Source organism: Amblyomma mixtum, chromosome 7, assembly GCF_055824585.1.
Source record: "Amblyomma mixtum isolate Tamu chromosome 7, ASM5582458v1, whole genome shotgun sequence".
Classification (NCBI taxonomy): domain Eukaryota; kingdom Metazoa; phylum Arthropoda; class Arachnida; order Ixodida; family Ixodidae; genus Amblyomma; species Amblyomma mixtum.
In genome coordinates this window covers 109,503,449-109,647,627 of record NC_143018.1, presented here as the reverse complement: position 1 = coordinate 109,647,627, position 144,179 = coordinate 109,503,449, and the positions used below count along the sequence as shown (strand labels likewise).

The 144,179-nt window shown below is 46.6% G+C and overlaps 1 protein-coding gene across 1 annotated transcript; it reads left to right on the top strand.

Annotated features, from left to right (window-relative positions):
• Nucleotides 1–32,379: 32,379 nt before the first annotated feature.
• On the top strand, nt 32,380–119,788 carry LOC149337180 (uncharacterized). Its single transcript, XM_089553369.1, has 9 exons — nt 32,380–32,557; nt 50,022–50,465; nt 104,505–104,615; nt 107,506–107,712; nt 110,537–110,980; nt 111,960–112,259; nt 117,011–117,355; nt 118,196–118,537; nt 119,364–119,788. The coding sequence occupies exons 1-9, from the start codon at nt 32,455–32,457 to the stop codon at nt 119,576–119,578; spliced, it is 2,511 nt and encodes an 836-aa protein (XP_089409495.1). The 5' UTR covers nt 32,380–32,454; the 3' UTR covers nt 119,579–119,788.
• The last annotated feature ends 24,391 nt before the right edge of the window (nt 119,789–144,179 follow it).

Genomic DNA, 144,179 nt, shown 5'->3' with positions numbered 1-144,179 from the left:
CCACATGACAACTTTGCCACTTCAACGTCCCAAAACGCGCCTTAAAGAATAAAATTCATTTTCTCTGAAGTCCACTCCTCGATGAGACTTTGAGTGCACATTGGGGAAGAGAAGTGAGCCAGCAGCTGGTCACGTGACAACTTTCTTTTAAGGCCAATAAATGAAACTACGTAAATAGCAACTTGACAGAAATAGCACTACTAGCGGTTTTTTGAGGTGATCTAAAACTTTTGCATTGACATTTTCTTCCTGAAGTTAATAATTAAAAAGTTAGCTAATTAAACTTAACTAAGTAATTAACTTTGAAGAGCGAAAAAAATAGTCAAGACTAGGCCACGCGACTAAGAACAACCTTGAGTTGGTTTCTGTGTACTAGGACACTTCGCCTTTTTAAAAAGTTTGGTTACATATAGCTGGGACACCCGGTATATAGAATTGGTCATTTTCGACTATGCATTCATACATCGGCTTATGTCCTTATACCACTTTTGCCGCAGTGGCGCAGCGGTTAAGGGATGCACCACCACTGTCCAGAAATGGCAAGTTCTGCGACCGGTGGAGCTTGGGATGCCCAGGTTGCTCTACACGAGCGACCCTGCAACGCTGGGCAGTTTGCTCACAATCCGGCGGGTAGGTTGTGATGGCCCCACAAGGTCACATGACCATGGAGATTTTCAGGCATGCGACACCGACGACGACTATGCCGGGTTCTCCGTTGAACCCTTAACGATATGGCGTTAATATCTTCGCATTGTTTGAATCAGGTTGGCTCGGTGATATTCTTACTATTAACAAGCATTATTTTCTTTCCGGCTTCGTCAGGATGATGTGCCTTATTGCTTGCATTCAAAACTTCGCTTGCGTATATTCTGAAGCGAAAGTTTCACTACCGGAAAGTTTACGCGTAAATTTGTCCTTCAGCAGAGTTAGAAGTCAAACCACTGAAAAGAGAAAACGAAATGGAATCAGTACCCATGACTGGGAGTCGAACCCACGGTTGCGCGAACAGATCTCCTTTAAGGGCCGCACAGCGAGACCGCTATAGCTATCGCCGCCGCCAACACGCCTCGTGTTAAACTGCATCACACTCTAGCGCTGTGCATTGGAGAGCCTCGTCTTCATCAACTTCTGTCTGCTCCGTCCCGCGGCACTGCCTGCTCACCATCGTCTTCTACGCAGCACAAATCCGTGCTTTCGCTCCGATTTGAAAGTAATAAACAATAATATGCGTTGTGGGGCTAGTTGGTTCATACTCAGATTTCTTTTATGCGCACAGAAAGACGACACAATAAGACAAGGTAGACGGGACGGAGCGCAAACTTTTAACTGTTTTATTCCGGAAAAAGTACATGACATTTATACCAAAAAGAATGGATAGTCATCAGTGCCACGTGCAAGCCAAAACCCGGGAAAATCACATAGGAAGGGCACAGGTGACTTACCTCTTATGCAATATTTCTAAAAAGGCAAAATTTTTATCCTATATTGTCACAGATGGTGCACTGACACATGAACTACCGCTTTTCCTTATATGGTAGGCCTCAGCCAGTTCTCGCGCAAGCGTACCAGTGCTCCTGCACAAGATGCTGGTGCCTTGGAGCGTTGCATCACACAGTTTTCGTGCTTTCTGTTTTTTGTCGTTATCTTTTCCACACTCACTGAGGTGCGCCGGCAGGTGCGAACCGGTACCGTTCTTCAAAGACAAATTGTGTTCCCTTAGCCGCTCATTAACACATCGGCCCGACTACCCAATGTACACCTTCCCACACTTCAACGGAATTTTGTACACACTTCACAAACTTATTAACATGTTTGATTTTGCAATCTGAGTTGCGTGTACCATCTTGCGAAACTAGACGACACAGTGAAGAGAGTTTCCTTGGGGCCGAGAAAACCACGGGTACCTTAAACTTGTTAGCCACGCGCTTGAGGTTATGAGCCACTTTATGCTGATATGGGATGACCACAGGTTTCACTTTCTTTTTTGCAACTGCAACCATTGTCTGGTTCCTATTCCTTTCTTGTTTGATCTTCTTGACAAGAGCTTCAGCAACTGAACTCACTACTATCTGGGAAAAGCCTGCCTGTTTTAGCTTCGCGACCTGATCGTGAAAGCTTTGCTGCGCCATGTGACAACAGGACTTTCTTAGAGATGACTCAAGGCACATCAAAGCGATAGCACGTTTAACAGTTCTCGATTGCTTGGAATCGAAAGGCAACAATTTTGTATGTGCACGCGGTTGGTACTTCCAACAAAAGCCTTCGTCCTTAAGGGTTATTTTCAAGTCTAAAAATTCCAAACAGCTGTCATTGGCGAGTTCCAAAGTAAAATTCAATCATTTCGAGAGTCGTTTAAAATTAGTGAGAATGTCCTCCACGACTTGTGGATAGGTCAAAGGTGATAGTTTCTTCGAAACAATGAAAAAATTGTCTACATATCTAAAAATCTTTAGCGTGCTACCGTTTTCAAGCGCCTCGGCCAATGATCTGTCCACACCTGCGAGAAAAATGTTGCAAACCACCGGGGCCACGCGCGATCCGATACAGCATGGCCGCGGTGCGTGGCCCCGGTGCTTTGCAGCCTTTTTCTCGCAGGTGTGGACAGATCATTGGCCGAGGCACTTGAAAACGGTAGCACGCTAAAGATTTTGAGATATGTAGACAATTTTTTCATTGTTTCGAAGAAACAATCACCTTTGACCTATCCACAAGTCGTGGAGGACATTCTTACTAATTTTAGACGACTCTCCAAAGGATTGAATTTTACTTTTGAACTCGCCAATGACAGCTGTTTGCAATTTTTAGACTTGAAAATAACCCTTTAGGACGAAGGCTTTTGCTGGAAGTACCAACCGCGTGCACAGAAGAAATTGTTGCCTTTCGATTCCAACCAATCGAAAACTGTTAAACGTGCTATCGCTTTGATGTGCCTTGAGTCATCTCTAAGAAAGTCCTGTTGTCACATGGCGCAGCAAAGCTTTCACGATCAGGTCGCGAAGCTAAAACAAGCAGGATTTCCCCAGGTAGTAGTGAGTTCAGTTGCTGAAGCTCTTCTCAAGAAGATCAAACAAGAAAGGAATCGGGACCAGACAATGGTGCAGTTGCAAAAAAGAAAGTGAAACCTGTGGTCATCCCATATCAGCATAAAGTGGCTCATAACCTCAAGCGCGTGGCTAACAAATTTAAGGTACCCGTGGTTTTCTCGGCCCCAAGGAAACTCTCTTCACTGTGTCGTCTAGTTTCGCAAGATGGTAGCCGCAACTCAGATTGCAAAATCAAACATGTTAATAAGTTTGTGAAGTGTAAAAAGGGGTAGTGTACAAAATTACGTTGAAGTGTGGGAAGGTGTACATTGGGCAGTCGGGCCGATGTGTTAATGAGCGGCTAAGGGAACACAATTTCTCTTTGAAGAAGGGTACCGGTTCGCACCTGCCGGCGCACATCAGTGAGTGTGGAAAAGATAACGACAAAAAAATTACCGACGATTACGTTACGTCCTAATGCGAAATTTGAGCGCAGCAAATAAGCTGTTTCACCTTTTCGATAGATTGAGGCAAAGAAATCGAGCAACACATGTATGCGCTATCGCAGAATTTTTTTTTTTATTTTTCACAAGTATTCGCAATTTCGGCTCGGGCGGTGCACATATACAGATACGCCGCCACCGATCTGGCTCTCTGATTGCCACCGCACAGGGGTTGCATTGGAGGAGGAGCGAAGACAGGAATTACGTTCGAGCCGGCGCTTTGACAACCGGAGACTCGCAGGAAGAGGGGGGAGGGGGGCGGCGTGTACACCCAGCGGCAAACGATGGGGGCAGAAGCGCGCGCAGCAAGCGGACAGCACGATAAAGGGAGGAGGGAAGAGATAGCAGCGACTGACTGATGCCGCTGACGCCGATAGCGCTGGGGGGATGAAAGGGGGGCGGAGCTGGTTACGAGGCCGACGACAACGCCGACGCCGACGACGACGCGAAACCCAGGAACGGACGCCAAAGAGCTGCGCTCTAAAACAGAAAGCACGAAAACTGTGTGATGCAACGCTCCAAGGCACCAGCATCTTGTGCAGGAGCACTGATACGCTTGCGCGAGAACTGGCTGAGGCCTACCATATAAGGAAAAGCGGTATTTCTTGTGTCAGTGCACCATCTGTGACAATATAGGATAAAAATCTTGCCTTTTTAGAAAAATTACATAAGAGGTAAGTCACCTGTGCCCTTCCTATGTGATTTTCCCGGGTTTTGGCTTGAACGTGGCACTGATGACTATTCTTTTTGGTATAAATGTCATGTACTTTTTCCGGAATAAAACAGTTAAAAGTTTGCGCTCCGTCCTGTCTACCTAGTCTTATTGTGTCGTCTTTCTGTGCGCATAAAAGAAATCTGAGTGTGAACCAACTAGCCCCACAACGCATATTACTGGATTACCTTTCTTCTACAGTGGGCCCTTTTTTGAGTGTTTCGCCACATCCTTCCCAAGATTCGAGCCTTGTTGCTCACATTTCCTTGACTACGTGCCGTGCGAGGTTTCTCAGACTCTGCATAAGGAAGGGATTGGTGCCTCCTGACATCTCGGTTTTGTTTGGCCTTATTAAACCGTCCCTCGGACATGTGAAGAGAGTGTGCCGGATCTTGAGGTCTGAGCTATGGAGACAGGTTCGTCTGTTCAAGGATTGGCTTCGCTTGCTGTGCTTTTCCCGAGACACCGAGCATATCGCCGCCAGGAAGCTTCAATCTCTGATGAAGCTGGCCGCCCATTCGACAGAGTTTTTGAGGTCGCAAACTCTCGCAGTGATAACCAAGGGAAGCAAAGAAAGCAAAGACGACAGTTCTGCTCTCCAGGTTCTTGACGACATCCACATTCCGGAGGACGTCGCTAGCGTCCTCAGGAAAGGACCAAAGTACAGCTTTGAGCCGGAAGTTAAAGGTCATGAGCTCTTGGCACTGACGAGAAGAATTTCCAACAAGGCCGACCCGGAGGATAAGGAAAGGTCTTCTGGAGGGAGTCGACTCACTCATCAGGACCGTGCCTTCTAGGGGGCCCCGCATCAAGACGCCAACAAGAGAAATTATGCTCTTCTTTAAGGCCAACGACCTGCAACTCGTTCAGGCGGATAAGGAAGGGGGCTTTGTCGCGATGCCATCGGGAACGTACGACAAGAAAGGCTCGGAGGCTATCCGCAAGAATTTTGAGAAGACAGAACAAGAACCAACAAAGGTAAAAAGCCGATTAATTGCGTTATGCGAAAACCTTGTTATACAGAAGTTACCCAGTAGTATTCAGAATACCAAATGTAATAGCTTGCAATTTTTTTCACTGCAAAAAAACCGCAAAGAAAGTGTTCCGTTTAGGTGCATAGTTAGCGAAAGGGGTGCCTGGCAGAACCTACTAAGCCGGTTCCTGCTAAAGGAACTTAACAGACTTGTAGTAGACGACCCGTTTGCCACTAAGATTAGTCTTGAGGTTGTTGAATTTTTGCATCAAACAAACTCTGCAGAACACATGTTTTTTATAGATGTTGTTGACCTGTTTTATTCTATTCCACAGAGCGAGCTGTTCGCTACTGTCAGGATGTACATGGAAATGAACGGAGCGGTGTCTTTTCAAAACAGCGCTGGTATATCGGTTGACAACTTCCTTGTACTCCTGGAGTTTTACCGCAGTTCCACCACTGTTTCTTTTAAAGGGTATAATTATGTACAAAGAAATGGGATCTGTATCGGATCGTGCGTGTCCCCGGTGCTTTGCAACATTTTTCTCGCAGGTGTGGACAGATCATTGGCCGAGGCGCTTGAAAACGGTAGCATGCAAAAGATTTTTAGATATTTAGACGATTTTTTCATTGTTTCGAAGAAACAATCACCTTTGACCTATCCACAAGTCGTGGAGGACATTCTTACTAATTTTAGACGACTCTCCAAAGGATCGAATTTTACTTTTGAACTCCCAAATGACAGCTGTTTGCAATTTTTAGACTTGAAAATAACCCTTAAGGACGAAGGCTTTTGCTGGAAGTACCAACCGCGTGCACAGAAGAAATTGTTGCCTTTCGATTCCAACCAATCGAAAACTGTTAAACGTGCTATCGCTTTGATGTGCCTTGAGTCATCTCTAAGAAAGTCCTGTTGTCACATGGCGCAGCAAAGCTTTCACGATCAGGTCGCGAAGCTAAAACAGGCAGGCTTTTCCCAGATAGTAGTGAGTTCAGTTGCTGAAGCTCTTCTCAAGAAGATCAAACAATAAAGGAATAGGAACCAGACAATGGTTGCAGTTGCAAAAAAGAAAGTGAAACCTGTGGTCATCCCATATCAGCATAAAGTGGCTCATAACCTCAAGCGCGTGGCTAACAAGTTTAAGGTACCCGTGGTTTTCTCGGCCCCAAGGAAACTCTCTTCACTGTGTCGTCTAGTTTCGCAAGATGGTACACGCAACTCAGATTGCAAAATCAAACATGTTAATAAGTTTGTGAAGTGTGTACAAAATTCCGTTGAAGTGTGGGAAGGTGTACATTGGGTAGTCGGGCCGATGTGTTAATGAGCGGCTAAGGGAACACAATTTGTCTTTGAAGAACGGTACCGGTTCGCACCTGCCGGCGCACCTCAGTGAGTGTGGAAAAGATAACGACAAAAAACAGAAAGCACGAAAACTGTGTGATGCAACGCTCCAAGGCACCAGCATCTTGTGCAGGAGCACTGATACGCTTGCGCGAGAACTGGCTGAGGCCTACCATATAAGGAAAAGCGGTAGTTCATGTGTCAGTGCACCATCTGGGACAATATAGGTGTGAGGATCTGTGAGATTGCAGGTCTTATTTTTAAACAAACATAAAAGTACAAACAACAAACGAGGCGGCTTTTATCGGAAAGGAAACCAATTTCAATATGAGCGAGAAAAAAGGAAAGGAACAAGAGAGCAACGCAACAACACACGGCAAAACACACGGGGGAACAGAACAAAATGCTTACGAAAAATACAGGAAAAAGAAAGCCAAAGAGGAAAGTCACACTACTTGTCTCTTGTTCGAGCAACGTGCGGGGAGGACTGGCTGGGTGTCGGGCAGTTAGGGAGTCTCTTGGCGTTCCAATGTCGATGCAACGCTACCGCAGCGTTCGTGGGCTCCCGGCACGGTTTCCAGGTCTGGTATCCCGGAAAAGTCACGTAGGCGCCAGAAGCGGCCTGTGTGGAGCAGCTGACGGATGGACGGAGAAGAGTGGCGCCTGGGCCTGGTGGTTGAGGTCTCGACGATGGATGTCCAGGTCTTGTGGCCCGGACGTCAGCGGCTGAGGCCCAAGCCCGGAACTCGGGGAGCCAGCAGAACTCGTCCACGTCCGTCGCCCACCGCGCTCTTCTCTTCTCTGTCACGTAATCCTCTTCGACCTGTCCCGGCGTACCCCTCCGCACGCGCTCCTCGTGCTTTGTCTTCTCCTCACGAACGCCGCTGGGTGGCGCTATCTCCTTACAATAGGATAAAGATTTTGCCTTTTTAGATAAATTACATAAGAGGTGAGTCACCTGTGCCCTTCCTATGTGATTTTCCCGGGTTTTGGCTTGCACGTGGCACTGATGACTGTCCATTCTTTTTGGTATAAATGTCATGTACTTTTTCCGGAATAAAACAGTGCAAAGTTTGCGCTCCGTCCTGTCTACCTTGTCTTATTGTGTCGTCTTCCTGTGCGCATAAAAGAAATCTGAGCAATAAACAATCTGTGTAGTTTTTTTCCTGCATTACTTTCTTCAACGACCACTTCCCTTTTATTTAAGAATTTCAAAGGAGATGGTCTCAGGAAACGGAAATCTGAAGTAAATTAACCCACTTATCGAACGAAAACTGTCAGCTAGAATACCCGCTTTGCACGTAATTATTACTGGTGGTGATATTTTCGAATGCAAATCGTTTAGCGGCGGGATAAAATTTCCGCTTGTAATAATATTTGGGAACGGAGTACATTCAATAAATATATTCTAAATTCCGCAGCAGCTTTTTACTGAGAACACTTGTATAGACAAAGCACAGAAGCACGCCGCAAGAAAGCAACTATGCGCGATAGCGTCCATTGTAACGGTCTGTGTAGGGTTTTCCTGTAAACGTCTTCTGCCGCCCATATTTCCCAGGTGTTCGTTCTCAGCGTTTATCCCGTACTAGAAATGTGGCTGCTACTTGTCTCTCTCTAACTATTCTCTTTATGTTTTGCTTGATTACCACGAAAATCCATTTTGGGCAGTGTTAGGTCAACATTTTCTTGTGTGCGCTTCGGCTTTGTTGGTTGAGAAAAAACACCAAAAACTCCACTTCTCTGCTTATACCGATGAAAGGGGAAGTGGGGTCAGAATGTTCTCATACTTCCCTGTCAAACGAAACTGCTGCTTTTTCTAGCATAGAGCGTTCCTTCCCTTGTTTTCACTTAGGCGTTTTTATATTTCTCTGTAATTTACGTTCTTCCAGGTCTTCTTTGTTGCAAAACACATTTTGGAACTGAACGTATTTTTTAAGCTCTTTCTTCCCACAACCCATAATTGTTAATGTAAGAAATTTAGGGGCATTGTAGCTTCATCTATATAAATGGAGTTCAACGTGTTTTGCTTACAGCAGATTCATATTTACAGGCCTAACAATCGTTGTAACGACATGACATTGGCTTTCGACGATATTTGCTTTGCATAACCATCAAATATAGCTCTTACTGCCTTCAGCTTGTACCTTGTCAGCCTTAATTCATACGCGATGTGGTATTTATATTTTTTGTTTATATGTACGTTATGCAGTAACGCATTTTCAGCAGTAAAACCATGGAAATTGTGTTAAGTTATAAGCGTTGAATCTAAGATCACCCTAATGTTATCAAGCATAGGTCTGACCATAGGGTTCGGGCTTTTTTTTTTCCTTGCGAGTGTCCGTGCATCAAATTGCACAAGTTACCCCTATCCATTTTGGGCTAACCAAAGCTTGGCTAGAGCCATGGCGAAACGAAAGATGTTTGGGTTTCAATGAGCTTGCTGTCATGCTAACTGCTGTGTTCGAACGAGATCCCACCATTACAATTTTACACGGAACAGATGCCATCTTTCCTGTAAATGATAAACAGTTTTATATGGGTCGTGCACCGCAATTCTTATACCCTTGAAGGGAGCTACAGCTATTGCTGTTTAGGTAACGAGCTTCTGAAAAGACAGCTATTATTTTCCTTCTACGGTGGAAAAGTAGCAGGGGAAGATTATCGACTAGGAAAACCGCTCAGCTGTCCTTGCCGGCGATGCGATAGGTGCCAAATCATCATGAGCATTATTATCATCAACAACCAAGTTACGTTCACTGCACGGCAAAGGCCTGACCCACTTATATTCCATTCACCTTTTCCTACTCCAGTTGCAACCATATCATTCCCGCAAACTTGTTAATTCCATCTGCCCGCTCGACCATCTACCGACCAGTGCTACAGTTACCGCGTCTTAAGTCTGTTCCATTACCGCAAGGACCACCTTTTATCGGTACACCACCTCAATATTCCATGGCCTAAGACTCTCACGTTCACTTCCTGGTCCCCGAAATTGTCATCAGGTGGACCAGGGAGGTCGCAATCTTCTACAATATGCCATTTTGTTCATACGATCTGTGTTAGCCTAGGCCATTCGGACTTAGGAATGGCCGCTCTCGTAGGTGTTGACCTAAGGTACTCGAGGAAAAGTTATCCTCCTCAAATATTAGCAACAATGGAAAGAGAATATCTCATTTTTGTTTCTACGATTCTGGCTGATGTTGCATCAGCGCTGAAGACACTGAACTTTGATTCCAGGCCATCAGTTCAGGTATTCCAAGCATTTATGGAGCCAAATTATGCTTTGCAAGACTCCAATTATGCTGCGCAAGAATTACGCAATCACCATCACTTCCGACGTTCAACTTGATGTCACAATCAGTAGGATGCTGGAAATATGCTACCACGTACACCGAGCGCAGCTTTATGGAACCCTATCACCTGCACTTCTATTTTTCGCCTTGTATTTGGCTTATGGTGCACCACACAAGGAGATACGGGCGAGCATCGCAAGATAACCGAACCCTGCATTACCTCATTAGGCAGACGCCTGCAGCTTGCCTGCCATTCTAGCACGACATAAATCCCTTCCCTGCCCCATCTGGCGTTTCCTTACTAGCCTTAACCCTCAGCTCACCTGCAACTAGGGGCAATTCTGCGTGCCCAAATTGGACGTAATTTGTGGACCGTGATGGCCACTACCTGACCCTTACGCCCCGTACTGCTGGATCGAAATGCCACGTTGGCTCTCTCCAAAAGGCGTCCCTCTCTATCGACGCTTAGATGAACATACATGCAGGACGCGTGATCGCAGATTAACAGGTCGTCCTTGCGGTTGCAGCTTAAGTTAAGCCGGACAGTGTAAATGTTCCGCGTGACTCACGATGCACGCACTACAGAGATGCTCCAGAGATCGCGAAAGTGGGTCAGGTGGTCGAGGGATGATGCCGGTATTCACAAAGAGGGTACAAGTGGTCATTGCTATTTGGGATGTGCGTGGAAACGTGAGAGAAACTGAGACATTCGGTGTTTTTTTTAAAATTTAGATGCGTTTTTTTTTCTTTCGGTGAAACCCCTCTCATCGACACAAAATCTCGTTAGCATCTGTTTCTACCTGTCTGTCATGTACGCACTTCTAATATACTACCTCATTTTAGCGCTACTAATGATATAGCGGTAAAGTGTAATAAAAAATAAAATCCTGATAATAAAACATGTAGTTACTGTTATGGTGCTTTTATGTTACGCTGTCATGCTGTTATTTGTTTTCGAGCAATGTTATGACTGCATAGTGTTTAACAACAACGAACTTTCCGTACTTAGTGCATTACACTTTTAAATTGCAATGGTAAGTGTTTGGTCCCTTTTCATTTTGGCATAATCTGTAATTAACGCTTGCTGCACGAGTATTTGACCCTTCAAGCTTAAATTTAACCTATTTTTAGGTGTGCTGCCCACCACGAGGCCACTTTCTTGAAGAATTGGTGAGCGCTAAAAACCACGGAAAAAGGACGAACACACAGAACGAAGCGCTTTCTAACAACTGTTTTAATCTCAGAAGGAACATGGATGGATGGATGGATGGATGGATGGATGGATGGATGGATGGATGGATGGATGGATGGATGGATGGATGGATGGATGGATGGATGGATGGATGGATGGATGGATGGATGGATGGATGGATGGATGGATGGATGGATGGATGGATGGATGGATGGATGGATGGATGGATGGATGGATGGATGGATGGATGGATGGATGGATGGATGGATGGATGGGTGGGTGGGTGGGTGGGTGGTTGGGTGGGTGGGTGGGTGGGTGAGTGGATGGATGGATGGATGGATGGATGGATGGATGGATGGATGGATGGACACAACTTTATTACACACACACAAAAAAAATCTTCCAGGGTGGTCCCCTACTGGTCCAGGAGTCCACGGGCTAGTGCTTCACGTAAAGCCCGATCCACTAGCCATTTCTGGCCGGCGGGCTGAGCGGTCCGTAAAGCAGCCTCCCAGGAAGAATGAGTGGGATTGGGGATGGGGGATACTGCCTTTGGGGAAGGACATTCCCAAAGGTAATGGAAAAGTGTGGAAAAAGGAACATGACTATATACACACATTTGACGTCATATCATGCACAGAAGAGGGTGGAACGCACGCGCTGACAAGAATTTTTTCATTTTCATTCTTGTCAGCGCGTGCGTTCCACCCTCTTCTGTGCATGATATGACGTCAAATGTGTGTATATAGTCATGTTCCTTTTCAGGCCACTTTACAGCTATCTTTCTAGTACCGGTTTCAGTAGAATAATCGATGCAGCTTTGTTTGAAAAAAATCAGCAAAATATCATACAGGATAAATAGTGGCAGAACATTTTTTTATTGATTTGGAATATGTTTGGTTTGGTTTATGGAGTTTGACGTGCGGGAGCGACTCTGGATATCATAGACGTCCTAGTGAAGGGCTGGGGAAATTTAGATCACCTGAAGTTCTTTAAAGTGCTCTGAGATAGCCCAGTACATGGGCCTCCAGAATTTCACCTCCACCGAAATTCGACCGCCGCGGCTGGCATCGAACACGCCTCTGTCTGTTCAGCAGCTGTGCACCATAACCACTGAGCCACCGCGGCGGATCGAGATTTGCAATAAGTACGTAAACAGTCAAATGTTAAGAATGCGTGAGTTGTTAGAATCATGCCGCGCCTGAGCCACCACTGAGCCACAGCCTTGTCGCGGTGGCTCAATGGTTACGGCTCTCGTCTACCGAGCCGGAGTACCCGGGTTCGAACCCGACCGCGGCGGCCGCGTTTCGATGGAGGCGAAACGCAAAAAGGCGGCCATGTGCTGTGCGATGTCAGTGCGCGTTCCAGATCCCCGTCCAAGATCAAGAATGAGAGAAGCCAACAGCCACAGAAACCAAAGAAGGGACAGAGAGGATTTTTAATTTTTTTTATTTATTTTGTGCGGTTCGACTTAGAATATTACTGAATATGATAATGCTTAAAGCTAGTTGATTAGAAAAGCAGAAGAAAAAACAACTACATGCCGCCGGTGGGATACTAACCCACGACCTCCGAATTACGCATCCGGTGCTCTACCGCTGAGCTACGGCGACAGCTGTCAAATCTTCTGCTTTCGGGGGTATTTATGTTTACAAATAACCTAACCTTGAGAGTGTTCATCAGCGCCACCCACGTTCGTAAGCGGCGGACGTAGAACGTCCTGAGTTACCGCTGGTGTGACGTAGAACATCATCGAACGACGAGGGTGGAAGCTGTGTGAGAACCCTCTTATGCTTCCTATGGCGTCAAGGCTGCCAGAACCGAGGCCCTCGCTAAGCAATTAAGCAAACAAGGGAAAGGGAATGAGGGGCTCGTTATAAATATGAGAGAAGCCAACAGCCACAGAAACCAAAGAAGGGACAGAGGGGATTTTTAATTTTTTTATTTATTTATTTTGTGCTTAAGTAAATTAAGTTAAGCTTTTAAGGGCAGGTGTTGACTCCATATGTGAATTGGGGCCTTAGTGATACAGCTTAGTTCTCTCCTGTACTATAATTATCCTCTTCCTTTTATGCCATTAAATATTTCGGAGAAAGAGAACAGGAAGAAACAATGGGAGGCGGTGGGGGCTTGAGGGACGCCATGGTCGCCAATAATATTCAAATGGTGGAGAGAGTGGAGACGGCCTACAGCCTGTCACATACTGAAAAATTCAGGGGCAATTTGACTGTCTAAAGTGCGTACAGGTTTGGTTTTGCTGCGAAAGCAACACTACGCTAGTCACTGAGCCATTTCGCGGAGCTCTGGAAAGGCCGAACTGCGCATGCGCGAGAAGCGGGTGACGTCACACGGTGCACAGCTGGCGCGCCGGGGCCGCCGCAGGAGCCGCCGCCGCCGCGTGCTCTCCATCGCCTCGTCAACAGTCTCCCTCCCTCTTCCCCTCTCTCCTTCTCCGTATCTCCCTCTCCCTCCCTCTCCTATCCCTCTCTCTTTCTCTCTCTTTCTCACCCTCTTCCTTTCTTCAAATACACTCTTCCTGTTCTTCATTACTGCCCCTCTTTCTTCTTTCACTCCCACTTCCTCCCTTCCTCTAAGGTGGAGTTCGGGTGTCCACCGAGATGACAGAATTACAGCGCCATTTCCTTCCCTCAAAAAGCGCCGCGTTCAAAGGGCAAGGCATCGCGCCGAACGGGTTGTTGCGTTCTGTTCCGTGGATTCCCTGGCAGCGCTACAACACGCTGTCGCGTTCAACTCCTAAAGGCGAAGCTTAGGCGTCACTCATTAGCAGTCAGTTAGCAGTTAGTCATTAACCTGTAATTAACCAAGAATTAGTAATTTGTCATTACTTCGTCATCAATTATGTGTGAAGTCAATGCATGATAGACTTTTTTCCGACCTGCGGTGCCGGCAGCTACAGCTACGACGCCGACGGCTTTTCGAGAGAGAGAGAGAGAGAAAAAAACTTTATTTGAAGAGGAATTCGGGGCACGCCCCAGGGTCCCGGCAAGACCCCACTGCACTCAAGTGTTTATGTTCCTAAGCTCCATAACACTGGCAGCCCGGCCGGTGGCGATGGTCTGCACGGCCGGGTCCTCCGAGCGCAGCAGGGGCTCCCAGGTCTTGAGGTTCTCTAGGTCCCGCGGGGGAGGGTCCGCCGGGCAGAGGGCTTTTCGACCGAACGAGCTGCATACGTTGGTGCGTAAACGACTATCGCCGCATCGCTAGCCTCACTCTTTTTCACAAGTTTTTTTATTCTTCCCCGAATCAAGCACCGTACATCACAGCCGCCGCACGCATATCTCACCGCACCAGTCATCCACTGCAAGTTGCACGCCCACCATCGCACACTACTACTTTTTCGACATCGCTCTTTTCTCGAACAGCTTCAGACTGGAACGGCCTTCCCTATGACATCGTCGTCATCGCATCGCCATCTGTTTTTCAAGCGCGTGTAACAGATCATCTTCAATGTTAATTATTGCTGTTTTTTCACATTTTCAAGAGTATTCCCACCCCTTATGTAACACCCCCTGAAAAGGGGGCCTTTAAGGAATAAAACTGAACTGAACTGAACTTAATTGATACTGAAAAGAGCGCCACAGAGTTACACAGATAAGAGGTTCCGCTCATGTTCTCAACCACAACTTATCGCATTAACAGCTGTCACTGAATATCGCGTTGACACGTGGTTACCGTCATGTCATTTGTTGTTTTTTTTTTAAACCTTAACCCCAGACTAAAAGATATGTGGGTTGTGAGGCATCGCACTCGAGCGTGAAGTGCTAGCCTTCAGTCGCAGGGATGCAGTTGAGCAGTGGAAGTAGAAATTAAAAAATGGCCGGGGCACTCACGCGTGCTTTACATCATGGCGCAGGGGCGCGTGTTGGTAAAAGCAACTGGTTGAACCACTAGTATGTCCAGTTTGAATGGTTTTAAGCAGAGCGGCCGTTGCCCTTTTACAGAGAGAGAGAGAGAAAACATTATTTACAAAGGAATTCGGGGCACGCCCCAGGGTCCCCGCACGACCCCACTGCACTCAAGTGTTTATGTTCCTGAGGTCCATAACACTGGCAGCACGGCCGGTGGCGATGGTCTGCACGGCCGGGTCCTCCGAGTGCAGCAGGGTCTCCCAGTCCTCCCAGGTCTTGAGGTTCTCTAGGTCCCGCGGGGGAGGGTCCGCCGGGCAGAGGGAAAGGATGTGGAGGGAAGAAGCGAAGGGTTCTGGGCATAGGGTGCAAGCAGGAGTGGGGAAGGAGGGATGATAGTGGGTTAGGGTAAGGGGCGAGGGGAGAGTATGTGTTTGTAATCTGCGCCAGTGTGTTGCGTGCCTGTTATCTAGGGAGGGGTGGGGCGGGGGGTACAGCTGGCGAGAGGCTCTGTATGCCTGGGTCAGCTCACTGAGTGAGTGCATGCGATCCTTCGTGAATCCCCGATCCGAGGCCACCTGAGCCCGGTTTAAAGAACCTCGGGCTAAAAGGTTGGCGGCCTCGTTTCCGGGATTCCCGGAGTGCGCAGGCACCCATATCAGCTCCACTTGGCGGGGCGGGGGTGCATCGGGCGAGTCCAGTATGCCAAAAGCAGGGACATGAACTCGGCCTCGAGCAAAATTTAGAATCGCAGTTTTAGAGTCAGTTAAAATATACCGGGCTTCCGTGCGGGTTATAGCAAGTGCAATGGCGGCTTCCTCTGCAGCCTCTGGGGACGTATCTGGAGGGAGAGGTAGTGTGAGGAGGGTGGATGAAGAGGAGTTCACCGCAGCTGCTGTCGCTTCATCACCCGTGCAGGCAGCGTCCACCCATACGGCGTCCGGCTGGGGGCCGTACGCTCGATGGAGTGCCTTCGCACGGGCTCTGCGGCGCTGCTCATGGTGGGACGGGTGTATATTCCTCGGGAGCGGCCTGATGAGAAGCTCTCGGTGAAGGGATCGTGGGATGGCGTGAAGGGTTGGGTCGTTGGCCGGTATTTTGAGTCCCAGGGAGTCCAGGATATACCGACCTGTGGAAGTTTTTGTGAGCCTGATGTATTGGGCCTGTCGGTGGGCCTCCACCAGTTCGCCGATCGTGTTGTGGAGGCCCAGGCCTAGTAATCTGTCTGTGGGTGTGTTGAGGGGAAGATGAAGTGCTACCTTGAATGCCTTGCGAATCAAAGCATCCAAAGCGTTTATGTCCTGTTTGGATAGTTGTAAGTATAGGGTAGTGTACAGTACACGGCTGAGGACAAAGGCATGAATGAGGCGACATAGGTCGCGCTCCTTCATGCCTCTATGATGTCCCGAAACCCTGCGGATGAGGTGCGATATCGCGCCTGCAACCTGCTTGAGTTTCTTGAGGGTAGTGGTGTTTTTGCCATCGTTCTGGATGTGCAAGCCCAATACACGGAGGGTGCCAACCTCAGGTACCGGGTAACCATTCAATTCAATGGCAATGGGGGAGCGGGGACAGCGGTGGTTCTTAGGCCGGATGAGGAGCAGTTCGGACTTCTCTGGGGAGCAAGACAGTCCGATGGTCCGTGCGTAATTTTGGGTGAGGGTGGCTGCTTCCTGTAAGGTGTTCTCTATGTCGCCGTCACTGCCGTGGGTGGTCCACAGGGTGATATCGTCGGCATAAAGAGTGTGCTTGAGGTGGGGAATAGTTGCCAATTTCCGGGCGAGGGGTATGAGGGTTATGTTAAAGAGAAAAGGGGAAAGGACGGACCCTTGAGGGGTGCCGATACTCTGAAGTGTGTAGGAGGTGGAAGACAGAGGGCCGAAGTGTATCTCAGCCGTGCGGTCAGTCAGGAATGCTTGAATGTAGGCATACGTGCGCACACCCACATTCAATGGGGATAGAGCAGTCATGATCGCCTGATGTTCAATGCGATCAAAAGCTTTAAAGAGATCCAAAGCTAAGACTGCCTTGGTGTGACCTGGAAGAAGCGGGTCAAAAAGGTCGTGTGTGAGTTGCAGCATGGCATCCTGTGCGGAGAGATGAGGGCGGAATCCCACCCTGCTATGCGGTTAGAGATTGTTGTCCGCCATGTGACTTGTGAGTCTCGCTAACACAACATGCTCGAGGAGCTTCCCGAGCCATGAGGTTAGCAAAATCGGGCGAAGGTTTTGATCGGTGAGTGGTTTGTTGGGTTTTGGTATAAATATTACCTTCGCGTGGCGCCAGGACTGCGGGAGGTTACCCTCCCTCCAGCACTGGTTGAAGTATTTCGTAATGTGGGTGATCGATTAGTCATCCAGATTAAGGAGCATGGAGTTTGTGATTTGGTCTGCACCAGGTGCGGAGTTGGCGCGGAGAGTCAGGAGGGCCGCTCTGACTTCCGTCTCCGTGATGTCAGTGTCGGTGTCAAGTGTTGGATTTGCTTGTCCTGTGTAGTGCGGTAGAGGTATGGGGCCGCCTGGAGATGTGTACATGGTTTGAAGTGTGTCTAGAAGTGTGTCGGGATCGTCAATGTGTTCATGTGTGAGGCATGTCACGTGGTGCTGTGCTGCTGATTTGGTGCGTGTGGGGTCAATGAGGTGTCGGAGGAGTTGCCATGCACGTTTGCTGGACAGGTTTCCGGCGATGCCGTCACATATCTGTCCCCAGTTGGATCGACAGAGCTCCTCAGAGTGCTGTTGGATTTGTGTCTGCAGCGCGGCCAGCCGCTTTTTAAGCGTTCTGTTGTGTTTGTTGCCTTTCCAGCGTTCCAGGATGCTGTGATACGCCTCCCAGAGGTGGGCTAGGCGTGTGTCAAGGGTCGGTGTTTTGGTTGTAGTTTCAATGTGTCGCGTGTTGCGGTGAACGTCATGCTTGAGTGATTGCACCCAAGCATCGATGTCTGCGATGGGAGTGTCTGGGAGGGCGGTGCGTGCAGCGCGAAAGGCATCCCAGTTAATGAGTTCGTGTGTCATATTTGCGTGACGGGGTGGTTTGTATGGGACAGTGATTTGTATAATGTAATGATCACTGCCCAGTGTATGTTGTGTTCTGTTCCAGGTAACGCCGCGGATACAGCGGCTCAGCGTCAGGTCCGGACTGGTGTCCATCCTGACACTGTTGCCGATCCGCGTAGGCGTCTGAAACGTGTTGTGCACAGTGAGTTGGAGGTTCTGCAGGAGCAGCCAGAGCCTGCGACCTCGATGTGTCGTGGTTGTGTATCCCCAGTCAGTATGCTGACTGTTGAAGTCCCCACCGATGAGTAGGGGATGTTTCCCTGCTAGATGGTGTAGCTTTCGCAGAAGTGATTCTAGCGGGGCCATCGGCAGGGACGCGGGGTGGTATATGTTTGCTATAAATATAAAAGGAAGTGAATGTGTGTGATGTATAATTTCCGTGATCACGCAGGGCGTCTCAGACGTAATGTGATGAGTTTTGTAGGTGAGGCTGCGGTGGATGAGTGTGCCGACCTGCCCGACGTAGACTTGAGAGAGACATCGTCGTCGAGACTCAGTGAGCTCATCGCGTGCGCGCGGCTGGGTCCCGACGACCAACGCTGCACAGCGGTGAGCAAGTGACGAACGTGGGCTACAAGTCGACTGCCCGCGCAGGTCCGCGACTTTGAGTGGCGCAGGCCCTGAGGCGTCTTGCCCAGAAAGGAGTACCCAACACCACACAAATCCCTCAACAAGTTAGAAAAGAACACCTTTAGGAGACTACAAACCAACACATACCCAACACCAGCTAAATTACACCAGTGGTACCCTACACTATATTCTCCGCAGTGTCCACATTGTGGATCGGTAGCTAACCTCTACCATATGGTGCGGGCATGCCAATATAATCCCTTAGTTGACCCCATTCCCAACCCCTCGGAGGAGCAGTGGGAGGCTATTCTGCTCAGCGATGATCCTGACCGTCAGCACTGGCTGGTGGGGAGGGCCAGCGCAGCAGCAGCAGCCAGTGGACTACCGGACTAGGCGGCCCACCCACATGTTCTGAGAATATTGAAAAAATAAAGATGTTTGTAATCAATCAATCAATGCCCACCCGATCGCGACTCGCTTTGGGGGGTCGTGCCGGACGACCGTTGTCCGCACTGTGTAGCGCCAGAGACGGCGCGACATACCTTTTTTCAGTGTCCGGTCGCCAAAGTTATGTGGCGGCTGGTGCAGCGAATGTTTTCTGTGCGGGTTGGGCCAGGTGTCCGACAACCGAGGAGCCACTTTGGCAAGCTTGTTTTTGTATGCTCTTTGTTTGTGCTTTGGCGACGCCGGTGCCTGGCCGAAGCCCGCAGGCAGCCGGCGAGAGCGATGTATCCAGCGCTGCAGAACCTCCACCTCCTCTTGTGGCAATACTTGTCTGACCGACTCGCACTAGACAGAGAGGAGCGGTTTCTGCAGTGCTGGCATACGAGGTTTTATGTTGTACGAGAGGGCAGAGTTGGTCTGCCAGTTCTGCTTTATGAAGTTCTGCTGATGAACACTCTCAAGGTTAGGTTACTTGTAAACATAAATACCCCCGAAAGCAGAAGATTTGACAGCCGTCGCCGTAGCTCAGAGGTAGAGCACCGGACGCGTGATTCGGAGGTCGTGGGTTCGGATCCCACCGGCGGCATGTGGTTGTTTTTTCTTCTGCTTTTCTAATCAATTTTCTTTAAGCGATAACATATTCAGTAATATTCTAAATTGATCAACACCACAAAATAAATAAATAAAAAAAAATCCCCTGTGCCCCTTGGTTTCTGTGGCTGTTGGCTTCTGTCATATTTATAACGAGACCCTCATTCCCCTTCCCTTGTTTGCTTAATTGCTTAGCGAGGGCCTCGGTTCTGGTAGCCTCGATGCCATAGGAGGCATAAGAGGGTTCTCACGCAGCCTCCACCCTCTCCGTCCGATGACGTTCTACGTCACACTCTGCGGTAACTCAGGACGTTCTACGTCCGCCGCTTATGAACGTGGGTGGCGCTGATGAACACTCTCAAGGTTAGGTTACTTGTAAACATAAATACCCCCGAAAGCAGAAGATTTGACAGCCGTCGCCGTAGCTCAGAGGTAGAGCACCGGACGCGTAATTCGGAGGTCGTGGGTTCGGATCCCACCGGCGGCATGTGGTTGTTTTTTCTTCTGCTTTTCTAATCAATTTTCTTTAAGCGATAACATATTCAGTAATATTCTAAATTGATCAACACCACAAAATAAATAAATAAAAAAAAAATCCCCTGTGCCCCTTGGTTTCTGTGGCTGTTGGCTTCTGTCATATTTATAACGAGCCCCTCATTCCCCTTCCCTTGTTTGCTTAATTGCTTAGTGAGGGCCTCGGTTCTGGCAGCCTCGATGCCATAGGAGGCATAAGAGGGTTCTCACGCAGCCTCCACCCTCTCCGTTCGATGACGTTCTACGTCACACTCTGCGGTAACTCAGGACGTTCTACGTCCGCCGCTTATGAACGTGGGTGGCGCTGATGAACACTCTCAAGGTTAGGTTACTTGTAAACATAAATACCCCCGAAAGCAGAAGATTTGACAGCCGTCGCCGTAGCTCAGAGGTAGAGCACCGGACGCGTAATTCGGAGGTCGTGGGTTCGGATCCCACCGGCGGCATGTGGTTGTTTTTTCTTCTGCTTTTCTAATCAATTTTCTTTAAGCGATAACATATTCAGTAATATTCTAAATTGATCAACACCACAAAATAAATAAAAAAAAAAATCCCCTGTGCCCCTTGGTTTCTGTGGCTGTTGGCTTCTGTCATATTTATAACGAGCCCCTCATTCCCCTTCCCTTGTTTGCTTAATTGCTTAGCGAGGGCCTCGGTTCTGGCAGCCTCGATGCCATAGGAGGCATAAGAGGGTTCTCACGCAGCCTCCACCCTCTCCGTTCGATGACGTTCTACGTCACACTCTGCAGTAACTCAGGACGTTCTACGTCCGCCGCTTATGAACGTGGGTGGCGCTGATGAACACTCTCAAGGTTAGGTTACTTGTAAACATAAATACCCCCGAAAGCAGAAGATTTGACAGCCGTCGCCGTAGCTCAGAGGTAGAGCACCGGACGCGTAATTCGGAGGTCGTGGGTTCGGATCCCACCGGCGGCATGTGGTTGTTTTTTCTTCTGCTTTTCTAATCAATTTTCTTTAAGCGATAACATATTCAGTAATATTCTAAATTGATCAACACCACGAAATAAATAAATAAAAAAAAATCCCCTGTGCCCCTTGGTTTCTGTGGCTGTTGGCTTCCGTCTGCTTTATTAGAGTAATGCTTGTTTGTTCTGTGCCACGATGCTTGTACCAGGGGCAAGAGGTCTCATGCCGAGCTCTCTTTCTCCCCCCTGATGTGATGTTTAACCAAGACATAGTTTAGGGGGCTGAACACCCCCCCCCCCCCTCATTTAATTACTATTTGTTAGCTTCATCGTTTACTTGGTGACGGGGATACCCGGTATGTGCATATGTGCTTGTGTGCAGTGTTTTCGATTTTACTCGAATGTACTTGTATCGGGAACTTTTTACGGTCTTCGCTGTTTGTTTCGAATTGCAAAGTTTCATTTGTTTGTGTAATGTTGGGCGTTATAATAAACTTTCCTTTATGTGTGCTTGCATCGCTTCCACCTCCCCCTCCCCTTTATGCGTACGAACTTGCAGAGGCGCCCGGCGAACGTGGTAGTTTTGTATACGACAGGACGTCCTGGTAGTCAATACACTAAATAAGTTAAAACCATGTAGGCTAATCCAAGCTACGACACGAAAGACTTATTTATTTATGCTTCTGGGATTTTTCGCTCACGGCAAACGCCGCCGACGAGCACACCGGCTTTTCTGCGAAACGGGGTCCTCAACGCTATCGTGTTAACGCACATAAACACACGCGGTAGTGCCACGTAGGGCTCCGTCTGCAGCGCTCTGAATGTCTTCTTGTTCGTCAGCGGGGCACGGAGAGCCCAAAAATGCTTTCCATGCTTTACCTTTATCCCTCAGGGTAGCGCTATCTGCCATCATTATTTACGGGCCGCAATTTCCCGCTGCCCATTTTAATGCAGAAATAAACTTAGCGGCTGCATTTGCAACTCCCCTTGTCGGCAAATTGTTATCCGTTGTTGCTCAGTGGTTAGCAGCGCTCAGACAGAGTCGGAGGATCCGGGAATCGCGCTTTAGAATGCTGGACGGTGTGACGACCAGTTGCGAAGGACGGGCCGCTTTTGCAGTGACCGCCACGGGGTCCCGATTGAGGGAACCGCGTGAAACAGGAACAGTACGTTGGCCTTTTAAAGCTGCGCTCTAAAATTCATTAGTTCCGAATTATTCCCGAAGGTCCCGACCTCACGGCCATAAAATGTGAAAAGGCACGCTGGAGCAAAACAGAGCAAAAACTGGCAGTGGTTTAGCTCTGGTTAAACCTGGTTGTGTTGCGACAGCAACAGCTGCCTGGCTACGCTTAGGATAAGCTTGTGGTTAGGCGTGGTTAGGCTGGCGAAACGAGCGCCGGCGTCGGCGGCGCCATCTGGCGAAGCGCGGTGGTGGTGGTGAAAACATTTATTAAAAGGGACAGGAGGATGTTTGGATCAGCCCTTAAGGGACTGATCCTTACCAACACTAGGTGGAGGTCCCTAGTCTGGGACCCCAGTGGCGGTGGCCGCCGCCCGGGCGCGCCCGACGAAGGCTTGTTGGGCCGGTAAGTCGTGGCAGCCGAGCAGGGTCGCCTCCCAATCCTCCCTGGTTGGGTTGGGGATGGGGGGAATAGCCGGGTTCGAGGGGCAGGCCCACACCATGTGATAGGTGTCAGAAGACGCCTCACTACAGTGCGGGCAGCTGCCATTAAAGGAGGGGTCAAAATGTTTTAGTGCTGCCGGGCACAGAAATGTATTGGTAAGAAGGCGGAGAAGGAGCCGCTCATTCGCCTTCTTCAGGCCTTTACATGGGTGAGGGTAAAGGCGATAACTGTCTTGATAATAGGTTGTAATATCTTTGAAGGTATAGATCGGATTAGGATCGGGTTCCTGATCGGGTGGGGAGGAAAAAACAGCACGGTGAGAGAGCGCGCGGGCGGCTGCGTCTGCTGCCTCGTTTCCTGCCAACCCCTGATGAGCAGGGGCCCATATAACGTAACGGTGTGCGGGGTCCGTATCCCGTATGCAACTTTGATAGATTCGAAAGGCTAGGAAGGGAGTGCAGCCTTGTTCGACGTTCCGACAGGTCCCTCGCAAGTCGGTGATTATGTATTTTTAATCGGAATGTGAGGCCGCGAGGAAAATTGCGACCTCTTCTGCTTGTGTTGCACTACGGGCTCTGAAGGTGAGGCCGTTAACTGTGTTGCTTTTGTGAACTACCGCGACCGAGTCCATCCCCCGTGGTGAGGACCGGAGGCGTCCACGTAGTATACACCTATTTTCTTGCCATAATGTCGGGCTAGCGCTTCCGCTAGTGCCAGGCGCCGACCGTTATGGTCTTCGTGTGACATGTTGGCTGGAAGAGGCCGCACATGGAGGGCACGTCTCCACAGTTCTGGGATGTGAAACCTGTCGTCCATTGGAGGGGTGTGTCGGATATGGAGTCGAGCAAGAAGGCGGCGACCCGACTCCGTTAGCGACAAGTGCGTATACTGGTTTGTAAGGTGCGCCTCCCGGAGCTCCCGCAAAGTATTCACCACCCCAAGGGCCATAAGCCGGCTGTTTGAAGTAGTGAGGGGGAGGTCAAGGGCACGCTTAATAATTTTGCGAAGGATGACCTCACGCGCATCCTCCTCTTGTTTCCGTAGGTGTTGATAAGGAGTCGAATAGAGAATTCGACTGGTTACAAAGGCGTTTGCCAGCCGCAAGGCACCCTTACTTCATAACCCCCCTTGACGGCAGCTGCTGCGGTTGCTAGACGACGACTCAAGGTCATTCGTGGAGTCGCCGCCACGGCTAAAGTGCGGCCACGCTGAAGAGGCGAAACGGTGGGCGTAGTGTTGCTTTCGCAACAAAATTAATTGGATATAATATTTGAATACAATGAATTTTACCGCACCCTGTGGAGTAGTAAGCAGCAGGGCACGGGGCGAAACTAGACGGCCTTCCAGAATAAATATATTACTCACGCTAACAATGAGTATACATGAAGTTTAGAAGAACGTCAATTTGGTCTAGATGGCGCATTATTTTAATCAGAAATGGCAATAGCGCTAAAGCAAGACGCACACAAGAAATACTGACACAGGACATGCGATACATGGAGATGTAAATAATCTACATGGAGATGTAGATAATTTTTTCGGGCGTATTCGAATGACCAACACTGTACCCAGATGGAGTTCAGTCTTGTTTTGTCCCATGTTCCGCTAGAAACTAGGGATTTATAGAGCCGGGCTCTACCTACTGCCTGGATGCGCGATATTATACAAATTTCTGCGTTCCTGGCAATTTTCTAGTGTTCTAGTGGCACGGCCGCTGCTCCTTCGTTCAAACCCTTTTGAAGAGACATAAGATTTGGGTTGAGTCGCAGCCCGCGAGCATCGGATAATGAACGTTATTGTAGGCAGACCGAACATCGTTTGCTCCATTGTCAGAATGCGTTGTAAAAGTAGATCTTGCCTTCGGGAAAGAATGCGAAGGTGACATTCCTTGAGTTCCATGAACGGCCTTTCGCGTAGCGGCGGCCACTTGGCATGTTTGACCTTTAGAATGACCCCTGACGTAATACCATGCCTAGTGACATCACAGCGTGACGTCATACCAGAAGCGAGAGACGGGTTACCAACACGGCTCGTCGGGTAACTGCGGCCGCTTGGCACGGCGCGCCGCGCTCCTCCCGCTAGAGGCGCTAGTGACGCTATAGCGTGACGTCATACCAGGAGCGAGAGACGGGCTACCGACTGGGCTCGTCGAGTAACGGCGGCCGCTTAGCACGGCGCGCCGCGCTCCTCCTACTGCTTTCGAAACTTACCAGGCTTAAGCAAAGCTAAGCCCTCGCCAATTTTTTATTACGAAAGCAATACTACTCCCAAGAGCGGCCTTTCGCGTAGCAGCGGCCACTTAGCAAGTTTGACCTTTAGAACGACCCCTGACGTCATATCATGCCTAGTGACGTCACAGCGTGACGTCATACCAGAAGCGAGAGACGGGCTACGAACTGGGCTCGTCGGGTAACGGCGGCCGCCTGGCACGGCGCGCTGCACTCTTCCCACTGCTTTCGCAACCTACCAGGTTTAACCAAAGCTAAGCTCCCGCCAATTTTTTATGCAGTGCCTTCTTGAAGCATATTTTTGCATTTTCTTTAGTGCTTGTTTTTATACACCTTGGCGTTGCTGCTGTGGTATGCCAGCATTGCTTGCGCTACTGGCCGACATTGTTAACCGGCGCAGTAAGGCAGTGCACGAAGAACGGACATATTTTGTATGTTTTTATTTACATATTTCTCGTCGGCGGCATAGATACTTAGCGAAAAATTATATTTTGTCAACATAGTCAAAATTGATTTGTCTCTGTTGCATTCCATAGAATACATATGTTATAAGCATGCCCCGGTGGATCACAGGTGTTAATTTGCCTCAAAGTGCGCAGCTAACGTTACCAGCTAATCAGTGAGTAGCTTATTTGAGAAAATTAATCAGAAATTAGGTTTGCTTTCATGCCGTATTATGGAGACCTTATGGAACCTTTATCAGCAAAATGTCTCGCAAGGTGAGTTCTCCCCACCTTACAAAAGTTTATAGCGTAATGTGCTCTATAATTTCTCTGCTATACGGCTAAGAAACAGCGTTGTAGCAGAGCCAAAACAAGCGCTGAAACAAAGTCCGCGCACCAGTGATAAGATCATCGACTAAGCTTTCTCCGATGTATTAAAATTGTTCCCCTCTTGTCACCTCTATCATGTCTATCTTGGTTCGTGGGCTGAACAGGCAGGCTATTGCTCGTTGTGGGGATGGACTGAAGCTCCATGACAATTCTAACGATCTGTTAGCCGATAAGTTCTCAATGTAGCACATGCTAAACTAAAGGAAAACGTATTTTCTTTTTAAACCATTGTCCGTAGGATATCAACATTTCATTTTTACGCAGCGTAAGCTGCCCTGCGTGGCGCTGCTCATGAGGGAGAAGAGAAGGCCGAAGCCCGAGGACTCGGGCTGTGACTAGCCTGACGCTGGCCGTTCCCTGTTCTGGGAACGGTCCTAATGATTTAAACCGGAGGAACTGAGAACGGCCAGCGTCAAGCTAGTCACAGCCCGAGTCCTCTGGCTCCCTCATGGGCAGCTCTGTGCCGCACTGCTGAAGTGGTGTAAAAATAAATTTGACATGCTTTTTTTATGTTGCCTAAAACTGAGTCTCTATCCATTTGATTCGCAATGACAGATCACATTAAAGAAGTATTTAACTAGAAAACATTAAGCACGCGGTTCTCAGCGTCACAAATCAAAAACATTAATCAAATGAATTTTCAAATCAAATAAATTTATTTAGCATTTCTTTCAATACAGAAATAAATGGAAGGATAAGAACAAAAAGCTGCTTCTCGAGCATCTTGACAACGGTTCTTTTCCCTTGTTTTCTCTTGACAACGGATAACAGCAGGAATAATACAAAGCTGCGATTAAAATTGTACCAAGATAAGAGCATGCAGTATACATACAAATTATAAACACAAAATATATAGTAAACACAAAATACATAGTATACATAGTAATTCCAAACACAAAATGCCGCATATTAGTAAAAAGTAATAAGACCGGTTCAATGTAACTGATAGACATGAATTCAATAACACGAATACTAATACTTAATCACCAATATTTTGCACACTGAAGAACAGCTAACGGCGAAATTGACATATGGCTATACAGGACTAAAAACATTTCCTGCTACATTTGCAGGCATAGAAGCACAGACCACAGTTTTACCACACACAGCTGTAATGCAGCCACCACTGAAAATACGTCCACAAAAGGCTGCAATAATAAAACAAGATTTCAGAACATTGACATTACGGGAATCTTCCTGAGCAGTGCGGCGAATTAAGCGAAAAAATTGCTGGTCCTTGACCTAGATGCCATGGAATGGCATCTCTTCTCTACCACTCGAGAGGCCGCTGGTCGGTGCAACTTCTTCACTGCGTCTGCTATTGGGAACCGGATGCACGTGTGCGGTGGTGTCCTAAGAAACCCCCAGAAACAACAATTTCCTCTCTTCCCTATACTTTCTCAACCACAGATCTGTCTAACAACGCGTGCTGCAGCTGTTATGCGGTGAAAGGTTGGAAGCAAAGCAAAGTTCACCTTAAGAAACATAGAACGATTCAACGTCCCCAGAATTTATACGAAGTATGGGAAACGGTGCAGAGCTTACTATGTGCCTGCATTATTCAATAAACTATCCGATGTCGAGATCAACCATACATCGATAAAAAAGGTAAAACGTGTACTAAAGGATGTTTTCCTTAAAAATCTATAAAAATGTTTGCACCTTAACATTAAATGCTGTGTATGTGTTACGTTGTATATTTCCACATTCACTATTTCATTTTCTTTATTCAAGTGTCTAGAGGTGTAAATATATATAATGGCCTTTTTGCTTTGTTTGTTTATGGAATTTCCCCGTGTCGGAGAGAAGATGCAGTGTCTCTGTGTATGCTTGCCCAATTCTTTAATTATCAAAAAAATTCAATCTGTCCACAGACTAACGATGGTGAAATGTCGCGCCTGTGTACAAAAACTGTGAATGATCTTGTGCTTTACTCATGAAATTTCCGCTGTCCAGATAGCGACGACGGTAACATGTGCGCTTGTTTTTACGTTGTGCTTTGATAAGATTGTCAAGCTAGTCATTTAGTTCCACGAAAGGTACCAAGAAAACATGTGTATTTCGCAGGCTGCCGGCACCGCAGACAAGCACAACAGTGCTTAAGCGGTGTGGGAATGTCCGCCTTGTAAGCAGTTGGATAAAATAAACCATGATTATTATTATTATTATTATTATTATTATTATTATTATTATTATTATTATTATTATTATTATTATTATTATTATTATTATTATTATTATTATTCATAGCATGCAAAAAAAAGTCGAAGTGACCATTGACAGCCGGAAGACCAAGCACTGTCTTGCACGGCTGTTTCGATAAGCTCCAGGCACAAAAATTCGAATTTCTGTTTTTACATCAAAACAAAAGTATTTTTAACTTCATTTTAAATGAGCAACTGCGGAATATTCGTTTCAAGCTTAACCACAGTTGCATTTTTTGTTCATGTATAGAGCTGTATGATTCACTGCTATCAAGCCTACGCACTTCCTCCACGAGACACTTGGAAATCATGATTAGCTTTCGAAGGGCCCGAATACTAATGAGAAAATGACGGCAGGATGTGCAGCACTGTAGCCTTTTTCATGACGAAAGATGTCGCAAAATGAGAAATGGTAAGAAAGAACCTACGTGGTAAGGATCTTTTCTTTCTTTACCGCTTTCGCTTTCTTATCGCATCGATTTCTTTAAGTCATATCACAATAAAAGAAGAGATAGATGCGTGACTACCGCACCGGGAACAAAAGCGGACAAAATACGCAACAGCTAGTATAAATACAGGAGAATATGACGGAAAATCGGCACACAATGAAACAACTATGGTTCGCAACACAGCGACGTCAACGATCGATTTCGAGGGAGCAACCCCAAGAAACACATTGAAGAATAGCAAGCAGCGAGTATATATTAACGAAGCACATCCAAAAATGCACATGGACCATATCAATTCCGCCTGATCGAAGTGCTTTCGTGCAAATAGCAACTTTTTTGACTGTCCATAAAATGATATCTGAAAAAAAAGGCCTCCAGTATCTCATCTCCCTCGTTGGTTGTGATTGTCTGGAGGTACTGGGCAAGTAATTGCTTGTGTGTGCCTGGGGGTTGCAGAAGCCTCTCATTATTTGCTCTGTGTCTCACTCGACAGTCCACATATCGACCCGCTATAACTTTTGTCTGCTGTCTGAACAAGAGCATCGAATAGCACGACAGAGATCAAACAAGAAGAGAAAGAGTTAAAAAAAAAGTATTTGCAAGCTGTGACCCCCGAGCAAAGGTTAAAGAGAAGGCAAGGGGTCGAGTTTTTTCAAAACATATCGTATAATATTGCTCAGAATCTTCAGTGTCAGAAAAAATCGGGTAACGCAGTCAGGTGAAAGGTGAATACCGAAGGAAAATTTTGCATTCGGCGGCGGGAATTAGGGAGTGAAAGTGCCAGCCGGGCTGACAAATGTCCTACCTACTATCGCATTTATCGATCCCAAGTAAAAAAAAAAATGAGCGGGGAATGGAATAAAAGTAGAAGATTTTTGAGTAACTGAAACTTTTGGGTGCATATAAAAGCGACGCGTATTTTTATAATTATCGCTAAGACTGCTAACAAATCAAAAAGCAAAGAGAACATAAACAGATATTTGAGAATCGGTTGATAACTATTCTAACATTTTTTTTAGACTAAATACCGTTTTTTTCAGAATTTTTTGTTCATTCAGCTACCCCGCCGTGTCTAGTCACCAGAAAATGTTAATAAACAACGCAACAATAAAGACCACAAAAATGAAACACCTTCGAATATTCTACAGGGACAGCTGAAGTGTCGTCTATCGTCGTTATCCCTATCGTCGTCTATTATCCCTACCCTATCGTCGTCATAAGCGGCGGGACCTTCATCCGTACGCGCCACACCGCCACATCCCTACATCACATAGCATATAAGAATGCAGGCAAATTTGAACAGGCTTTATTGAAAACAAGTCAGAAACGACGCTAAAGGGAACGTGATATATTGTCTCTCAGCTTATATTAAAGCTTGAATTGCGGGATGAAAATTGATTGCCATCATTCTGTATGCTATCATTCCATTGCCATCATTCTGTACTTAATGGTCCAGGCTATTAACTAGAAGCCATCCTTCTGCTGTCATATAACCGGACAATACAACGAACTAATTCAATATAGGTGTAGACGAGCATTAAGCATGAAAAGGGTTGACGAATACAGCAGTCCAAATATGCAGACTGATTAAAGCCAGTGACTGTAAAGCGTTCAAGCCTGCTCGATGTGGAAGTTTCTGAGAGAACTTCTCTTATTGTTATGACCGGACTAAAAGAACATTTTTTTCTATCGTATCCTTCCTGTAACCTTACTGTACAATAAAAGGCGCTAATGAATTGTGCAAATTGACATTCTTATTTTCCACTCTTTAATTCATCGCTTATTATGCAGATGGTGACAGCTGACGTGTTCCGTGTTTTTACACATACAGGTATTAGCACACGCTGAAAAAGCCTATTGCACCAGAAGGCCAGGCACACCCGACATTTCTCAAACGGTCGCTGAGTATAGCATACTGTCATTCTGACTGTAAGATGAGCGGAAACATAAACGCAGCAGTAAACACAAGCGCTGTGGGTTCTTTTTCTTGTGGTTGGGTTTGTTCCCTTTCGACTGACAGCCTGCATATGCACCAACAAGCCCGACATTGTACACTTTAAGAATTTTCTCCACTAAACAGAACAATACATTAGGCTTCTGCATGAACTTCTGTAACGACGATGCAGTTTACTTCATAGCAAGGCAGAGAAAAAAGAAGGGGAGAGAGAGGAAGAAATACAAAAGTCTTAAAGGGGTACAGGCACATGGTTTTTGGTTGTCTGTCTTTTTTGTCTTGAGACAGGCCTACAAGCCTAGTAATCATGAAAAGGAGCTCAAAACACCAGTGCGCAGTGTTAATAATTGATTAAACCTAATTCTCTATAGGAAGTTTTGGTCTCAGTCGAGCCAGCAGTCAAGTGCAGCTTGACGTCAAGTCGACAGGCAAACCTCGACTACCACATTCCTATTGACGTCGGCGTCGCCAACAAGCACTCGTCGTTCCTACGGAGGACTACTGCCCAAGCAGCACAGATGAATGACACAACATTGGAAATGGATGGTTTTCCTCTGATTCTTTACAGGACCGGGCCGCCGCGGTGCCACAGTGGTTATGGCGCTCGACTGCTGACCCGAAAGACGCGGTTCGATTCCTGCCGCGGCGGTCGAATTTCGATGGAGGGGAAATTCCAGAGGCCCGTGTACTGTGCGAGTGAGTGCATGCTAACGAACCCCAGGTGATCGAAATTTCCGGAGCCTTTCACAGCGGCGTCCCTCATTGCCTGAGTCGCTCTGGGTTGTTAAACCGCCATAAGCCAAACCAAGTCAACCTCATGCACTGAAAATGTTTGATCTTCTGAAAAGAACAAGCTCGTACAGCTCGAGATTCATTGAATAAACCCAAAACACACTTAAGGATGCACACTAAGCTTCTTTCTCAGAAGATCTTGATTGTTTTTATATAACAACAACCCTTCCCGACCACAGCTGCCAGAAAACTCCGCATGTATTTTGGCTCATTCTTTCGTTGGATAGCAGACTTGACTAATTTCAGATTACTATTCTCGCGTGTCAATCTAGTTTAAAGATCGCAGTGTAGAACGTAATGGTCAATTAAGAAAAGTGAGAAGATAATAATATCTGTAAGGAAACCTTTGGTAAGGGACTGATTAATACGCAATCTGGACCCACCGACCAAAAAGAAAACAAAAATTAGATGGGAGCACGAAAATATCCGCATAATTTGACGCAGAGATTACATACCTTTCTTTCCTAAAAGGTGTGCACACTTACACACGTTCTACTGACGACACCCGTGCTCTGAGCGGTGTTAGTGCAAAGTACGGAACCTAGGTGGAATAAATTATTGCTCATGTCCAGCATTCTTCGAAAAAATTTAGAATATTCGAGTGTTGTAAAGCGCTGTTGTGTAAATATTCTGATGCATAGAGAAATCTTTCTTTTAAAGTTTTTCCATCGTTCACACCAAGCAGTTCATACTGCCTAAGAAAACAATGGGGGAACATTCGTGACGATATCAAAAACGTTAAGAAGAAAAAAAATGTAAGCCTGCAGTAGTCACATCCGCCGATATATTTAAATCTTAGAATATATGAAAATATTGCGTTAATAAACTCTTCCCTTTTGAGAAATGCTTTTGTCCAGAATTGCTGGTATGTCAGTTCCCTATTTTCCGCTCACCGTCCTTCCTCTCGTTGTGTGGTTGTAATATACCTAATCCTAACACGACGATGATGACGATAACGTGTTAGTGAAGGAAAAAGAATCTTCCTAGCTTCTCTTTCTATGCGCCTCGCTCTTAGCGTTATTATTTCATTATCCACTGCCGACTAAGGCGGCGGTTAAAGATGTTGAGGGGAGTACGTTCCCCAACTTTCCCTTTTCACCTGCAGCGCTGCCCATCTTCGCGTCCGTGGTGTGGCGCTGCATGCACCGACCGTCGCCGCACGCAGCTTCGGCAACCAAAGTGCGCGGCAGTGAGGCCCGTGCCAGCGATCGAACAGCGAGCGTCTGTCCGCTCTATTCTCGTCTCTCCCTGTGGGAACTTTTCCTCCACCGATGAAAAAGCGACAACAAAGTCTTCTGGCCTAAACCCCGCGCCGCATTCTTCTGTGGATATACTGTAGCAGCAATGTGCTCAAGCTACATGCTCTGTGCTCCCCATTGGAAACTTCTTTTCCTAACAATCATATGGATTTGGGAGCCTGCGGGAAGCGGTGGCGAACCACGGCACGGTGAGTGCGAAAATGTTTTTCCAATATCTTTCAACAACTTTTTAGTTTGTAGGCCATCCGCTTTTCTTTTTGGCACTTTCATTTGATAGCTTTCAAGGTTGCGCAACTACATTGCTTATTGTAACACAAGTAAATTAGCAAAGGAAAGAAGAGTAGGGAGCCAATATTATGTCAAGTTGGCTAGAGTTAATCAATTGCTGCTTTCCAGCAGTCTGCGGCTAGTATATGCGAAAAGGAAAAGAGGTGCAATAAGAAATACAGGTAGACAGGTGGGCCAGTGTGATAATTCTCTACGGCGCTACTCTCTTTTGAGGAAGGGGGAGGGGGAAGAAATAGGACACGATGGTTGGCGATGGGAAGAGAAGACATTATTAATCACACCACCAGTATGTCTGATCACAGCCGTGTTTTGAACGCTAGTGTTGCTTGAGAATTGAAGTAACGCCCGAGCTGCTTGCAGAGGTTTGCGCACCTCCGATGAAGTTCCTGATATTACGTCGGCTGTGGTGTCAAAACAAGCCGCGGGAGCTGCAAAAACCTGGATTTCATGCGCATAAAAAGTAAAGACTGCGGTAATACGCCCCACAGTATTAGGGATCTGACAAAGGTAGTTTTTAAAGGCTTCACAAGTAATCAGATGAAAGTGGTGTGGCGTGGAAGCCGTTATCATTTTAAATCTGTGCGCAACTTTGTCATGACACCCACTTGCCTTATCTTTGTATACCTTGGCAGGATTATAATAAGAAAACATTAGAACTTACATCTCCGCAACAGCTGCAATGAAACATAAGGCACCGAAAAAAAAATAGTTTAAAAAATCACACCAAACAAGAAAAAAAGGAAACAAAAATAGTTCTGTTATTAGTTTGATCTAACCGGGGCTCAGGTAATGGAGGATTTCAAAAGGCGAGCATTCTCCTTCAGTGTAAAATGGTCCATTCAGCGAACAAGCGTCCCTTTTTTCTGGGAATAAAGTTCAGACAGCACATTCTGCATTTTAACATCTCCTCACGCACACACTCCTAACGAAGGAATCACAAGGCCAACACAACTTCACAATTCAGGATCTGGGGCTATGCACTAACGCTTTATTCCCTGCATTCTATGTACGTTTTTCTTAACTGAAGAACAACTGCAGATTGGGGGAGGTGGTAACAATCAATGGTGGTTAAACTGCACAAACAAACAGGACAGAGTAAGAGAAAGACACACAGTATTCTGTCCTGTTTGTTAGCGCTGTTTAACCATCATGAAATGTTTCGTAAGCTTCTTCGGAATGTTTCTCCTGACGAACGGATTGCAGTCTTAATAGCCACCGCAGGCGTAGTCTTTTTATCATGGAGGCCGTTTAATCTTTTTTCGTATAATTAAATGATGCTGGCGAGTTTTATACTACCATTTGCTGTTGAGGTTGACTGTTCATATTCAACATTGCGCTGTGACACCGCAGCTTAATTCAATTTTCATTGCCTAATTTCACCTCTCCCTCGCATAACAAAAGTAGTGCGGGTGAGGTCTTCGTCTTCGACCTCAACCTAAAATCTGTGTGTGTCTCCTTCATGCAGACTAAAAGATCGAAAAGCGATATCATACAACGCATACGGGTTTTCAGTCAAGTAATGTGCTTGGGTGTGATATTCATAATTTTTCCGTGGGTCCGGCTGCCTTTCACACACAACAGGGATCTCCTGATCTTTGGTGCTTACGAACAAAGCCAGGCTCCATAGTACACTCACTAAGTGAGCATTCTCAATAAGATTTATCATTGCGGCGCGTTGAGCTCCCGATATTAAAAAGGGGGCGCCGTAACACTTAGTAGTGCGTCCACCTTCATTACATTAAATTCTCGCATCATTAAAATCACGCTTTGTGCTTAGCTTGTGCAAGAGAAGCATGCCGGAGGAGCAAAGTGTTTTGTCGTAACAATGAAATTTCGTGATCTGTCTCGGATTTATACTATCAAGCCCATGTGCTCCCTTGCATCCCAACTGCACAGGGAAATATAAACCTACTGTGCTCATACGACTCTCACCATTCACCTTAAATTGCTCCGGCCTATCCTACATCCAGAAACTGCAGCTCATCGACGTGGCAAAATCTACGTTATTAAGCAATGGCTGCTAATTTAACGCAGGACGAACATTTTTTAACATTTTAAATCGTAGATGCAAAGGATTCTGGCTTCTCGTCGATCTCTCGACATTAAAAAGTGATGTTGCGTTTACTAGCGCACGGGCGACTGAAGCTGTGATGGGCAAAGGAGGGAAATAAAGTGCGCAAGCTTTTGACAGAAATATGCTGACTGATAAAAAAATTTAATTTGCATGTAAACTTGCTGGGTGACTTAAAAGTTTAAAATTGAGCAAGACGCATGAAAGTACTTTTACTAGAACGAAACGAAGGTGGCGTGATATGTTCTCTTCGTGAAGCTGTCAGAAATGTGGCAAACCACTAGCCACAAACCTACAGAACCCGCCTCCCCTTTAATCCCACCCCAACTGTGTAAAGGTGCTCACACCTAGGCACAGCTTCCGTCTAATGCCCAACAACTATCATAAGCAGGAGCATAACCAAGTCCACATCACGAAAAAACTCCTCAACATGGTATTCACTGGAGTGAAGCAATGTGCTATACACGTGAACTGCGCGCAAACCATAAAGAAAACAATCTCAAATCTGCACAATGCATAACACGACACACCTAAACAACCAAGCAACAACCAAGCAAGAGAATAGACGCAGCACAGGACACATCACTGCTACATCATAATAGGACACACTTAGAAAACTATACACTAGAATAGGCCAACGAAGAGCACAACAATTGGAGCGGTAGCCACTCCGCCTCAAACTGGGTCTGGGCATACAATTGCTTTAGGTGAACAATAACTCTCCTGATTGATTGTAAAAAATTTTATTCGCCGGAAAGAGCTTGGTAAGAGGTCGCGTAAAGTGGTCGTGAATACGCAGCCCTCGACGACTTTCTCAGCCCACTCCACCGCCAAAACTTGCGTTCTAGGGTTAGAGCTAGCCAGCACGGTCTCCCACCGCTCGAGAGAAGGAGCCGTAACTAGATCACCCGGAGGTGGCTCTATTTTGCAGTCCCACAGGATGTGATCGTAGGTGGCCCGTTGGCCACAGTGTTTACAGTTTGGGTTATAAAGATTTGGATAAATGTGCGCGAGGAGTGATGGGGTGCGTATCGATCTCGTCTGTAGACGACGCCACGTAACCTCTTGTTCTTTAGTCAGGCTTTTGTCCGGAGGGGGAAAAAGTCTCCTCTCTAGTTTAAAATCATTGGTGAGATCATGTTATGTGATCATGGAGTCCTTCGTGAAATTCAGGGAGCCAGACTCATTCACTTCCCGGTCGACAAAACCTCGGGCTTTATTGTGGGCTGCCACGTTCCCCGGATTCCCCGAATAGGCTGGGACTCATATCAATTCGAAATAATTTGGTGAGAATTTGGTTGCGTTAAGGATTCTAAGAGACGTGTTTGTAATTCGCCCTTTTGCGAAATTATTGATACTCTGCTGAAATGGTATTTTGAAGAAACAACAGGTTCAAAATGTTGGTCCATCGTGTGTTAAATTGCAGCGCACTCTCGCGATGTGAATTGCACATCGTCGTCTTCAACAACTGTCATCTGCGGTGCGAACAGATCGAATGAGCTCAACCTCGATCACAGCCTAAACTGAGATTAATACCGTCGCCAGACGTGCCGACGACCCAGCAAAGAAAAACCATGAGCCAGTCAGGCTAAACACACGCTTTCACATGCTTACTCGGTTTAACTGCAGACGTTAAGATTCTATCAATTTTTTCCTCGAATATCTTTCACGAAGCAACGGCTCTTCTTAAAATCTATGCTCGTGAGAACTGTCACTTTACTTATGTAAAATACTAAAATCGAGTACAAATACCACTTTGTTGTGTTGAGGACCTCAATGACGAAGTTAAAATAAAGAAAATATTCAAAATATATGCAAAGGGGCGTCAGCCTAGACAGTTCACCCTATTTATCAGGCTACTAACTCCTACTCTAATAGGTAATCGTCGGTGGAAAACCCTCGATTCGCATAAGTGGATTTGGGGAGCAAGGTGCTTTTCTCTAGGGCACATAAATTCTCAGTTTAGTCGTATTGTGCATTCTCATTCATCAGGAATATTAATCAACAAACACAAATTATTCACACGTGGACAAGATTCGCGGTGCATACGAAATGAAGTAAACGTGCACAGACACCCCTGCTCACCGCTGCTCTCAGCAAAAACAGGCCTGCCACCACCTCGACAAGAATATACACCTAAAAATCACCAAACAATGCGGCTGCAATTCGGGGCACGGTGTGTTGTATGGAGTATTCAATGGACAACTGCGCCGAGTCCAAGACAAGGCGCGAAAGCCATCCGTTCATTTGTATTCAGAGCAACAAAGGTATAGCGTGCCTGCTTTAACAGGACGGATGAGACCGAGCGCTGCACTACAGACGATGTGATGTAGCAAATCGCATTTTCCAATCCTTTGCTTATGTGCGTCTATTTGCATCATGTCTCTAGCACTTTCTCTGTCGGCTAGCCTGATTCGTGAAAGGGAAGGGTATATTTATTTAAACAATATTTAACGTAATAACCCAAATTTCGGGTTTTGAGACACGTCTTACTGGAGGGCTTCAGTCTGATTTCGCGCGCTTAGAGTTCTTATGCAATCGCGTGAATCTGGGTGCATGAACGCTTTTATATTAAGCCTACATTGAAAATTGGCAATTCTCGTTGAGAAAGAAGCTGCGCTGGGCTTAGTGCACTACCGCCACAGACGGATAGTTACCACGACTCCTATGCCTGCTATGCCGCCGGGCCCCGGTCGCCATTGCTAGATAATGTCTTGTCCTGCACTGATGGCAGAGTGATGCAGTTGTCGAATTTCCGCGACCAGTTGTTCATGGCCTCCAAGGCACAGCTCCACTTCTTGCGAAGTTCTGGCCTGCATGATAGGATGCGACTTTAACGAACGCTGACTTTTCGTGTGACTTCAATTTTCTGTTACTCTCCATTCTCTTTCATTTTTTATTGCGAAAGCAATACTAGTTGCACTTTCAGCCCGGCGCGTCGCGAGGCCGGTAGCTACCATATTAGCATATTGGATTGGATTGGTTTGGATTGAATTGAATTGGATTGAATAGGATTGCATTGCATTGGATTGGAATGGATTTGATTGTATAACCGATGCATCACCACTAGTCTAACCACAAGCACCACCACCATGGCGTAGCTACGGATATTGCTTTCGCAATTACCGGGCTTAACCAAGCTAAGCCACAGCCATTTTTTCATCCACTCACCCCCTTCCCCTCGTGTAGGGTAGCAGACCGATTATTATTGCGAAAGCAATACTAGTTGCACTTTCAGCCCGTCGCGTAGCGAGACTGGTAGCTACCATATTAGCCTATTGGATTGGATTTGATTGGATTGGTTTGGATTGGTTTCGATTGGCTTGGATTGAATTGGATTGAATTGTATTGGAGTGCATTAGATTGTATAACCGATGCATCACCACAAATCTAACCACAAGCACCACCACTAGCTACACTACCAGCTGAACCATGGCGTAGCTACGGATATTGCTTTCGCAATTACCGGGCTTAACCAAGCTAAGCCACAGCCATTTTTTATCCACTCACCCCCTTCCCCTCGTGTAGGGTAGCAGACCGATTATTCTTCAGTTTACCTCCCTGCCTTTCCTCTTAGTCCTCCTGCTCCTACCACGACGGGCGGTACATACTGCGCGTGAGGGCGAAGAGAGTCGTAGATGTCACTGCGAATAGAGCCATTCCTCGTAATCTCGCCCTTTAGCGCCGCTTTGTTCCCGCGTGTTCCTCGGTCCTGCTGCCAGCTCGCGGCTGCTAGGCCATTAGTAAAGTCCAGAGGATCAATCTCCGTCGCTGTACTTTTGGTGTTACGTAGTATTCCGCAACGCAGTTTTTTCGGGGTTGCGGCTTTTGCTCACAATGTGTGTTCACAGTAGCCCGCAAGTCGAGGTGCTTTACGAGGTGCTTTAGGTGTTTCATAACCTAAAGTTTGTCATTGTTATTCGCAACACGCTTTTGTCCTTTTATATAGTTTTCTGTTCATGAGCAGCTGCGTTTATGCTGGTGTATTTGTTATTGATGTATCAGATGCGTTCCACAGTATGCCTTGTAGGGGGCATGGGCCTCGTCAAGCCCATTTAGGGCTTTTTGTCCGTGCCCCTAAGCACCGTAGGATGGTTAAATAAACTGATTTGATTTGATTTGATTTGATTGCTTTACTGCTTCGGTTTCGTTGTCCTCGCCGCAAAGTGAAGTCTTTCGAAGCGCCGGGATTAGCCTCAACGAAACAGGTTCAGGTACTGGTGAGAGCATTCGCGCATTATAAGTACCCGGCAGTGCCGAGAGTATTAGATGAGTAAAGTAACAACTGCTACAGAATATAAACGGATAGTTTCCAGTTAATGAAGAAACCACGGAGGGATGACAAACGCCAAGCGTTATAAAAGTTCCCTACGGATCACACGCGTACTTACCATTACAATTGTGGAACGTGGCGTCCTGTGTTAAATACCTGTGCACCTGTAAGACGTGAAGTCATTGAGCTTTCAACTATAGGTGTGAAATAATTGGAAGTAATTTCAAATTTATTGTTCTGTAGGTTCAGCCGCGAAATGTTTTATCTATACTACACAACTGTGATGCGTTCGGAATGGTTGTCTTGAGGTGGTGTTTTAGTGAACTACTACTATATTTCGCTCGCAAAGTGCTTCCTTTAACGCGAGAGGGTTAGTACCCCACGTCGGAAAAAATTTCCCGGCGTAGGCATCGGCGACAGTTTAAAGCCTCGCAGCCAAGGCAGACAAAGCAACCTGCCGCTCTGGCTAGCTAGGTCACGTGACCTGGCGGTGTCATCAAAGCCTGCCCACCGGATTGTGAGCAATCTGAACACCGGGGCAGGTGGCAGTAAATTTAATGGCTGCCCGCGAGAGGTCGCTCGGGAAGAGCAACCTGGTTCTCACAAGCCCTACCGGTGGAAGCACCTGCCATAGCAGGGCAGTGGCGCCTCGTTTAACCGCTGCACCACTGCGCCAGGAGGGGCATGAGGACTTCCAGGGATCTGTGAATGTAAAGTCGAGAATGAACAATTCCGCATATATGAGCATTAACAGAGTAACGCTACCACTTCATACCCTTAAGGTGAAGCTTAAGTACCCTTGCAATTTTCTTTTCTTTTCAACTAGGATATGTCGTTTGGTTTCGTTTGCCAGCTTTTCTCTCGAGAATCATGGGCGGAAAGGCCTCAGAGTTATGTTAGCAGAGAGCAAGGTTTAAAATCCTTCGAATTTAACAACCGAACCGCATATGAATTTCAGGCAGGGACGCATTAACTAGTCGCTTTAGGAAGGGATGGTTTCCTTAGGGCGATGGCATTTGAATCAAGTATTTGTGGACATGCTCTGCCGCCAAGGTGGCATTTAGTTTGGTTTTCCACGGCGAATTTCTTCACGGTGCCTCCACAGTGCCTGTGCTTTTACTTTCCTAAAAACTGCATTTCCCTCTGCCACTTCAACAAGGAGGACACAGAGCGTTGGAGTCTTCCAGTTACTCCTCGAATGAAAGTTTTTTCTTAGACATTAGCAAACCAAGAATGAAGTAGACAATCGCATGCAGGAGACTACTGAATGTATTCGACATAGTTAATAAAGGCCGTGCGTTTGGGTACAACGATTAGACGTGCACTCATCTTTGCTGCTATGTTTAATTCGCCCATTGAGCTGAAGGAAGAAAGGGAGCACTGCGCACCCGCCAGTGTTATAAAGGGCCAATAGAAATGTCGTGCAGTGCGAAGTCCACAGAACATTACCAGAGCAGCGTCTTCGGCAAGTAATTTGTTGCTCCCTGAAAATGGAAGTTCTTAGTAAAAAAAAAGGCTTTTCCACTTTCAGTACTGCCCGCAAGTAAACGCAACATGCTGGCTGATTCTATGGGCCTGTGTTTGATGGCTGCTGCGACATCGGTACTTTATCATGAATCAGTGCCTAACGGAGGGGGAAAGTAGAATATGTCGTCCCAGCACCGTGTTGAACCTCGTAGGTGGCCCGCAGCTTTCGGCCATCAAAAAGTTGCGCACGGAATCATTTCCAAGTATAATAGGAGGAAATGGCGTCCCATGGAAGGACTTGATAACAACGGTGCAAGGAAGTGGCAGGAGGGTAAAAGTTTACGGCCCCCTGCTGAGAAAGACCACGAAAAGGAAACAACGAACTCCCAAACTGTGGAACGTTGCGCGAAAATTCCTCGCGTAGAAAACAAAAATAAAAATTAACTTCTCGCAGCTGCGCTGGGGAAATGTTTTCGCCGATGTGGAGGACGCTGAAAGAAACGGCGTCATTACGAAAGCCCAAGAAATGACAGTATTTGACGCCCGTGTGCGAAAAAAATAATCTTCGTTTGTTCTGTCCTTCTGTTTCATTCAATGTGCCGTTTTGTTTCGGACAGAAAAGAAATGCAATGCACCCCAGCTGCCACAATTTGAAGCAGCACCGGATTAGGAGCAAGGCGTGTGGAACGCCCCACCTCGTCGCAAATCACGGGAAGTCTTGAATGAAAAGATCCACATGCTGAAAATCCAACCGGAACTAAAATGTGTGGACTACAGCTCCTTGTTTTCCACAGAAATTCCCTTAGTGCTGATTTGGACCGTTTTCGAGTTTACTAAAAGAATAGACTCAGCGTTAATTTGCATTGGAAACAAATTTTGTCCCCTGAGATCCAAGTCGACGAAGTTGCCTTGAAAATGATTCGCTTCGTTCAGAGCACGCAAGGAGTGCTAACAAATCGGTCGTATGCTAAACCAGCACAGATACGGGCTAGCTTGCCTTTGCAAGCTTTGTTGTTTAACAACGAAGACGAGGAAATGCCAACCCACTGCGCTGGCATGACATCTTTTTGCCTTGTTTTCCATTTCCAATATCATCAGTCCAACTTTTTTTGGTGATATCTTATTTATCACTTCAAACGAGCAGATTCGCGGATTCACCGGGGCATGAAAGGGAGGACCTTCTTATCATCACTTCCTCTTTTCTGGTTTTCTGGGAAAGAAGTTGTCAAGGGTGGTTTTTTTTTCTTTTCTCGCAGAAAACAGCACATAGCTATTTGCCACTATAAATTTCTCAAGCTGCCTTTATTCGAAGAGGGATGGATAGCGGGGCGAGTTTGTAATAATTCATCGTGGGGTGTGCAGCGCGGGCTAGAAATTACTTTCTTCTTCCATTGTTTTTTTTTAACTAACATTCTATCGCGTGAGTACATACGATGTCTCGTCTTTTTTTCTTTCTTAAGAACCTTTTTTTTTTCGTCAAACCTTACGAAAAAAAATTACACCTGCTTCGTCATGATTCAGCCACTTTCTACGGTCGTAAGCATTCTTACCTTCCAATGTTACCTTTACTATCATGAGTCGCCTCAGCAGATTTGGTTTACTGATTTATTGGAGTTTAACGTCCCAAAGCGACTCTGGCTATGAGGGACGCCGTAGTGAAGGGCTCCGGAAATTTCGACCGCCTGCGGTTCTTTGACGTGGACTGACATCGCACAGTACACGGGCCTCCAGAATTTCTCCTCCATCGCAATTCGACCGCAGCAGCCGGGATCGAACCCGCGCCTTTCGAGTCAATAGCCGAGCACCATAACCACTGAGCCACCGCGGCGGCCTCAGCAGGTACTCCGACAAGTAACACCGGTCGTACTCTATACTGCGCTATATGCTCAGTTCTCCATAATGCGCCAGTATTTCAAAGTGTTATGTCCTTCGAGTCCTGCCTGCCGGGCCAGAATTTCTTCATTACATTATATGGGATTCAAAGATTACGTATTGAAATAACAATTGGCAATGCCCTTTGTTTCAGCAAGACAGCTCTCTTCGAAGGAGCGGGCGCCAGCAGTGGGGCATGCTTTGAATGGATCCCTAAGGTGGAGGAAGTTGTCGAATAATTACCCTTTCGTAAAAAAATTTACATTTCCAGGTTGCGCTAAATATTTTTTAGGTCGTTGACAAGGGCAGCCAAACTGAGGTTATTTCGTTTCACCATTTTTCGTCAGAAGTGCTCATAATATGTTCCGCATTACGGTTAGAAATACGATGCCTCTTGGCTTGCAAAGCAAGAACCCGCAGCGTCTCTGTAAAGGCGTACGGGACTCAAACACTCTTGGCGCGCTGCGTAAGGCGGAATGAAGTTTAACAGCCGGCACATCCAGTCATATTTTGATCTGCGTTTAATGTCTGCTTCACTTCATGTTTGCAGGCTAACCACATACTTCTGTTTTTCCTTCTCCTGCTTGTCATGAATCGCCATGCTTCTACGAACAGCGCTGCCTTGTCTCATACAAATGCTCTTTTTTCGAAACTCTGCTCTCTCCGACTGGCAAAGTGATAGAAGCTGAGGAACGCTAACCGGGAGACTTATACACATGGGCACGTTGAGGCTCGCTCGTTAGCGTCCTCGCTTTCGCTTTTTAAAAACCGTTCTTTTAGAGCTATTTACACAAGCCACGAGGTATTTTTTTTTTGTGCCTGAGCTCCATTTTGTGTAAACCTGAAACTTTTCCAAGATTGTACTCCTGGAAAACTTCATAGGAAAACACGCATAGCGTTATTCTTCATAAATAAGCATGTGGCGTTGTTGCTGTTGTGTTCTTTAATGCAGCCATGCGCGGAGCTTCCTTGTTTGCCCTCGGTACTTACGGAAGCGAATCGCGGCTTTCTTTTTTTTTCCATTCCCTAGAAAGCTTGCGGAGAAAAGCTGGAGAATGCGATGACCCAAGCAGGGGTATTAATGGCCTCACTCCGCTCTGTGCGCCATAACTTCAGGGGAATGTAAGTAATATAGAGAAAGCGCTGGCCAAAGAAAACATACGTGGTTTCTAACCGAATGCACAATAGAAAGCGTGAGGGATGCATTAGAGTGTGCGTTATATTCATGAAACCGGCGGGTAGCTTTGCGTCATGCTCTCTATACTAGGCATTTTCGCTTGGCGTTTCACTTTTTTCTTTGCGTGTACATGATTGTTACTGCAACCACAGCGACGGTATTTTGTTTTACAGAACAGCTCTCATTCCATACCACCACCTTCTAACATGCTTTACTTAAGATGTAAAGATTCAAACCGGTCTGTGCAATTCAGCCAGACATATGAAGAGTTGGAAACTTAAGTTAGTAGTCGACGTCTAGGCGTAAACCAGCGCTGATCTTCGCTATTCAGGTTTACTGAATGCTTCATTGCAGTTTGAAATAAACTAATTTCTCTTTTCAGAGTGCTGACTTTGGCTGTGCGCTCGTATAAATATCATGCTCATGGGTGCTGTACACTCTGCATCGTGGACCAATCATGAAAAAGAAAATAAGAACACTTGCAGTTGCTATGGATCCTGATTCGGCTCAGGAAGGTTTTTCTTGAGAGTCTAGACAAGACAGGCCAAAGGTTTTGTAGGCTGTTCCTTTATTTCAGACAATAAGGCCTAGTTCTAAAATTATTCGCTGTTCGAGAAAAATACCGAAATGAAAAACCATCCTAGACGCGCCAGTTAAGTCCAAGCCGAACAGATTGTGTGGGCAATAAATTCTGTTAGATCGCACCTAAATAGGTACTACAATATGTACTTAAGCATTTATATACTTCAGTGGCTCTCCTGTTTACCTCGATGCACGCTTTAAAACATTAGCCTCTCTCTGTCTTACTTGGCTTCATTCTTTTCCACACCGGTGTTGTTACGAACCTCGATGAAAATAAACTCATTCACTTCCCCGCCTTTCCAAGTGCTGGTCTTATTTGAAAGCTTTATAACTGGCGCTAGTATTTCAGGGCAAAAATCCAAACCATATTCGCACACAGGAAAAGCTCTTAATTGGCCGCCACTTCTTGCATCTGCATAGTGTGATCACAGTGGCCCTAGTGACCAGAGCGAGGCAATTACGATCGTTCATTCACGTGTAAGATTCCCTCGAAATTTTGACTATACTCGATACTTCCGCAGGTGATGATTGCAGCTGCAATTTTAACTTATCTAGGAATAATCTGTGAGGAGCACTATATGTTCATCAAGAGGGTTAGCTGTGGTCCTCACATACCATTTTTCCGCCGGTGCAATTTAATGATGGGGAGGAGCTTTTCGACGGATAGAACGAGATCCTCCTCTGCATCTACAACCTAAGCCTTTGCGGGAGGGGAAAAATGGGTCTGTGTGGTTGGTCCGCAGCGCTAGCGGTGATGTGCGCACAAAACACGCCTGGTTAACAAAAATAGGCAGTTGCTTAGCTCGGCAGTGCCAGGATATCCGTAGCGAAATCGAAAGCAACGATGAGGCAAGCAGTGTGACGTCCTACCAAACGGCGGCGGTGGCGAGGCGCGCGGTGTGACGTCATGCCAGATGGCGCGGCGAGCGCGCGGCGTCCGCCAGCTGCGGCGGTTGCTAGGCAACGGCTCAAGGGCGGTCTCTGTGCCTCCTCGGAGCACCGCCACAGCGAAATCGCAAGTTAGTTGCCAATGTAGCTTTCGCTACAACAGCTCCGTTGCTATTCCTGTAGGCGTCTAGTGTCCCCCCGGACGCGGCCAACGCGTACTTTGGCTTAACGAATAAGCAATAAAACGTGCGGACTTCGAATTAGCTTGAATGAGAGGTCGCGCGTTTGAAGGAATCTCGTCGTGGGTGAAAAGCAGCATGCTTGATAATCACCGGTCCCCTGTCCGGCGCCGGTGGACGCTTTGCTCCGTACACTGCACCTCGTTAGGTACTTCAGCTGCGCGAAAGTGTACGATGCGTTACTCCCTGCTAGCGGCACTTTCAAAAGATTAAAATATTACTTCAATATTCCGGCGGTCTTCTTCAGAAGTTAGTGAAAACACGTCAACACCCTGGAATGTTGACGTGGACAGGTGCCAAACGGCGTAAACAACTTCAAGGTCAGCGACATTAAGCTGGAACGTTTTAAGTATGGGCGTGCCTGGCGTGAACCAAAATTGAAGATAGAAAACTCGGTTCAGTTGATGTCGATTGACCCAGTTACCTTGTCACGGGATCTCCGAATGAGTGTCATAACACTGTCGGTCGAAACGTTAGCGGCGTGAAGATTGCCTGCGGTATCGGGCCATATAGGTCTTTCTTTTGAAAAGGGATGAGCAGTTTCGATCTGGCAGACCTTAAAAAGTTAGAGCAGAGAGATGCCGCGATGATTTCGAAGTTCCCGTTATGGCAAGAAACTAGCTGAGCAGAGAAGTGGCCCAAAGCAGCCGTTAAGGTCGATGGAGTTTTCAGACAGCCGTCAAGGAACCACACCTGCCTAAACAGAGGGCCTTTGGCCGCCTCCAGGCAGCGACATGCGGCCTTTGTTTTCCATTCAGCGATTAACATGACATCATAGCTCCAGCCTGAAACCTGAACATCAAGAATCTGATTCAGTGCCCGTAGCGACGAGACAGAGCTAACACACCTAAGATAGTGAGCGGAGTATCCAGCCCTTCAGTCAGCTACCGTTAAGGAATAATTCATCACAATCGTCATCAGCCTGCATACTCCTGCCGCAGGAAAGGCCTCTTCCGTATCCCTGCAATTAAGCCTTTCCCAACAGTAAAAATAATAAATAGTTGTCGTTAAACTCTCATTCGTGGTAGAGACTCGTTTCTTCCTGACCTAAGCACTAATTTGAATTTGGCAACAAGACTGGCTGCAATAACCGCTCAAAGCTTACGTCCCATGGCTTCACGTCTTTCTACGTACGATTATTTAGACCATGGTGCAGGCACAAGTGACGGCGTCACAGGCTGCTGCAGTTGGCTAGCTCCTTTTCACGAGATTATTGTACTGCCTTAAGTATATTTCTACCTTCTCTTGTCGGCCCAAGGGCAGTAGAATTACACAGGCAATATAGAGCAAGCAGAGACGCTAATAATATCCTTAGCTTTCAGGTTTTCTGGCAATTCTCACGACATCTCGTGAAGCCATCTGCGACTTTTTATCTCCTTGAAAAGGGAAGACGTTGCGGAACCACTTCCACTGCACTGCTGTCGATAAAGCAAATGCCAGGAGCACACGCACACGCAGCTGAATGAATATGCTCCGACGTAGTTGAGAGGAGGAACGCCCATGCGTGATGTGCCGGTAGCGTGACCACGGTTGTGTGATCACTGAGAAAAAGACGTTCGATACCAGCTGGCGTCGCGACCTGCGTTGAGTGTGAACAATGGCCCTATCTCTACCATGCGCATGTCCGTGTTACCCCTTTATAAAAAAAAAGCAGCGCTCTCCAGGCACAAGAAATAATGAAAATGGATAGAAAGAACAGGAGAACGATTGCGCCGACGAGCTCTTTAACTAAGTAGTCGTTATGCTTCTCGTTTATGCTGCTCTGGATGCAAGAATCATGAGGTTAGACCTCAGCGTCGCCGTAATAGTCATATGGTGAATCGATACGAGACAGAAAAAGCCGGAAATAAAAACTCCGGTTATAGAAAGCTTCATAATTGCGTGTAAAATAAATATGCAAGTTGGTTGCATTATTTAAGTTTCTTTAGACAGTCTACAGACTCACCATAGACTTTTGTCTATAAAGTCTACAGACTGGCTATAGAGCACAGTCTATAGACAATACAAATCCTATGGGCAGTCTGTAGACAATCTATAGATTTATGGTCATATACTTTTACTAGACCTTTGTCTATAGACAGTCTATAGACCGTGATTAGACAAAAGTAAATATCTATACGAAGGGAATAGAGCCTATAAGAAGTCTATAGACTGTCTATAGACCACTTTTCTAAGGGCTTGGTTTTAGCGGAATCTTCATGTGACTCACATCATGTAAACAATCTCTACAGACAACCCAAATCGGAAGCACTCGGACCAGGCCGCTCACCACATCTTAGGCTTCCTAGATCTGTATTAGCTAGGCCCACTTGTAAGAGCTGGGGATTGTAACTTTAGCGACTAAATATAGTGAGAGATCAGGGTCATCGAGTTCTCTGCGAACGCATATAGGCCCTGGTAAGATGCCAGGTGACACTGCACTGACATGGACATAGCGTTAGCTAGAGAAATGTATTTAGACTTCAGTACAAATCTCTACCGTCAAACTTTTAAGATGACAAATCTGAGATTGTTACTGTGCTGTGAGCAATCGCGTGCGCCAGCAATGCTTTTCTTAAACCGGTAATCTAATAATCGGAACATCAGTCATTGACATCGTCCATTCCTTCAAATGTCTTGGGGTCATATTCGAGGAGCATTTATCTTGAAATTCACATGTCGACATGGTGGCTAAGAAAATTGCCAAAGTAGTTGGAGTACTAACAAAATTACGTTCTCTTTTTACCGACCAGAAAAAAATTAGTCATCTATAACTCACTCATCCTTTCGCACATTAGCTATTGTCATCTGATTTGGGGGACTACCACTGCCTCTAACATGAACAAGCTGTTTTTACTGCAGAAAAAGTCAGTGCGCGTCATTTCAGACTCCTCATATGATGCTCATACAGAACCCCTCTTTGACAATCTGAAAATCCATCCAGTTCACTTTCTGTATAATGACACATTACTCAATCGATACTATGAAACAATAAACCAAGGAAATAATTTCATTTCAACATTATCGAACCTGATGAGAAATGATAATTTTATGAAACACGTCACCATGAAATCTGGCACATTCTATCAATGCGCACCAACTATGGCACTCAGTCATTACGCGTGAGATTGCCGTCCCTGTTAAATATTCGTAATCAGTAAAAAAAAATTCAGTTAGCTAAAAGCAAGCGTAGAAGAAAGTCTACGTCTTTTCCTACACATTTTAGAACTTTCACCAATGTGTCACTTTCTCTTGTTTTTCCTAACATTCTTATTGCCGGCTTTGTTATCCTGTATTCACCAGTACTTTCGTGCTGTCGTCCTCTGTTTGTTTTGCTTAGCTATTATCCATGTATCTGCCATGTATCATTACCGTGAATGTTTTTACTAGTATATTGTGAATTGTTTGTCTTATTAATAACAGAATTGTTCATTTAGTTTTCAGTCATGACTCTTTATGTTCTTAATTACGAATTTGCAACTGACGATGCAAACTATCATTTGTACATGTCAGTACGCACATGAATTGTTAAGGGGCACAGACCCCGTCAGGCTGTCTTCTTCAGCTTTTTGACTGTGCTCCAGACCTCTGTAAAGATGTCGAATAAAGATGAATGAATGAATGGAAAAATGAACGATTATTAAAAGTGACTGCTATTCCCGTATCTCATGTGCAGTGTCGTTATGTCAAGTTGCACATTTCTCGGCGGAAAAGCTGGCGCTAATTTCTCAGTGCTTAGTTTGAAAACAACAACAACGCTGAAGCCATGAGCTTCTCTCCTGCTGGAACGAAAATTAGATTTCACTGTCTTACCCTTTATCGTATTGCAAGGACTGCTGATCACTCCTGGTTAGGCACCGTCGCTACAACAAACTTAATTTTCATCATTTCTATTGCTTAGATGGTATCCAAACTTCATATCTAAGTTATTTGTTGTTTGATGGTCTTTGTGTTACCAAAATCCAGAAATGCGTATTTTTGATGTACGAAGCATTTTTTTTGCATCGCATCTCGTCTTAAGGAAAAGAACCAAGCGGTGAAGCGCTGCTGTGTTAAATCGTTGCAAACCAACTGTAAATTAAACAACGCAAGAGCGTACTTTTTTTTCTGTGATTAATTCCGGTGTCCCAGTGAGTTCTGTCTAGAATTTCGTTCGCCTTAATTTTGCATTCTTAATAATCCTCAAGCGTAGGTCAAGTAATGTTCAACACTCGAGTCTTTTTGTCGCGAAAGTAACGCTACGCGAGTCGCCGAGCCATTTCGCGGAGCTGACGAAAGGCCATACTGCGCATGCGCGAGGACCAGGGACGTCACACGGCGCACAGCTGGCACGCCGCCGCCGTCGCTGCGCGGGTGACTCACAGGTGCCGCCGCCGCGCTCACCAGTTGCGCATGCGCTGTAGCGGCGCACAGCTAGTGTGCCGGGGCCGCCGCCGCTGCCGCGCGCTCTCCATCGCCTCTCTCTCTCCTCGTTGCTTTCGCAATCCTCCAGCTTTAACCAGAGCTAAACCACTGCCAATTGCCAATTGTATGAAGGCGCTTGAAGATAACTTTTAGTAACAAACAAGGTTCTTCCTTGTCATTGCATGTCAACGTGCATTTTATGTGGCACCCCATTCTGCCAAGGGCCTTTGTTCAAAGGCTGGCAATATTGCTGAAATAAATAAATAAAATAAGCGTTGCCTGTTGAGGGACGACGGGATGCATTAGTTGTCTGCACTGACGCCTTCTAGTATATTCATTCTCATATTCCTCAAGTTCTTGAGAGGCTCCCAGAAAGTCCCTAAACGTCTGGCTGGCTTTCATTGTGTTACAGGCGACGGCAAGGTCACCACCCCAATCCGCCTGAACGCGTTGGAAGGCGAGCAGACGTCGCTCCCCTGCCCCATCGACATGGAGTCACGACAGGCCGCGTCGGCAGTCTGGTTCCAGGTCGCCGCTGGTGGTTCCAACGTGCATGGCAGTTCACCCCTCCACCTACAGATGAAAAAGGTCTATGCATTGGAGGCACCAAATGTGTCCCCTGTCAGCGGCGCATTGGAAGGCCCTGCCGGTCTGGTGGACGGCAGCCACTGGAAGCAGCCCTCGTGGTCGGCCAGGGCATTCTTCTCTCTCCTCAGTGACCCTCCGGCGCTCCTGCTCAACAGGCTCAAGCGTGAAGACAGCGGAAGTTACGTCTGCAACGTCACGTACCGAAACAGCGTCACTTCCTACGCCCCTGCGACTGTCAGTGAGGCTCACATAGAGCTGTTCGTAGCCGGTAAGCTTGCTTTAGCCTCGTTTTACCCTCTTTTTCTAGGAGAAGTTGTGGATGAACACTGTGTCGCAGTGCAGTATCTTAGTACTGCATCTGCTCGTTCTGATTGTACGTTCAGGTTTTCTCGTTGTTTTATCGCTGGGTGCCGGATTTTTTTATATATATTGAAAGCCCTCAGCTCTCACCCTAATATCCTCGCTTTTGCGTACGCATATTTGCTTAGCGTATTTCCTTTCTAATACCCCGTGCCTAAATGTTCGACCACTTGATGCTTTTTGTTTTGGGTGCGTCAGTGCTGGTTCTTGCTTTCCGCCATTATTCAGCAGTCTTTTCCTGCGCGCCTGTAATGGAGCCAGTTAATAATTCATAAATATCGAGCAGGCTTTCTCAGTGAACGTTAATAACTGCCGGGTTATATCCTTCAGAGTTCCCCGGGAGCTACCTATTCCGGTTCTGGGGAAAAGTGCAGTCGTTTGCACTTGTGCTGTTTCAGGCCTCAATCCCAGTATTTGCTTTCCCTTTTCTGCAGACTTCACTCGAAAACACTTGCGAAATTTTTGGCTCTCTGTTAAAGAAAGATTTTGCCGGGAATCGAAAGCCATCGATCCGTAGTATGTCGAAACACATAAACCGTGTTCATCTGTTGGCTAGATACATTTTTGAACGAGGGGCCAGTGCTCTGAGCGCTGTTTATCCAGGAAGGGCTAAATGGGCAAAAGCAGCCTGTCTTTTTGTAGCCTGATTGAAAGCATGTGACAGGCACAATTAGACTCTTCACGAAAAAAACAAATTGTTGCTAGGACTGTCTTTGCAGCCACTGCGCATACGTAACTACGCAATAGGGAACGGTGCCACCTAGCTCTAAGCGTACACAAAAGGCATCCGCTAATCTGATATGCGTGTCTACACATTACGTCTCCGCTGCGCCGAAGCTCTCTAATAATATGGGCCGCGAGTAAGCGCTTGTGCTATCGATGCAGGCACACTACGCAAACGCCGACGGTACACACACCGAATAATGTCCGACATGCAACAAGCGCCGCAAATACAAAAAGCGAACTAAAGCATACACCTTTCCCTGAGTTTACTTCGAAACATTTACTTGTTCATTTGATAGAACTCCGAACATTAAAAAAAATATTCCAAGGATACGACGGCTGGTATTGCAAGCACATTTCGTCGCATTTCCAGACTAGCCAGAATGTCTAAAATGCAACCCTTTCCTCTGTGTCATTTCGTTAGAACCGTGGCTCTGGCTCAAGTGTATTGAATACTTGTGCGCCAAGCTAAAACTGAGATCATTCTTTAACTTTAGCTTGGTTCTCAGCATGAAACCTGAAGAGACAGAGGGAATTCTTCGGTGTCTAAACACGTCGACACTGAGAAACGAACACCAGGAGCCAAGTGCGTTGAGAGATATGAGTAGTTTCAGGGTCAAAGATACGTGAAAAGGCTCAAGCTAAGAATAGCGACTGAACGGGGGCCGCAGGAAGACATAGAAGAAAAATTGGTCTCAGGCAATTAAAAGTTGATCCCAAGAAAAGATGGTTATAGAAATATAAAGACGGTAAGGAAACACAGAACAAAAAAAAGGAACATAATTTCACATGTGTGTGACAGAAACAGGCCCGCACGTTCTCCTTGCTCTTAGTTTCGCTTAGCCTCGACTTGTTCTCCCCAAAAACGGGATCCGAAAAAGTAAGGCCGGAGGGCCTTCGAACGAGCCTTTTCAGTCGCTGGGAAGGTAGATCGAAGAGCTTAGGGGTCAAACCTACGGACGTGAAGCTGGGAAACTTGTATTGTGCCGGAGGGTCGGGAAGTGCACTATCAGTCTTTGCGTTCCCTGCCCCCCCCCCCCCCCCCCACTCTTCCTCGAAGACCCTGATCTACGGTCGAACGAATCCCGCACGCGTACTGTTCTACGTGTAACTGCTCGGTGCTGGCAACAAATTAACCGTAAGGTTCACGGTAGTGCTAGATTTTTTTTTTAAGTTCTTACTCTAGTGATAAAATGAACGGCGGCGCAACAAGGACACTAACAAGAGAGGGGACACCATATGCGCACACTACCAACTGTTTTAGTAGAACGTTAAGTTGGGCGAGTTGGTATTGGTTCATGGTTGAAAAACAGCGCACAAAAGACTAGAGACAAGAGTAAAGGCAACGACAGGACAAGCGCTGAACTCACAACTAAGGCTTTATTGCGAAAACCTAGGTATATAACGAAGACATAATACATGAAAACAAAATTCTGTCGTTCTCCTGTCGTTGCCTTTACTCTTGTCTCTAGTCTTTTGTGCGCTGTTTTTCAACCATGTACCAACTCTTTATTGCATGGAAAGGTGGCATATTTAAACATACAGCTCAGGCATGACACTCCTCGCATTATAGGTCCGAACCCAACACGTGCAAAAAAGCAGCAATATCAGGATAACAGACAAGAAACCTTTAACCTCTGCAGAAAAAACTAAAAGATTCTGATAACCGAAATTAGAGGAGGCCATCTCGTAGCAAAAGCAGTGTCAAAAAAATGACCTCCTCTAAGTTCTGTTATCAGAATATTTTAGTTTTTTCTGCTAAAGTTAAAGGTTTCTTGTCTGTTATCCTGATGTTGCTGCTTTTTTCCACGTGTTGGGTTCGGAGCGATAATGCGATGAGTGTCAACCTGAGCTGTATGTTTGAATATGCCACCTTTCCATGCAATAAACAGTTGGCAGTGTGCGCATGTGGTGTCCCCTCTCTTGTTAGTGTCCTTGTTGCGCCGCCGTATATTTTATCATGCACCAACTCGCCCCTCAGGCCATTCTTCTTACTCTAGTGAGAATACAAGTTTGGAAAAGAAGTGACACAACCTGCTTTCATTGCTCTCTTCGTACAAATCGATTGGCTCCCTGGCTCAGTGGTATAGACCAGAACGCATATGCTCCAAGTGAAGTTGTTTCGACAGTACCTTCGTGGCGTCCCTACGTTGCCTCAACTGGTTCTCGACCCGGAATGGCTCTAGTTTCCCTTCCGACCTACTGCTCACGAAAGCAGTGTCGAGACGCTGTTTTTCACAGGAAAACCATTTATGCGAACGTCGATTCGCGGAAACCAATAGATGTGCCTTCTGCAGGACATATTACAGATATCGGATGAAAATTCTCGTCATAAATATCTAATTTTTGCGCTCTGATGGTTTATGGTTTACGGGGGTTTAACATCCCAAAGTGTCCCAGGCTATGAGGGACGCCTTTTTACGCTCTAATGCCAAATAAGTATATTATGGTGAAGAGTGCCGGATAAATTTCATCTGGCTGAAGTTTTTGAAAGCCCACCGAAATGTTGGCATATGCCCGAGTTTGCTTTTCTTTTCCACCGAAATGTAGGGGGTGGTGGTGGTGGTGAAAACATTTATTAATCATAGAGAGAGGTGTTGGGGGTCGTGACCTGAAGGGTCACGCCCTTACAACCACTAGATGGGATGCCTAGTCAGGCACACCATTGGCGTTTGCCGCAGCCCGGGCGCGCTGCGTTAAGGCCCTTTGGGCCTCGAGGGTGCAGCAATCGGACAGGGTCGCCTCCCAGTCCTCTCGGGTGGGGTTCGGGATAGGGGGTAGGGATGGGTTCTGCTGGCAGGCCCACACCATGTGGTAGGTGTCAGACACCTCCCCACAGTGTGAGCACCGCCCGTCGAATTTAGGATCGAAATGCTTTAGAATTGCCGGGCACAACATCGTGTTGGTGAGCAGGCGCAGGAGTACCCGCTCGTTGACCTTCCCCAGCCCTTTGCATGGGGTGGGAAGAGTTTGGTGCGTGGATTTGTAATAATCGCATATTTCCTTAAAAGTGTAAATCGGATTGAAATGGAAGTCCTGGTCGGCGTCGGGTCCCGTGGGAAATGCCCGGAGAGAGAGCGCGCGGGCGCCGGCGTCGGCTGCCTCATTTCCGTGGACGCCTTGGTGACCTGGAGCCCAAACAATAGATCGGTGCGCGGGATCCGAGTCTCGGCTACAATTTTGGTAAATACGATAAGCTAGGGGAATAACCCACCCTTGCGTGACGTCGGCGACCCGACCCTGTCTTTGTGAGACGAGTGTATTGGTTGTTAAGGTGGGCCTCCCGAAGCTCCCTAAAAGTGTTCACCATCCCCAGTGCCATAAGGCGGCTGGTAGAGGTAGAAACTGGGAGGTCCAGCGCTCGTTTCATGATTTTGCGGAGGATGACCTCGAGGGAATCCTCCTCCTGTTTCCGCAGGTGGAGGTAGGGAGTCGAATGCAAGATTCGACTGGTCACGAATGCGTTCGCCAGCCGCAAGGCGTCTTTGCATCGTAACCCACCGCGCTTGTTGGAAACCCGGCGGACCATGCGGCCCACCTGGTCCCCCACCTGCCGGAGCTTGGCGAGTGTTGTGTCGCAGCGTCGCTGGTTGTGTATGAAGAGTCCAAGGACTCTGATTTCCTTGGATTCGCGAATGGCACTGCTTTGCAACGAGAGATTGATTTGGGTCGAGCATGTGCGCGAGGGACGTAAATGCACGAATTCCGATTTCTGCGGGGAGCATTGCAGACCACAGTCTCGAGCATAGCGATTCACTATGCTGGCGGCCGTTTGCAGGCTAGTCTCCATATCCCCCAGGCGTCCTTGCGTAGCCCAGATGGTGATGTCGTCGGCGTATAGCGCGTGCTGGACCCCTTCGACCGCACCAAGCAGGGCGGGTAGGCGCATCATGGCAATGTTGAATAGCAGAGGGGACAGCACCGCGCCTTGTGGAGTCCCCCTCGTGCCGAGCAGGAAAGGTCCGTGCTCTTCGTCCTGTATTCGGATGTAGGACAGTCTGTCCGTGAGAAATTGTTTAACGTAATTGAAGGTATTGGTGCCGCAGTGAGTTTGACTCAAATGTGTGAGTATGACATCGTGAGTTACGTTATCGAACGCTCCTTTCAGGTCGAGCGCAAGGACAATTTTATCGTTTTGGGGGTGTGTAATGGGGTTCAAGATTTCGCGGTCGAGTTGGAGCAGGACATCCTGTGCGGATCTATGTGGGCGAAATCCGAACATGGTGTCCGCGAAGGTGTTGTGTTGTTCGAGGTACTCGGACAGCCGATCCCGCGCACCATCGTCTCCGTCAATTTTCCCACACACGAGGTGAGAGAGATGGGGCGGAGGTTGTCCGTGTCGATCGGTTTGCCGGCCTTCGGGATGAAGGTGACAAGAGCCGTCTTCCAGTCAATGGGGAGCGGGGTTTCCCCCGTCCAGATCGCATTGATGTATTCTAGAAGGCACTGGTACGCTGATTCAGGAAGGTTCACCAAAAGTTTGACGGTGACCTTGTCCCGGCCCGGCGTGGTGCCCCTCTTCATTTTGGCGAGACCCGCGCGCAGATCGTGAAGCTGGAAAGGCTTGTCCAACTCCGAGTTTTCCCTGCCGGCGTAGGAGTAGGCCGATCTGCGGGCGTCCTGCGTTGTGCACAGGTAGCGATCCCGGAGTGCCTGTGCCAACTGCGTTGTATTTCCTTGGAATGCGTGCATGGCTTTGTGTAGTTGCTTCTGCGTTTCTGTGCGGGTATGTGTTGGGTTGATGAGGGCTCGGAAGAGCCGCCACGTGTTGCGGCTCGACATCTGCCTCGCCGCCGTGTTGCAGCGATCTACCCAGTTGGAGTCAGCGAGTTGGGCCGCGTACTCTGCTGCCTGCCGGGTGAGGTCCGCAATGCGCGCTTTGAGCTTCTTGTTGTGTTTCTGGCGCTTCCAGCGGCGCGTGAGGCCGCGGCGCGCTTCCCAGAGGTGGAGGAGGTGGTTGTCCGCGTCCGTGACCACCTCTGTAAGCTGTATCTGCTTCTCGTGGGAGCGAAGGTGCGATATGACTGACCGGGACCAGTTTGCGTATCCTTGCTCTGTGATAGTCGTGTTGGTGTCGGATGGGAAATTTTTGCGAAAGGTGGTCCAATTGGGGATGCGTGCTAGTGTGGTAGGACGCTTTAGGGGGCGTGTATAAACAGTGGTGTTGATGATGCAGTGGTCGCTGCCGAGGGTATCCTCGGTGTTGATCCAGTCTGCGTGTCTTATGTTACGAGTGAAGGTGAGGTCCGGGCATGTGTCTCGGGTCACCGAGTTGCCAACGCGGGTAGGAAATGCCGGGTCGGTGTGGAGGGTGAGGCCCAGTGTGGACGCCAGCTCCGCCAGCATGCGTCCGCGCACTTCCTCCTTACGATAGCCCCATAGCTGACTAGGGGCGTTGAAGTCGCCCACAATCAGTAGGGGGTCGCGACCCGCCTCTTTAAGTGCACGGCTAAAGAGGTCCGCGTAGGTCACTCGCTTCACTTTCGGGGAGCAGTATACATTAAGTACGTGCAGGGGAGGATCCGATCGGCGAAGGGGAAGGATCCTTACCATAGCGTACGAGTACGGTATGTTGAGATCGAGGTCGATTTCGGTGGCTGTGTACGACTTGTGTACGAGGAGACACGACGAGGGGTCTCGCTGGAACGTCACGTAGTTAGTCAATTTTGCCGCCGCTCCTGGCTCCTGGAGGGCGACCACGGCGGGTAAAGCCTCGAAAGTTTCTAGGTAGAGGCGCAGGTTCGCGCGTTTCTGCCGAGACTTGAAGCCTCTACAATTCCACTGCGTTACGGTTACCAATGTGTGTGTTTTCGGAGGAGGGGAACGCTTGTTAGGCCGTGCCGACATCATTAGGATTAGAGGTGAGAGGGGGGCTGATTGGACTCTGGCCTAGAGCCAGCACTGGGTGGGGGTGTGGCGTTGGAGTCCTGCGATACCGCGTCTCTGGGATTGCAGATAATTTTCTTGTGCGTATTGAAGGCTCGGATCCCCTCGAACCGCCGACTGGTCCGGGTGGTCTTTGATTTCATGCAGCGGCTTAAGGCTGCAGGGACCGATGCCGAGCATTTGGACTCCATGCAGTTCATAGCCGTTTCCACCATTTTCTCAAGCTGGGAAGTGAGACGCACCTCCATCGCGGCCATTGCCGACGCGAACGCGGGCGGCAGTTCGGGCTCACTCTCCATGGCGTCGGAACTCGGGATACCCGTCGCGGCAGCTAACTTTTATTCTAAATTTTGAATTTTGGCGAGCAGTTGCCCGATCTGTGCTCTAAGCTGCTCATTTTGCCGGTGGCTTTCGACATCTACGCCGTAAGCCGAGGAGGGTGAAGTGGACGAAGGGGAGGGAGGAGAGGAAGCGACCCCTGCCCAGTTGCTCACCTGAGTGTGCTGTTGCTGCGCCGGGGCCCGGGCTCCGGCAGCGCCACTTGGTTTGAGGGTGGGAAAGTTCTTGGCGTAGTCTCCGCTAGAGGGCGGTGGCGGTGCCTGCATTTTCTTCTTGTTTTTCTTCTTTCTCTTCTTCTCTCCCGTTGACTTCAGTCCGGGAGATGAGGAAGCCGCGTTGACGTTTTCCTCGAGCGAGCCGGTGGCGTTATTGCCACGTACCGCGCCGCCATTGGCTCCGCCGGTGGTGGGATCTTGTCTGTTTCCAGACTCTGGCTTTTCGAATCCTCCATGTCGAAAGGGCTTGGACGCCCCCCCCCCCCCCCCCCCCCCCCCACGCTTGGACGGCGCGGCCTGACCTCTGAGCCTCGGCGCGCTTAATATTTTCATATATATATTATCACAGTTTGCCAGTATTTACAGCAGCCGATGACACTTACATACCCACTAAATTCAACTCTGTGGCCATCATCGAAAAAATGCACTGTAACTGTTTTGTTTACATTTTATACCAGAAAGTGTGACCTTTTATACACCAGCCAACTTTTTCGCCCATCACGTCACTTATACTCAAGAAGTAGAAGAAGAACGATGGTGCAAGGTACGGGAAAGAGGAAGCTAATGTGAAAACCAAAGATGAGCAGGATTACGACAACAAATCAGCAGCTGGCTTGCTGACATGGGGTGAAGGGAAGCGGGATATAATGGGAAAAGAGAAATAGTGTTAAGTTAGGGATGAATAGATTCACGTAAAAAGTAGAGCTTTCGCGCATGAGAAAGTGGCAGACTATCCCGGGGAAGCATCGCCCGCTAGAAATGCATGAGCGCCAGACAGGCCTTGAGATTCGAAGATCGCTCCTGCCACCTTCCGAGAACTTTCTTTTCCTTCAGCAGCCGGTTATCAAAGTAGCCCAGTGCATACCAGTGATTGTATTTCGGCATTGCTTGAACCGCACAGCACAGACTGATTGTTCAATCGCCTCCACACAGCCAACCATGATTCCCATTGTGCCATAAATTTGAAGCACCCTTCCGCTGAATTGGCAGACCACTTTAGATGTTGCAAGACGTATAGGGTTCCTGGGAGCGAATGAATACCTCTATGAATGTGTGTCGCCATTCACTTCTTTTTCGTTTCGCTGCTGTCGCGAAGTGTTTTGAGCGCCTTAAGCCTGAATGCACTGCTGTCTCGGTACAATATGATTGTTAAAAAAAAAATTCCAACCCACTTACGAGTTGTCAATAGAAAAAGTCAAAATAAATCATCAGGAATTACAGCAGGGCTTGCACAAACGGTAGTAAACATGTACTTACTCAAAAGCGGAAAGCGCACTCACTTCTATGTTCAACTTTCTCGTAGTAGGAAAGCGAGTTGTCACAATAACACGGAAATTTTTGCGCACATTCGACCAAAAATCTACCAACGGAACGTTTCAGTGCTGCTTCTGGCCTCTGCTTTGCTTAACGCAAGTCCAAACCAAAGCTTGGTCTCAAACATACAAAACAGGGAGGGCTCCTAGAGCAGTTTTTAAGATGAGCAACCGGCGAAGCACTTTCGAGAACGCAGGCTTGTGCAACATAAACGTACTAAGATGGTAGGTGGTGGTGACTTCCCGGGGTAGCCACGTAAGTCTTATATTGAACACAGCAGCAATAATTCCACATCTGTGGCATACGTCTAACAAAATATCATATCTATGCTACTGGCCGAGAAGGCCAGTGAAGGCCAAGGAATCGCCTACCAACAGGCTCCTTTTACCTGTCTGGTGCGACTGCGCCTCACAATGTTGTATGTAGGCCACGGGCGTGCACCATAAAGCCCTATAAATTATGACACTGGTGTATACATTCACTCGTTTAGTCATTGAGTAATTAGTTATTCATTTAGTCATTGAGTAGTCAGTGAGTAATCATTCCTTTATTAGTGATTCGGATTGAAAAAAAATGTTGATAGATCATGAAGCAAATTCTAGCAATTGTAATAGGTGCATCTCCTAAAGTAGGAACTCATCGTTGTTCACGATGTATGCTTGCTAAGTTGTGTGAACTTCGAGATATCATGTAAATGGTAGCGTACAAGCATTTCATATTGAGTTAGGTGAAAACAAGAAAAGACACACAGCCAAAGGTATCTTTGTTTTTCGGTTTCTGCATGACAACTACTGGCGATGAAAAGGCATCAGATAATTTGTTCTTTATATTCTCCTCACATAGTTTGTGTTCGTGGTTCTCGTGGTTTGGTTTGATGTATGGGGCTTAACATCGCAAACTGACTGAGGCTGTGTGAGACGCCTTAGTGGAGGGCTCCGGATAATTTCGACCGCGCGGGGTTGTTTAACGTGCACTGACATCGGACAGTTGGCGGGCAACTATAATTTCGCTTCCATAGAAATGTGGCTACCGCGACTGGGATCTAACCCACGTCTTTCGGGTCAGCAGCTCAGCAGCTTGACCACCAAGTCTCTCCGCAGGCTGGAATATAATCATGTCACAGATATTTATAATGCATAAAGTATGCGGAAAGTAAATTAAAAAGCAAACAAAAATTGTTCTCAAGGTCCAATGAAAATCAAATGCGCCGTAGACGCCATATTTTAGGGGTTGTTCGTAGTACAGAACGATGTCTGGACTAACAACATCTGTATTTCTGTTAACAAGCGAAACGGTGCGGTCATATTCTCTGCGAGTTCCACAGTTTAGGGCGACAAAAATTTCGAATGCAATATGCAGTTAAAGAACCCTCCACGCAAGTTTGCAGTTTGCGCGGTAAGCGTCCACATTCCGAAGACAACGACACCACAAAAATGCTTAGAAAGTCCTGGCGCCAGATAGTGTACCATAAAGATGTGTGCCTCACACTGAATGGCCTGATTTAAATGAAGTTTAGGCAATAAGAAAAAAACGTGGCACCATCGTTCCCCTTAAAGCTTTGAGATTCGCAGTGAACACGTTCACACAAAACATGTCGCCTATACCGGGTGTATTTTTTAGAAGGTCTAATATTTTTAAAAAAAGGTAAATTGCTTTAGATTTATTTTAGCACGGGGGCTATCCTGGAGGCTACGGCGGGCGTCAGGCAAGAGGAAAACTGCTTTAATTAGTTCGCTGATTAACTAAATATGTCAATAAAATTTTATAATTTTTATTTTAGGGGTTATGTTTATTCGCAGAATTGGAGATCGTCCTCCAAACAGTCCAACCGAGAAAAAATAATTTTAATTAAAAATTTTTCACGCACGTTACGAGGCGCGAAAAAGTCACCGTGCTAGGCATCTTCAAACAGTAACTCAGCGGCGGTGAGTGGCGGTGAGCGCCTCTGACGTAGTTCGCTCCGCCCTGCGCTTTGCTTCACACGCCTGATATCACCTGAAGCCCGGACGGGCGGCCTGCGCTATCGCTGCTTAATTCGCTTCGCTCCGCGGCCTCACGGAAAGCCGCGTTGGAACAAAAACGCATTGACACAAAGCACAGGGCGGAGCGAGCTACGTCACAGGCGCTCACAGACGCTTTGTTACAGTGTGAAGCTGCCTACCAGGGTGACTTTTTCTCGCTTCGTTACGCGCGCAAAACATTTTTTTAAGAAAATCTTTTTTCTTGGCTGGACTGCTTGGAAGACGATCTCTAATTCTGCTAATACAACATATCCCCTAAAATAAAAATTATGAAAGTTATTAACGTATTCAGTTAATCAGCGAACTAATTAAAGTAGTTTGCCTCTTACTTGGCGCCCGCTGTAGCCCTCAGTATAGCCCCAGGGTTAAAATAAATCTAAAGGAATTTACCTTTCTTTAAAAATTTTGCACCTTTAGAAAAAAAAACACCCGGTATAAGCATGCATGCCATAGGAGCTCTGCGTAGGCGTTTCGCTAAACAGCCTCCAACAAACTGGTCGATAAATTTGTTCACAGAACCTCCTCGCGGCCACCAGTCGACTTAACTCACTAAGGAATGCGCCTCACTGGTGGTACCAACTGTTCCTTGGCGGGGATTAAACAATGCACTCTCTTAGAAGCCACTAGGAAATCTGCATGAGAAGGCCAAAAGAGCCTAGTTTTATAGACTCTGCAACGCTAAACGCGCAGTGCAAAATGCTTCTCTCGGGTAAACCGCTTGCTTGTTCTCACTGCAATTGGACGTAGAGGTGGCAAATAACAGTCTTGCTTTTCAATACGAAGTTTGGACAATGCACTTTCCTGATTTGATCAGAATTTATAAATCCGATAAATGCACCATGTCTGCGATGTCTAGTCTACTATTGACAAATTTGTTGAACTTGCTGGAAATTCTGTACAGTCATCAACGAGGATGTGATGTCATCACTAATGTGTCTTTCGGTTGCTTTTTATGTATAAATGTAAATCTGTGATAACGTGAGTGCATGAATGACGGTATCTTAAGTGTTTTTTTTTTCTTATGTGCCAGTGCTTGCCTTTTTTTTCTTGCAGTGGTCTTCGCATACTCTTGTGTACAAACGTGTTTATGGCTGTATGAGCAAATTTATACGGGTCCTTAATCCACTCCTGTAAAAATCCCTAAAAACATTGACAGTATCTCCAAATAAATAAATAAATAAATAAATAAATCCGCGTCGTCTGCAGCGTTGGCGACCAATAAAAGCAGCTTTCGCATAGTACGCGTTTATCGTTGCAACAGCCTGCATTTTAGTTACTTAGCTTCTTTCCCAAACTTCCGCTTTGCGGTTTTCACTAGGCGCGGATCTGATTAGTTTAGAAGGCTGGAAAGAATTTTGGGTCCCCCCCCCCCCAAAAAAAAATCAATATTATTTTTTCCTTTTGCGGTGACCGCTGCTGCGTGATAATGGAGGTCGCGGATAAAGTAAATTTAATGGTTTATTTTCGTCAAACATCGCTAAAGTCCATGCATTTTGGAAGTTTGCTCAACGTCATACTTTTTCGGTAATTTCTGTTTGTTGTAACTAGTTATATGGATGCACCGTGCAAATTTCATATACTTGCATAGTTTCAAAGGAATTTCAGGAATACGAATTCTATGCGATGCACAAATTTTACAAACTCTTAACGAATCAATGGGGCATGGTACTGGCTTGCTTTGTGATGTGATTACACAAGTGCTAAACCCGCTCTTTCTCTTTAAAAGCTACTTAGCCTAAGGGGTCCTTAAATAGATGTTTGTGATTGCACTATTCAACAAGCGTCTATGCGTTAACCTTCAGGCTCACTTTCTTGACAGCCTCTACATTAATCCATAAATTCGAAATAACAGTAATTGCTTTAAAGTGAAAGGAATTGCACACGCCACCATAGCGGTGAGTTTTGTTAACTTTTGTTGTAGTCAGAAGCATTTCGCATTCCTGAAACGAGCATTTCTGACACGTCGTTTTGGTCCCATTACTTCTACCCTGTTCTGTTTAACATGTGCTTTTGTTTCATCTAGCAGTCTGATGTTTCGTCAGTCTTGCCTTTCTGTCACTGTCGCTTGTCTAGGCAGCCAAAAGGAAGAAATTTTATCCTTCACTAAAGAAAGCCAGCCGTGCAACAGCGTTGTTCTAAAATCTGCTGAACGAAGCCGCAGACATGAGTGAAGTGAAGTCACTGGCCGCCCTGCGGTCGTCACGTTCTTACCAAAAACTCGCATACATAATACCACAAAACGCCGAAAAAACTGCCATACCGGCCACTATGCCTGAAAAAAAAAATTGTCAAGCAAGCATCAGATTAAAACTTTAGAACACTGAGCATAAAAAAAAACGAAAAGTGCACTTCTATTAAATACGAGCAGTACTCAGGTTTCGCTCTGATAGCAGCCACTGGACAATCAAGATCTCCTCGCATTGCTTCAAATGCTTCTAGCACACGTTTTCAAGAATCTCTACGACAGATTTAAAAATTCAGGGGGCACTTTGGCTCTCTAAAGTGCTGCAAGGCGAAAGCGTTTCCTGGCGCACTGTTTGTTTTTATTTACCTTTTAATTTTTCATATTTTTTTTGCTCCTTTTCTTATTCTTATTTCCATGTCTTATTTTCACTTTGTTTTTAATTTGTTTATTTTATTATTTTTATTTTTCATTTTTCTTTTTCTTGAGTTTATTCTTTTAATTTATTTACGAAACCCATGCATTCACTAGATGCGCCTTTATTCATGCTCGAACCTTGAGCCTTCGTGGCTGAGTGGTAGCATCTCTGCTTCAAATGCCAAAGGCCCTGGTTAGATTCCCACTAGAGCTGTGCACGGGCTCGGGCCGGCCCGAAAGCCCGTACCCGGCCCGGCCCGCGGGCCGGGCTCGGGCCTTGCGGAAGTCTATTCACCCGGGCCCGGGCTGGGCTCGGGCCGCGGTATATTTGTCTCGGACGGGCCGGCCGGGCTCCGCGATCGCGATTGCTCCTGCGAGGTTAATCTAATCCTGCGAAACTAATCTCCACATGAGTTGTCTCACAAGCCCAAATGACACTGCACAAAGGAAGATGAGGTGTGTCGAATCGAAGGCACTCGCAAAAGTACCCTCCGCCACGCGTTGACGGGGGGCCGGGTGGGAGGGGGGGAGGGGGGGTCATTATCACATGTACGGGACAACAGGATTCTCGCTCGTGTGGCAACAACGACGTGTTGTGACCATTATATTCTTGCTCGCCATGGTTACCTGCGTATGCGCATAGTTTAGTTGCCGTGAATGCGCGGAGGTCGCGCGACTCGATTCGTAACGGAGGACAGCGAAATCGGGCATCAAACATGTCGCTGGCGACTCATTGGGATCGCCCCCTCCGTGACCATTCGAGTGCCTCCGAGAGTCACCAGAGTGAATTAGCGTTTAGTCAAAAGTTTAGAGCTCAGCGGGTTTCCGGGTAGTAAGGTTCCTGTAGTATTCATGCAAGTCATACTCATTGAAGGGGGCAGAACTAGGAATTTTACCTCCAGGCTTGGAACTCTACGAATGCACCACGAGCCACACGGTGTGACTCAGAACCAAACCCCCTGGGCTCTAAACTTTGGCAAAACGTCCCATCTTTCCCTTCGCTTGATACCGACAACGGCGAGTCAAAGAAGTTAATCCTTTCCCCGGACGTTGCTGCAAAAAACAAGGACCTCTCTTGCGCTGGCAGTAACGTTCCGTTTGACAACCTACCGTCAACAGCCAGTGCTGCCAGCCTTCAAGCAATACCGCAGTTCATTGGAAAATCTTCCCTTGCCACCGCTGCTTTTCTAAATTGTATGCGTTGCAAGGGCGACCCCGTGTGCGCCGTACTCAGCCTCACCTTCGCTTCATACTACCCTTCATTCTGCAAGGCTCCCACAACTAGTGGCTTCCAGCATTGGTACCTGCTAGAAACGAAAATGCGTTTAGAGCCCCACCTAGCTTTTGTTTGCTTTTTGTTAGCATTTGTACTTTCTACCCTCCTAGTACATTCCTTACTTGATGGTGGTAACACAAAGCACTTCCTGCTGTGCCTGCAAAGCCCCAGCGCACCGTGGCTGAGTTCACACTTTCCTTCTGCGAAAGTGCATTTTAAAAGCAAAAAAAGCATTTTAGAAACATTGAAATAAAATGATTTTCCTTAAATTATCTTTCTGTTTCATCGTCACTTCTATTTCAGTTTTGCAGGTCGGGCCGGGCCCGGGCGGGCTTAGGTTTCTTCAGTGTCGGGCCGGGCCTCCGTCAGTAGTGTAGGGCTCGGGCCGGGCGTGGCCTGAAATTTGCGGCCCGTGCACAGCTCTAATTCCCACCCTCGGCGCAGTTTCTTTTTAAGCAGTGACGCCGAAAGGCGGACAAATCTGTCGACACGGCTGCCGACGCGTCTTCTAGCGACAGTATGAGGCATTAAAGGCTTTCGACTTAAAAATGAAAACGATTTTGCCGCGAAGGAGCTATTCTCGATTTCTCGCTGTGGTGCTGCTAAAAGCAACCACGCAGTGCAAACACATCTCGGCATAAAATGTTTGCACAGGGCATACAAATCCTTATGAACCTTTAAATAATGGATGTAAATCTTGTGACCCCTTTTTGAAGCCACTCTCGGCGCATATTGGCTAAGCAAATAATACACCCGCTTTCCTTCCGTCCACAAAAAGAGAAAGATAGCAAAAAGAGAGTGCGGTTGGCTTGAAGTCAATATGAGGAGCACATTTACTCTCCTTTTAACTCGAAACAGAGGACATTGTGAAGTCAGCACTGCGGGATCAGTAAAAAAAAAGTGGGATAGTCGTTTGTGTGTATGCACTGAATGCCAAGACGGAACATGTGATCTTTGCCATACTGCTTGACCTCTAATTTGATGCAAGTGAAAAGTATTTAAAAAGCATTTAACAATGAAAAAAAAAACAGCTGAGCCAAGGTAGATATTTCGATCATGTTGTATTTGCAATTTTTTTATCGCTGCTATTCAACGCACTCCGTACCTCTAAGTGACAGCGAATAAATGCACGAAACACAATTACACATGTCTGCTCCGAAGGTATAAATAATAAATAAGGACTTTTCCAAAATTCCTCTCAGTAACCTGCCCGAAATAAATTGTTCGAATAAAGAATATTATTACAACCTTTGTAAAAACTTGCTACAGAAGCTTGCGAGTCTTGTGATTTTCGTAGCATTACGTGGTAGTACACTTTCTATCATGAGTCCCCAAAGAGAAGAGGAGGAGGAAGAAGAGGAAAGGCAGCGAGGCTAACCGAATCTAGTAACCTTGGTTAACCGGAAGAATAATCGGTTTGCTACCCTACACGTGGGCAAAAGGGCCACAGACAAGAAGTCAGTGGAAAACAAAGGAGGCAATCGCAAACAATCGACTTCTGTTATATTTTATTGCGAAAGCAATACTACGCTCATGAACGGCCTTTCGCGTAGCGGTGGCCGGTATCCCCGTTTGACCTTTAGAATGACCTCTGACGTCACACCAGGGTGAGAGATGGGCTACCAAGTCGAGTCGTCGCGCAGCGGCGGCCGGTAGCCACGCGTGACATTTAGAATGACCTCTGACGTCATGCTATGCCTAGTGACGTCATAGCTTGACGTCATACCAGGGTGAGGGATGGGTGCCAAGTCGAGTCGTCGCGCAGCGGCAGCCGGTAGCCACGCGTGACATTTAGAATGACCTCTGACGTCATACCATGCCTAGTGATGCCATAGCGTGACGTCATACCAGGGTGAGTGATGGGCTACCAAGTCGAGTCGTCGCGCAGCGGCGGCCGGTAGCCACGCCTGACATTTAGAATGACCTCTGACGTCATGTCATGCCTAGTGACGTCATAGCGTGACGTCATACCAGGGTGAGTGATGGGCTACCAAGTCGAGTCATCGCGCAGCGGCAGCCGGTAGCCACGCGTGACCTGTAGACGCGGCGCACTGCGTTCCTTCTGTTGGAAGCGCTGCGCTTTTGCTTTCGCAACCTACCAGGCCTAACCAAAGCTAAGCCCCCGCCAATATTTTCATCAAGAAACCAAAGCTGCCGCTTCAATCAATTCTTTGCTACCTCGGCACCTAAAACCTCGATTTTGAATTCTGTTCCCGCCATTCGGCAACTCAGAATTGGACATGCAGTAAGGTTCAGTGGGTGAGCTCATGTCGATTAAACAAGAGGTGGGGTACCACCTCACGTGTAAGCATATGCAACCCTCATTGATTTATATAAACAACACGCTAATCCCTTTGGTCACTTTGTTCGCAGCATTGTTATCTTGAACAAAATCTGAAATCCCAGTCTGTTCTGAAGAAGTAAACCAAAACTCGCGGCTGGATGTGAAGTTGTATAGATCTAGCTCTATAAGTGCTCCATAACGCCACTGATGAAATGCGCCAGAAAGGAAAATAAGAAACTCGACAGTTCCTGGGTCCGCCTCCTAGAAAATATACATGTAAATGCCAGTGCACACATATCCACTCCACTTTTTTATTAGCTTACTTTTTATTCTTCCTTTCATTGCTTCCTCTTTAGAGCTGGATTCGTAGTCGGAGCAAAGATGACGGTTAATTTTTCAGGGAGTCAATCGCTTTTGCTCGGCGAATTGGAGAAAAATAAAGAGAATTCGTTTTTCCATATGTCCAGCCTTCTTTTTTTACCACCTCCCTGGTTCATTCTGGGACGCTCTGTAAACAGCGTCGAGTGTAATGTCTACGCTGAAAGTGTCGTTTACGCTTGATGTATATCTTAGTAACTTCTCGTCGTTTTCTGTGACACCAGGGCGGCCTTCTGGTCGAGAAACTTTGCGGACATGGTAGAGTCACGCAAACAACCCGAGGCAGCATAGAATGGCATTTCCTGCAAAGAAGAAACTGTAAAGTGTTCCATTAAAAAGGGAAAAGTTGCAACAAAGAGGGAGAGCGAAAACTTTTATTTGAATTGAGGAAGGTTGCTCGAGCAACTTGGGTGGCACCCCTAGTCCAAGGCGCCACTGGCTTTAGCTGACTGACGGACTTGCTGAACCAACTTAAGTTGCTGATCCAGGGTCTCGCTGGTCAGGGCCACCTCCCACTGCTCATATGTCGGGTTGGATACAGTTAAGTGTTCTGGTTTCGTTGTGCATTCCTACGATATGTGGTAGAGCGTAGGGCAAGCTCCACACCAAGGGCATGTATTCCGATATTGAGTGGGGCTAATCTTGTGTAGGATGAACAAGTTAGGGAAAGTGTTGGTCTGAATTTTCCTCCAGTCTATGGCTGCGGAGGAGTCTAGTTTTATGTGAGGGGGTGGGTATTTTCTGCGTTCCAGCCGAATATGTTCTAATCTGTCACCACAGGTGCTAGGCATGGGCGTGGGGTAGGGATGAGGGTCCGCCCGGTGGGTTAAATCTCGGGCTAGATCGTTGGCTACCTCATTTCCAGCTAGTCCTTCGTGACCAGGTGTCCATGTTAGTCTCTGTGTTTGGGTGAGATTGCCAAGTAGCTGTGTTGCTCTTGAGGAAGTCTGCCATTAAGAAAGTCTCGGCAGGCTTGTTGGGAGTCTGTTATAACGTGGGAGGACTCTCCTCTTTGGTCTTTATGTTTGATGGCGATAGCTATTGCCAGAGCCTCTGCAGAGGAGGGGTTTTCTGCATAGATAGAAGCTTGGAGAGCCGGTTTTAGTTGGTGGTCAATCGCTGCGACTGAGAACTTTCCCGGCGTGGGGTAGGCCCCACTGTCTACGTAAACGGATTTACGGTCGCTTTCTAGGTGTTTCTGAAGTCCCTTTGCTCTCGCTTGTCGTCTGCCTTGCTGATGAGCATGATGCATGTGCCGTGGGATTGGGCTAACGGTGATCTTTTCTCGGGTTTGGAGTGGAAGAGAGGTTTTACTGCCTCTTGTCTCCAGCCCTGGCCATGTTCCTAATTTAGTCAGGATCGTCCTTCTCGCATTGGTTGTTAGAAGGCGTTCTTTTTGGCTTTCCAAGAGGGTTTCTCGGAGCTCGGTAAAAGTGTTGTGCAGACCAAGCTCTAGGAGTCGTTCTGTAGAAGTGGCTATTGGAAGATTATTTGATTAACTGTTGTTTTGATGGTTCTGATCATATGGTCGGATCTGAGGTTACTTTGAAGCCAGAGCCCCAGTATCCGGATCTTGTCCACTTCATTAATCTTGCCTCCTCCCAGGAAAAGGTAAACTTCTCCTAGGGATGTGTAAGGGAGTTTGTGGAGTCTAATGACCTCAGACTTCTCCGGGGCACATTCCAGACCACTTTCCGCAGCAAATTCTTCAACCCTGTGTATGGCTTCTTGTAGGGCTTCTTCTTTTTGGGCTAAGGAGCCGTGTGCGGCCCATAGAGTTATATTGATACATGCATTCGAAGAAGAGACAGAAGTAGCGCATGCGCTAGAAGAGGAAGAAGTTAGTTGGCTCTCTCGCGCGCGCTCGAACCACTAGAGGACCGCCGCAGGTTTTTCGTCTCTGCGCGGGTGTTCTTTTTGGCGTTGCACGCTACAGTTTGGTGGAGGTGCTGGGTACGCTTCCCGACCTGCAAACTCCGTACAGCGTCACTACGGACCTCACACCGGTTCACCAGCGACCCAGCCGCCGTCTCCGCGGAGAGTCGCCTGAATTTGGGCCCCTTCCCCCGCCAACAAGGACGACGCAGCCTCGACCGCAGAGTCCAACTGACATGGCCACTGACACCAGGACCCAGCCGCCGATCCAGCCTCTACCGTCGAGTCCAACTGCCATGGCCGCTGACACCAGGCCCCTGGCGCCGATCCTTTGCCACCCACCGCGAACACCGCCATCTTTTCACGGTGACGTGTTCGAAGACGCTGAGGACTGGCTGGAGACGTTCGAGCGGGTCGCACGCTACAACGGCTGGTGCGACGAGCGCAAGCTGAATAACGTCTACTTTGCCCTGGAAGAGTCTGCTCGGACGTGGTTTGAAAACCACGAGGCTACACTTCCCACCTGGGAGACGTTTTGCCGGAGTCTCCTGGCTACGTTCCCCAACGCTGACCGCCGGGAGAAGGCCGAAGCTGCGCTGCACTCTCGAAATCAGCGCACGAACGAAAGCGTGCGCATGTACACCGAAGACATGACCCGTCTTTTCAAGCGCGCCGACCCCAACATGACAGAGGAGAAGAAGCTGCGCCATCTCATGCGTGGGGTTAAGCAGGAGCTGTTCGCGGGCCTCGTGCGCAGCCCACCCCGCACGGTGGCGGAATTTCTAACCGAGGCGACCACGATGGAGACGACGCTGCAACAACGGGCCCGCCAGTACAACCGGGACATCAACTGCATGGTGCCCGAAGGCTTTTCGTCGTGTCTCGGCGGCAGTGCAGACACCTTGCGTGAACTAATTCGCTCCGTTGTCCGGGAGGAACTGCAACGGATCCATCTGCCTCAGGTTGCACCTGCGCCGCTGGCAGCGCTGTCCGAAGTTGTCAGGGACGAGGTGCGACAGGCTGCGCAGGCACCTCCTGTCCCCGAAGCGCCATCCCGGTTCGATGACCGACCCACGTACGCATCTGTTGTACGTCGCACGACAGGCTACGGTCCCATTACCCCAACGCCTGGCGTGAGCAACATCGGCACATGTCACGCAAGCGTGCCTGGCTACGGTGTGACCCCGTCGACCTCCGTGAGTAACATCGCCACGTATTCTGCAACCGCATCTGCTACAGCTGGGCCACGCCCTCGCAAGTCGGATTTGTGGCGTACACCGGACCGCAGGCCTCTCTGCTACCACTGTGGGGAGCCTGGTCACCTCTACCGCGCCTGTCCGTACCGCCAAGTGGGCCTTCGCGGTTTCCATCCCGACGCACCCTGCCCTCAGAACGGCGAACGACCGCATGAGATTGCACAGCATCTCTGGGCACGCCAGAACCCTGCCTACTCTGGAAGGCGCGAGTCCCGTTCCCCTTCGCCTCTCCGTTATCGCTCTTCCAGCCCTGGCCGCCAGAGTAGCTCTGCTGGCCGTCGCTCGCCGAGTCCGCGTCGGGAAAACTAACACCAGCGACCTCTGGAGGCAAGGCCGCTGACGTCGGGACGTGTCAAGATCCTCCATCGCGGAACCCTCGAGCCGACGATACCCGGACAGAGAGAGGCAGCGACAGTATCAGATACGCTGCATCCGATTTGCGTGTGACAATTGATGGCACTGACATTACCGCGCTGCTCGATACCGGTGCTGATTACTCTGTTATGAGCCGTGCCTTCGCTGAAGAACTTAAGAAGGTTCTGACACCGTGGACGGGGACCCCCATTCGCACCGCTGGTGGCCACCTGATTTCCCCTGTGGGCAAGTGCACGGCTAGAGTTGGGATTAGTGGTTTTACGTACGTTGGTGAATTTGTCGTACTCCCCGAGTGTTCCAGAGACTTGATTCTGGGGATCGACTTCCTGCAGTCGAACGGCGCTGTGATTGACTTTCAGGAGGCACGTGTCACGTTCTCGACCAAACAGGCCGTGGCGCGCTTTGACTCCCGCGATCCCTGCAGCAACGCTCTGCGCATTGTCGAGAACGACGTCACGGTGCCGCCGCGGTGCAGTGTTCTGGTGCTCGTGCGGAACGACCTCTTTCATGACTACGAGGGCCTAGCGGACAGCCATAGTCCACTGCTGCTTAAGCGGGGACTTGCCGTTGCAAGAGGTCTCGTCCAACTACGTGACGGCCGCACCCACGTCCTCCTGACTAACTTTGCCAACGAATATCAGCACCTGGCCAAAGGCATGGCTATTGCCTTCCTCCACGACGTTGCTGAGGTTCCAGGTTTGTGCACCGTGGGAGGACCCTCTCCGGAGTATGCTGGCCCACATCACGTTCTTCAGTCAGTCAGAATAAATCCTGCCTTGCCGTCGGTTCAGAGGGATCTTCTGTCGGCCCTCTTGGCAGAATTTGCGGACTGTTTCGCTACGTGCTCGAAGGTCGGCCGAACTCCACTCGCCAAGCATCGTATCATCACTGACGAGACTACGCGACCCGTCTGCCAGCGCCCATATCGTGTTTCCCCGGTGGAGAGAGAAGCCATTCAGAATCAGGTTGCCGAGATGCTTGCAGACGATGTCATTCAGCCGTCCACCAGTCCGTGGGCATCGCCTGTGGTTCTCGTCGAAAAGAAGGACAATACTCTGTGTTTCTGCGTGGACTACAGGAAACTTAACAGCGTGACCAAAAAGGACGTTTACCCGCTGCCCAGGATAGATGACGGGCTCGACCGATTGCGGAACGCCAGATACTTCTCGTCATTGGATCTTAAAAGCGGGTACTGGCAAATCGAAGTGGACGAGAGAGACCGGGAGAAGACGGCTTTCGTGACGCCTGACGGCCTCTATGAGTTTAAAGTGCTCCCATTTGGTCTGTGCTCAGCACCGGCGACTTTCCAACGCATGATGGACACTGTCCTCTCCGGCTTGAAATGGCAGTCCTGCCTGGTGTACCTGGACGATGTCGTTATATTTTCGCCCACCTTTGACCAACACTTGGAGCGGTTGCGCATTGTGCTACAAGCGCTCAAATCCGCGCAACTCACCATCAAAGCCGAGAAATGCCATTTTGGCTTTGAGGAACTTCGCTTTCTTGGTCACGTTGTCAGCGCACAAGGTGTTCGCCCGGACCCTGACAAGACTGCTGCCGTCTCAGGTTTTCCACGCCCAACTGACAAGAAGGCCGTTCGCCGGTTTTTAGGCCTGTGCTCCTATTATAGGCGCTTTATTCAAGATTTCTCGAAAATCGCGGAACCGCTGAACGCACTGACCCGTGACGACACGCCCTTCCTCTGGGGGACCGACGAAGAGGCTGCATTTGTCGAGCTTCGCAGCCGTCTGCAAAGCACTCCGATACTCGGCCATTTCGACGAGCATGCTGCCACGGACATCCACACTGACGCCAGCAATGTTGGCCTTGGTGCAGTACTGATCTAGTGGCAAGACGGTGCAGAACGGGTCATCAGTTACGCTAGTCGGACACTGACGCGCTCCGAGACCAATTATTCTACGACGGAGAAAGAATGTCTTGCAGTGATATGGGCCATCTGCAAGTTCCGACCGTACCTCTACGGACGACCCTTCCGTGTGGTAAGCGACCACCACTCCTTATGCTGGCTGGCGAGCCTCAAAGACCCCTCAGGACGCTTGGCTAGATGGAGCTTACGCTTGCAAGAATACGACTTAACAGTAGTTTACAAGTCTGGCCGCAAGCATCAGGATGCGGATTGTCTGTCGCGCGCGCCTATCCCAATCAATACCGAAGAAACCACCGATGATTTTCCTTTCCTGGGCTCTGTTAGTACCACCCAAATGGCGCAGCTTCAGAGGGCGGACACGGAGTTGGCGCCGCTCATCGATTACCTCGAAGGCAGTGAAGCTCCCATTCCGCGTGTTTTTCTTCGAGGGCTTCACACCTTCACTTTACGGTCTGGTGTTCTCTACAAGCGCAACTTTGCCAACAGCGAAGAAGTGTTCCTACTCGTCGTACCATCACAGCTGCGGTCTGAGATCTTGAGTGCCTGTCATGATGCACCATCCGCCGGCCACCTTGGAGTCAGCCGTACACTCGCGCGGATTAGACAAAAGTATTATTGGCCCAGGTTACTCCCATCGGTGCGGGCCTACGTCAAAACATGCCGTGAATGCCAACGTCGGAAGACTCCTCCATTGAAACCGGCCGGATTTCTTCACCCCATCGATCCACCGAAGACCCCTTTCCATCAAGTGGGCATGGACCTCCTTGGCCCATTTCCGAAGTCTTCGTCTGGAAAGCGTTGGATAGTCGTTGCGACTGACTACCTCACACGGTACGCTGAGACCACGTCTCTTGCCAAAGGCACTGCTGCTGAAGTGGCGCAGTTCTTCGTCCAAAACATTGTCTTGCGTCATGGAGCACCCGCCGTTGTTGTTACTGACCGGGGAACTGCTTTCACGGCCCGCTTAACCCAGTCCGTGATGACTCTGACGCACACGAGCCACCGACGTGCTACGGCGTATCACCCGCAGACAAACGGGTTGGTAGAGCGACTCAACCGCACACTAGCCGACATGCTATCAATGTACGTTGACGTCGAGCATCGAACTTGGGACGCCATTCTGCCGTACGTAACGTTTGCGTACAACACCGCCCTGCAGGAAACAACCCGACTGACCCCCTTTCAGCTTGTCTTCGGTCGCCAGGTGACCACTCCGTTGGATGCTATGTTGCCCGTCGACCCTTACTGCGACTCTGACGCTGACATCGACGTAGATACCTTCGTTCAGCGTGCTGAGGAAGCGCGTCAACTGGCCCGCCTGCGCATCCACCGTCAACAGGAGGCTGACGCCACTAAGTACAACTGTGGACGCCGTTTCGTCAGTTATGCTCCCGGCGACCTTGTGTGGATTTGGATATCTGTTCGTCGCCGCGGGCTCTCTGAAAAGCTGCTGCGCCGATACTTCGGCCCTTACGAAGTAGTGCGCCGCATCAGTGATGTGACTTATGCAGTTGCTCCCGCCCCGACAGTTTGTTCATCGCGCCGGTCGCACCGAACTGAAGTCGTACACGTTGTTCGCATGAAGCCTTACCACGACCGGCTACCTGACTGAACTGCGGTCCACTGCAGCTGTGTTCTATCCTTTCGCTGACTTTTCACTCCCAGCCGCATCGTGTCGATGCTGCAGAAGAGGGGGGCAGTGATACATGCATTCGAAGAAGAGACAGAAGTAGCGCATGCGCTAGAAGAGGAAGAAGTTAGTTGGCTCTCTCGCGCGCGCTCGAACCACTAGAGGACCGCCGCAGGTTTTTCGTCTCTGCGCGGGTGTTCTTTTTGGCGTTGCACGCTACAATATCATCGGCATAGACCGTGTAGCCTATGTCGGGCTGCGGTTGAAGCTTTCTTGCAACAGCATCTCTCGCTGGCTCGGACGGCTTCCGGCGCCGTGAGTTCAGTTTAGAGTTTTTTTTTTAAATATAGTCTTTCAGTAGCTTTGAGGCAGTGGGATATTACAAAATTAAGACGAAGGTAATTTTTTTTTAATTTAGATTTTCGTTCTTGCTATCGGAATGATTTAAAGTTTGGGGTGGGAATGGAGAGAGGCTCCTTACTCGTATTCGCAATTGCACAAAAAGCATTGTGTAAAACAAGGCAAGGACAGACAAGGGAGGACCTAACATTCAGTGCAACTAAACCTATTGAGCTGGGACGGTAAAAGGGATGGGAGAAGGCAGTGAGAGTGTCATAGGCTCCCCCTTCTGCTCCACCTAATGAGAAGCACCGGAAAAATGACTACTCGCAGCGAAAACAATGATACGGGCTATGTGGCTTATTTTGAGCTTCAGTCTTCACGACGTTTTTTTTTTTTGGTTTGGTTTGGTTTGGTTTATTGGGTTTAACGTCCCAAAGCGACTAAGGCTAAGATAGACGCCGTAGTGGAGGGCTCCCGAAATTTCGACCACCTGGGGCTCTTTAACGTGCACTGACAGCGCACAGTACACGGGCCTCTAGAATTTCTCCTCCAAAGAAATTCTTCCGCCGCGGCCGAGATCGAACCCGCGTCTTTCGGGTCAGCAGCCGAGCACTTTAACCACTGAACCACAGCGGCGGCCGTTTTTTTTTTTTTTTCACTGAATCACAGGTCACTGCCCAGGCAAGGTATTCTGCATAAAATATATCACATACTGCCAACCCTTTTAAATACATTTTATAAATTACACACTGATTCACTAGAAACTTTGTGCGAAGACGGCGCGAACTTTCGTGAGTCCTTACCTAAAAGTTAAATAAAGAATGTGATACTTTTTCTTTTTCTATGTTACTTCTCTCTCTATTACAATGTTTTTATTTGTGTTTTTTTTCTTCAATATGTTCATTTTGCGTTTTGTTGTTCCGCCACATTTTGATACTTGCTGACAGTCTGTTATTTCGTTTTTCTTGTTTTTTTTTTTGCTCTGTCACTCATGTTAAATCTTCCTTCTTTTATATTCATGTTCTAAATTTTACCATCCCCTATGTAATACCCTCGTGACGAGGGCCTTTAGGGGTATCTTGAAATAAAAAACAAACAAATGCCAAAGCGCGTCATTCTCTTCGTTTTGGATAGCGAACACTTAGTGTTTTCACGATTTATGTTTTTGATACCTTAGTATTTTGATGAATTTGTATTCTGAACACGTGGCACTATCGCTGCCTACTTTATAAAGGAGGCTGTGAGCATCAGTGAAGTCACTCTATCTCAAGTGGGTTTTACCTGCAGGCTCCTCAATTAATGATGGAAATGAACAAGTTACTAATATTGTGTTCATTCTCCTGCCTCTCTTTTCTTTTTCTTTTTCTGCGGGTATATGTACAGTCTTTGTCAAAAGTAACCAGGCTGCATGGTTTGTTTCTCATTTGTATAGTAGAGCCTTCACGGCTTGCCTTAGGGTCGAAAAGTTCTTTGAAGGTGAGGACAGGGGTTCTCCATACCACACAGATTTAGATCTTGAGGGCTGGCATAATAGTTTAATTATACGACTGAGATGCAAAACCATGCAGCCTGGTTACTTTTGACGAAGACTGTACGTTGTGGAACACTCATTTCCTTCTGGTTCCCGGTGATCTGCGGCCCTTTTCTGCGTCACTTTGAAAGGATTTGTTCTTTCGTGTTCCTAGTGACAACTGTCTCCATATTTGTGTCAACTCTTTTATTTTATAATATCTTGTGGTGTTTGCTTGACTGCCATGAAAGGTTTTCATTTTTGAGCTAGGTCATAGCGAACATATTGGTTGGTAACATGACATTTCGACTGGGTAAAAGCGAACGCACTGTAAAAAAAAATGGCAGTGGCTTAGCTCTGGTTAAGCCTGGATATACAAGCGAAAAGCTACAGTGTTATGCTTTGTTTGACGTCATGGCTGTCGCAGTTCGCGCACAATGCACTGGGAGCACCACGATAGCGGTGTAGATTTTGAGCCAACTCCCTCGCTACTACTTCTGGGTCTTCTTTTCTTCCTTCCATGGCGAATGTCTGCGTCTCTTCTACGGTCGCCGCCGCCGCTCACACGTGCGTTCTCGCAACGCCTTTCGAAAGAACCTTGTCTTGGGACGGCGGCGGAGACCGCGCAGCAGCGGCAAGGGGTGAAACTGTGGCGAGGAGGAGAAGTGGCGATGGAGCGCGCGCCGCGGCGCGCGGCCTCTTTTATGTTCGCTGCTGCCGCTCGGGCGTTATCACAACGCCTTGCGATAACGCGATAAGAACGCGATAAGAACCCCTAGCAGTGGCGAAGGGTAAACAGGTGGCGAGGAGGAGAAGGGAGGGGTTGGCGAGGAGGAGGAAGGGCGCGTCGCGGCAGAGCCGAGGGGTGGCTCACGCGAAGCGCGGTGTTGACGAGCCTAGTGAAGCTTTTCGCTTCAAAATCGTATGGGGCAGAGACAGACATCTTGGTACTGGCCATTCCATAACTTCCTCTTGCTTGTATGTTGTCTTGGTAGGTAGTCTGCAGGTGCCAGCTCTACTCTATTCGCGTGCTTTCCGTCGTCTCTTTCGAGTTGACCTCGATAGCGGGAGCATTGAACGGTTCGAAGACTGAAAGTATCTTTTGGTTTAAAATATCTGGCCACGGAAACCTTCGTCTCATTATAAAATTAAGGTATCAATCGAACCCGCATGTTGCATCATTTTAAGGCGAAAGCCTTTAATGCCTCATCGTTGTAAGCATCAGTTGTCGACAGAAAATGTCACGCTTTTCAATTGGTCGAAACGGCCGTGACGTCACAGTGCGCGAATATCAAACCTGCCAATTGCACTTTGCCTAGTAACCATGCAACCAATTGAAGGGATCGTATAGTGATGCTCCAAGTAAGTGAGACTGAGCTTAGTTAATCGCTTAATTACCCAATTAGTCTAATTAACTTCTCTACTCAGGCTACATAAATAAATAAAAACGAGTAGGAAATTGGTCGAGCTCGGGAATCGAACCCTGGTCTTCGGCGTGCGAGACGAGCATGCTATCCATTCCGCCATGCCAGCTCTTTTTTTTTTCTTTCATGGTATTTATTTACATACATTTAAAAAATCTGTACAGGGATTTGATATCCATGCTCTTCCCGCCCCCACTGTATCGTTCCGTCTACGTTGGGCTCATGGGTCATGATGTTTTAAAGCGAGTGCGTAAAATGCCAATTTCTCCTAGCACCAAAACATTTTTCTATAAATTACACACTGAAACTCTACCTGTCAAGACGTGGCTAGATAGGAAAAACATTTTTGTGTCTTCTGTAAACTGTCGCTTGTGCAATGTGCCTGAAACAATTGAACATTGTTTTATAGACTGCAAAGACGCGATTTTGTTTTGGGATGTGTTGCAAAGGACGCTACAGAAATATTTTCTCCTAAATTCCTACAGTGTGCGCTACCTTGTTGTTTCCCAACCTGACTCGAATCCTTATGATATGATTCTTCTGATTGGCCTTCATAGTCCTTGGAAAACGCGCATGCAAGATCGCAACGTTGAACCTGTTGTTTCGCCCAGAATTCACTTTAGCCGAATGTTGTGCAGGTAACGGACATTTACAAAAAATCGGACTTTGTACCGGATTGGTTTCCTCTCCTGATGCGCTGTATATCTTTACCGGCCTTTTAGTTATAATATGTTACTATTATGTTTCTGCCACGTAGCGCCTACCTAGGTGCTCTGTAAATAGTTGTTTTTGTGTGTGTATATACACACACACATATGTATATATATGCTTTGTATACAAATCCGCCATGCCAGCTCGATGGGTTGGAATGAACAAAGGCGCGTGTAGTGAATACGGTCTCTTCGTTCACTCTCATCCTCCTCCCTTCCCTTCCGGAGAGCTTTAGGTGTCCACCGAGATATGAGAGACAGATACATTTCCTGTTTAGAAAAAATTTATTTACATATGTACACATGCCAAGGTTACAAGATACATTTCCTTTCCTCAAAAACCAATTTACCGATGAGCGAGGCGTAGAACCGAATGGGCAATGGCGTTCTATGGACTCCCTGGCAGCGTTGCAAGATGCTGTCGCGTTCCACTCTTAGAGGCGAAGCTTAACATCTTAACCACACATCAGTGACCACACTTTAGGTAAGTGCCCCCCTGAATTTTGACGGGTGTTCACCGAGATATGTGAGGCAGTTACTGCGTAATTTCCTTTCCTCAAATACAATTTTCATTTCCTTCATTACGGACCCTCTCTGTCTTCTTTCACTCCCACTTCCTCCCTTCCTCTACGGTGCGGTTCAGGTGTCCACCGAGATGACAGAGAATTACTGCGCCATTTCCTTTCCTCAATAAGCGTTGCGTTCAAAGGGCAAGGCATCGCGCCGAACGGGTGGTGGCGTTCCGTGGACTCCCTGGCAGCGCTACAACACGCGGTCGCGTTCCACTCCTAAAGGCGAAGCCTAAGCGTCATTAATTAGCAGTTAATTAGTATTCAGGCATTAATCAGTAATTAACGATTAATTAGTGATTTTTCATCACTTAGTAATTAGTACTCAATTATGTGTAACGCCACCAGTGCCACAGAAGCAGCGAAAGTGGTTCGGAAAGCGCTTTCGCCTCTACGCACTTTAGACAGTCAAAGTGCCCCTGAACTTTTTGCACCCATTTCGGCTAGAGTCATTTTAGATAAATTTATCCAGATGCTGGAGCAAGCCTGCGGGGAAAAAAAACATTTAAAACAGGGCATACAAGGAGGCCGGATTAAGCATTACAAGTTCGACCGTTTAGTGGTTTTCATTGTTCTAGTGGCATTGGTTTGGTTTATTGGGGTTTAACGTCCCAAAGCAACTGAGGCTATGAGGGACGCCGTAGTAAAGGGCTCCAGAAATTTCGACCACCTGGGGTTCTTTAACGTGCACTGGCATCGCACAGCACACGGGCCTCTAGAATTTCGCCTTCATCGAAATTCAGCCACCGCGGCCGGGATCGAACCCCCCAACTTTCGGGCCAGCGGCCGAGCGCCGTAACCACTGAGCCACCGCGGTGGGGTCTAGTGGCATTCGTCGAATTTCAGTGGTATATTTTGTTCTCACCTGTTGCCTTTATATTCTTCTCATTTTTTTGGCCTCTTATGGATCTGATGTTTTCGTTTGCCTTTCAAAAAAAGGTTCGCAAAGAAAAGCATTTCTTTGATATCAAGGATAACATGAATTCCTTCCGGATTTATAGGAATTTTCGTGTTGATCGGTATTGCAGAACCCTGGCTTCAAATCAATGTTAAGAAAGCTGTGACGTGTCAGATGGTCTGCAATCAAACTGAGACGGTATAGGTTTACCAGATGCCAAATTAAACTCAAGTTGAAACCATGAGCTCAAATTTCAACCTTAGCTTGTTCGCAACGGGAGTCCTTACTCTAAGTTGCTCGCTTCAATAAATCGTAGTGCAAAGAATGCAGTCCAGAAAAACTCTCAGTCATGCTGTTGAGACTATTTGGTTGACTTTTGAAAAATCGGAGCTCATTACAAATGCATGCTCTTTTTCTTTATTTGATTTCTGGTAAGCTTTTCAGCCCTGCACACGAACTTCTATTTTTTCTTTCTTAAACTGAAATGACCAGCTTGAATAAAGTTTTACACACAACGAACTACACCTGCTGTCGTTCTGGTTATGTTCATTTGGCATCAAAAGTAACAAAAACATGTTTTTTTTTAATTTGGCCATTTACTGTCTTTGCAAATTATTAGGCGTGTGCGAATATAAAATTTTTCGAATACGAATCGCATACGAATACTTGATTCCGAATATCGAATATCGAATAATCAAGGACAGACGCATTTAACCACTACAAAACATTTATTTGAGCACCCAAGAACGTCACAGCTCAACTATCGATGATTAAATGAACACAAAAGGTGTGTGTGGCTGCACAAAAAGTATCAAAGTTTCGAACATTATTCTTAGGTGGTTTATTCTTAGAAGAGCGGAAATATCAGAGAGGATGGCTAGTACACAGCATTGATTAAGGCTAGCTTGCCATCAGCACAAAAGCGCGTTGCTGGGATGAACATAAAAGGTTGTCGTGAAGGAAAACCAGCCGCTCTACATGGTCAGGCAGTAGTAGTTCCTTCTAGCTGAAACGACTCCTCCGGCCACAGAAAATGCCATCTCACTTGGCACTGACTTGACACGTATTGCGAGGTACTTCGTGCACAGCTCTGACTAAACCAGCTTCGCAGGTATAGCCACAAAAAGCTCACCAGCGCAGTCAGCTACGACATGGCCCTTGGACGAAGGAAAAGTTTTCCTACGTGGAAGGAAAAATTCCAAGCAAAAGTTTTTCTTCATCCATGCGAATTTCTCTGGGCGCCGCCATGTTGTTATGTCTCTGTCGATAGGGCCTGCGGACCGAAATGAACGCCGGTGCTCACAATGAATATTCGGCTAGATACAAATATTCGCGTCGGGTCGAATATTCGAAAGAACACGAATACTTGGATTTCGAATCTAATACGAATACTAAAATATAATATTCAAAAAATATTCGAATACTAAAATATAATATTCAAAAAATATTCGAATATTTCGAATAATCGTACACCCTTACAAATTGTATGTTTGCCACTTTAATCTCTCGTCTCCCTTCAAGGCCACATTGCTTCAGCGCCCGCAATAATAGCTTGTGATAATAGAAGGTGTAGGGGGGGGGGGGGTGGAGAGAGCCAGGGGATGAGGGATGTGTACTGTTACTAATAACAGCCAATATCGCTCCTTCGACCGTCGGATCAATCACGTCCTAACGCACAGATGAGCCAACGGGTACGGTTACCGCGTCGAAGTCGGCCTTCGGAACTTTGGGTGCTGCGGTCAGTACGAAGAGTAATCCACCGTAAATGGCACGTGACGCGTTCTGGGCACCTAGCTCCTGCTCTGCCGCGGGCTTTCGCGAAGCTTACATCAGCGATTTTCTTGCTAGCAAGCATCTTCCTACTCATCGTGAGCTGTCTGGAGTAGAATTGAGAGCAACACGAAGTTCCACATCAGCCGTTACACGTATATTACCTCCGAACGACGAAGTAGCTTAGAGCTCGGGACGTAATTAGAGCAGCGTGACGCAGCTCACGGGATAGGTTATGCTGGCGCTACAGAAGCGATTGCGTGCGAATAATTTACCATGCACTGTTTATAGACCGTCTATAGACATGTTAGGAACTGCATAGTGACACTTATTGAACGAATGGTAATGGCCAGACTGATCGCTTTACAATCTCTAGTGAACTGCACCTCAATTGATTGAAGGATCGAGTGGGTTACATTTAAAAGCAGGGTTACTAGTACTCGTTGGTAAACAACTTTAAAGTTTGAACTGCGCCTTTTCTCTCTTTGGAGAGAAAAAACACCTAACTACTTTTGTTCAGATTTTGAAGGTATCGGGGCTGCATTTCGCGACTATTCATTTCCTGTTACATTGTTTCGCTTTTCTATCTTTCGCCAACTCCACCTTTGACTACCGGTGCGCGACACTACTTGCTCGCGGCGAGGCTTGAAGTCATCGTCGACAGCTGGTATTGATATCCTCCGGAAGAATGGAGTGTGGAAAAAAATATTCAGAAAACGCGACCCCCCAGATGTCGTTTTTTTTTTTTGAAGTTTCAGCTCTGGTTAAGAGCGGCGTCTCCTAATTGACAAGGCCATGTATATTTCGAATCAGCGGGTGAAAGTTGCAACAACACTTTCTAAATAACAACTGGCGCTATGAGTTACGCTGCTTGTCCGAATTGATAATTACCATGCATTCCTGTGCCACATGAACATATTTACGGCTTCGGATAGTTACGAGAGCGATGTTTCCCGCGAGTTTTGAAGACGTTCCTCTTAAAATTTACCATGCACTGTTTATGGGCAGTCTAGAGAAATGTTATGAACTGCATAATGAGACTTATCGCATGAATGGTAACGACCAGACTGATCGCTTTACAATCTATCGTGAACTGCGCTTCAGTTCCTTGAAGTATCCAGTGGGCTACGTTCAAGGGCAGCATTACTAGCAATCTGTGGTAACCAACTTGAAAGTTTTAGTTGCGCCCGCTTTGGAGAAGAAAAAAACCTTGCTACTTTTTCGTGCATTTTTGTTAACGGAAAGATAAAAATGAGAACATGTCTTTGACTCATGATTCTTTATTAAACGACGTTGAGCATCGTACTATCTGACTTTTTACTGATCTCATCAGCCGTCTTTAAAGATTTGTTTAGAAAAAATTTTTATTTACATATGTACACATGCCAAGGTTGCCAGGTACAGTGACATTTCCAAGAACACATGACAATAAGCATGTAAGGCGAGCCAATTAAACAGCTACCATAAACATCTCTAACTAATATGAATTGCTCGTGGGCGATGTAAAACAGAATAGAATACCTATTGACACAAGGATGAAAAGACAATAATTTGACATTGAAATATTTAAAAAGACACCTTAGCGCCAGTTTGGCCTAAAAACCAGGACAAGACGACTATTATTCACAGAAATGAATGGGCATGACCATTGCCGGTGGAACTCTTCCTCACCCAAGAAAAAGAGTTCCTCGGACAAAAAACTGATGAGCTCCCGTCGGAGACGGCCGAGAATCGGCCACACAGCACGGCGTCGAAAGCCACCAGCGACCGCGGCGCATCGACTGCGCCATAAACTAAAAAGACCCGCAACAATTAACAGGCGAGCAAAACGGCCGCTGGGGAATGGGCCGCGGGAGACGAAGTACGAAATGCCCTGCCCACGGAATCCCGCATGAACCGCGCGCCAAAAGACACGCGCTACCACGCAGGTGACTGTAGCGTGGCGATTAGATTCCGGGAGTGGGCAATTCGGACAGGTACTGCAGCGCAAAACACCCCATCGCTCTAACCGATCACAAGTAGGGAGCACTGCCCAGCCAAGCTTCCAGACAAAGTCGCGTAGATGGTCTGGGAGAGGTGTCGACGCTAAGCGCGCCCACTGAACGCGGCGCATAAGTGAGCGGCGAGCCGCCGGCACAACAGGCAACAATAGCGAGCCCATAATGTCCACCACACGGTCTGCGACGATGTTGACATCAGGTGCTACTGCTGTTACATGCCTGTAAAAGGCCACTGACGAGGCATAGAAAGCGGAAGGTTGCTCTGACTGAGGTCCATGATTAACAGGGGCCGCGGGATCCAAAAAGCGCAAAGAAGGGCCCAAAAAGTACCGAGTCAGGGTTCGCGCCGGAGACGCGTTTCCTAGCAGGATACGCAAAATACCCTTTAAAGCTAACAGCGAGGACGTAACAGACAAATTTGGAAAGGCAAAACCTCCTCTCTCCCGTGGTTGTCCAAGAACGGCACGAGCCACAAGCTCGGTACCGCCTGACCAAAAAAAAGAAAAAACTGTAGTCTGCACCCGCCTTATGACACGGAGGGGTGGTTTAACAGTATAGCAAAGGTACCAGAAGGCACCGAGAATGACTGACTGAACCAGGTAGCGCCTCTCAAGCAGAGGCAGGTCGAATGTCTGCGCCCTTCGCACACGAGCTGTAATGTCGTTGACGACCGAAGACCACACCCCATCCCATATGCCAGAACAGTCGTAGGTCACACCTAAAATGCGCATCTGCGCGCACCACTGCAAAGGTATTGCAGATGAAATACGAGTCTGGGTAGACCCCACAAAAAAGTAACAACTCTTCGAGTAATTAAGAGCAGCTCCAGACAAGGAGGCGTACTCACGAAAAACATTTAGAGTTTCAAGCAGGCTGCGTTCATCAGCTAAGTACAGAGTGATGTCATCTGCATAAGCAGTGACGCGTACCGCTTCGCTCCCTGGCAAAGCCAGACCTCTAATAAGGGAGTGGCGATTCACTGCCAAGAGGAAAGGCTCTAATGCTAAGACAAACAAAAGGGGGGAGAGCGGACAACCTTGACGGACGCCACGGCGAACATCAAACGCGGTACTTTCCCGGCCATCGAGGAACAGAGTGCTTGAAATATCTCTGTACATCTCTTTAATGAGAAGCACGAAAGAAGCTGGGAAACCGAAAGCATCCAGCGTCCCGTAAATATACTCGTGCTCTAAAAAGTCGAACGCCTTCTCTTGATCAAGGGAAACAAGAAGACCCTGGGCGCGCCGCCGTAAAGTATACCAAACCAAACCAAACCAAACCAAACTTCATTTTATTTTACAAATGTGCATACAGTCTTTAGGATGAGCCACGGGCCAAAAGCTAAAGAAAATAGCTTGAAAATGCCTGTGGCTCATCTAAGAGCCATTACAAAATAATAAAATAAACACATGCATACAACGGTGGCAGATCGCATACGAGCACACTGTAGAAATAATTCATAATATTTACGATTAAACTGATGGGTACACAGAGATGTAGTTTGAAACTAGAAAAAAACAATTAAAACTGAACAAATGCATTTGAAAGTTATACACTGCTGGGTTGATTACAAAGGGGAAAAGGACACCGATACATACACAAACTACAATATATGAAAAGAAGTTATGGAATATTATTTACAAAGTACACTTTTAAATCATGTGGTCGGAGGTTATACATGCTCAGCTGGTTAGATTCGTAGCTGTTTAGAACATTAGGTATAAGGAAGTTAAGTGCTTGTTTACCATAGTTAGTTCTAGCTCGTGGAAGTGTCCATTTTGTAGTTGATCGGGTTTGAACATACTTTTCTATGGGCTTTAACAATGCGATATTAAGCAAAAAATACGTTAGGATGTCTCGCGTTACAGAAGATAAACTATGTATTTCACGGCCTGGGATGGAGCAAACCTGGTGGCAGGAAATAAGCAACGGGAGGAGAGACCGCAGACGACGAACGAGTAATTTTGCTAGTACTTTGTAATCTGAATTTAGTAGGGTGATAGGGCGCCAATCTGCCGGACATGTCGAGAAAGGAGACTTTTTAGGAATTAGGACAATGCGGCCTCTTTTGAATGATTCAGGGAAAACTTGCTGAGTGAAGCATAATTTTAGCACTTCCGAGAAAATGGGGCCTACAATATCCCAGAATTGTAAATAGAACTCCACAGGAAGGCCGTCTGGTCCAGGTGCTGAGCCTCGTTTCATGGAGTCCAACGCCTCCTTGATTTCCCTTGTTGTTGGCAGAGCCATAAGGCCGTCATGGAGTTCAGTGGAAACCTGAGGCAAGCCTGCTAAAAATGGGTTTGCGGAAACTACATTGCGATCAAGTAGAAGGAGCGACTGAGCAATACTCCTGAAATGGTTATAAAACGCACTGAAATTCCTGCCACCTGGTTGGGACATAGCCCCTGCGGTAGGTGTAAAGGCAGGGGCACCTTGAGGGGACAACAGCTCTTGACGCGCAAAGCGAAGTACCTCGGGATGAGCAGTTGGACTGCGTCGACAACGCCATACAGAAGCTGTCAAAGAGGAGGCACGTAACAGGCGCTGTAGGCGCTCCGAAAGCTCCTCTTTCCATGCGCACATAAGCGACGAAGGCGACGGGGTGCGTTGAGCAATACGCAACTTCGCCGTCAGCACGCGCACCTCATCTGACACGCGAGCCCTAAGGGCTCGACCAGATGCGGCGCAATGGTGACGCCACTGCTCCTTCAGACGGTCCCAGTCACCAGGCACGGCCCCAACAACCGAAAAACGCAAGACGCGCGTGAGCCCCTCTTTAGTGCTGGCGTCGTGAAGGATGCGTGCATCCAACCGCCATGGTCTCTGAGGAGATCCTGCAGCCGCCGGAACCGCGAGCGATAGAAGAAAAGGGCGGTGGTCTGATATGTGCACCGGCGAGGATGGTAGCATCATTACATTGGCTGCACACACTGTCCGCGAAAGGCTCGTCGGAACATACGCCCTGTCTAACCGACTCGCCGATAACCCGCGACGCCAAGTCCACACAAAGACGTTGCCATAGAGGAGCTCATAAGCGTCCGTGAGCATAAAATGGCTGACTAGGCGGCGCAACTCGCGCGCATTCCAGCCTGGCCTACCCCTACCAGGGCCTTGCACATCGGCGACCGTATCGAGCACGCAGTTGAAATCGCCCAACATCACAACATTACGCCCTCCAAGAAAATACACATCTAAATCTTTAAAGAATGCGTTTACCAAATTAGAATGAGCAGGCGCATACATGCAAAGAATTCTCAGCTGAAGTGCGTTAAACGTGCAGTCGAACGCCAGCACGCGTCCAAGCGCATCGTAGATAACATGATCTCGCAAGAGTGAGCGGTTCAAAACGAGAACGCCAACGCCGCTAGAACGCGTGCTGGCGTACGAAAAGAAGGCATCGACGCCAAACCTACGCTGGAATTTCAACACGTCACTGAGGCGAAAAAAATTGGTTTCCTGCAGACAGACAATATCGCAACCCGAGGAACGAGCGAATGCGACCACCGCTGCCTGCTTCAAAACACTGCGGAACCCCTGTACGTTAAGAGTAATAATTTGAAGATGAGTCATTTTGGAAATGAAAAATTAAACCTGAAAAGTCGTGATGTTTAGGCAATACAAAGCGCGCCGCGAACGGCGCTAAACCACCTCACTTTTTGCGGAGGGTCGGACCAGAGGAGGCACGAGGCCTCCTTGGCCGACCGGCAGAATTGTCCGAGTCCGTAGTTGACGCATGTGGACGCTTTAAGCTTGAACTCAAAGTGACCATCTCAACATCGGAAGACTGTGCGCTGGAAGTGCTGGCGCTGGTCCTCGATGTCGAAGAGGACGGCGATTGCACAGAATCAGCGTCTGGAGATGATCTTGGCTCCTCTCCAAGCGATGTCGGCGACGACGACGGCGGCGTCGGGTCCTCCTCAGGCGTGATGACAGTCTCGTCAATGACGAGGTTGACTGAAGAGGCTGAGGATGGCAAGCTGCTGTCGTCACCGTCAACCTCAGCTATGTCGGTGTCCCTGCTCAAATCCGCAACGCTGGCCGCGGGCTGTAGCACGGGCTCCGAGAGGGGCACGTTCTCAGCATCATGGTTTTCCAGGGCCACAGTAGGCTCGACCCCCGTGGCATCAGGGACGCACGGAGAGACGGAGGCTGACGCAGCCTCCATAAAGATTTTTCCATAAAATTCTGCTTGTCGCCAGATGATCCATGCGTGGGGAAAGCTTTCTAGCAATGATTTTTCCCTGTTCAGAACGCAAAGAACAAAACCAAGAAAACTGATACAGCGGTGATATAGTCAAATGAGGCAAAGTAATCAGTAGCTCTCGAGAAGCACTTGAATGCGGAAAAGTAATTTCTTCGCAAAGGTACGCATTTAGATGCAAAGTACAGCTCTTCATTAATCCAGTGTGTACAGTAAATTGTGCATTCGCTGGAATAGCGACGTTCTCTACCTTTATTCAAGTTACCAAGTTACAACTTTCATCCATGTTTAAAAAAAAAAAAGCTTTTTCGTGAAGGTGTTATCCTACCAACCTCTCACGCATTATAAAGTCTCTAATGCTGAATCTTAGCAGTGCTGTCGAGACTAGGACTAGCATCAGCTGATCAGGGCCTAACTCGGACGAGTGCTTTGAGCTAAAGAGGTCGTCGCGACTATCCAGCCGCGGACTTCAAAGACTATGTCGAAATGTCCGCAAATGCAAAAGTAGGCGTATGTTCTGCCGCTGCGAATAGCTGACGCACAGCATGCTTTCCACAACGCACGCACGCACACGCACACACACACACACACACACACGCACACCACACACACACACGCGCGCACACGCACACACGCACACGCACGCACGCACGCACACGCACGCACGCACACGCACACACACACGTGCACGCGCGCACGTAAACTCAAAAAACACGCACGCATAAACATCACCCATTCGTGTGCAGAAGCCCCTTGGCAAGTTTACTTTAGCTCATGAGATCAATTCGTGCCTTCGACAGCGAAAGAAAATAAGCCTTTTCCAGAAGGCTGCAAAAGGACGCCCGCGCTTAACCCCAGGCCAAAATGTGAGGCTGGAATCGATTTAAAAAATGAAATTTACATTCTCGTTTGCTCAAGTGGCACTTCAAAGAACACCAACATGAATTCAGAAGCTAGACAAACATGAAAACGGACAGGTGTTCTCAGTTCTTCAGCCGGATTCTAAATTGACAAGACTTGGCAGAGAACCATGCTGCACTTCGTGGCAATGCACAGAAACGGAGCAGTATAGGTCCCAAACAAACCTAAACTAGGAAGACAGTCTCTGTATCGAACATCCATGGCTCCATTGAACCGGCTTCCAGAAGGACATCAAGCGGGCTCGGATTCTCGCTCGACTCCGATGGTACCGGTGCTCAGACGTGCTTGAGATCAATTTCTTATTTATTCATTCAAAATACCCCCAAAGGCCCTCATTTGAGGGTATTACACGAGGAGGGGGGAGTAATTACAAAGCATTGTTATAAGGTTAAAAATATTGCACTAAAATAAAATAGAAATCTCAAAATATTAATCATAAATAGGCATCCACAGAAAGAGTCGCAACAATGCACATAGCAGCAAAATTTGAGATTAAATAACAGCACCGCTAGAAAAAGAAAAAGACGACACTGGAAAAATGTGCTCTGAAGTACAAAACAAAAAATATAAAATAAAAAGAAGACAAGGCGGAAGAAAGAACGCTGAAAAAAAAACCTTTTTATTTGTTGAAACATGAGTGAATAAGGTGTCGGAACTTATTTAGATCAGATTCTGTGGCAATTTCTGGTGGCACAGCGTTCCATTCGGTTATTGTGCGTGGTAAAAAAGAATAGGCATAATGGGATGACTGGCAGTTAATGCGTTTAACTTAGTGAGGATGATCGCGACGTGGAAAGATAACTGGCGGTGGCTGAAAGAATTCATCATGAAGGGAAGGATGGTGATAAAGCTTGTGGAAGAGTGATAGACGGGAAATTTTTCGGCGCAGTGCTAAGTTTTCTAACTCGGCTTTAGTCTTCGATGAGGTGACGCTGGTGTAACATGAATAATCAGAAAAGATGAATCGCGCAGCACGGTTTTGCAGGGCTTCTATGTTACTGATGATATAATTCTGATGAGGATCTCAAATGGCAGACGCGTATTCGAGTTTCGGACGGATTAATGTGGTGTACGCTAGTTTTTTTACACGTGTTCATTAATCATTTCCTACGGAGTTGGAGGATCTTGGAACAAAGTTAGCTAAAGCATTTCTACAAGTGCGTCACTGAGTTTATGAGACAGTCGCCTTCAAAGGCTAGAAGAATGAAGGAGAACAAATGAGGTGGAAGAGATAGAAGGGGCTTTAAGGTTCGGGAGAATCACCATTTTTATGGGATTACGGCTGCATGACCGGCGCCATTCCCATAGATGTATTCTGGCTTACAGTTATGGCTCGATAATGGCAGCGTTTGGCGTAGGGGACCAACACAGGTATTGATTCGTAGGGTAGATGGCATCTTATCATGACTGAGAAACTCCCGACTTTAACTCGTTAATGGCACGACAACACACAACGCACCGTCATTCATTTAATTCCAATCACTGCTGGGAACTTTTTTTAAAATTATGTACTTAAACTAGATACGCCAAGCTTCCTATTGCACTGGTTACCCGGGGCACTTGCTAGCTGTATTAATAAGACTCGAGTTAACTCCGCAGCAAAGGCTGAAAAGAAGCGCAATACCAGATGCTCAAAAGCAGCTGCGCGAATCAAACAGGGTCTGTTCTGAAAGTAGTAGGACTGGTTTTTTTCCTGGGCGAACGGGCGGACGAGAGGCGGTCTGCGCGTTGTTACGACTCAAGGTAGCAGCATCCCACCGCTGCCACCAGTTGTTGTGGCGCACAGGAAAGCTCGAACCCGGGCTCCATTTGGTAGCGTGTTGAGTCGTCGGGTTGAGGAAAGTCTGAAGCTTCGAAGTTGGAGATTACAAAAACAAGCAGATTTAATGGCAAGAAACTAAGACACTTATTTACAAAAAGAAGAACAAGGAATCAAAAGTTCAGGGCACTTTGACTGTCTAAAGTGCGTAGAGGCGAAAGCGCTTTCCGAACCACTTTCGCTGCTTCTGTGGCACTGGTGGCGTTACATATAATTGAGTACTAATTACTAAGTGATGAAAAATCACTAATTAATCGTTAATTACTGATTAATGCCTGAATACTAATTAATTGCTAATTAATGACGCTTAGGCTTCGCCTTTAGGAGTGGAACGCGACCGCGTGTTGTAGCGCTGCCAGGGAGTCCACGGAACGCCACCACCCGTTCGGCGCGATGCCTTGCCCTTTGAACGCAACGCTTATTGAGGAAAGGAAATGGCCCAGTAATTCTCTGTCATCTCGGTGGACACCTGAACCGCACCGTAGAGGAAGGGAGAAAGTGGGAGTGAAAGAAGACAGAGAGGGCCCGTAATGAAGGAAATGAAAATTGTATTTGAGGAAAGGAAATTACGCAGTAACTGCCTCACATATCTCGGTGAACACCCGTCAAAATTCAGGGGGGCACTTACCTAAAGTGTGGTCACTGATGTGTGGTTAAGATGTTAAGCTTCGCCTCTAAGAGTGGAACGCGACAGCATCTTGCAACGCTGCCAGGGAGTCCATAGAACGCCATTGCCCATTCGGTTCTACGCCTCGCTCATCGGTAAATTGGTTTTTGAGGAAAGGAAATGTATCTTGTAACCTTGGCATGTGTACATATGTAAATAAATTTTTTCTAAACAGGAAATGTATCTGTCTCTCATATCTCGGTGGACACCTAAAGCTCTCCGGAAGGGAAGGGAGGAGGATGAGAGTGAACGAAGACACCGTATTCACTACACGCGCCTTTGTTCATTCCAACCCATCGAGCTGGCATGGCGGAATGGATAGCATGCTCGTCTCGCACGCCGAAGACCAGGGTTCGATTCCCGAGCTCGACCAATTTCCTACTCGTTTTTATTTATTTATATGGCCTGAGTAGAGAAGTTAATTAGACTAATTGGGTAATTAAGCGATTAACTAAGCTCAGTCTCCCTTACTTGGAGCATCACTATACGATCCCTTCAATTGGTTGCATGGTTACTAGGCAAAGTGCAATTGGCCCGTTTGAAATTCGCGCACTGTGAAGTCACGGCCGTTTCGACCAATTGAAAAGCGTGACATTTTCTGTCGACAACTGCTGCTTACAACGATGAGGCATTAAAGGCTTTCGCCTTAAAATTTAAGAGTTCATAGCGTCGAGCGTCTGGATGAGCCTGTTACCCAAGGCTCAGAGCCACTGGATGAACCTATTACCGAAGGTCCAGAGCGTTCGTGCTCACTTTGGTCGCAGGTTATATAGCCCAAGGCTCCGCCGTTTCACCAGGCGACAATTCATCGCCACACAAAAGATAGATCGGCACTAGCACAGCCAACGAAGACCTGTTGAGCCCTTTCACTAGGCGGCAATTCATCGTGACACAAAAGATCGCCACCACACGTCACTGCCGACTAAGACACCTGTTGAGAGCCCGCACGTGGGAACTGGCGAGGAAGATGCTAAATCCGCATCACTGTAGCATTGTGTTTGCCGCTCGCGTCCATGGAACACAGGTGTGGCCTGTTGACGTCGCAGACGCAGCTGGGCCGGCTTCCTCTGATTCGTTCCGCGCTTCTTTCAGTCGAGGGGCAACCTGTCTTCCCCGATCGTCGGTCCTTCTAGAACCTTCTAGAAGGTCGAAATGGCCGCCGAAATGGCCCGTCGAAATGGCCGCTACTGTTGAATCCACCTCCGTTTCCTCTCGGGTCTCAAGATGGGTCGCAACAGCGTGCAGGATCGTCGAAGGGGGATATTGGGAATGCTGGGGAAAATCGCCAGCCGGCTCTGGGCCGTTGAAGAGAGCAGGTCGCTTGTACTGTTAACCCTTGTCGAAACGTCTCGTCACGCAGAATCATGGAGCTTTTACTGGATCAGCGATACGCGATCAAATTTTGTGCAGATCTTGGTAAAACGGGCAAAGAGACTCACGACATGATTAAGGAGGCCTACGGTGACGCTGCAATGGGTAGACCAGGTATTTTTTGAGTGGCGCAAGCTACTCCAAGAAGGTAAGGAAAGAGTGGAAGACGACGACGGCTCAGGACGCCCTTCGATCAGCAAGAACAACGAAAATGTCTAGCGAGTGAAACATTTACTGAACAGTGATTGTATGTTGAGTATCAGAATGATTGCTGATGACTTGCGCATTCCCCAAACCCAAGTTCTTGAGATCGTGACAGAAAACTTTTCCATGAGGAAAGCTTGCGCGAAGTTGGTGCCGGGAGTGTTGTCAGAGGAGGAAAAGGCCAACCGGTAGGATCTTCTTCACCATGTGAATGAGGACCCCGATTTTTTGCCCAGCACAAGGCGGCAACGCTGCCTCAGCCCCCCTGCAGCCCCGACTTGGCCCCGCCAGACTTTTTTCAATTCCTGAAAATAAAATCGACGCTCAAGAGGAAACATTACGGATCGATAGAGGCGGTTCAACAGGCCGTGACGAGGGAGCTAAACAGCATTCCGGTCCAGGCGTTCCTGGAGGCGTACGAAAACTGGAAAACCCATTAGCAGCGGCCTGTAGGTGCTGAAGGGTGCTACTTTTAAAAATTCTATTCGTTTTTACTACTCTTACGAATAAAGTTTATTAAAAAAAATGAGTCCTACTACTTTCAGAACAGACCCTGTATAAAGAGAGCGAGGTGGAATATCCATAGCGCCCTTCGGTTTGGGCAAAAAACTAGATTTTAGCCGAGTCTTGTATCATGAACAGATTTTTAAAAAGCCGCGCAGAACTCCATTTCTCTCCAGAGATAAACCGTTTAAAGAAATTATCTTTCCTGCGCATTCCGCAGAAGCTTCTGCGTTCCTCATGCTTAATCTAAGGGGACGTTTTTAGTAAACCAACTTAAGCTTTTTTGACAAAAATTTTGAATACTGTAATATTGTACGAGATCAATGAATTAGACAGTCAGAGCAGAACGGTGGGGCTAAAAATTAACATGCAGAAAACCAAAGAAATGTTCAACAGCCTAGCAAGGGAACAGCAGTTCGCAGTTGGTAGCCAGCTGCTGGAAGTAGTAAGAGAATATGTCTATTTAGGGCAGGTAGTGACAGCTGATCCAGATCATGAGAGAGAAATAACTAGAAGAATAAGAATGTGGTGGAGCGCATGTGGCAGGTTATCTCAGATCATGAATGGCAGTTTACCAATATCCCTCAAGAGAAAAGTATACAGCAGGTGTATCTTACCGGTACTCACATATGGGGCAAAAACGTGGAGGCTAACAAAGAGGGTTCAGCTTAAGTTAAGGACAACGCAGCGAGCTATGGAAAGAAAAATGATAGGTGTAGCGTTAAGAGATCGGAAGCGGGCGGATTGGGTGAAAGAACAAACGCGCGTTAATGATATCCTAGTTGAAATCAAGAGGAAGAAGTGAGCTTGGGCAGAGCACGTATTGCGAAGGCAAGATAACCGCTGGTCCTTAAAGGGATACTGAGGCGGTTTTCGAATCAGCTAACCTTCTAGTGTTTTGAAGTAGTGTCATTGCTGATCACGTCTGTGAAATTATTTTTTCGATTTTGGCTAAAACAGTGGCGCAATCACCAATTAAAAACGCGATGTTTAAATTTCCCGCGCCCCGCGCGAGCGCAGGAGAGGGGAACAGCGGAGAGGGAAACCTCGTCCATGTCGGCCAGCGTGACGTCATGTTGAGGAGACGGGGATGCTTCGGCGCACCCGAGCGCGCTTTCAGCGCGCGTTGTTTCTCGTGCTGCATGCGTTGTTCCTCGCACTGCGTGCGTTGCGACGTACAAAGCGTGTCAGCCGACCTTGAGAATCAGATTCAACAGGTACTACTCTGCGTTCGTGTCCACGAACAACTACGGCCGCGACAGTGTCGTCTTCCACTGTTTTCCGCAAGACCACAAGCTCGCAGCGCAACCGCTCGCTGCTGTGACGAAGAATTCAAGCCGACTAACCTGTTCTACACGGGCACTTTCGAATGACATCTGAGTCGAATGGCAGTCGAGACTTGGAATAGCATTCGAACTCGACGGACTCCCGCGGTGCTACACGACACTTTCCAAACACATTCGAAATTCTCAGCTCGTTTTCAGTGTACAACGACGACGACGATCCACTAGTCCGACAACGGTAATAGCACGGTGAACAGCAGCATATGATTATAGTGAACTATCTAGTTCACTGTAATATGATTGTAGCGGGACAAGTTTTTTGGCTACACGACACCGACGAATCCGATCGGCGGACGGTCAGCCTGCATGCCCTCGGTAGTTCGACGGCTGAGCGAAAACACGCTGATGTGGTGACGGTGCGAATACATGCGCGCTTATACATTATCCGTATTGGAAATAAGCGAAACGAACGGCTATATTTTACATGTGCACACTTGGACACTCGCTAGTGATAACCACTTGCCAAATTAATTTCGGTCGACGACGACTCCGTTTCCTTCCGCGACGACTAGGCCTAGCGCGTCCGCAGGGTTGGATCGGTGATTGCGGTGGTTGTGAAGAACAAATTCACAAGTATTAGCGAATGCAAATGGTCAACGAGTGTAGTTTTGACAACAGTGACATGAAATCAACTATTGCTTACATCGCAGGACGCGCATACGATGAACGGGAAGCGGCGGTGTGACTCGGGCTGCCGAGCTGTGCTTTAGGCCAGCAGCAGTCGTCGCCGTCGCTAGCTTGTTAGGCCGTTTCAGTTTCAGTTAGGCCGTTTCAGTTCAAGCGAACGGTCACCAAATATACTTCTGGATAAAGTAGTTTAAAATAAAGTACTGGGCATGTCGGAGGAAGCCGGGAAAATTAGTGAGAAGCGCCGGTCCTACGCGATGTCAACAACCCGGCTGTCAAGTGTTTCTCAGGAGAGCGATCGCGTCGGCGCTTCTCACAGATTGTCGCACTGCGTAAACAAGCACGGGTACAACCGGTACAGAAGAGAAGGGATTATTAAATAGAACTAAAACGCATATTTCGTTTTATGTCTTGCAAACGAGCACAAGCTGTTCATACGCAGCAATGTAAACAGCAGCATATGAGTGCAGTCGTCCTCATCGGCGCACTCCGGGGGAAATTTCATGCACTCGCGGTAAATGTTCATTGGTGTACTATTATCTACAACCACTCACTAAGACAGAACACGAGCTATTTGCTAAACAAACAGCAGGAAAAAAGCGAGAAGCAGGTATCGAAATGAACAGCCACGGACCCGAAAGCAGTCGCGCGGCTGTGGGCGGGGCGAAGCGACGGCGGCGGCGAGTGCAATTGGTCGGTTCAGGCCAACGTTGGTTCAGGCTGTGTTCGCGTTTCGAAGGCATTCCAAAATCTGGAATGTCTTCGCCGAGCTCCGTCGACTCGAATGTCATCTGAACCGAATGCCATCGAAAAACTTCGTGTAGCAGCGTAAGCTCGGCAGTCGAGTCGAATGACATTCGGTTGGAAGGCATTCGAAACAGCCGTGTAGCAGGGGTACTCGAAACACTTTCGTAAAAGCGGCTACAGGCAGAGCTTGTCCTAGTGTGATCTCTGGAGATTTCTGTCGAAAAGGCGCGGCTGAACCATGACACAGTTCCATCGATTTCCTAGTGCATAACAAGTGTGTCACCATTCCGAAGAAGAGCCTCTTTTAAAAGTAGAAACATGCTCACTTAGCCCCTGAAGAAACATTATAGAGGCTTAAGCATGTGTCGCTCTCCTCAGCTTAGGTGCGGCCAGACCACCTGAGACGTGCTCAGCAAGGCTCGGTTAGTGATTTTACACTCGGTTCGACGTGTCCAAGCAAGCAAGCAAGCAAGCAAGCAAGCAAGCAAGCAAGCAAGCAAGCAAGCAAGCAAGCAAGCAAGCAAGCAAGCAAGCAAGCAAGCAAGCAAGCAAAGCACAATAAAGCAAAGCAAGCAAGCATCGAAGCTCTTCATATGCGGCATCTCGTTTAATCCTAGCTAAGAAATTAAAATGAAAGCGTTCGACGTTGTTTTCGAATGCAAATTTATGACAGAAATGAATGCCAACCGAGTTTTTGCAAAAAAAACACCGCAACCTTACTCGGTTTCTTCATCAAGTTGTGGCAGCGGGCGAGTTGCAGCTAGCTTGGCTTTTAAACACACATATAGTTAGCAACTACTTCACTGAACCTAAACTGCAAATCTAGGAAGGGCGAACGTTTCCGAGGCAGCGATTAATATTTTCTGGCATCTGCTGAACGCGCCAGGAGTGAAGCGTATTTGTGTGCGTATTTGGCTTGGTTTCTAGCGCACCATGATTGCGTCACTATCTTGTGGTCACATGCCTCGCAGTGCTTGGCCACTGCGCTTCGCTAATTTTGACACCAACTTTGTGCTCCTTCATCGTTCACTTGAAATACTTTCTTGCCCCAACCTGCAACGCCGGGTACTGAGAACAAGATTTACACAGTGCTTTGGGCCTTTTCTTTAGGATGACGCTCTTCCGGGCGAGCCAGGAGGCGTCCGGTGGTGGTAATTGACTTGAGTATTGTTCGCACCCCTTCCTTTCCGAGCATACGAGCCGATGTTGTGCTGGCACCTTTTACGCATGGTCTGTATCGCGTCTTTGACGCTGGCGTATGCTTGTGCTAGGCATAGAATTTTTTGCTTGTGTCTTTTTTGATTTCAGGCGATACGTGGAATGAGCAAACTGTAGTATCCTTTTCTTCGGTGTTCAGAAAAAAAAATAGTCGCCGTATTCGCTTTCACAACGACACGGAAAGCTGCGATCTGCCCTCAACGCAGCGCCGGATCCGCATCGGCAGCTTCTCTAGTCCTCAAAGTGACGTCATGACCTCTCTTGACCAATCACGGGCGGCGGCGCGCCGCGCGGCGTGCCCCGCGGCACAGGCCGCATATTTCGGCTAAAAAAGGCAATTCGCGCTTGTTTTTGCCTTATTTGGATGCGATATTCCAGTATACAGCATGAAAAACTATAGGATGCCGCTGCCAGCCCGATTTTCAGAAAAAGTGCTTCAGTCTCCCTTTAAGGGTAACGGAGTGGATTCCAAGAGAAGGCAAACGTAGCAGGGGGCGGCAGAAAATTGGGTGGGCGGATGAGATTAAGAAATTTGCGGGAATATGGTGGACGCGGCTGGCTAAGGACCGGGTTAATTGGAGTGACATGGGAGAGGCCTTTGCCCTGCAGCGGACGTAGTCAGGCTGATAATGATGATGATGATGGTACGGTAGCGGTATGGAAATGTTGAATGTAATGGTACATTCTTTCGATGAAAGCAAAACCTTTACTTCGAAGTTTTTCCATCGCTTACATACAGTATTTAAGGCTGCCACAGAAAACCAATGCGGAAAGTTTTTGGCGATAGAAAAACGTTAGCAGCAGAACAACGCAAGCCTGTCTAGGGGCGATCTGCGGATATATCGATTGTTATAGTGAAATCTTCCAACACATAAAAAGTGGCGTCCATAAACTCTTTCCCACCGAAAATTGTTTTTGCCCAGGATTGCTGGGTATGTCATCACTTTAAACTGTCTTTAATGTGCTTTATTTGTTCAGTTTCATACTTTCAGGCGAATTCAAGTGAGAAGCCAAAACACTGGTACTGACCGGGTGTCTTTCGGGAGTCAGTGTGTCAGGCACTCCCCACGTTAACGTCATCCTGCAAGCGTTTTCGACATTTGAAAACAACGCTAGTTTTTGAAATAATGATTTAGCTCCGTACAATGAAAAGCAGGCAGGCACTTGAGAGGCACAGAAATTATCCACTCTTTCCTCTGATTAACATTCCTTTCTCCCTCTCTGAGCATCAGATCATAATTTATGCGTGGAAATATAAATCGCGAAAGAAAACGAAATATTGGATGTTGGTATAGGTTTGATCTGCTACAAGCCATTGCCATACTGCTTGCAGAATACTCCGCAAAAAGAGAGGTATTTAACTCCGGCAAAAATAACGGGCGAATATAGTTACTCACAATCTGCTACAAAACGTGACCCGACAAAAAACAGAAATACAGAATTTCTTGCATGACAACCCGATTAGTATCCGGGTTTCAGTTTTAAAAATGTCGCCATATTTTTGCCCCGAAACTGCGAAATAAAATAAAACCTGAAAATGAATATCTCTATATATAGCGACAGAGTAATAGCGAAAGGTACCATAGTATACCGTATATTCCTAAGTGAAACGAAACATAATCATGTCTTATCAGGACGAGCTAAGAAATTTCTTGAGTAGGCATGCCGGGGCTTAGAAAAAACAGACAGCGCTGAAAAGAATCGAGAGCAACATTTCTCTAGCTGTTAACCTCCTTAATTGTGCTTGTGGTGGCTATGGTGGTGATGATGGTGGTGGTAAAGTACCACTCGGAAATATTATGTGGCTACCAACTACCAAATGGGACACCCTGTTTCTGACTGTACTTCACTCAGAACGTGTAAGCGGCGCGGCACTACGCAGTAAATGTCTCACTTCTAAATGGACACCTCGACCACACCGTGAGGGAAGGGAGGAAAATGGGACGGAAAGAAAAGAGAAAGAAAGAAGTGCTGTAGTGGATTGCTCCTGGATAATTTCGAACCCCTGAGGTTTCCTTAACGTACACTGACATCGTACAGCACACGGGCGCCTTTTTCGTTTTGCCTCCATCGAAGCGCTGCTGCCCCTGAGCAGCAAGCTCGAGCAATCCGTCTGGCACGAGACGTTTTGAGAAAGACGTTGCCCTGCGGGACTCCCTCTCCCTTGGAGGATCCCTAGGGCCTGAGTGAGGGAGCGAAGGGGCCTTTACATCGGCGGCAATAAATAGTGATCTTGAAACTGAACGGCCGACGCCGGGTAAAACATATGACGACGATGAAGAGTTGCTTGGTAACAAAAACTAGATGGAGCATTTTTTTATCAGCATGTTTCTAAGCTATATTTGAAAGAAGATGAGCAGGTACTACCTCTCTTTCTTTTTGTCCTTTCCACCTTCCATCATTTCTCTATCTCTTCTTTCACTTCCACCTTCATCTCTTACCTTACGGCGCGGTTTAGGTGTCCACCGAGAATTCAGACAGACCTCTCATTTATTATTTTTTTTTTTACCGCCACACACTCTCACGATAGGTTTTGTGTACTGAAGGCTGTGTGAAGACAAAGGAGTAATGACCGAAACGACACTGTGGGAAGTTATTAGCTTTAACATTTTTTTGTTGTTCCAAGCATGACTGAAAGCGAGCAGGAAAGACGCCGTTTAAGGCGAAAGCCTTTAATGGCTCCCACTGTCGTCCGTTAACAAAACGTGTCGCACGCGTTTAACTAGAGAACTAAAAAAGATAGAAGGAAACCAATGATAGCTTCAGATAGTGGAGGAAAAAGTTAACCTAGAAACTAAGTTTGATGACTGTAGATTAATTAGTTAATTAACTATAGGCAAAAATGTCGAAATCTCGTCGAAATAGCGCGGACGTTGATATAGCCACGGGAACGGTGTGTAACGTCACATCCACCAGAAGTGGTCACGGCATAGTGAAAATTCTCGCAGAACGGTCGGAAAAAAGTCGTATTTCTTCAAATTAGATGAAAAATTGTGTATTTAAGCGCAATTACCACTTATGATCGTATAATTTGGGCATCAATACAGCCACGGAAACGATGTGACGTCACACCCACCAGAAGTCGTCACGGTCGGCTTTCGCCTCTCAACACTTTAGTTGCCGAAGTGCCTTCGCAATTTTTCTAAGGAAAAGTTGGGTCTTGTCATTTGCTGTTGAGTAAAAACCTAGCTCACGCAAACACCGCGATTGGAGAAAACTGGCGCGCCCCTACGCGACAGCCGCCGCATCACGCTGTCTCTGCTTTGCCCATGCAGCTCTGCCCATGGAGCTCAGCCCATGCAACTCTGCCCAAAGAGCCTCTGTGCTGCCGAGGAAAGTCAGGCATTTTCTTTGACAAATGCAGCCTATGCAGCCAACAAGCACTAACTGCCGTTGTCAATTTCTTTAGGCACGCAAACATGACAGCCGGAAGATAAATAATGTGCCACGAAATATTACCCGCGCACCGTTCGAAAGCTCCAAGCGCCCACTCTATATAGAGTCAACATAACTAAAACCATGCAGTTGCTTGTGTACCACACTGAAGGCCTGTGCACGTTTATTTTTGCGAAGTTGATGATACTTGAGAACGGTTTATGAAGGACTAGGCATTGTTGACGACAAGGTGTGAGATGGTTTTTTTTACTGTCCGTAGATATTGTTATGCCAAAAATATACCGGTAAAGCCAGCGTGATTTATTAACACGAAGCCAAACTTTCGCAGTGCTGCAACGTTTCACTGGCGTGTTCTTCAGCTGCCAGTGGCTGCCGGGTCCTAATCGGAACTGTCAAACGAGAATTTATGGCTGCTCTGGTTGCGGCTGCGGAAAGGCGGGCGAAACGTCTTCTGGGGTTGGGCCGGAAGACGCACGCACTTGATGTACCCTGGCAACTATTTATCAGGAAGCGGGGAACATCAGGAAAGGAAAGTTGTGTGGTGCGGAGTTTTCAGCTTGGAACAACATAATCCGGCTTCCAGTACTTGAATACTCGCAGCTACGAACGTAACCTCTGAAGGCTGTACCTTTAAAAATGCTTGCTACTTGAGCCAGTACTATGTTATAAGTTTCAGACAGTGAAAATAAATGAGAATGATGCATTGTATTTCTGCTTGCGTAACACCTGTGTGCATTACTAAACACTCACGCATTAGACAAGTGTCACGCATTTGTGCGTCAAAAAACCGTCTGTTGCGCGGAAACATCAATATAATCGTATTTCACGGTCCACGTTTGTTCCTGCCTCCCTCATTTGCTCTCGTAAAGGAGGTTAGCTTCCTAATATGCCGAAAAAAAATAGGGTAGCCGCGCTAAAATGTGTTGAAAGGCTGTTACCGTTGATGTATAAATTTTACAAAGAAATGGGAAAAAAAGAGATTTTAACTTAGAGGCGCCAACGTGTTGTAGAAAGCGCAGCAATATAACGCACAAGCGCGCACACACACGCAAACACGCAGAACCAAGAGTCCGTTCTTGCCCAGAGTAATGAGGAGGAAGACAGATTACAGCTTGGAGGAGAGAGATACAATGCCTGGAGGCAGGCTTGTCTAGGGCAGGTGTGACCTCGTGTAAGCTTGCAGCTTCCATTAATTAAAGGGAAAATCTGGCAACGACAAAACCCAAAATTAGGACACAGGTTGTTCTACTTGAGCAAAGCAGTTCTCTACCTGGAGCGATGAAATAAATATTACGATGGTACACATTCAAAGGCGCCGGCGAAAAACACGAGCGCGGAAACTTCTTTCTACTGTCGAAGAATGCAATGCCTTGTATTTAATGCTCAAAATTCAGAAGAAGACGGGTCATTAAAAGCATAGTTAAGGCGAATTTCATTTTGGTGTTTTGTAACAGGAGTTAGTGAAGCTTACTATCTCATTTTATTTCAACAGCTGACAGCTTGTTCTAAAAAAATGTTCCTGATGTCATGGTCCACAAAGAGTATAGAAAGTTTTCTTTTTATTCAATATGTTGTTTTTCTTTTCTCAGACTTTTCTAAGCAGAGTTAATCCCCGCCCGCGCTCCCTCCTGGCCATCTGCATAATTAAAAGCAACATATGTTGCGGACCATTGTCCCCATGAGGTTGTTAAGGAATTTCACGTCCGGGTCACCACTGTTGAGGAATTTGCGGGGTCGCAGCGGAGCACCAGAGAGAGACGACCAGCGTGGCAGGCTTCTAGTTCCGAAATGCCCGTGCCGGGTGTGCGCCCGGAGCACGCGCTGTCCATCTTTATTTCTTTCTAGCGCGCGCTGTAACGCCGATCTCAGCGCCGGCGCTTTATTGCGTCGCCGGGCGCTATAGGTGATGACGAATTCATGCGTGAAAATGTCAGTATGACTGAGGTCGATGGTGAAGGAGAAGCAACCACTTGCAGGCCACGCGAGATGCATTAGCATCTGCTCACGCCTTTAGCAAGCCATTAAATATCCTAGCGTCGGGGTGACGCAAAAGAACGCAATGTTGTTGTAGTGCAACCATGTCTTGGAGGAGAAAATGATACTCGAGCGAAAGGTATTCGCATCGGGATTAGTCAAAGCCGAATCGCCATCAGAGAAGAACGGCCGCGAAAAGCTGACCTGCAGGGTTCGATCATCATTAGTGACGCTTGGGGTAATGCAGAAGAAAAGGCACATTTTGTGTGCTTTGAATCCGAGATGTATTTGAAGATTTTCTTTTCAAAGCTACGATCCGAAACTCGGCGCTCTGTTTACAGCCCCTCCGTGCGTGCGGCTGCTTGTTCACTTCCTCTGAAGGGAGAGCGTTTATGAAGAAGGCGTCGGGATCTAACCTAACGTAACGTGAGCGGGGTAGATTAATCTGTGCTTTCCAAACCGCTCAGCACGTGAAAAGTTAAGCAGAGAACGGCTTTTGCCTGATTAATTATGCCAAAGCCATCTTTAGGCGCGCCTGGCCGCCGCGGTGGCTCAGTGGTTATGGCACTCGGCTGCTGACCCGAAAGATGCGGGTTCGATCCCGGCGGCGGCGACTGAATTTCGATGGGGGTGAAATTTTGGAGGCCCTTGTGCTGTGCGATGTCAGTGCACGTTAAAGAAACACCGGGTGGTCGGAATTTCCGGAGCCTTTCACTACGGTGTTCCTCATAGATTGAGTCGCTTTGAGACGTTAAAACCCAGAAACCAAACCAAACCATAAGCTGTCTTGCGGCCCAGGCCTCAAATGAGAAGAAATGCTGTCATTGAACGCTCGTTTTATTTACAGATTCTTAGCTTGTTTAAGTAAATTGCTAGTAATGCCGAAGTTCACAGAATTGCAGCCCTACATTCCAGCACTAAAGAGGCATGCTTGAAGGTTTTCTGCACCCCATGTAAACTTCGCATGCAGCCGCGCAAGTGGACTTTGTTTCCAGAATTCTCTAACTTTCCAAATGAAATCACGCAGATGTCTGAGCCGTGATACACATAGCGTAGATTTTGTTTAATACAGAGCAAGTTTATTTCGTCGCGCTCTTACTGTACCTATCTACTAAGCATATTTTTTTCTCTGAACACGTTTGATTTCGGCGATCGCATAGACTACAGACGCTAAACCAACTAGGCCATCATGGTGATACCATGCTCATTCGGTTGAAGATCTGCAGGAAGAAAATAATACATTTTACTTCGGGCTCAATGGGACTCTTTTCAAGCTGGAAGATAGGCACGTGTACATTCTAAATAACACCTGCGACTGTGTGGTCCGCTGTACGTCGGTCGTAGTAGGGGTCCTTATTTAGGACCTACAAATAAGAGCTTGCAATTCTCGACGAACGTTTTTGTAACCTTATTTCAATCTCACATTATTCTCTGCGGAGTTAATCTTCACAGTATCCATAAATGAGCTGCACGTGTCTGAACCGTTGCAAAAGATAATTAAAAACGACTTATTTTTACATGCATGGGAGGAAAAGAACTCGGCGAACACAAACAGAATGGATCCATTTGAAACACAGTCGTTGTGACTTTTACGCACGAGCGTTTGTTTCACCGTGTCCTAGGTTTTGCCGCAATATGCATGCGTTCCTTTGCCGTTCATTCGTCAACAGCGCCGGCTTGCCCTCCTGTCATCAAGAACGCCGACGGTGCTACGCTGCAGACTGCGGCTGGCCCTTTTGCTGAAGGAGACACCGCGAGGCTGATCTGCGAAGTAGAGACATGTAAGTGACCCGAGTGAAACCGGGTCTGAATGTGTATTGCCACTCTGCCACTCTGCCAATTTATCGCGGCTCAGTTTCTTCGAATTTCTTTCTTGGCTTACTGCGACGCCTCTATAAAGACCACGCGTATACCCCTAAGCGCTGCTGTAGTTTTTAGGGCGCGGAGCCACAGCATCTGGCTCTGTATAAACAGTGTAATACAGTATGCTCATTCAACAGCACTTTCGCCACCTCAAGTTGTACTTCAACGATGTTCTAAATTTCTTTGCAAGGAACAGTTTTTCGCATTAATAGATCCGTCTAGAACAAATTTCAATCTCGTGGGGCAGGGAATAAAAACTACACACTGCCCGAGAAATTTATCAGGATCCTCCAGTGCGGCGTCTCTGACATTCGATGTGGCGCCAAGGAACGTTACCATATACACCATACCATACCATACCATACCATACCATACCATACCATACCATACCATACCATACCATACCATACCATACCATACCATACCATACCATACCATACCATACCATACCATACCATGTAGCCATTTCCAATTGGTGGTTTAGTCCTTAATGCTGACGCTTATTATTAACCCATGGTCCCTATTGTGAGGCGCATTTTACTACCACGGTAAAGCAAGATTCATGTCAAAAGCGAACTCGCTGTCAAATAGATTAGAATAGATTAGAATAGATTAGAATAGAGGTGTCACAGATCTGTGACATCGCGTTAAGTCAGAGCGTTGCCGGCCTGCTGAAAGCGTTCAGGTGACGGATGACCTGAGCGGATGCTGAGAACGAGAGGGAGGTATATAAAGGAGAAGATCAACACTCAACAGTGTGGCTTCAAGAAATAGCGATGTCAGCCGATATGAAGTCGCTTTTCTTAGCTCGTGGTAGTGATCCATCTTGTCTGTTATATTCTGATTCTGGTCCTCATGCATGAGACAAAAATTAGAAAAATGAAATAGGGCACTTCTGTTGCCGCCAGCCCGGCATCGCGTTTTCACCTTCACTATTTACCCACCGCCAGAATAGAGTGGCGCGCACAATTTCTGTCGGTATCAGATCCCGACAAGGAATTTGTTACACCCCGTTCGCAAGTCATGATTACGCTAATCCACTGTTCTCGCGTATGAGGCCTTATGATGAGAGTTCAGGCACCGAATTCCTTACGGGCTTGTATTTTAGGCTTAAAAGCACAGACTGATTGGCGAGTTGGTGTTGTAGTGCATAGCACGTACGAGCGAAACACCATCAAAGGCAGAGAAAGACCCCTCTTAGAAACATTGATTCTGTCAACATCAGTAAAATCGATAGTGCTCTTACAAACGACGCACCCGTTTTTCTAATCAAACCCGCATGTATTATCTGCCTTACAGCCTGGCTCCTATGTATAGCTAGTATCCTGTACACTTTCAACGAATGTTTGCAAGGCTTTCATAGCCGTGACAACACACGGAAAGGTTCCCGTTCCTCTTATTACCAACCTTTCTCCTGTTCTTCCTTAATCTTTCATTTAGACACTCTTTTGTCTAGCGAATGCAGTTACATCGGTCCAACCCACCGGTGTCTACATCAAAAATTAATATAGCACAGGGGGAAGGTCGGCAATAACAGGAGCGGAACCTTTCAGTACACACGTCCGGAGAATAAAGAACGGTGTTGTAAACCTTCGTTCTAAGCGTGCAGTATACTAGCTATGGATGAAAGCCAGGATGGAAGGGAGGTAATGTGTTTGATTAGAAAAACAGCTGCATCACGTGTCAGCGCCCTCATGCACTCGATTTCACTTACGATCGATTTCATTGGTGCTTAAAGAATCAATGTTTCTAAGTGCGGCCACCTGATGTCAGCATTTTCAGTCCGATCACGTCATAAAGGAGGGTGTACATATCATGCATTTGCGTTAATAAACGATTAGTTAAGTGAGGCTTGCGTTGTCTGCGTCTTTCTCTGCCTCCATTCGTCAGCTCTCGTACGTAGTCTGCAATATTTCAGGGCCGGCATGGATTGTGCTTATTCGGGACCGTACCTTGCACCTAATCAGGTCTTTGCTGCATGGGAATATCAACCAAATTCCAGCACTGAGCAGCAGTCCAGTAGGAGAAGAAAGCTTGTTCCCGAACGGATCGTGGAAAGAGCAGTAACTCATAGTAAAATGAGAGACAACTACAATTAAACCTTTTTCGCTGAAATCCCAACGTTTCAGAGCTCCCTCGGCTCCTTCTTTGTGGGTGACAGGGGTCGGTTGGCTTGCATCTTGAGGTGCATACACAGGGGGGTGGCTTCGCCTTGAACGGCTGGCATTTTTTTTAGTGGTTTAGGTGTGCCAGGATTCGAGTAGTAGTCATTTTCAGTCATTGGTTTTGGTTCCAAGGGCAATGGGTCCTTATTAGATGAATCTATGGTCTGCGTCTTTGCAATGCTCGGTATACCGGGTCGCATTCTCTGGCGAAGTTCACAAGTGATTTTGTTTCTGGCGATGAAGAAAGGGTCGGAATGGTGGCGCTTCACCTGAAACAAGCAACTTCAGGACACTGTCATAGCATGGCTCCACACAAAAGCGACAGCATTCATTGCAGACTGCCTTGTCAAGGTGGTCCATCACAGGGAAGAGCATCAACGAGCATGATTACTATGTTCACGAGTAGGTCGTAAATGTAGCCTAATCATGGGAGTAAACTCTTAATACTCATTACAGCGCTTATTTTCAACCCTACTAGAAGTTGAAAATAACCATCACACCTACGTCTGCATACCGACCATCCTTGTACGTCTGTTCATGTTCGCGATGACGTAACAGTTCCATGAATTCTCGTGTCTTCTTAGCTCGGCCGCAGTTCTTGCGAAGTTTTACTGTTGGTTATGCCCGCTCCACGACCGTCCAGGCGACCACGACCTGACGCTGACGTGGTACCACGACGGCGTGAAACTCAGAACGGCACACGGCACAGTGGCGACATCCCGGGGTGGCTGGAAGAGCCTCGTCACTTTGGGACCACTGCGTCGGGGCCACCTCCACTCGAACCTGACCTGCGCAGCAACCAGTGACGTCTCCTTCCCAGCATCGGTGACGGTGCTCGTCGACATGTTTCGTAAGAGCGCCCAAAGAATCTGTGTGTTCCCGCACGCGTCCTTAGATGCCCATATGACCGCATGCGCGCAGGAACACAAGACACCTGGCAGGCCACATTTTACTACATTGTCCAAAATTCTACAAAATTTTGAGTCAGATTTTTTTCGTTTCTTTTGTTCGAAGTATTTCTTTGGTCACATAATCTTATTGGGGTGGTAGTAGTAGTAGTACAAGACCTTTATTCGGCCATAATTTACAGGCCGAGCATGTCGACCGCCTGGGCGACCAGAAGTCGCTGTTCTTCCTCCCCTTCAGCGCCAAGCCAGTCGAGCCAGGTGGTGATGGATAAAGAACGTGGGGGGTAGGAACCCGACTGCTGAGCAGCCGGGCAATAGAAGAGGCAATGGGCCAGGTCCGCATAGATACAGGGGCAGTTAGGACAGGAAGGGTCTGATCGATAGCGATAGAGAAAGAGGCGAGACGGGGTGATAACTGCATTCATTTGGATGTTCCTAAGAAGGCGAGCCTCCGGCACCGTGAGCGATGGATGAGGGGGAGGGTAAAGGCGTTTGTCTAGGCGGAGCTCGAGGTAGACCTCTTTTATGGTGCGGCGAAGGGTGCGGCGAAGGCTATTCTTCTCATGTGCTATTCCTTTCTCTAGCCAAGTATTTTCTTGGGGTACCTTCACAAGAGAAGCGTAAGTAAAACTAAATTTGTTCATAAGTATGAACCCGGCGTCCTCTTCGAGAGACGTCATTCCTGTAATGCCTTTCTTTCTGTGACCAAAGCAGGCGGCCAGTCGGCTAGAGCGCCATCTATTCCAGTGATAGCATCACTGCCCTTTTAGATAACGGCTTAGCTTGGAGATAACTGCAGCTACGACGGCGGCCCCTAATACTACGACCATTAGAAAGCTCCATCGAGCCCACAGCGATCGAGGCTAATTTGGATGAATAAAGCAGAAAGAAAGAGGATTCACGAAAAATTATGAATTACAAATGGCGGGAGTGTGTGGTATTATGTTTTGCTTTCAGAATTGTCTCATGTTACTGCTGTCGCTCTCCGTGACCGGCGGACCATATATATACATCGCTGATACTCATACGGCTCGCGATCTCGAGTGCAGCAAAGCACAGCTGTCGTAGAGGCTATTCTTCTCATGGGCTATTCCTTTCTCTAGCCAAGTATGGCCTGACTTGCGCGGGTTTCTCAGCGCTTCCTCTTCACCTCTCAGGCAGAAAGAAGGTTTGTTCATATGGAGTTTCGAAAGAGGAATAGAAACGCTCAAAATAAAAGTCGAAATGTAAAAGGCAAGTAACTGCCAGCAAGAAAGGCACAATTCCTTTAGCGCGAAAAATAGAGAACAGGGAGAGATTTTGGAAACAGGCGAGATAGAACTGAGATTTCAAAAGACGCTCTGAAAACACGGGAAAAATTGGGGAAAAGGGAGCGAAAATGCTAAAAGCCTTAAGATGTAAACAATTAGAAGAAGTCACATAGTGTAACTCGTTGCACAGTGTAAATAGAATGCTTGCTGAAACACCTGAAAAACAAGAAGAAACTATAAAAAATAAACAAGCAAAGGGATGGCAACTACGGCAGTATGTGCGACCCTCCATATGCCTTGGTCACCTATATCATTTTTATCACACACAACTTTCCGATGTCTTCCTGGCCTTCATTATCCACCTTGTGTGTCCTCTCCACTAATTTAGAAAAGCACAGGGGTTAGCTCTCGTCAGAAGAGATTAAGAAGAAAAAGCAGCATTTTGTAAGGAATTGTATCTATATATTTACTGTTCGCACGCGGGCACAAGGGGCATGTTTTTGAGACAAAGCAGTATGGGAAGACACAGTGAATCATCATTTACTCTGCATACAAAGCAGATGAACGGGAAATTTGATAGCTATTTTTGTTACCGCCTTTTCTATTGTACGTGAACACTGCGTGAACTGAGCGCGCTATTGTGATCGGCCGATGAATAAGTTTTAAAATTCATAGTTTTCTTTGTCAATTTCATTTCTGGCATCACGAAGTTAACATCATTACACTTCTCTTAAAGTTCCTCTTTCTTCATTTGCTACAAGTAAAGGAAAATTTATAAGAACTGTCCATATCATTGATTGCCTTTTCCCAGAAAAGTCGTATTTTCCATTGACTCTTCGAAGGAACCTTTCGCTTGCATCACCCACCTTTCAGCTTCAATTACTCTTCTTTTTTTCGCTTCGTTCATAGCAGCACACCATAGTTTCACTAATCGTGCCATCCCTAAGCTTCTCTTTCATAAACTGCGCCTTTATCTCTTCTAACCGTTTTGTATAAAATCCAATTTCTGTTCCTGGTGGGAGCATGACAGCTTATCCGCCTTAAAGTCCCACAAATTAACTAGAGATGCTGAGAAGCAGCTAAGCATAACCTGCGCACTATGTTGTTCTTAATGCAATCACTCCTGTACTTGAGCAACTAAAGTGGTATTCTGTGTCCGTCAGTAATTATACACGAGATAACTGCCAGCATGATTTTTAACGGACAAGAAGGGATACGGATTAGAAGTCCGGAATGTGTTCCGTTTAGTTCTGTTCGCACCTTTGAAGCTAGGTAGCTGTTCCGAAATTAAAATAAACTGAGGTGTCCCAAATACAAACATGACTTAAATATGTGAAAGGGTCGTGGTATCTCAAACTTTATCACCCATAAGGAACACAAATCTGCTTCCCAAAGCTATGGCATCGCGCTGAAACACCAGCACTCTAATTAGCTTCGCGCACTCTTGAGTACAGGATTGATGATCTTTGCACAAACAATGACAACGGTGACGGCGATCACTGGTTTACCCCCGCAGTGGCACCCACAGCCGTGACTATATGGAGCTGGCCTCTGCAGAAGGTGAATGTATTTCATTCGGTGGTATTCACCGAGGCATTACCCTCACTACCAACAAGGACTACACCGTTTGAGTCGGGCCCCGTGTCGGTAGGCGCTCAGGATCGAAACGGGGCTGCTGCTTCGGCTTCGGTCGATGCGTCCCAACTATCAACCGCATCGAGAAGCTTCGAGTGCGAGGCCAGCGGAAGCCGACCTGCTGCAAACATCACGTGGTTTCTCGACGGGAGACCCGTGCAGCCGGCATTCAGCCGCAGCGTGACGCAGGGCAACGTTACGATCAGCATGCTTTTCGTGCCTCCAGCAGTGCACTCTGAAAGGCTGCTGGAATGCCGTGCTACCAACGGCAACCTGCCCGAGAACCTTGGGGTGATGAGCCACTTCCTCAAAATGGACACGTCACGTGAGTGAGAGCTTAAAGGCACAGATTCAAGAGCTTAAGCTACCACTCCAGTGATGTCAGACATTACCAGGAGTTCGGGAAAGCGCCTAGCCAGTGTCGCTAAGGCTAGGCGCCAGTCACATTCTTCTCTGCAGCCACCGGCTATTCCCTTTCTTTGTTATGCCAGGGATGATGTCAACGGGCTACTTTTTAATGTATAAAGCCATGCGATACGTAGCGGCAGCGAATGGAACTAGAACTGTTTACTACGAACTCCTGGTAATGCTGAGTCTGTAATTCGATAACGTTTTTATAACGGTCAAGACATGTATTCTGTATACCAGTCGGCAAAGTGCAACGTTCAAGTAACGGTATTTTGAACAGCCTCCAAGTTGCTAATTGCTGATAGGGTCTACGACCTTTCCTAATTGAGCTTCTAATTACTTGCCAAAAACCTGGACTCCTAAAAACACTCACTCTGCTATTAGTAGGGAAAAACAACGCTTCGGGTACTCGTCATGAAGCATGCAACACTTGTCATCCGAAGCTAGTGTTTGATTACCAAAGAAAATATTCCGCTCAAAACGAAGCTTAAATATAACTGCAAACGAGGATCCATTAAAAAGAACAGAGAATGGAAGCGCTCCTAGACGGATTTGGTAGCTTTGAGCTCCGTATTATACCTCATGTGAATGAGGAGTTTAACAAATGGAGCATAGTTGCCTATGTACCGTCTTCCTCTGCGGAATATATGACCATTTTGTTTCATTAACTTCATGTACAGTCACCACTAACGTTATGAGAAAGATGCGAGCGCGTCTTAGACGCCGCGGCACATGTTCGTGTTTTACGCTAAATATTGTTGCCGGCTGCTAATATGCCGTATACAATGAGTTCCATAACTGACTCGGATGCACGGAATTTTCGCGGACCCCCTGAGTGGTCGATTCTACAAAAATCACCCTAAGCGTTCCCAACAGAACGACGCAATGCCGTGCAGACAAAACGGAGGTGAGCGTGCGGCTAGGTGCGGGTCTCAACGCGAGCGACATCGCCGAAGGAACTGACGTGTACATTGAGTGCTCGGTACTGGCCGCCTCCAAGGTGACCATGCTCTCCTGGCGCCGCGATGGACACCCGGTGAAGGGACTCACGGGTGACTCGGGTGAGGCGCTCGTCACCTCGCGCTACCTAGTCATCCGAGGGGTGAACGTCACTCACTCCGGCCGCTACACGTGTCGGGCAACCAGCTCGGACGGAGAGACAACGGAGAGCCCGCCGCTAGAGCTCCGTGTGAGACGTGAGTGCAAAAGAATATCGAAGGAAGTGGGCTCACGTCGTCTACGCTAATAATAATACCGGGTGACTATTTCTTCTCCCTTAAATTTTTATAAAAAAATTGCGAGGACACTTTGGCAACTAAACTGTTCACAGGCGAAAGCAGAGGACATTATGCCGTGACGACTTACGGTCGATGTGACTTCACATCATTCCCGTAGCTAATCGATACCCAAATTATACATCTTTAAGAGATCTTGAGTCTAATGTCGCTTAATTACACATTTTTCCATCTAATTTGACAAAAATCCGACGTTTTTCCGACCATTCTGTGACAATTTTCACTATGCCGTGAACACTTCCAGTGGATGTGACGTCACACCGTTCTCATGGCTACATCGACATCCGCGCTATTTCCACGCAAATTCGACATTTTTGCCTATAATTGATTAATGAACCTACAGTGATCAAACTTGGCTTCTAGGTTAATTTGTTCCTCCTCAATCTTAAGCAACCTTTGGTTTTCTATCTTTTTTAGTTCCCGAGTTAAATGCCTGTGACACGCTTTGCTAACAGGCGACAGTATGAGCCATTAAAGGCTTTCGCCTTAATAACTACTGACATCACTTGGATGCTTCCTTGACTTAGTGTGTGTTGGGCTTGCCGGACACTTGGTAACTGGATAGTGGAGACGGTTATGCGTTTGATTACATTGTCTATATTCATTTGAAGCTACCTGTTGTGATCACAGTTTCGAAGACTGTTGAATACAGACTAATCCGGTTTGCATAAATTGTCAAATTGCAAAGTCTTGAAATATTCATCAATCAATTTTCTTCTCTTTCACACCTAATTGCGATAAACGACGCTCAGTGAGCGTGGGATATGGGCACAAACTGAGAAAAAGCCGGGAAGTAATTGATGAATGGCTCAAGACCTAACTCACATGGGGAATCTCTGTAGATTACCTTAGTGTCGAATCAACAGAGTTTCCAAGATCGCGATTGCAACGTGCATTATGAACAGAATAATTCAAGAAATAAGAATAAAGTTCGGCTAATTAGCCGCATGCCTCGAGTACTATCTCGTTATACTGTTTCCGCCAACCCCTACACATATTTAGTGAACGGAGCATCCACGTAACCATCAAGCGTTGTTTTTATTTATAAGCAGTAAATGATCAGCAGTATCACCCGATATGTACTACACTAGGTGCCTCTGTTTTGGTGCAATACACATTCCGAATGGCAAAATGTATTTTAGGAATTGCATGTTTGCGCCTCCATTTCGGAGCAACACTTTTGCGACCCCAGTGCAGCGCACACCGGTACGAGACTCAATTTCCAAGCTCTCCTGGACAATAGAAATCAAGATACCCGTACGTTAATGGCACACCGTGCGTACGTGGCAGTGCGTAGCGTACTTTGCACACATGGCCATGTAGGTAGGAGCAATGCAGCATGCACGTTATATAAGAGAGCTTAAAAGAGCGGCAATGTGAAAAAAATAGAGGTAGCGGCAAGGAAATGAGAGAGCGGCACTCAGTCATACAGGGTTCTCTAACCACAGTGGTGCCGTTTTAAAAGGGCAAAGCACAAAACGCGCCTCTGTATTGTGCGATATCAGCGCACGCTAAAAAACACCAGGGGGACCGAATTATTCCGGAGCCTCCTATTACGCTACCTCTTTCTCTTTTCCTCCTTTCACTTCCTCCATCGCTCCTTCCTTCATGGCTCGGGTAAGGAGAAGTAAGGCAATTGCTACGTCTTTCCTTACCCCAAAGACTTCCTTTTTTCCAGTCGGAACCCCGTGTATTCTGGAGGCAATCTTTTCCACTCCAACTCAAGTCTTTTCTCAAGTTCATCCAGTTGCTATCTCTACTAATGGGTTTCATATTACTGCCAGTAATGATTTTTGTATTCTTGCTAGGTTCTGTTGCCTACCCAAGGCAATTTGTAGTCTGCACTTGCAATCTCTTCATCCGTTCTGAGCGATCAGGAGTTCACCCTGTCTAAGATGGGTGTAATTCAACTCAGGGCTCTAAAATAGATACTTCAGAGCCCACCGGAATACTTCTTCGACCAAAAACCCAACTACACTGCATCTGCCTTAAGCGATTTGAGCCAGTCGTCTCTAATTGATGGTCTTTCACGGTCTGCTACAGTTTGGTCTCTATCCCACTCTTTGGATAGCAAGGCCCGTTAGGCCTTCTCTCTTCTCCAGGACGAAGAGCAGCAAAAAGGGGGCTGAAGAGCGCAGTCTAAGCTTCAGCCTAACTGTACAACGCCTTCTTGTCAGAGTCGGTAGAGAGAAAGCAAATTTTTATTAATCAAGTATAGAGGATGAGCCAGTGCAGACAGTGAATGCCGACCGCTTCTTGGTCCGCGTCCCTAGTCCCGGATGCCGCAAGATCCTGCCTCTTGCGCCGTCGCACTCGAGCACTCGAGGAGAAATGTCTCCCAGGCCTCTTTAGGGGGGGGGGGGGGGGGGGGGGGGGGAGGGAAGTTGGGACTGAGTTGACAGGCCCGCACCATGTGGGATAGAGAGCAGATCTCGTCACAGTGTGGGCGCAAAACATTCATTTTCGGGTCATAGCGAGCGGCCATTGCGGGACACCAGTAGGCGCATAGTTTCTTACTATTACCCAGAGGGAAAGCTGGCGGCGCTGCACTTCAGCCACCACGGACGCTCAAAACATCATGGGGCGGTGAGCTAGTTGTTGCGGGTGAGTCGTATTTTTTGAGAACACGGAGTGGCATTACTAAGATGATTCATTCCGAAAACGCTGTTCGTGTGTGCGCAGACGGCTTTCGCGCGAACGCAGTGCGCAAAAGACATAGTAGTCAAACCGCAACAGTACAAGACGCCAATAAAAGGTTCCTCTTTTCGAAATGCCTTTAAAAAAACCTCTTAATGCATCTAAGCAAAAACCTTTTTTTTAAGTATATTTGTTTTGAAAACTGCGCCTGTTAATTACGAAATATTAGTTTTTGTAGTGTTCATTACTTGGCCGATAGGAAAGCTAGCCATCTCTTATTTTGGGCAAACTTTGCACTTAAATGCTTTTCTGCTCGTTTGTTGCAATCATAAGACAACATATTGATTGTTGGGACATTTGTAGTTATCGAAAAGCTTTATTTTTTATTATTTTTTGGCCAAAAATTGTAGTTCTGCAGTCGGTAGCTCACCACCTCATGATGCTTTGAGTGCCAATGGTGGCTGAAGTGTGCTCGAGGGGCCTCCATGCCAACTCCCATAGACTGGTTGCCAGCTTTCCCTCTAGGAAATAGTAAGAAACTGTATGCCAGTAGGTGTTCGTTTGTAGCTTTCGCTCAATGCGTTCGTCTGCCTTCGACAGCCCTTTTGTCAGGGGAGGGAACTGGCGCTGACTGTTTTTGTAATCGTCGGCAATTCCTCGAAACCGCAGAAGCGGTCGGCTAGGCTCATCGGTTGGGGAGGACGTGGAAGTAGGTGCCCGGAGGATAGGTGCTAGGGCAGACGCATTCGGTAATAATGCTACCGGTACGGACGTCCGGCTTTTGATTGTGCGGCAGTGCGACCTGGAGGAAATTTCAGGCGCTTAAAAATATTTGAAAGGTCTCTTGGTTAACACGTATGGCCCATCCTATTAAGACGAAAGCCTTTAATGCTTCATGCTGTCGTTGGCAGCCGTGTCGGCAGCCTTGTCCGCGTTTCGACGTCAGTACTTGCGGAGTCACTGCTACAGAAACTTTGTCGAGGCTGGGAATTGAACCAGGGCCTTTGGCATTTGAAGCGGAGGCGCTACCACTCCGCCACGAAGGCTCAAGGTTTGAGCATGAGTAAAGGCGCATCTACTGAATGCATGCGTTTCTTAAAATAAAATAAAAGGAATAAAACAATGGAAATAAGGTAAGAAAAGAATAAAACACAATGAATATAAGAAACGAAACAAAATAAAAATAAAATGAAAAAAAAAAATATGAAAAATAAACAATAAATTATAAATAAACAGTGCGCCAGGAAAGGCTTTCGCCTTGCAGTACTTTAGAGAGCCAAAGTGCCCCCTGAAGCGCAGGCGCAGAAAGCGGGTATTTTGCGTGTATTCCCAAGAGGATTTCTCTCTTGCAAACAGCAATATTTCCTAATCCTTTCCTGGCCTTCATTGAAAGGTGACATCACACAACCCTGATGAAATGTTCCCTATCAGGATTTCCATAATCACTATGCTTTTCTTACGATTTATGAATTGACCACATGGAACACACTGAGAGCCCATATGCACGGGATAAACGTAACACGCATGCTGATAAGTCTAAATACATACGAACTCCACACGATATGATAAGCATCATATGAAAATTGCATTCAAACCATTAGGAAGCAGTAGCAATGGGAACGGAATTTTGTATCTTTCCCATGTGATACAAACTTCGTCAGTGTGTACTGCATCGGTGTTTTTGAGGATTGGGCATCCGCCCCATATGCGATAGATGCGGGGTTTCATTCTCAAGTCCGCAGTGTACCGAGCAGCTTTTCAACACGTATGTACAAGCAAGCTTTCTCTTGCCCTAGTGATCAACTTCTCTTGGGTGAATTGCTGCAAAAAAGCGTCCTGCGACCTCAGCTTGGGCACCCAGATAACATGATTGTCGTGGCCCTGTTTGACCATGCGGCGATCACGGCATTAAAACCAATTTATAATAATCTAAGCATTCCATATATACGCCTCTCTTGAAAAGAATCTTCTAGCGAATTTAGAAGTATTGGGCTCACACGGTCCGCTCCTTGCAGACTCCCCTCGATGCATAGCAACAAGCCAAGACAAGGTCTTGGCTGCGACACCCGGTGAACCTCTGAACGTGACCTGCGACGTGACAGCGGATCCCAGCGAGGGACTGCGGTACTTCTGGGTCGCTGAAGACAACGCTGGAAAGAGGAACCGCATGCGGATGAGAGCTGCGTCGGCCGATCACGGTGGCGGAGAGGATACTGATCAAGAGCGGCCGTCAGAACCGGATTCGAACCGGCTGGAAGTTTTGATGGACACGTACCTCTTCCACGCAACGCTTCTGTGCTGGGCGAGGAACTCGATGGGCGTGCAGCGAGACCCCTGCCGCTTCCACTTTCAGCTGAGACGTAAGGGCTTCAACTCGTTTCTTTAATGACAAGGAAATGAACACGAAATATACGTTGTAGTCCATTGGAGGATCAGGCAGCGAGCTACGGGAAGTAAATCGGTAAAGGTAACGGTACGAGGCACTCAAAGTGCAGAATAGATTATTGAACACACGCTAATTAATATTCCAGCTAAAATGCAGTAATTAATCAATTTGGGCAGGGGGTGTAATGCGGATAGCGATAACATATGGTTTTTAACATAATCGCGTTGATTTAAGAGCAGGAGACGGTGGACAGACAGGTGGGCAGAGAAGATAGGGAACAGAGCTTATTGCAGATCAGTAGGAGACGCATTTTTCCTTGGGGTTGTATCTGCCCTGATGTTGATGATGACTAATATAAGGTGTAGGCGTCAACCGCATTGTAAATGTACTGTCTCAGGGCATCACAGTTAACGTGGAGACTGGCCCACGCACCTTCATACAAATCATGGCTTGCCCTGAAAGCAGCCCCTATAAAACTCCGAATTTTTAACCTGAGCTCAGTATCCAGTACTCTGCCTCCCCCACTACACAAGCAGAATAAGCGTGAACAAAAAACTAGAGAACGTGAATGTTTTTATTCTCTAATTTGTATATAGGTGCCTGCTGATATCCAACGTCAAAATTAACCACTGCTTTAACAGAGTGCTTGTGTATAAATTCGGGCTATATCCGAGGCGTCAGCGGAGGTTATTGTATCGGGATCGCGGCAGTTTACTATAGAGGGCGTGCCATCAGACGTAGCTATCGGGAACTTCTAGTTTTCGATTCTCTCTGAACCTCACCTCGCTTCTTTTTTCTGTTTTCAAAATCCCAGATGATCGCTTGTCCAGCCTCGACTGCACGGTTGGCGACTACACGGACACGTCTTTCTCCCTGACGTGCACTTCCGGCCGTCGAGGACAAGCCGGAAGTGACGTCCTTGGAGCGCCGCTGCCTCGCCTTCACGTGCAACTATACGACGCCACCGCTGGCAATCGCTCTGTGCGAAGCTTCTGGGCCGGCGAGGGTGGCGACGGCTACGAAAATCCAGTGTTCCTAACTGGCCTCAGAGCGGCCAACGACTACCTGGTGGTTGCTAGGCTCGAACACAAGATGGCCGTATTCGCAACCTACGCCAGGACGTTGGCGCCGGCCCAGACGCTCCGGGAACGCACAGGTACCTTTTAGGCGAATACTACATTTTGTTTTAGAAAGAGCAGTGGATGTTCTCCAACCTGCATTTAGCCCAAGGAATATTTTGCATAGCGCACGAACAGCAATTCTCGTTAGGGTGTTGTTTCGAGCTCTTGAAGCCCAAGCCACAGAAATAAAAATATTCAGTGTCCCAAACCTGTTCTATAATGGTAGTGGCACACATCCCTCAAAAGGGATCAGTTCTACGTTTGACACTCATTTAATCATTTAGACCTTTCATCATCGTCATTAGGTGATCATTTGGCCTTTGATGCGTACATCACTTTATTGTACTCTCACTAGGGGTTTGTCGCGGACTGTAACGCCTGCGCATATTAAACAAGTTCCACAGAGTACGCTGTGGCCACTAACCTCCACCACATATTTCTCACTGTCGAAACTAATGATTCATGTACCCTAATACGCTCGTATTTGGCTGTCTTCTGTGCGCGAATATCTTGTCTGCTAAAACACTTGTACTCAGGCGGTGAATTAAAAATTTTGAAGAACTTCGTTTTTCCGTTGAGAGATGTATCTTCACAGCCGCATATAGCTGCCAAACGCTGCACAGCATCACGTCGATCTTCATACTCTTGCATCCTGTGCCTTCATTGCGGCTTGCTCCTTACGGGGCAACACTTGCAAAGTTCTCGCCTTGAACCTTATTTAAGACCTGTTGTAAGCAACAGCAGTCACCCTTTTATTTATTATTTATTATTTTATTTATTAAATGGTTTAATTGTTTCAGTCTGTAATTTCATATTACAGCTAATCACACTTCTTACTCTTCTCTCCGAACTTCATTGCAGTAAAAAGAGGCCCTGACAACACCAAGCAACCTGTGGTGAACACGATCGTGGTCCTCATCTGTGTTGCATCAGCCGCCACGTTAGGCTTAGCGGCCATCGGCTCGGCGTTGTGGTTCAAGTGCCACCGAAGAAAATCGCGGCAACGCAGCGCCTCGGCGGCCCGCAAGCACGCCGAACACAAGTCATACATCGCCTCGGACACTCCGTGGAGCTGATACTTCGGGCAGAGCAGTACGCGCGCTTATCAAGTGCCTTCCTGCCTCTTCCTGCGCAAACTGTGGCCAACTGGTTCCCGTGTTCATACAGTGCTACCTTGTTCCTCACCTACCCATAGCGAGGACAAATGTGCTTTTTACTTGCGCGTTCATGTGCCTGCAATGTTCAGTAGTGTTTGAAATGCATATGAAAAGTCAGTTTCTGCAACGGCAATTTATATGATTCCAGTCATAGAAAACAAACGCATACCATGATACTCTTGATGTACAACAAACGCAGGACATTGCAGTAAATACATTCTATGATAATCCCTTCTTCTATCGGAAAGCAACCTATATCTTGTATACACCATTGACTGATTGTAAAAGTACAGGTGTTTCTTTACTGTGCGTTCCATTTTCGTACAGATTGTTATTCGTGACCCTTCTGTCTTTCTCCTCTTCTCCGTGCCGATTAGCCCATGCAGGTTTCTGTACTCCTTGCTAATATAGTAGTTATTCGCGAGGAAACCAGCGGGTTGTACGTGTGTTTGCTTGGCTCATATTCGGGAAGAACACGAAAGCAATAAAAGAACAGGTAAGTTATTTATAATGAATGTAGGAGCGCAGAACTGTCCCCCTCTTGGTGTGTAACTTCAGCTGATTCGTGAAGAAAGGCTCCATGAAGAGAGTAAAAGAAAAAAAAGGAAGTGGCAACGAATGGAAGGGCTGTCGATAATTTAGATCATCTACGGTTCTTTAATGTACAAAAAAAAATTGCACTGCCCACGGAAAGCTTCTACATTTCATCTTCACTAGAACGTGGCCACCGGGCGAAGGCTACGGGTGTGATTGGGATCCGAGTCATCGTTCTCGGCAGCTGAACGCTACGCGTACTTTCACACCCTCACTGCTTTACCGTGCGGCTCAGGTGTCCACCGACTAGTACCTGCTGCAGTGGCTGCGGGGTTAAAGAACTCGAGTGCTGACCCGGAGGTACGACACTGAGCCCCAGCCGCGGCGCCAGTGTTTCTTTACAGGCAACACACAAAATGCCCCCGTGCGCTGAAGGCTGTCAGAGAACGCAAATATCCTCAGTTCATCCAAATTATTCAGGTGCTCTCCATTGCGGCGCATCTTCTACTCTTCTTTCACCTTCTTCATGACCGCCGCGGTGGCTCAATAGTTAGAGTACTCGTCAACTGAGCCGGAGTAGGTGGGTTAGAAAGCGGCTGTGGCGGCTGCGTTTCTATGCAGGCGAAATACTACAGGCGGCCGTGTGCTCTGAGATATCAGTACACGTTAAACTTGGCCAGGTGGTAGAAATTATTCTGGAGCCTCTTTCTCTGCTCCTTCTTTCTCTGTCACCTTCTTTGCTTCCCTCATGACGCTGTTGAGGTGTCCACAGAGCATTGAGATAGCGCTACTTTAATTTGATCCAAATTATTTTTTTTTATTTCAACTTTATTTAATCCGACAGCACTTGCGTTCTCGTCTAGCAAAAGCCACCCGGCTTCTCCGTAACAAAATTCCTTGATTGGTCGAGTGGGTCCTGACGACATCAGCACTACCATATTTCAAAATATGAAGAATAGAATGTTCGAGCACCTTTTATTGGAATACCGTATGAGAAAACACTGACCCGACATTCTCTCCACTTTTACTCCACCCACTCATTGCCGCTTAACCAGCCGAATCAGCCTACTAGTCTACAATATCAGCCTACAAACCCCCGCCAATCCTGCTTATTCCATCCACTAAACCCCAGTTGTACACCCCCATCCCCCCCCCCCCCCACTTATCCAGCTCAATATATTTTCAGGCGTGGGCCTACATAAAATCTGGGGGATCCTTTCAAATATTTGCCCGTGGGCCAAACTTCCAAAACGCTATCGCATTTTCTTGTTTTGAAGAATTTGGCAGAGATACTTAAGACGGCTTACGTGTGGGAATGCGAAAGCGTAACTATCCCTGAGTCATTGGCACCCACCCACACACATATACTCCCATGACACCAACCGTAACCCTGAACGACGAGCGGTTAGATCACAATTTAACATGAAAACTTGTTTTTTAATGGCAGTTACGGGCTCACATCTTGGTGGGCACTTCAACTGCGCCTTAATGGCAGTTATTACTGCCCTTAATGTGCGGTCGAAGTGTCCACCAAGATGTGAGCCAGTTATTGTTATGAAAAAACAAGTTTTCGTGTTAATTTATGATCTAACCACTCGTCGTCTGGGAAGACATACAATCGAAGGTGCATATTTCGTCGGTTCGAACCCCTGTCGCAAGCTAGCCTCCAAATATTCTAGCACATGTAATAAATATGCAACGAGGAATCATATCACACCACCCGGAAAGAGGTTGCGGTGAGATTTAGCCACGAATGTTGCCGGGAAAACTGTCTCCACAAAGAGATCGGCCAATGACGAGTATATACAGACGAAATACACTTGCAGAAATGTCTGAAGCGGCTTTGCTTGGCTTGTTGTGTGCGTGATTCGGCCCCTTGATGACGTCACCCTATTTTTCATGTCATCGACGGGGTTTTCTCTACCCTCTGCGAGTACATGCACTAACACAAGCCTCCGGCTTTTCTCGTAATGGGACTAGTAATGCCTCCGCATTAAAATGCAGACAGAGGCTGAAGTTAAGCTGCTCACGTAACGCTTGCAAATTATGCTCGGGGGCTTGGAGGCACTGCTCCTCTTTCTCACGCATTGCGCATGTACCCTGCTGTAAGTGCACTACGAACCCGACCAGTTTCGTTTACCTATTCAGGCACCAAGAAATCCAAAATGTATTCTCTAGAATACTTCCGTTCCTATTGACAGTGCTAATCTATAGAACACGGCTGAAGTAATTTCGACTTATTTATTTATTTATTTATTTATTTAATCATTTATTTATTTACAGTACCCTCAACCGCCGAAGTATTGCAGAGGGGAGTTGGGTTGAGACGGTATTACATGCAAAGAAAATGATTGCGCGGCGACATCTGCTGCGGCAGTGAACATTTCTGAGGCATCTTGGTCGAAGAGTAGCTAGCTGTATACAGAAGACTTTAGGGAAAACAGTATTAATAACCAGACCGCAACAACATTAGTGTAAACAATAACAAACCATTAAAAAGCATGACATATCATTAGCAACAAACATCTAAGAAAGAAAAAATGTTGGTAACAAAACAGCCAGTCAAATTGGTTTTTTCACAAGTTCGCAAACTTAAGGGGACACAGTCATGAATGGATGCTTCACGAAATCTTCCGTCAGTGTTTTGTGTTTAACTGTCTGAAATAACTGCGACTATTTCAGAACTGTTTGGTGAGATGCCTTCAACTCTATTATATGATATGAAACACGCCATCGCTTCAGACGGCGGTAAAAAGCGTCAGCAGAGGATATGACCCTGCAATGAAATGTACCTGTAAAATGACCGTGCATTTGACGTGAGATAATGGGGTGGTCTGAATGCTACCTTTCTATGCCATGGCTGAGCTTTCGACGGTGGCAGCGGGAGTTCCTGAAATTTGATTCTGAGTTCCCTAACTGGTATATTAAAACATTCTCGCAAGCAAATTCTCGTAATGCCATTCCACATCTGGAAGGTAGAAGTGGCCTCAAAAAGAGGTTCACTCGGCGCTGGCGGTAACGAGGAGACAATTAGACATAGTTTCTACGTTCTTTGCAAGCTTTTCACCTGCGCGTGGGATTCCTGGCAAGCCGAAAGGAATAAGTTCCGTACAAGAAAGGAAATCAGAAATGCGAAGGCCGCACAGTTCGGAGTCCGTTCCGTATATTTCAGCGAAATCAGGCGCCTTCATTAATCAGCTTTCCTGAGCGTTCCACTCGAAGCCGATAATTCGTTGAAAGTGACCATTCGCGATTGTAGATTACTTTTTGCTCTTACTTTTTGCTCTTACTTGAATCTTACTTTTTGCTTACTGGCTCTAGCGTTTTTCCTCCTACTAATTGGATTCACTCGTGCGTGAAGGAAAACGCGTCTTATGAGGTGCATAATTTGGAGCTGCACTCTAGCGAAGTTAAGATGTAAGAGCAGGTTTAAGTTATGGCGGTCTGTGTATCAGGGATACTTGCGGCTGTTAGGTTATCAAAGGCGGTGTGAGGAAAGCGAATTTTAAAGAAGTGTTTCAGTAAATTGTTTATTTCTTTTAGGCCCACTCACACACTGACTGGGTAGCTCCGAATTTCTCTCGCTAACATTGCTCTTCATGGTCGTCTGACACGATACCTATCATGACGCAAAGAGAAAACAAATCCTTAATTTTGAGAATTAATGCCGAAAGTATGTGTGAATTATACTTTAATTCGTGAAAGTCTCTCCACAGCGAATGAAATATATACGTCTAGAAAGAGGAAACTTGGACTTTATTTCGAAGAAAATGTGCAGCAGTTTTCTCCACATTGTTGAATACAACTAAGCGTCACATTCCTCTAAACATGCAAGCAACTATGAGAGTTGTCCGAGAAGCAGTGAGAGGCACTTTGTTCTTTTTTTTTCCCGAGTTCACCTGACCAGTTTATATTCTATTTTTTCACAATGTGCCGGTTGGACCGGGAGAAACGCATTTCTGCCCTGGGGTCCTAAATATGCTTGTATGGGCCGCCGCTCATTTGTATAGGTAGGGCTTTAAGTATTATTCGGGTTTCGGTATGGCTTTGTAGGTCCCTACTTTAGTGCGTCTGTCTTTTTACTTCGAGATGATTGCGTTTCAATGCATAAGAGAACACGAGACAGTTGAAACTAATGGGAGTAGATCTTTTTCTTCCGAGCACTTGGAAAAGAGTAATACACAACTACAGAGACTGCGGGCAGAACAAAAACAAAAATGTGTTCAGACGTGCGCTTCGCCTACCATCGGCTGCTACAACACTCTACGGACATCATCTGATTCAGGACCCATGCAGCAACGCGGAAAACTTCTGCAATGCCTGCCATTTTTTTTTTTTGAGCAGTGATACATCACTACAGCGTTGCACCTTCTATGAAGCGCAGTAAGCTAAATGGCTATGAATCCTTGTTCTGGAATTTCCATTGTTACTAAGACCTTTTTTACAGGCAGACTGGACGCGGACACGCGTCCCGACCTTCTTGGCTCCATTATTCACGCTGTCACGGCGGGCATGTACTACGGAAACTGCGCTTGGACATTCAGATCAGGGCCATTCGTCACAGAAACCATCTTTTCCATCACCGTCCACACGAAGCGCGATTCGTTTATTTTTTTTCTGCAGGACATCTCGGGAAGTCCAGTTATTCCTTGAGAAAACGCATTACAATTCATATACGAAACATTTTTCAATTCAGTTTGTCTCATTTTTTCTATGATTTCAGGCAATAGTCATAGCGTAAAAAGACTGCTCGAGAGGAGTGCTGCAAGGCCGAGCTTTCTTTAGACCCAATCTAGCTTTCCGGAAAAGTATTCCGAAACTGCTCAGGCCTGCTGTTCAGCATGTGTAAAAAAATCAATTACAATGCATATGAATTCACGCGAATACTTTCCAGCTTTTTTGGCTCTTCCCTGCTCGCTTAGAACTCATAAATGACTAAATGTTTTGTCATGCACGGCTTCTTCAGTTTTATTACATCAAACACTGTGCACACTTTGCTATGTTATCACATAAGATGCACTTTGCAATGGTGCAATTTTAAACATGCTATACTTATTTGACCACTCCTAAACACTTCATGAACTGCTCACATGCATGGATCTACACTTCGATTCAGTTTGCCTCATGATCCAAGGCAAGTCATCACTTGAAGGCCTAGATAAAGGAAAGTGATCTCTAAGAAGCTCTGAGTGCAAATTTCATGATTTCTTTTCAAAGGCACTATTCTCATACATTGCATCACAATAAGCTGGTCCTGTGCCCTACATTGCCCAGTTTTCTGGACATAATATTAGATTTACGTTCAGGATCATAGCTTTTTCCTTTCGTTTCTCTTTGTTGTTGTTTTTTTACAGCACAAAATACATCCGTCTAAAATTTCAGCCTTTCTGAGGCTGGAAGTCACCGATAATTGGAGTTCAATTGCTTTCTTGTTATCTTGACCAACCTAGTAATAAATTTTCTCTGAAAACCGACTAATGAGAAAAGTGAAAATGAAAACAGGCCCGTCTGTTTAGCTTCAGGTGGCAGTCCTTTGAAGCCTCAATCTTTATGACATCTTTTACTCAGTGGTCGAAATACAGTGCGTTCGTTGAAGCGTTAACTAACAAAGGCAAAGAAGCAGCTTAAAACGAAGAAAGAACGTCGGGTGCAATTTTGAAGTGTCTGGGGCAGTTTATAGAAACATAGGGGAAAGTTTTAAAAAATAGGGGTGCAATTATATTCAAAAGAGCAAGCGCGATGCCAGCTTTCTGTGTTTTTGCCTTCATGATACTTGGCAGCAATATTTACGGCGTCTCTCATAGCCTGAGTCGCTTTGGGACGTGAAACCCCATGAACCATAAACCAGTTTTTATGCAGATAGCAATGATTGAAGAAAATAAAGACGGAGACAATATGGGAAAAGAAAGGCCTCTAATTTTCTCTTTGTTTTCAAGATCGAAGGCAATGACATATCCTCAAAATTTTCTCTTACTCCTGTACGCGCTATCAATGAGCAAACAAGACCTGCTAGAAATAAAACTGGTTGCTTCAAAGAGGGATTCCCTATGTGCGCAAATGACGTATGAAAAAAAGAAACGAGCTTTTCGAACGTGATCAGAAAAGCGCGCGAGCAATAGTGACAGGTAAATCATAGATGTTTAGCGATGTGTGTTGGCGCCTGGGGAACTTTAAGGTGCATCTGCAAGTGTGGTTAGTGGTTAGTTGTTGGACATAAAACTCAAAATCTCCCCAGGCTGCTTCACACACATAATCATGACATTTTAAGCAAGTGTCCATATAGCCAATGATTCGTTGTAAATGGTTTGCAAGACGCGGAAAATCAGAGAAAGTCATCAAAATGGTCGCTTATCACGGCAATACAGACCTGATTTCAACACTGCCTGGCCCCACTTCACTGGAATAGCGCTGTTGCTATCTGCTGTCAATTTCAGTGCTTTGCTGAATTTTATTGAGATGAAGCAGGCTCACATATTGAGGGTGTGACAGAGCAAAATGTCATGCCTGTAAAACTGACAACTGCGCATGTATCCTGCGCAGACCGCTTATCGCACGCGCCCTTAAATACAGCTGCGTGATGGAATAAACGGTCTTTGCTTCCCTGCTGCTCGTCTTGTTTACAGAGGGTTCTCGAAACATTTCACCCACGATCAAAATCACGCAAGGGATACAAAATTCCTTAAGGAGTATAGGTGCCTAATGTTTATTATACGCTTTAATGAAACATTAAAAGATCTGAAATCTTATCGAACAGAGAAAAATATTTACGGCACATAACACTGAAAACTATTAGAACTCGGTTGCTCACATTTTTTTTATATGTACTGAGCTGACAGTTCGATTTTCGAATATAGCTTTCCCCGTTGTTACTCTTAAATTCTTTCCTACCTTGGCGCACAATTATTTAGGTGGCCCCGCATACTGAGAGGAAAATATGTTCTAAAAAGTCCATATTTAAGCAAAATAAATTCGAAGTAATATTTCTCGAGCCTGTAAACTATAACACTAGAATGTTTGAAGGATGCTATCACAAATAAAAAAAATATCATTAGGCACCCGGCTTCTCGTGCGATATATCTGAAAAACATCACATAAAATCTCGAGGTGAAAAATTTATGACGATTTTCCTTCCAAGTAAACAACTGTTCTGCCCTATTCGGCTTGCAGTAAACATCGGCTGCGCACCCTTTCTCGTAACATCGTCAACGTTCATGCCAGCCTTGAATGTCGCAACATAAACTAAATATACTGGAAAGCTTCTTCACCATGGTTGACATCATCCGGCGCCATCAGAATTCATCTAAGTGGCAAGGACGTAACATCAGGGGTTTTCAGTTACGACATGTTGAGATTCCCATGGAGTGCAGGTGCCATTCATCCATAGAAAGTCCCCTATTTAGTGTTTGCAGTAAAAATATCTTATATTTAGTGGCTGCATCAGCCTGCTGTCGTGTTGCCTGCAGCCAAATACTTCAAATAATCTCAAGTACTTAAGGCGCACTCTCGAAGTCTTGAATGCTTTGCGTAGTGCTAACATGATGCAACGCAGAAAGTAGATGCGTGAATAGCTATCAACAACAAAAAACATGCACACAACCAGCAACTGAAATAAAAATGAAATAAGGAAAGAGAACAACTTAATTTTTGTCTATATGGATTCTTTAACCCATTTTTATTTTGTCGCGGCGTATGGACTGCAGCCAGGACTATTCACATCAGGGAGCGTAATGTGAATCAAATGGATGATTTCCTCAAGCACGCGACATTCCTGCCTGGTTGTTTTTGTATTACAGTTGCAATAATTAAGCTCAAGTGTTTGCAATTCATTGATAGTCATCTTCCTACGTAATTTTTCATCTGTGTTTAAATCAATGCAAGTTGTTTACGTAGGTTGCAATAGAAATTCTACCAATTTTAGGTTTCCTAGACGTCATGTTCATTAAAAGATAGTCTGTTAGGTTCTGTTTGTTACGTTATCTATGGTCGCCTGCCTTTTATTTATAATGAATCACTCGTTGCTCAAGGCGTTGAAGGCACTCTTCAAATATTTTAAGAGAGACAAGCTTGAGCGTCAAACTGTAGACAAGCTGCGGGTGCGTTTTATCTAAATTTCCAATACAAAATATGGACGAACAGCATTCACATAACGAACGAAAGCGAACTTTCCTTCTCTCTTTTCGCTATCTTGCTGTTGCCCTTCTTTATGTATAACCAATCCGGCACTGTCTGTTCAACCCTTCGTCAAGGTTCTTTCTTTCTTCCTTTCTTTCTTTCTTCTTCTCTTTTCTTCCTTTCTTTTTCTTCCTGTCTTTCTTTCTTGCTCACTTTTTTTCCCTCTTCCTTTGTTTCCCTCTTCCTTGCTTTATTTCTCTTCTTCTGGTGTTCACTCTTTATGCCTTCCTCTTTTCCCTCCTTGTTATCTTTGTTCCTTTCTTTCTTTCTCCATTTCTTTCATTCCTTTCTTTCTTTCTTTCTTTCTTTCTTTCCTTCCTTCCTTCCTTCCTTCCTTCCTTCCTTCCTTCCTTCCTTCCTTCTTTCTTTCTTCCTTTCTTCCTAGCTTTCTTCCTTTCTCTCTTCCTTTCTTTCTCTTTCTTTCTTTCTTTCGTACTTTCTTCCTTTCTTTCTTTCTTTCTTTCTTTCTTCCTTTTCTTGCTGAGTGTCTTTATCTCCGATAGATGAGGCATACGAGAAGCCAGTGCACTGCGCTAGCGACATGTTTCAGTACGGCCGCGACAAAACGGCGCACATAATGTAATTAGGTCTCGCTGACTCCACGCAGACGGGTATTGACACTCGCGGAGGGCTCCGGTGTTTGCCATGAGTCTACAACCACACCGCTTTCCTCTCCCTGCAGTGCTAGTGTTTTCGCGAGGGAGGGATGCAGGATGTATTGTTTCTGCGGTCAGGGGCACGATTGCATTAGCACTATGAGACAACAGCGAGGCCTTCCAAACGCGTTACTCCCCCTGAATAAATCAGTGCAGCGTCACAGTACGTAAATAACTCGCACCTGCACTCTAGGCAGTCTACGTCACATACGAGTATCTATTCGCATGTAAGCAGGATTCGCACAATCGCCTCCGGAACCTGCCTTAAAAAATTGCCATTACTACAGTAACGATATCTATAAATTCGGCCAATCCCAATTATTTCTCCGATGGGAATGGGGACATACACTCAGCAAGCTTTAGTGTCTGGTTCCCTGCACGATTTGTGCGATGCAAAGTGTCACAACTACCAACTACTGATGGAAGAAGGCAACGAGGGGGTGGAAGGGATGACTGAACAAACAGTACGTGCACAAGAGCTCGCTGGCGGGTTGTACAAAGCTGGTCGACGTTGAGGCACACAGCAATCGATACGTGTTCGCGAAGCCTTTCTTTCTTTGGCCGATGTTTTCTTTTTGCTTTATTACTTTAATTTTAAGCAAGCATTTCTCTGTGCAAACTGGCTTCACTGCAAGTGTATCAGAAATAAAATATTTCGCTTCATAAATGCGGTGACTCTTTTCTGTATTTTACGTGCCAAAAGCAAGGCTGTCGGTTCATAGGGACAGCATAGAGTGGAGGTATCGAGTAAATTTATATTGTCTGGAATTGTTTTACTCCCACTGAAAAATCTTAGATCTGAAACGAAACTAAACTGAACAATGCAACAAGTGACAGAAGAAACACGCCCGCAATAAGACGCCACGCTGAGACCTGTGCTGGTCGTGTGGTTTCTGTGCCCCTTGCCATTTTTCACTATTTAGCGTTATTTCGGCTCTAATATGCACCGAAGCCTTACGAACTTTGAAAAAGGTTCGAGATATTTGCCGCTGTTGCAATGCACCGTCGCCGTGGTTCCATACCAAGCTCCAGCTCAGTACGTGACCTCCAGACCGATGAAGTCACTGCCAGAACGATTGCACCAGTAGCTTTAAAACGCGTACGAGCTTGCAAGTGGCTACAAATGCAAAGCTTTAAACCTTGTCCGAGTAAAGACGCGCAGCATTGCTTGGATGCACCGACGCAAAAGAAATGCGACTCAACATTCCGTTCGCGCAAACATCCAGTAAAGCTGTATCCACTTGGCGAATACCCAAAGCTCAGAATGTGTGCACGCATCTCAGGAAATGCGTCCAAATGTACAGAGTTTTTTTATCCAATTTGTTGATCCAATGGGTTGCTTGCTCGCTGAATATACAAGGCGGCACGATAAATTCCGCGGCTGCAACAGTGCTGAAGACCAACTCGGAATTTTTAGTGCCTGGCAGTGTTGATTGTCTTTGAGCGAAATCTTCCGACAGGGACTGCACATGCACGAAGTCTGCGTCAATTTTAAATTAAAAAATCTCGCAATCCACAAATGCTACATAGCACACCACACAGGAGAAGAGCGCATGTGCGGCAGGTGCAGAACCATGGCCTTCGAGATCAGCCGCCCGCAAACGAGCGTGCTCGAGTGATCTCGGAGGCCATGGCAGAACTTAGACGGCTCAGTTCATTACAGTGATAACCGCGCACGGCTATATGCTTCAAAAGCAGCCGACGCGGTAGTGTTGAGCAGGCGTGAATGTCAAGGAAGCGGATGTTTTCTTGACCCACCATGTAAAATCAAACATTCGAGCTCTTTCAGACACAAATGCAATTTAAGGGTTATAAACTTCGCCGATATTGAACCTACCCTTAAGAGCAGAGTACAAACATAAAAAGTCCACATGTCGCATGCGGCCTTTCAATGCGCTTTTGGCTGTGTTTAATTAGTGACGATAATTGGTGACGTTAATTGCTCGCCTTTAAGTCTCTCTTCGTCTTCCTTCAACCACTTTTCCTTTCCTTCCCCCAAGTTTCTCTTTCTCCCCTTTCCAACCTGCCAACTCAGGCTTGAGAGGGATGGACGCACGCACGGACATATTTTTGGTTCGAATGCTATCGAATTAAAAATGTCCTGAGGGGAAGTGCAGTAACTCTGTGCATCCCATGCACAAGCTGTGTTTTCGGAACCTGGTGAACCAGCGTGTGGTGGTAATAAACTCTCGTCCTTCGGGCAGCTAAATTTCGAATCTTATTCAAAAGCCATTTTTTCGGTTCAGATAAAAATAGAGCAGCGTTCTATCTGACATAATGCATTTTTGCACTTCTTGAAATCTGGAGCGAAGTTTTCGGCAATCCGAAGACAGAGATATGTTCCTTAGGCCCACCTCTTCACCTTTACTGAGAGCAAAGCTTTAGTCTCACTCTGTCGAGCAAATAGCCACCATTTATTACTCGCATTCCATTCCGTAGTTCTAGCCTCCTCAAAATAAACGCACTTCCTTTTATAGATTCCATAAACACCATGACTCTGGCCCGCTATGCTCAGGTGTTCCAGCCAACTTTTGTACTGTTCGTTTCGTCGAAAAGTATTTGCGGACGATCTATTTCATTTTCATTTTTTCACCCATTTGGTCGTCTGCCACTAGTCGCTGCTCCCAGTGGCGTAGCCCGTGGAGAAAAACATCCCGTTGGGCGCGGTAGAAACGAACCCATGAATCAATTTCCTTTCAGAAACGCGTAACCAACGCATTTTGCTCTTGCGAACTAGTGCCGGCGCCGACGAATGATTGAACCCGACGTGGTGTTCGACACACCAGCCGAACTTCAAAAGCGTTAATCCAGTCTCAGCACAGAAACTTAGCGTCGACTGCGCAACCAATTATTGCGGCGTAGTCCCTATGACCCGGCCATAGTGAATGCGGCGTCACGTGAGTCGTCAGCGGCGGTGCCACTACCAGACCGACTTTGCCTGTGATTGGCTGTTTCATTTACCACTAGCTGTTGCACTCGTCAGGACTGACATCAAGGGCGAACGAAATGGAAGGCAAAATAAGTTTTAGAAAGCGCAGCCTCTGCATTGCGTGTCGGTTTACCTCTGCCTGTATGTCAAAAAAACTAATGCACCCCATTATTTATGTAGGAAACTTCTACTAATATAGTTTCGGTTTTCTTCGGAAATATTGTGCTGAACTGATAGTTCAATCAGAATAAATTCACGGAGCTTCTAAATCTATTCGATGCAAATAACTAATATATTCAATGAAATATATATCCAACCTACCAGATAGAAAGGTGAAGCAAAAATTATGATCGTTCCTTTACTTCTTTAAAGCACAAGGATCATGAATCATGGTTTTGCTAAGCTGATGATATATAAAAAGCAATGCAAACTTGTTTACCAATATTGCAAAATGAGCAAAAAAGAGCAATTTTGTGTCGAAGCAATGACGGCCACTTACGAAGTATGTTCGTGTGCACTGCCTGTTTCATGGAAGAGAAGGTAGTGAGCCTCTGTTCTGACGCATTGGGCGCATAAAGTCCTTGGCAGAGCAGTGGAGGGCGAGTTATGAGCTGCTAATTAAAGGGCACAATGGCTTTGTTACTCACATGAACAATTTTTGCACGGCCCCTCCGAAGCAACGCGCTTGGAAAAGCAGCCAAGCAGCTGGAGAAGAATTATTACATCACCACTGAAAAGAAAATAACTTCAGTCTACTTCGGTGTGAGTTTGACCCTGCAGTAAAAGGAGAAAAAAAAACTGCTGCTCAACTTTTTCAACACGAGCGAAATGTAATGTGTTAAATAAAACGCAAAGCCGTCACAGCCTGCAACTACAATATACTCTCAAAGTACGTCGTCAGCGTTCCTGCTAGCGCACACAACTAGACACTGGCTTCCCCAATGATACTATGAAGACGATGTAAACATGTCGTAAAAATATACGCATACACTACACAAAAAATTGCACTCTACAAAAGCATAATTCCGGGAAGATAATAGGCCCCTTTCTTCCGGCCACTTTAATAACAATACGTCGTTACCTTAAGCGGAAAAATTAACAATTCATTGGTTACTTGCATGCGTTGCAAGCCACGATAACAAAATCAGTTGTCAATATCAAGTCTTTCATCATTCTGTCTCGTTTACTAGCAACTTCAGATGCCGAGGATACACACATGAACGACTGCGAAGGACACCCGCTTAGTAACAGGGCGAAATATGCATGAGAGTTTCTTAAAATGTTTACAGATTTTGATTTAAAAACACTGCGATATATATCGAAGTGGTAAATGTTCGCAGGTGCAGACATCTGACTTGCACCTGCGCACTGCAATGTTCAGACAAATAATTGCCTAAAATAAGGTAATCAGGTTTTTTTATTATACTGCGAGATTGAAGGCCGCTGAAGGTAAGGCTTGTTTTCAAATTTTATTAATTCGACAATGTGTTCGAAATATCGAACGAAAAAAATATACAACTGAAAGCTAGAAAACCTCAATTCCCCCTTATTGCATATTTGCCGCTTTCATGTCCCATATACTAAATATAGACGGCTTGAATGTATTTGTTGATGTAGAAAAATTTAACTTGATTCCGTACGCGATGCACCAGGAGCTACGGCATTTTAAAAATTGTAATCCGGGAAGGCCGTCTCAAAGAGCTTTCAAAAGCGTATTTTTGACGTTCGATATTTCGAACCACAATGCCGACTAAGAAAATTTCAAACTGGGCTCACCTTCAATAATAGTGGCATTCACTTCACCAGTAAAATCTTCCCTCTTAAAATAAAGAAATAAAACAAGTAATTGGCTAAATTACGTTCATTAATCAACCAATTATTGAGCTCTATCATGTGCACAATGTTCATATGGCAGTAGAATCCACGTGCAGATATCGCACCGGCTTATCTAGCGAAGTTCTGAAAACAAAGTTACGTAAATGTTAAAAATGAGCAAAACGATGAGGCAGCGTATGAGTATTGAGCGTTAGAAATATAGAAAGAATATGGCGTCATTACTCATCTTCGCTTTATTCAGGACAATTTTTTGTTATATCCGGTTGTTTATTTTTTACGCTAACGTATACAGCGCAAGAAGACAAACCGTTTGACATCGCTTGGAACGTCTTACGTCAATTAGTTCGGCCCTAATGGACCCTAATAATAATAATAATAATAATAATAATAATAATAATAATAATAATAATAATAATAGACCCTAATAATAGGTACCACCCACTAGTTCGACTTTAATGGCCTTGTGTTTCATACTAACGCGACTTTGAGTAATGCGCCGCCGCCTTCGTGGTGGCTCAGTGGTTATGGTGCTCAGCTGCTGACCCGAAAGACGCGGGTTCGATCCCGGCCGCGGCGGTAGAATTTCGGTGGAGGCGAAATTCTAGAGGCCCGTGTACTGTGCGATGTCAGTGCACGTTAAAGAACCCCAGGTGGTCGAAATTTCCGGAGCCCTTCACTACGGTGTCCCTCATAGCCTGAGTTGCTTTGGGACGTTAAACCCCAAAAAACCCAACCCTTGAGTAATCCGAGTATTATAGCTAAAGATCTATAAAAATCACCCTTTCAGTACTGCCTCAGGTCAAGAGTACTGCACGGAAGAAAAGCAAAAAATGTTGATTAGCACCCGTAACGTCGCACATCGAGCCCGCCAATCACGACAGCAGGCGTCCATCGATTCGCAGCGTTCTTCTAAAGTGATCGTAATCAGGGACTGAGAAATTCGCGAGACGAGTCAGAGTGATCAAACGATTCTCGAGCGTTGTCGATACGAAGTTCCTTACGCTGATCATGGCACGTCGGAAACTGTGCAAACAGAAACCCACTTAAAGCTTGAAAGAGAGTCGATACCCGTGACGATTAGATAGAAAGCGGGCGGCGTTAGTCAAGTCGATTTTGGTAAATTTTGTGACAAATATAGAACCTGAATCTTCGCAGCAATGCTCCATACAGCTCTCTTCTATCTTTTTTTCCAGTTGCTGATACTGCCAATGGCGCAGCGACCTGCTTTCCATGAGATTCATAATCGATACAAACAAGTCTGTTGGACGAATAAAAGCACCTAGTGAGTGTCCCGATAATTTTTTCAGGGATCATTTTTTTAATGCATGACATATAAAAACTGGTACTGGCGCCTCTATTCAGTGGTGACCCCCCTTTCTTGTGCACACGTGAATAAGCTAACCTCATTTATTTCAATCGCTACTGCACCGAACTTCGCTGCCTCTGATGCAGCCATTTTCTTCTCTAATTGATGGGATAAATCTAACGAAATAAAAAATGTGTTTTCAGAACGTCTCTGAGTACCTTGCCCAACTCACTTGGTACTGTTGATGCGTTTCAATTGAATCCGTAACCCGCGAGGTCGTAGTTCGCCTTCCTGCTCCTGTTTTGCTATTTTCTTTTAGCTTTTGTATACTGCATATTGCCTTGCTGGACTACGATCGCCTTTGTGTTTACACTTACTTGAACTGTGTTATTTAAGTGTATATGATGTCCCTCTCCTGCGACGGCCTCAAATGTGAGGCTAGCAGTATGTTCAAATAAATAAATAAACTCTGCCTCGCGAGGTTTCAGAAGCAGGAATGCGTGCATGAACGCTGTAAAGGTTTAAAGAAGGACAGTTATTTTCCATTTTCAAGGGTGCATTAGGCGGATGCAAATTTTGCTTTCTGTTAAACAATTTTATGCCACTGTATTTTTCGTTTCGAGGACAGAGTGAATCGCACACACTTTATTACAAACAATGCACATATGTGTTTGGAATGAATGAAGGAGCAGGCTTTGCCTCTCTAATTTGGCTCCTAGAATACAATCGAAATGAATAAGCACGTTAAAACAGGTTAAAATAAACCTCAGCAAATTAAGCAGTGAGGCATGCTGGTCGTTAGAGCTGCAAGACAGGCAGGAGAAAGCCATGCACTCAAAGTCTCACAGCTGGCTGAAACGACGCAACGCGAGGCAAAGCTTTTTTTTTTAGGTTTATTACATTCTTACCCTTTGCGTGAGGTAGCGTTAGCTGTATGAAGGGGGAAAAATCGGGATTTACGAAGAATGGTGGTTTCTTGACGTGGTTCCTAAACTCGGTTAGAGAATCAGACCTGGCCCTTCAAACGCGAGACACCCCGCCAATGTGGCTTAATATAGTCAGCCTTCAGACCTGAAAGATTGCACTGTAACACGGTGGCGGCTTCAACGAAGTTCTTGAAGAAAAGTTTCTTTTCAAAAGACCCCGACAACTTGCTTTATTGAAGGTTACTGCCAGGACTAAATTTGAAAAGTTCACAATGAAATGTTTCTTTCCTTGGCGACACAGCAAACATGCTGAAACTTCGGAAATGTCCTCTATGAGGTCGGTCATTTACGAGTTGCTTCTCTGTATTCTTCTCTTTTTTTTATCAAACACCATGAGGTTCCGCGAGAAGGGACTTCGTTAGGCTGAGTGCAACATCGCATGAGCGCGCAGAAAGCCCGTAGAAGAGATAACCAACACGCCTCGTCTGCCTAAGCAGTCTTCATTCTCGCTTAGTCCCTGCCTGTTCCTTGCTTTGAGCTCGTTTCAGAATCATCGAGGCTTTCATGCCGTAGACGATCTTGTTACAAAACCGTGATCTGAACCAGTTGGTACATCTTCACAACTTCACCAGCGTTGCGACGAGGAACAAAGAGAAGGAAGGACAGGGATAAGCGCTACTAACAACTGAAAGTTTATTTGAAAAAACAAAGGTTATATACTCTCAAATGACAACCCGAATCGCGTGCGCTTCTCGCAAAAAAGCGCAGGAAAGAAAGTTAGGAATCCAGATACGAAATTTCACACTCGTGGATGGTTACAGAAGGTGTGCTAACGAACGTGTCGCTGTTCTTGTGAATGTGAACAGCAGGTTCATAGTCTCAGGTTAGCGGGCTTCCCTAATGATTGTGATAGTGCTTGCTAGCAACAAAATCCTGAAGAAGATGAAGTCGTTTGGTAGGCATGAACCAGAGGGAAATTCCGGTGATGACAGAACGAAGTATGCGGTAATACCCTACATCCATCAGTTATCCCACAGGCTCAAGCAGGTTGGCACTAGATGTGGGGTTGAAGTGCTCTTTTCAGACCCTAATAATACGCTAGGCAAGGTTTTCGCTATTGTTGACGAAAAAGCCCGGGAACAGAAGCAAAAAAGAGGCAAAAGAAAAAATGCATGCCAAGTGGAACATGAATCACCTTTTGTGTCACGTGCAAATAGAGTGGTCTATGACATAATTTTTAATTGCGGCAAGAATTACATTGGGCGAACCGGGAAATGCATAAACACGCGCTTACACCAGCATAAAACGTCCTTGAATGGCGCTCCTTCATCAAATCTGTACCGTCATTACAGAGATTGTCATCTGAACAAATCCGGTGTGTCCAAGGTGTCTAATAAAAAGCATGCTTTCCTCTTCTTAACAGGGCTAAGATTAAGATTAGACATCAGGATCAGATGACTGGGGAGTTGTGTGAAGCCTATTACATTCACAAGAACAGCGACACGTGCGTTAGCACACCTTCTGTAACCATCCAGGAGTTTGAAATTTCGTATCTGGTTTCCTAACTTTCTTTTGTGTACTTTTTTGCGGGAAGCGCCGGCGCTTCGGGTTGCCATTTGTGAATATATAAGCTGTGTTTTTTTCAAATAAACATTAAGTTGTTAGTAGCGCTTATTCCTGTCCTTCCTTCTCTGTCTTTGTTCCTCGTCGCAGCGCTGGTCAAGTTGTGACGATCTTGTTAAAAGGAACAAGCGAACAACATAGCTTTTTGTTTGATGGGAACGTAGGCATTGAACAACGTATCTGAATCGCATTGAACGAAGGAAAAACCAGAAATTCAGGAGATGACTCCCATCCATGCGCAGTTCGCAAGGTTGGGTTGTACTAAAGTTATCACATGAAAGATAATCGATCAATCACATTTTGTACTGCCTCGTATGCGACCACGCCGTACGACACCACACTGTCCTACGCATACTGAAAGGTAAGCACGCCGCGCTGTATTACGCAGGTCCGTTGGGTGTGTATCGAATTTAGCTTGGTGCACACCCGTGTCTTGGAATTTTTATACATGCATGCTTCGGCGGTAAAGCAACTTGCCGGACTTCTTTGTGCTCTCATATATAACAGGATCGGAACCTGCCACCACGTGCTCACCCATTCCTAGCACGTAGTGCAGCATCCTGCAAGAACTAAGGGATGCGCGCTTCGGAAGCATGAAAGGCAAACCCCCTACCTCCAACCTATGCGATGCCTGCAAGGGCTCTTCGGGTATCTGAAGTGAATGAATAAATAGTTGCCACACTTCTGTGCCTGGCTCTGTAGATAACCTGGTTTAGCCCTTCTTACTACGCCAATAGCTCTATGCTATGAAAGGGCAGATTTCAGACTGCCTCTCTCACGTTCTTATAAATGGGTTTGTGACATTTTTTTACTTTTCTTTTCTTAGATGCCTTAGTTGACTCAATCATGGCTTATGATGCGACTCTTTTAGCTTTCGAACAGTTTTATGGTTGCAGCATCTTTATCTCTATTTTACTATTTCAGTGGTCCTTTTCCACCAAAAGAGCCGTAGTGTGCGTCGTGCTGTGTTTGCGCGTTTGTGCGTTTGTGGAGCAGCTTCCAGCGGATGGTTGGAGGGCAACCCATTGGTGAAAGTCTCCCTCCCTTACGAATATTCGCACAAGCAGCGAGTATATGTAAGTCAACTGCTAACGCTAAAAAGTTAGCGTTACACACTCGTAATTGTATCGCGATTTTTTAGCTGAAATATTCGCTAGCAAAGCATGGTATTGGGCGAGAGGTGCTGCAGTATGTGCAAATTAACAAATGGAAACAATTGATATTGGACTCTGTTTTGTAACATGTACTATTCGCACATCCCTGCTTTTCAGTCCACAGGCACGGCTCGTGTCCGTTTGTATGGCAGCGACAGTGGCAGTGACGCATTTCCTAAAATCATTCCTAAAAACACGCACCTTCCAAAAACAAAGGTACGTACGATACAGCAAAGAAGTCTAAACGTTTCCGTATATGAAGGAAGCTGTTTTTCAGTCCCAAAGCATACCCAACAGTCAGTCTTATGGCTGAAACACCATTAGTTTAAGCACCTTTCCTGAAAGCATCCACAACTATGTACAAGTGCCGTCAGAAGTAAATGGAAGGAAATAATAGCAAAAAAAATTTAATCATTGCCCTCCCCCCCCCCCTCCAATTCATGCATCGTTGAATACATATGTGCAACTTAATTGTGATTGTGCGAATTGCACTGGGCACCAACAAACATGGACCATTATGCTTTAGATTTAAAGAAATTAATTTTTTGACAAAGTCGCCTACCATTTACTTTTGACGGTGAGGGTACAATTCCTAAAGCAACCGTTCTGAGCCACAACTCTGAACAACGCAATAATTTCTACCATTCATTATAAATAACTTTCATAGGTCTTGCAGCCATTGTTTTTCAAACTTGGGTGTCGTTTTATGGACGACAGCATTGTCGTCAAAGCTTCATATTATAAAATGTAGAGAACTAAGTACGAAACGGAAGTAACGAACAACGCAAGTAATTAGAAACATCAAACTCTAATCCACCAAGCAAATTAGGAAACATTTGGTTCAAGATCGTCGTCTTGCGAATTTGTTACACAGGTAATATTTCATGTACTAGTGAACGTATCACCCCTCCCCCCCCCCCCCCCAAAAAAAAAAAACAAAGAAACAGCGCCTATGCAATGCAAAGTCGGTATGCCTCGTTTCCTAGAATGCTTCCTCGCACATCAGCAATTGCAACTACTCTTCGTCTACGCTCCGGGATTTCGGGGTGCACCCTTCCATCATATGACCTGCTTTCACAATGGCTGGAGCACTTTGTCTAGCATGCGTCAACATGCACCTTTTAAGCTTTCCATGGTTTATTCAGCTGTAACTTGAGCGACGGCTTGGCAAACTCCAACTAGCCGCCTGGCTCGTCTGTTCATCCAAGCGTCAATAGAGATCGGCGTCGTTCAGAGGTTCCACACGATTCTATAAGCCCGAAGCACAGGCGAATAAACGCTGGGCAAAGTTTGTTAGTGACCAGAGAGATTCCAATAATCACTTCCAATTTGGATATACAGAATGACCTCTGGCTACAAGGGTCAGAGGGTTGCAGAGAGCGGGAAGGAAGGAGGCTGAAGGGGAAGGTTTATGGCATTCCGAAATGGCGGGCAAGCATACAGGCTTCTTCGCCTAACGAGATAATGCAGTACTCGGAGGGGATGCGATGCCAGCATTACCTTAGCGCAGGCCTCGTTCGTTGCGTGGAGCACACTTTGGCAGGCATGGAGGCGAAAAAGAGATACGAGGAATAGCACACGCTAATGTGCGTTCCGCACAGGCTGGGACAGATTACGAGGGAGTGCATCGAGCGAGATACTTAAGACGAAGACCAGAGACGGTGGCGCGTGTGCTGTTGATGCGGGAGATGATACGGGTCTTCTAAGGCGCTTCCAGTTCATGGATTCCTCATGCTAGAGTGGCCTGGCATAAAAGTTTTCGGTTTGTAGCAGAGGTTAAGAGCATTTAAGAATCATCAATAAAACATTTTGATTAGAGCGAAACAGAACTGCGCGAAGACGACGGGACAAAAGAAAGGCACGAATACACACGCACAAAGCGCAGACTTCCAGCTGACTTTATTTTGTAAAAGCAGGGTCTTATAAAGGCAATCACAGCAAACAAGGAGACAAGCAGAAGCAAAGGCAACGTGCGTACGGCAATGACAGTGTCAACAAGACCACGTGTGATTACGACCCATGAAAAGTTCGGATGTGTCCATCTAAGAAATTAATCTCTTGACTTGAAATAGATAAAGAATGCGCGCTAACACACTTATCACCCCTTTTGGAAATAAAGCAGGCCTCGATAACTTCTCTTTCGGTTTTTGTTTTGGCCTTAGAAAGGAACTTTGTTTTTTCCAGGTAAGGAGAACAGTTTTTGGTGTCGCAGCTCTTACAATGCAAAGGTAGATTGCTGCCAGTGCGCTGCTAAGGGATCGCCTGTGTTCCAAAACGCGCTCATTAAAACAGCTGCCAGTCTGGCCTATGTAGGAACGACCGCATGACAGAGGTATTTCGTAAACAACTTCGTTCCTACATAGGCCAGACTGGCAGCTGTTTTAATGAGCGCGCTTTGGAACACAGGCGATCCCTTAGCAGCGTACTGGCAGCAATCTACCTTTACATTGTAAGAGCTGCGACACCAAAAACTGTTCTCCTTACCTGGAAAAAACAAAGTTCTCTTCTAAGGCCAAAACAAAAACCGAAAGAGAAGTTATCGAGGCCTATTTTATTTCCCAAAGTGGTGATAAGTGTGTTAGCGCGCCTTCTTTATCTCTTTCAAGTCAAGAGATCAATTTAATTAGATGGACATATCCGAACTTTTCATGGGTCGTAATCACACGTGGTCTTGTTGACGCTGTCATTGCCGTACGCACGTTGCCTTTGCTTCTGCTTGTCTCCTTGTTTGCTGTGATTGCCTGTATAAGCACCCTGCTTTTACAAAATAAAGTCAGCTGGAAGTCTGCGCTTTGTGTGTGTGTATTCGTGCCTTTCTTTTGTCCCGTCGTCTTCGCGTAGTTCTGTTTCACTCTAACCATGAACCGACTAGCCCAACATCATGTCTTACCTTTTGATTGCTTCTTTTTTCCAAGAGGAGGATGTGAGAGTGACACTGTGCGCGTTTCCTTCGCCCGATGCGAGCGGGCATGGCTACGTCCATTGTGTTTAGTCCATGTAGAAGGCACGGAAGAGTACCGTGTAGCATGTATTGCATGTCCAGCTTAGTTGATCTCTTAAATTGTAATGCAAGAGGCGAAATGGAAGCCTTTGGTCATATGGTACGTAACCAACACTGGTGCCGGCACTGCATGTGACAAAATTTTTGACGGCGAAATTCTTCAGAGAGTATTTCACTGAAAGGAACAATACCAGGGGCCGCATTCCATGAGCTGTCCAATGTAAAATGGTCATTTCGCGTCCGACTGGCCCTCTTTCATTGGTCACTCACATACACCCGCGGCTTTCAAGCCTCCGTGGAAATCGACCTGGCCATTGGCCGTTTGGTGACCGGAGCTTACCATTGGATGGCAGTGACTGCGATATGCATCCACTGGTGAAGTGCATCGCAGCGCTCTGTCAACAGCAGGCGACCGGACCTGCCCGGTGGCTCCAATTGGCTGCAATGTGCAGCCAATGGAGAGGTCCGGTCGCCTTGTAACCAATGGTGGGCCGCTTTTCACAGACGCTTGAAAGCCGTGGCTATATCTGAGTGACCAATGACAGAGGATCACATGGATTCGAGATGGCCATTTTAAAACGGACAGTTTATACAATATGGCCCCAGGCTTCTCAGCGCTTTTTATTTCTAATTGGCAGTAGCCGCCGTTTCGGTCGTAATGAAGCCTAGCTCTTTGGTTGTGCCGACATGAAGCTTTTTTTGGAATCAGAGTAAAAAATTCTCGCATTCTTCCTCAAGTGTTTCCTGTTTGCCGAAAAAAATCGTTTGAAGAAATGCCCTAACATGTGTCCAAGCTTCCTCAGACTCAGAAATCTTAACTCTTTATCCTGATGCTTGCGGAGCACTTCAAAGTGCGGAATAATGTTTATCGCTTATTTGTACCGATCAGTACACGTTTATTGATGCGATAGAACAGTGCACCAGAAACTGTGCGTGGACCCCAAGGCAAAAAGTAAACTGAAACGTTTAGGTATTTACACAAGATAAAGTAAACATTGCGCAATATTTTTTAAAGCTTGATCACAAGGGCATCCAGATGGCGGTTCTCGCTATTTTAATTTCAATAGCTCAGAATCTTTTCACGTTAAGGTTACAAATACTTTGTATACTTGCGAAGTAGCAATTCGAGGACTCTCAAGCATGTAACTGGTCGAAAGAATCCAAACGTACGCTGCATGCAGGAAGGCAGCTTAGCAGTGCGTACGTCCGCCTCGTATTTGCATAACACGGCTACGCGAACCTCGTACTGTTAATGTTTTCTCTCTTGTCATTCACGAATAGTCACGCTCTAAGGCACTGCGCCAACTTTTCTCATCAAAAAGCCACGTCCCAAAAATAATTAATACTTCATTCAGGTAGAGCTCTCATATCATGAACCCTTTCTTTTTGCTTCTTCAGCATCTGGGCACATTAGGTTCCCCTTAATTGCATTCGCGTTTTTATCTTTCTCCATTAACGCTGGCTGTTCTTCTGCCTTTCATCGTTTCTCTTTCAGCCCTTTATTCGTCGCTAGAACCTCTTTTGCGCCAGTAGCTGCGTTTCTAAAAGCACGAAATGCTTTAGAGGTGGCGGTCCTCGGAGCACAGCACTGTCGCATAGCGCAAGCTTATTGCTACGCTTCATAATCAAGAGCGAGGCGTCCTTGTTTATCTTCCCTGTATTGCAACCCTGGTCCAAGCTTCTTTCTTAGGGAACCTGTCAAGATGAGCTGTCTGCCGTGAGCGCTTCCGAAAGCAATTCATTTCATTTCATTTTATTACTCTCAAGGCCGGTCAGGCGTTACAGAGAGGAGTAGGCAAAAAAAATAAATACAAAGAAACAAACAAATAAACAGTTACAATTCATAAGCATTAACAGTATCCTTGAATTTCTGAGAATCATTCATGACGACGACGGTGGAGGGCAGGTGATTCCAGTCCGAGGCTGTTCTGGGGACGAAGGAATTTAGATATTGGACAGTCCTGCACTGTGGAATGTGCACCTTTAGTTGATGATCTCTGCGGGACAATATGTGCACCGGAGGAGTAAACAAGGACTGCTTTAAGGTATCGTTGCCGTAATATATTTTGTGAAATGTGCAGAGGCGCGAAATGCGGCGCCGTATGGCGAGATCCGGAAGACTAAGCATTGCTTTCATTTCTGAAACACTGGCATGGCGGGAGTAATTTGACATTATGAACCTTGCAGAGCGATTTTGGATGGATTCAAGCAACCCAATGAGAGAGTTAGTGTATGGGTCCCACACTGGAGCAGCGTACTCAATTTTTGAACGGACGAGTGTTTTGTAGAGCAGTAGTTTCACAGGGATGGGGGCAAGGGAAAAGTTACGACGGATGAAGCCAAGCATGCGGTTGGCCTCGTTAGTAATATATTCAATGTGAGC

Coding starts and splice junctions, on each gene's coding strand:
- LOC149337180 (XM_089553369.1), top strand. CDS start 32,455: ATGTGCTCAAGCTACATGCTCTGTGCTCCCCATTGGAAACTTCTTTTC. Junction 50,466..104,504: donor CATAGAGCTGTTCGTAGCCG/GTAAGCTTGCTT, acceptor ATTCGTCAACAG/CGCCGGCTTGCCCTCCTGTC. Junction 110,981..111,959: donor CCTCAAAATGGACACGTCAC/GTGAGTGAGAGC, acceptor AATGCCGTGCAG/ACAAAACGGAGGTGAGCGTG.